This window comes from Carya illinoinensis, chromosome 6, assembly GCF_018687715.1.
Source record: "Carya illinoinensis cultivar Pawnee chromosome 6, C.illinoinensisPawnee_v1, whole genome shotgun sequence".
NCBI classification, from domain to species: domain Eukaryota; kingdom Viridiplantae; phylum Streptophyta; class Magnoliopsida; order Fagales; family Juglandaceae; genus Carya; species Carya illinoinensis.
Genome location: NC_056757.1, coordinates 25,818,928 through 25,963,106, shown reverse-complemented (window position 1 = coordinate 25,963,106; position 144,179 = coordinate 25,818,928). Strand labels below are relative to the sequence as shown.

Below are 144,179 nucleotides of genomic sequence, written 5' to 3'. Positions count from 1 at the left end.
TTATAAATATTATTAAAATTGTATGAATTAAGATGTTTTATAAAATTTTAAAAAATGATAGAGAAAATAAAAATATTATGAAGCTAAAATATTATTAAAATATAATTTTTTAATATAATTTTTATTTTAAAATTTTAAAAAGTTCTATTGCTTTTATATTTTATTTAGAAGTTTGAAAAAATTGTGATGATTAGGTAATGATTAGACGAAAATATTGAAAATTTAAAATTGAAAAGTATTTATGTTTGGACGATACTAGAGCCACCACTGGTGGCTCCCAATGGGGCCACCGCTAGGCTTAAAAAACATCCTTTTTTTTTTCTTTTTTTTTCAAATAATTTTTTAATACTTTTAAATATTTAAAAAATATAAAAAATTATAAAAATATTAAACATTTTTTTCTTAATAATTAAGAAAAAAAAAGGCCAGCGGTGGCCATAGCATTTTTCTTTATGTTTTAATAATATTTAGATGTTGAGATGAAATAGGTTGAGAACATCTATGAAACCAAATGGGGCCTTAAACTAATGGGAATAGATAAATTTAATTATTTGTATTATATTTTTAACATAAATACATAGTATCTTAATTTACTAACATTATTCTATATAAATTGGTTGATAAATTACATAAATCTTTCCCATTAGGGATTGACTAAACGGAATTCTTTACACTCCCGATTATTTCCAATAATATCAGATGAAAGTTATGATTTCAAAAAATTGGTAGTGAACATTTATAGCTTCTCAAAAAGAAACAAAAGCAACTAATGTTTCCTGAAAAAATCACTCAATAAAATTAAAATTTTCAGAAATTGAATATCTTTGTTTCAAGAAATTGATATGCTTTATGCCATGGAACAGATGCCTCACCACAGTATCATCTTTGTATTTCCTTGCTTTGTATATGTGTGCAGATGCAACTTGTATATATATACAAAGAGTTTTACTACATATAAATAAAGTTGTATACTAATCTGCGTATTAATACTGATTCTTTTATACTTAAATTTTAAATTAGTACTGTTTTCAATGAAATCTATTTTTGTCTAATCACAATAGATTGGTGTACATATTAGTACACAATTATGCTTGCAACTAGATTTTTTCATATACAAAAAATCTCACAAAAGTATAGCTTAGGAACTGATGTTGTTTGCTGTGAGACAAGATTGCAATTTTTTATTTTATTTTATAAAGTAGATCAAACATATTACATCTAACCACGTCCATAATAATCTTTACTTTTATCATATTCATAATTAAATCTAGGGTTTCTCTATAATCTTTGTTGAACTCAAGGTTTCAAGTTTCATGTGATTATAAATCTACACATAGATTTTGATGATAACAAATGAATTCAAAGAATAAATGAGTTTCAAGCTCAAGTTGTCCACACAATGGAGTCAAGCACATCAAAGAACCAAGCATGAGTAAGATGGAAACAAGTTCACATTAAAATCATAGAGTAATGTTGTAAATCTCTTAAAATTCGAAATTAGGATTAATGCTCAAAATTAATATTTTATCATAAAGCATTAAAATACATTTTCCACATGTGCATGAATATTTTTGAAAATTAAATTTGAAAATTTTGAAAGATGATTGATTGTCATCTTTTACATGTGCATGCCTTGATTAAAGGGTTGAACTTTGAAAATATTAAAGATGATTGATTGTCATATTTCACATGTGCATGTTTTATTTGAATATTTTCAAAAGTGGTTGATGATTTTTTAGACTTATACAAAAGGTAGATGATTTTGTTTGAAAAATTTGAAAAGTAAAGTGTGCTCCTTTTGTCATATACAAAAAGTAAAAGATTAGGTTTGAATTTTTTGAAAATGAAAATGTACTCTTTTTGTCATATGAAAAAAGTAAAAGATTAGGTTTGAATTTTTTTAAAAAGGAAAGTGTGCTCCTTTTGTCATATGCCAAAAGTAAAATATTAGGTTTGATTTTTTTTTTGAAAAAGTGAATGATGTTGTCTTTGACAATTGAAAAAGAAGAACCTTTTATTTGAATTGTTTGAAAAAGTGAATGATGTTGTTTTTGACATGTGAATCTTTTTTAATTTGAATATGAAGTCTCATATGCCTATAAATAGATCATTTGAGAGCTTCACATTTACAACACCAAGAGCATACAACATTCATTCAAAGCTTTCATTCTCTCTTCTCTAAGCATTGAGCCTTAATCCTTATTCATTTTGAGAGATATAGTTTACGATGTATTGTTCTTATTTCACTCATTGAGTAGTGTTTTCTGATAACCTACCCACTATCTGCTTTTGTATCAGAAAAATGATGCGTATAACCCTTGTGCGTGTAGAAAGTATTCTACAAGGGGAATAGTTGAATAACCACATGTAAGGTGATTGCAAGTGTAGATGGTGTTCTACACGGATCCTTTATAGCGGTGTTGTTCAAAGGTGTAATAGGTTTCTATCTCCACCTGAAGGAGGTTGAATAGTGAATTTGGGAATCCTCAAGGGGTAGCTTGAGGCGAGGACGTAGGCAGTGGGCCGAACCTCGTTAACATACTGAATTTGTTTCTCTCTTACCCTTACTCTTTAGATTTATTATTATTTCATATTTTGTTTACATTTTATATTATATATTTGATTTATAATTGTTATTTTTTTTAATACAATTCATTCACTCCCCCTCTTGTGTTAGTCATCTGGGCAACAATTGGTATCAGAACTAAAAGCTCCATTATAAGATTAACTATCTTTTGAATTAAGATCTTATGGCTAATATTGCAGCTTCATTTGGTGAAGGTCAATCTAGCAGTCGGCCTCCACTTTTTTGTGGAGATAATTTCTCATTCTGGAAAGTTAGAATGAGAATATTTCTTCAGGCTCAAGGTAGAGAAATCTGAAAATGTATTGTAAATGGACCTTATATTCCAACAAAAGTGGTTGATGGAGTAAATGTCAAAAAGGAAGAAGAAGAGTTTGATCGTGAAAACGATAGATTTTATACTTTAAATTTAACTGCTATGAATTTATTATATAATGCTCTTAATGGAAATGAGTTTAATGGAATAATGAATTGCGCTACAGCAAAAGAAATTTGGGATAACTTTGAAGTAACTTATGAAGGAACTTCGCAGGTCAAGGAATCAAAAATTTATATTCTTACTCATGAATATGAAATGTTTAAGATGAATGATGATGAATCTATTTCTAGTATGTACACTCGTTTTACTAACATCATAAACAGCTTGACAACTCTTGGCAAAGTTTATTCCAAGGTGGAGATAGTAAGAAAAATTCTCAACTCTTTACCAAAACGTTGGGAATCAAAAGTTACAGCGATTCTTGAAGCTAGAGACCTCAAGAAGCTCGAAATCAATGAACTCATCGGGTCACTTATTACCCATGAGTACACATTGAAAAGAGGAGAAGAAGAAGGAAAGCCAAAGAAGAGCTTAGCACTTAAAGCTGTTCCTCATGAAAGTGAAAGTGATGAAAATGAGGAAAATGACGATAAAGATGAAGAAGTTGCGATGATAATATTGCCCAGATGACTAACACAAGAGGGGGGATGAATTGAGTTGTATTAAAAAAATAACAATTATAAATCAAATATATAATATAAAATATAAACAAAATATGAAATAACAATAAATATAAAGAGTAAGGGTAAGAGAGAAGCAAACTCAGTATGTTAACGAGGTTCGGCCCCACTGCCTACGTCCTCGCCTCAAGCTACTCCTTGAGGATTCTCAAATTCACTATTCAACCTCCTTCAGGTGGAGATAGAAACCTATTACACCTTTGAACAACACCTCCACAAAGGATCCGTGTAGAACACCATCTACACTTGCAATCACCTTACACGTGGTGATTCAACTATTCCCCGTGTAGAATACTTTCTACACGCACAAGGGTTATACACACCTTTTTTCTGATACAAAAGCTGATAGTTGGTAGAATATTAGAAAACACTCCTCAATGAGTGAAATAAGAACAATACAGCGCACACTATATCTCTCAAAATGAACAAGGATTAAGGCTCAATGCTTAGAGAAGAGAGAATGAAAACTTTGAATGAATGTTGTATGCTCTTCGTGTTGTAAATGTGAAGCTCTCAAATGATCTATTTATAGGCATATGAGACTTCATATTCAAATTAAAAAAGATTCACATGTCAAAAACAACATTATTCACCTTTTTAAAAAATTCAAATAAAAGGTTCTTCTTTTTCAATTGTCAAAGACAACATTATTCATTTTTTCAAAAAAATCAAACCTAATATTTAACTTTTGACAAAAGGAGCACACTTTCCTTTTCAAAAAAATTCAAACCTAATCTTTTACTTTTTGCATATGACAAAAAGAGCACACTTTCCTTTTTCAAAAATTCAAACCTAATCTTTTACTTTTTCTATATGACAAAAGGAACACACTTTACTTTTCAAATTTTTCAAACAAAATCATCTACCTTTTGTATAAGTCTAAAAAAGCATCAATCACTTTTGAAAATATTCAAATAAAACATGCACATGTGCAATATGACAATCAATCATCTTTAATATTTTCAAAATTCAACCCTTTAATCAAGGCATGCACATGTAAAAGATGACAATCAATCATCTTTCAAAATTTTCAAATTTAATTTTCAAAAATATTCATGCACATGTGGAAAATGTATTTTAATACTTTATGATAAAATATTAATTTTGAGCATTAATCCTAATTTTGAATTTTAAGAGATTTACAACATTACTCTATGATTTTAATGTAAACTTGTTTCCTTCTTGCTCATGCTTGGTTCTTTGATGTGCTTGACTCCATTGTGTGGACAACTTGAGCATGAAACTCCTTTATTCTTTAAATTCATTTGTTATCATCAAAATCCATGTGTAGATTTATAATCACATGAAACTTGAAACCTTGAGTTCAACAATCTCTCCCTTTTTGATGATGACAAATACTTGATAGAACTTGAAACCTGTATTAATACTTAAGCTCCCCCTGAAAATATGCGTTAGTTTTTCAAGCAAAAGTATAAATATAATTCCAAGCATATATAACAAGTTTAGCAATTTAAACAATGTTAATGTTCTAGTCTAAAACTTCTCCCCCTTTTGGCATCATTAAAAAGGATTCGCAACAAGTAAATGGACCTGAAGAAAACGGTGCTTTAGTAGACACTGTAGATAGTTAAAAAAATAAATAAATTTCATCCGTCCGTGACCCGACAAGTGCGGCTGGAAATTTGAAAAACTCGCCTGATGTTGTTGACAAACGAGATTGAAGGCTCCGAATTTCTAAAAAATGTCATTTTCACCGATCGGGAAAAAATACATTGCTCTTTGACTTGGATGATAGCTTGTCCTGTTCTTTATGCTATCTCTATAAAATCAGTCCTGAAGTTCATCCAATCCGCATCAAGTTTTCTTCTCATCTCTATAACTCATCTGCATTCCTTCAACATTCTCGTTTTAAACCTTCTATTCTTTTCTCAATGGCTCATTCTTCTAACATTTCTCTAGATCCATCCATGAGGCATTCTGCATCTCAACCTCCTGTCCTTCCTGCAGTTGCCATTGGTACCATGTTGTAGCAAGAAAATAATAATCTGACTAATAAGTCAGATTCTGATGCTATTTATGACTTGGTGAGTCTTGGGACTCGTTACTCTTCCTCTATTGTTGCTTTTTCTCTGCGGCTAGAAGCCAAAAATCATGAAGTTGAAAAGCTCAAAGGACAAATTGTTGTACTTCAACAAATTGTTCAAGAGTCTCACACAAGGGAATGAATCATTCGGCAGAAGAATAAACAGTTGAAATCTTTATTAGATTCTTCATTCCGCTTGCCGGTTCCCATGGATAAGAATGACATGATATTGTATGAAGAGAATGAACGTCTCAAACATGAGGTTAAGAATCTCAAGTTTATGTAAAAATATTTAAAAAATCTATCTCTATTTTTATTGACTCTGGTCTATCTTTTAAGAGATATTCATAGCATGCATCATACCTATTTCTCTTCTGATCATACATAATCTATCTTCTGGTAAAAGTTTTGTGAAAATATCTGCTAACTGATCGTGTGTGTTTGTGAACTCTAATATTATATCGTCTTTCTGCACATGATCTCGAAGAAAATGATAGCTTATTTCAATATGCTTAGTTCTAGAATGTTGTATTGGGTTCTTTGAAAGATTTATAGCACTTGTATTATCATATTTGATTGGAATGTGATTATACATGAGTTTAAAATTTTCAAGTTGTTGCTTCATGTAGAGAACTTGAGCACAACAACTGCTCGCAGCAACATATTCTACCTCAGTAGTAGATAGTGCAACAGAATTTTATTTTTTACTAAATCAGGAAACTAGTGCATGACCTAAGAAATGACATACTCCACTAGTGCATTTTCGATCTATTTTACAGCCAGCATAATCTGCATCTGTGTAGCTGATTAGATCGAAAGATGTGTGCTTAGGGTACCATAACCCTAGGTTAATTGTACCACTAAGATATCTAAGAATGCGCTTAACTGCAATTAAATGTGATTCTTTTGGAGATGATTGAAAGCGTGCACATAAGCACACACTAAACATAATATCTGGTCTACTGGCTGTTAAATATAATAAGCTACCAATCATACCTCGATATATTTTCGAGTCAACTGACTTACCAGATTCATCTTTATCAAGTTTAGTTGATGGACTCATTGGTGTTCCAATTTCCTTAGCATTTTCCATCCCAAACTTCTTCAGTAATTCCTTAATATATTTTGATTTATTGATGAATGTCTCACTTTTTACTTGCTTAATTTGCAATCCGAGAAAGAATGTAAGTTCTCCCATCATGCTCATCTCAAATTCTGTCTGCATAGTCTTAGCAAAAACTTGACACATATTTTCATTAGTAGCATCGAATATTATATCATCAACATAAATCTGAATCAAAAGAATATCATCATTTTCATATTTAATGAAAAGAGTTGTGTCGATTTTTCCTCTTGAAAAATATTTTTCAATCAAGAAACCACTGAATCTCCCGTACCAAGCTCTAGGAGCTTGTTTAAGTCCATATAGTGCTTTTGTGAGTTTGAAAACATGATTTGGGGAAATATGATTTTCAAAACCTGGAGGTTGCTCAACATATACATCTTCATTTATAAAACCATTTAAGAAAGCACTTTTAACATCCATTTGAAAAAGTTTGAAATCTTTATAACAAGCATATGCAAGTAGCATTCGAATAGCTTCTAATCTTGCGACTGGTGCATATGTCTCATCATAATCGATTCCTTCTTCTTGATTAAAACCTTGGGCTACAAGTCGAGCCTTATTTCTAGTAATGACTCCGGACTCATCTTTCTTGTTTCTAAAAATCCATTTTGTTCCAATAATAGTATGATTTTTGGGTCTAGGAACAAGTGTCCAAGCATCATTTCTTTCAAATTGATTCAACTATTCTTGCATAGCTAAAATCCAAGATTCATCAAGAAGTGCGTCATCAATATTTTTGGGTTTAATTTAAGATAGAAAAGCAGTATGATTGTAAATATTTCTAAGAGATGATCGAGTACTTACACCTTGTGAAGGTTCTCCCAAAATTTGTTCCACTGGATGATCTTTCACAAATTTTCACTGTTTAGTTGCATCTTGTATTAAATTTTGATGATCTTTCCTGATGGCTCCATGTTGAACTTTCTCTATTGTTTTCTCTTTGTTGAGATTGAGACTTTCCGTGTTATTTATACCTCATGTTTCTTCATCAATAGATTTATTGGAGAGTGGAGAATTAGATTCATCAAATACTACATGCATAGATTCTTATACAGTCAAAGTCTTTTTATTGAATACTCTATAAGCTTTACTATTAGTAGAATACCCGAGGAAGATACCTTCATCAGATTTTGCATCAAACTTGCCTAAATTATCTCTGTCATTCAAAATAAAACATTTTCATCCAAATACATGAAAGTAACCAATGTTGGACCTTTTCTCATTCCAAATCTCATAGGGGGTTTTATCTAACTTAGACCTTAGCATAACTCTATTTATAACATAACATGCAGTACTTACCGCTTCGGCCCAAAAATAACTAGGCAAGTTGTTCTCATTGAGCATTGTTCTTGCCATCTCTTAAAGAGATATATTTTTCCTCTCTACTACCCCATTTTGTTGAGGAGTTCGAGGAGCAGAAAAATTATGCACAAAACCGTTTTCATCACAAAATGTTTCAATATTTTTATTAACAAACTCTTTTCCCCTATCACTTCGGATACTTGAAATAGTATAACCCTTTTCATTTTGAATTCTCTTGCATAACTTGGTAAAAGCATTATGTGCCTCATCTTTATGAGCAAGAATGATGACCCAAGTATATTATAATAATGATCATTCAAAATAATTCATTTATCCATTTTGAAAGTAACTGTAAATCCTTTATCACATAATTGACTTATGCTCAAAAGATTATGTTTTAAACCTTCAACAAGTAGAACATCTTCAATTATGAGAGTAGATTCATTACCAATTTTACATATTCCCACGATCTTCCCTTTCGAGTTGTCTCCAAATGTCACGTGTCCTTCTTCTTTAGATCTAAAATCAAAGAACTTAGTCTTGTCCCCCGTCATGTATTTTGAACATTCACTATCTAAAAACCATTTGTTTTTGCTTGTGGATGACTTCATGCATACCTATAAAAACAATTAAAATGATTTTTCTTGGTACCTAAGTTCTTTGGTTCCTTTATTTATTAGTATTAGAAGAAACAAGATTTTTAGGTACCCATATGGCCCTAACAGTCATTGTATGATTTCTTCTAATAGGACAAATATGATAATTATGACCATTTCTATTAAAGAAATTGCAAATAGCATGTGACATATATGAAGAACTTGAATGATTATAAGAATATCTTTTTTTGACAAAATTATTTTTATGAAAAGAATTTTGATTATTGGACTTTGATATAGAAGGATTATCAAAGAAATTTTTATAAGGTTTGTATTTTTGTTTTGGCATATATCTCAGGCCTACCTTGTCAAAAACACATCTTTGACTATCAAGAAGTTTTTCAAAATTTCTTTTTCCATTCGTAAAGTTTTCAACAATATTTTCTAAATCGGTTTTCTTCTTATTCAATTCAAGATTTTCATCTTTCAAAATGATATTTTCTTTTCTTAAAATATCAATTTCATTTGTTAAAGAAAAATTTTTCTTTTTCAAAGCAGTATATTTGATACCCAATTTTTCAAATTTCTCATAAACCTCTTCTAAAATATTTTGCATTAATTCTTCATATGAAGGATTTTCAATATTATCAAGATTTGTTACCTCAATGTCATCTTTAGCCATAAGACAAAGATTTGCTAATTCTTGATTGCTTGCTTCACTATTTGAGCTACTTGAATCATCATCCCATGTAGGTTTCATTGCTTTCTTGCCCTTGTTTCAATCTTTCTTTAGTAGAGGACAATCTAGTTTGATATGACCAGGTTTATTGCATTTATAACAAATTAAAGTGTCATTTTTACCTGAATCTTTCCCTGAAAACTTTTTGAAGGATTTCCTCGGAGGAGTTCTATTTTTCTTCAAGAACCTCTGAATTCTTCTTGTTATCATTGCAACTTCTTCATCTTTATCGTCATTTTCCTCATCTTCATCACTTTCTCTTTCATGAGGAACAACTTTAATTGCTAAGCTCTTCTTTGGCTTTCCTTCTTCTTCTCCTCTTTTCAATGTGTACTCATGGGTGATAAGTGACCCGATGAGTTCATTGACTTCAAACTTCTTGAGGTCTCTAGCTTCAAGAATCGCTGTAATTTTTGATTCCCAACGTTTTGGTAAAGAGTTGAGAATTTTTCTTACTATCTCCACCTTGGAATAAACTTTGCCAAGAGCTGTCAAGCTGTTTATGATGTTAGTAAAACGAGTGTGCATACTAGAAATAGATTCATCATTATTCATCTTAAACATTTCATATTCATGAGTAAGAATATAAATTTTTGATTCCTTGACTTGCGAAATTCCTTCATAAGTTACTTCCAAGTTATCCCAAATTTCCTTTGCCGTAGCGCAATTCATTATTCGATTAAACTCATTTCCATTAAGAGCATTATATAATAAATTCATAGCAGTTAAATTTAAAGTATAAAGTTTATCGTCTTCACGATCAAACTCTTCTTCTTCCTTTTTGACCTTTACTCCATCAACCACTTTTGTTGGAATATAAGGTCCATTTGCAATACATGTCCAGATTTCTTTACCTTGAGTCTGAAGAAATATTCTTATTCTAACTTTCCAGAATAAGTAATTATCTCCACAAAAGAGTGGAGGCCGACTGCTAGATTGACCTTCACCAAATGAAGCTGGAATGTTAGCCATAAGATCTTAACTCAAAAGATAGTTAATCTTATAATAGAGCTCTTAGTTCTGATACCAATTGTTGCCCAGATGACTAACACAAGAGGGGGGGTGAATTGAGTTGTATTAAAAAAATAACAATTATAAATCAAATATATAATATAAAATAAAAAAACATGAAATAACAATAAATATAAAGAGTAAGGGTAAAAGAGAAGCAAACTCAGTTTGTTAACGAGGTTCGGCCCCACTGCCTACGTCCTCGCCTCAAGCTACCCCTTGAGAATTCCCAAATTCACTATTCAACCTCCTTCAGGTGGAGATAGAAACCTATTACACCTTTGAACAATACCGCTACAAAGGATCCGTGTAGAACACCATCTACACTTGCAATCACCTTACACGTAGTGATTCAACTATTCCCCGTCTAAAATACTTTCTACATGCACAAGGGTTATACACACCCTTTTTCTGATACAAAAGCTGATAGTTGGTAGGTTATCAGAAAACACTCTTTAATGAGTGAAATAAGAATAATACAGCGCAAACTATATATTTCAAAATGAACAAGGATTAAGGCTCAATGCTTAGAGAAGAGAGAATGAAAGTTTTGAATGAATGTTGTATGCTCTTCGTGTTGTAAATGTGAAGCTCTCAAATGATCTATTTATAGGCATATGAGACTTCATATTCAAATTAAAAAAGATTCACATGTCAAAAACAACATCATTCACCTTTTTAAAAAATTCAAATAAAAGGTTCTTCTTTTTCAATTGTCAAAGACAACATCATTCACTTTTTCAAAAAAATCAAACCTAATATTTTACTTTTGAAATATGACAAAAGGAGCACACTTTCCTTTTCAAAAAAATTCAAACCTAATCTTTTACTTTTTGCATATGACAAAAAATGCACACTTTCATTTTCCAAAAATTCAAACCTAATCTTTTACTTTTTCTATATGACAAAAGGAACACACTTTACTTTTTAAAATTTTCAAACAAAATCATCTACCTTTTGTATAAGTCTAAAAAAGCATCAATCACTTTTGAAAATATTCAAATAAAACATGCACATGTGAAATATGACAATCAATCATCTTTAATATTTTCAAAATTCAACCCTTTAATCAATGCATGCACATGTAAAAGATGACAATCAATCATCTTTAATATTTTCAAAATTCAACCATTTAATCAAGGCATGCACATGTAAAAGATGACAATCAATTATCTTTCAAAATTTTCAAATTTAATTTTCAAAAATATTCATGCACATGTGGAAAATGTATTTTAATGCTTTATGATAAAATATTAATTTTGAGTATTAATCCTAATTTCGAATTTTAAGAGATTTACAACATTACTCTATGATTTTAATGTGAACTTGTTTCCTTCTTACTCATGCTTGGTTGTTTGATGTGCTTGACTCCATTGTGTGGACAACTTGAGCTTGAAACTCCTTTATTCTTTGAATTCATTTGTTATCATCAAAATCCATGTGTAGATTTATAATCACATGAAACTTGAAACCATGAGTTCAACAGATAACAAGAAGAATTTAGAGGTTCTTGAAAAAAAATAGAACTCCTTTGAGGAAATCTTTCAAAAAGTTTTCCAAGAAAGATTCAGGTAAAAATGACACTTTAATTTGTTATAAATGCAATAAATCTGGTCATATCAAGCTAGATTGTCCTCTGCTAAAGAAAGATCGAAACAAGGGCAAGAAAGCAATGAAACCTACATGGGATGATGATTCAAGTAGCTCAGATAGTGAAGCAAGCAATGAAGAATCAGCAAATCTTTATCTTATGGCTAAAGATGACATTAAGGTAACAAATCTTGATAATATTGAAAATCCTTCATATGAAGAATTGCAAAATGTTTTAGAAGAGATTTATGAGGAATTTGAAAAATTGGGTATCAAATATACTGCTTTGAAAAAGAAAAATGTTTCTTTAACAAATGAAATTGATATTTTAAGAAAAGAAAATATCATTTTGAAAGATGAAAATGTTGAATTGAATAAGAAGAAAACCGATTTATAAAATATTGTTGAAAACTTTACGAATGGAAAAAGAAATTTTGAAAAACTTCTTGGTAGTCAAAGATGTGTTTTTGACAAGGCAGGCCTGGGATATATGCCAAAACAAAAATACAAATCTTATAAAAATTTCTTTGATAATCCTTCTATATCAAAGTCCAATAATCAAAATTATTTTCATAAAAATAATTTTGTCAAAAAAAGATATTATTATAATCATTCAAGTTCTTCATATATGTCACATGCTATTTGCAATTTCTGTAATAGAAATGGTCATAATTATCATACTTGTCCTATTAGAAGAAATCATACAATGACTTTAGGGCCATATGGGTACCTAAAAACATTGTTTCTTCTAATACTAATAAATAAAGGACCCAAAGAACTTGGGTACCAAGAAAAATCATTTTAATTGTTTTTATAGGTATGCATGAAGTATTCCACAAGCAAAAACAAGTGGTTTTTAGATAGTGGATGATCAAGACATATGACGGGAAACAAGACTAAGTTCTTTGATCTTAGATCTAAAGAAAAAGGACACGTGACATTTGGAGACAACACGAAAGGGAAGATCGTGGGAATAGGTAAAAGTGGTAATGAATCTTCTCTCATAATTGAAGATGTTCTACTTGTTGAAAGTTTAAAACATAATCTATTGAGCATAAGTCAATTATGTGATAAAGGATTTACAGTTACTTTCAAAATGGATAAATGAATTATTTTGAATGATCATGATTGTAATATTTGTTTTATTGTTTTTAGAAACAATAATGTTTATACAATCGATTTTGAAGAAATTACCTCACAAGATGCTATTTGCTTTTCAGTTAAAAATGAAACTAGTTGGTTATGGCATAGAAGATTAGGTCATGCCAATATGGAACTTATTTCCAAACTTTCAAAAAATGATTTTGTGAGAGGTTTATCAAAAACAAATTTTCTTAAAGACAAAATTTGTAATGCATGTCAATTTGGTAAACAAACAAAAACTTCTTTTAAAACTAAGAAACATATTTCCACTACTAGACCATTGCAACTGATACACATGGATCTTTTTGGACCAAATAGAGTTGCAAGTTTAGGAGGAAAATATTATGCATTTGTTATTGTTGATGATTTCTCTAGATATATTTGGGTCATCTTTCTTACTCATAAAGATGAGGCACATAATACTTTTACCAAGTTATGCAAGAGAATTCAAAATGAAAAGGGTTATACTATTTCAAGTATCCGAAGTGATAGGGGAAAAGAGTTTGTTAATAAAAATATTGAAACATTTTGTGATGAAAACGGTTTTGTGCATAATTTCTCTGCTCCTCGAACTCCTCAACAAAATGAGGTAGTAGAGAGGAAAAATAGATCTCTTCAAGAGATGGCAAGAACAATGCTCAATGAGAACAACTTGCCTAGTTATTTTTGGGCCAAAGCGGTAAGTACTGCATGTTATGTTATAAATAGAGTTATGCTAAGGTCTAAATTAGATAAAACCCCCTATTAGCTTTGGAATGGGAAAAGGCCCAACATTGGTTACTTTCATGTATTTGAATGCAAATGTTTTATTTTGAATGACAGGGATAATTTAGGCAAGTTTGATGTAAAATCTGATGAAGGTATCTTTCTCGGGTATTCTACTAATAGTAAAGCTTATATAGTATTCAATAAAAAGACTTTGACTGTACAAGAATCTATGCATGTAGTATTTGATGAATCTAATTCTCCACTCTCCAAGAAATTTATTGATGAAGAAACAGGAGGTATAAATAATACGGAAAGTCTCAATCTCAACAAAGAGAAAACAATAGAGGAAATTCAACATGAAGCCATTAGGAAAGATCATCAAAATTTAATACAAGATGCAACTAAACAGTGAAAATTTGTGAAAGATCATCCAGTGGAACAAATTTTGGGAGAACCTTCACAAGGTGTAAGTACTCGATCATCTCTTAGAAATATTTGCAATCATATTGCTTTTCTATCTCAAATTGAACCCAAAAATATTGATGACGCACTTCTTGATGAATCTTGGATTCTAGCTATGCAAGAAGAGTTAAATCAATTTGAAAGAAATGATATTTGGACACTTGTTCCTAGACCTAAAAATCATACTATTATTGGAACAAAATGGGTTTTTAGAAACAAGAAAGATGAGTCCGGAGTCATTACTAGAAATAAGGCTCGACTTGTAATCCAAGGTTTTAATCAAGAAGAAGGAATCGATTATGATGAGACATATGCACCTGTCGCAAGATTAGAAGCTATTCGAATGCTACTTGCATATGCTTGTTATAAAGATTTCAAACTTTTTCAAATGGATGTTAAAAGTGCTTTCTTAAATGGTTTTATAAATGAAGAGGTATATGTTGAGCAACTTCTAGGTTTTGAAAATTATATTTCCCCAAATCATGTTTTTAAACTCACAAAAGCACTATATGGACTTAAACAAGCTCCTAGAACTTGGTACGAGAGACTCAATGGTTTCTTGATTGAAAAAGGTTTTTCAAGAGGAAAAATCGACACAACTCTTTTCATTAAATATGAAAATGATGATATTCTTTTGATTCAAATTTATGTTGATGATATAATATTCGGTGCTACTAATGAAAATATGTGTCAAGTTTTTGCTAAGACTATACAGAAAGAATTTGAGATGAGCATGATGGGAGAACTTACATTCTTTCTCGGATTGCAAATTAAGCAAGTAAAAAGTGGGACATTCATCAATCAATCAAAATATATTAAGGAATTACTGAAGAAGTTTGGGATGGAAAATGCTAAAGGAAATTGGAACACCAATGAGCCCATCAACTAAACTTGATAAAAATGAATCTGGTAAGTCAGTTGACTCGAAAATATATCTAGGTATGATTGGTAGCTTATTATATTTAACAGCCAGTAGACTAGATATTATGTTTAGTGTGTGCTTATGTAGAAGCTTTCAATCATCTCCAAAAGAATCACATTTAATTGCAGTTAAGCGCATTCTTAGATATCTTAGTGGTACAATTAACCTAGGGTTATGGTACCCTAAGCACATATCTTTCGATCTAATCAGCTACACAGATGCAGATTATGCTGGCTGTAAAATAGATCGAAAAAGCACTAGTGGAGCATGTCATTTCTTAGGTCATGCATTAGTTTCCTGATTTAGTAAAAAACAAAATTCTTTTGCACTATCTACTGCTGAGGCAGAATATGTTGCTGCGGGTAGTTGTTGTGCTCAAGTTCTCTACATGAAGCAGCAACTTGAAGATTTTAAACTCATGTATAATCACATTCCAATCAAATATGATAATACAAGTGCTATAAATCTTTCAAAGAACCCAATACAATATTCTAGAACTAAGCATATTGAAATAAAGTATCATTTTCTTTGAGATCATGTGCAGAAAGGTTATATAATATTAGAGTTCACAAACACACACGATCAGTTAGCAGATATTTTCACAAAACCTTTACCAGAAGATAGATTATGTATGATCAGAAGAGAAATAGGTATGATGCATGCTATGAATATCTCTTAAAAGATAGACTAGAGTCAATAAAAATAGAGATAGATTTTTTAAATACTTTTACATAAACTTGAGATTCTTAGCCTCATGTTTGAGACGCTCATTCTCTTCATACAATATCATGTCATTCTTATCCATGGGAACCGGCAAACGGAATGAAGAATCTAATAAAGATTTCAACTGTTTATTCTTCTGCCGAATAATTCCTTCCCTTGTGTGAGACTCTTGAACAATTCGTTGAAGTACAACAATTTGTTCTTTGAGCTTTTCAACTTCGTTATTTTTGGCTTCTAGCCGCTGAGAAAAAGCAACAATAGAGGAAGAGTAGCGAGTCCCAAGACTCACCAAGTCATAAATAGCATCAGAATCTGACTTATTAGTCAGATTATTATTTTCTTGCTGCAACATGGCACCAATGGCAGCTGCAGAAAGGACAGGAAGTTGAGATGCAGAATGCCTCATGAATGGATCTAGAAAAATGTTAGAAGAATGAGCTATTGAGAAAAGAATAGAAGGCTTAAAATGAGAATGTTGAAGGAATGCAGATGAGTTATAGAGATGAGAAGAAAACTTGATGCGGATTGAATGAATTTCAGGACTGATTTTATAGAGATAGCATAAAGAACAGGACAAGCTATCATCCAAGTCAAAGAGCAATGTATTTTATTCCGATCGGTGAAAATGACATTTTTTTAGAAACTCGGAGCCTTCAATCTCGTTTGTCAACAACATTAGGCGATTTTTTCAAATTTCCAGCCGCACTTGTCGAGTCACGGACGGATGAAATTTATTTATTTATTTTTAACTATTTACAGTGTCTACTAACGCACCGTTTTCTTCAGGTTCATTTACTTGTTGCGGATCCTTTTTAATGATGCCAAAAGGGGAAGAAGTTTTAGACTAGAACATTAACATTGTTTAAATTGCTAAACTTGTTATATATGCTTGGAATTATATTTATACTTTTCCTTGGAAAACTAACGCATATTTTCAGGGGGAGCTTAAGTATTGATACAGGTTTCAAGTTCTATCAAGTATTTGTCATCATAAAAAAGGGGGAGACTATTGAACTCAAGGTTTCAAGTTTCATGTGATTATAAATCTACACATGGATTTTGATGATAACAAATGAATTCAAAGAATAAAGGAGTTTCAAGCTCAAGTTGTCCACACAATGGAGTCAAGCACATCAAAGAACCAAGCATGAGTAAGAAGGAAACAAGTTCACATTAAAATCATAGAGTAATGTTGTAAATCTCTTAAAATTTGAAATTAGGATTAATGCTCAAAATTAATATTTTATCATAAAGCATTAAAATACATTTTCCACATGTGCATGAATATTTTTGAAAATTAAATTTGAAAATTTTGAAAGATAATTGATTGTCATCTTTTACATGTGCATGCCTTGATTAAAGGGTTGAATTTTGAAAATATTAAAGATGATTGATTGTCATCTTTTACATGTGCATGCCTTGATTAAAGGGTTGAACTTTGAAAATATTAAAGATGATTGATTGTCATATTTCACATGTGCATGTTTTATTTGAATATTTTCAAAAGTGATTGATGCTTTTTTAGACTTATACAAAAGGTAGATGATTTTGTTTGAAAATTTTGAAAAGTAAAGTGTGCTCCTTTTGTCATATACAAAAAGTAAAAGATTAGATTTGAATTTTTTGAAAAGGAAAGTGTGCTATTTTTGTAATATGCAAAAAGTAAAAGATTAGGTTTGAATTTTTTTGAAAAGGAAAGTGTGCTCCTTTTGTCATATGCCAAAAGTAAAATATTAGGTTTGATTTTTTTGAAAAAGTGAATGATGTTGTCTTTGACAATTGAAAAAGAAGAACCTTTTATTTGAAATTTTTGAAAAAGTGAATGATGTTGTTTTTGACATGTGAATCTTTTTTAATTTGAATATGAAGTCTCATATGCCTATAAATAGATCATTTGAGAGCTTCACATTTACAACACCAAGGGCATACAACATTCATTCAAAACTTTTATTCTCTCTTCTCTAGCATTGAGCCTTAATCCTTGTTCATTTTGAGAGATATAGTTTGCGCTGTATTGTTCTTATTTCACTCATTGAGGAATGTTTTCTGATAACCTACCCACTATCATCTTTTGTATCAGAAAAATGGTGTGTATAACCCTTGTGCGTGTAGAAAGTATTCTACACGGGGAATAGTTGAATTACCACGTGTAAGGTGATTGCAAGTGTAGAGGGTGTTCTACACGGATCCTTTGTAGCGGTGTTGTTCAAAGGTGTAATAGGTTTCTATCTCCACCTGAAGGAGGTTGAATAGTGAATTTAGGAATCCTCAAGGGGTAACTTGAGGCGAGGACGTAGGCAGTGGGGCCGAACCTCGTTGACATACTGAGTTTGCTTCTCTCTTACCCTTACTCTTTATATTTATTTTTATTTCATATTTTATTTACATTTTATATTATATATTTGATTTATAATTGTTATTTTTTTTTAATACAACTCAATTCACCCCCCTCTTGTATTAATTATCTCAGCAATAATCTTTTGGTGCAAATTACTAAAAGAACTTCTATTTTCTGAGTTGCTTGTCTGACAGTGAGGTAGGTATTATATATTTAAGAAATACTAAACCCACCGAATGTGGGTCCTGATTCTTTTCTTTTAGTGATTAAAAGAGTATTTTTTAGTAATATTGTGAATTTTTATTATTTTTAAAAAAATATTTAAAAATATAAAATAAATAAATAAAGCACTTCTGCATGGAGACCGAGCTCGTGCTATGTAGCACTGCTTTATATATTTTGAAGGCTAGCTAGCTACTGGGAACAAAGGTTTTTTTGCTTGGGCTTCTGTTGGGAATTTTATTTTTTTTATTTTTTAAATTTCATGATTAACAAAGTATTTTTTAATGATATTATATTTTCAAAAACAATATTTAAAAGTGGTAAAAGATACATGTAAAAAAAGTAAAAAAAAAAAAATACTTAAAATGCACTAGTAAGAGCTCTTAGGGGTAGTTGTAGAGCAACCCTATTAATAAACATGGCAATGATTGATATATATTAAACATGATTATATTAAACTAAACGTTTTGATTAAACAAAATCTTTTTCAAAGTGAAACAATTATTAACATTAAAAATATCGAAAGTTCCATGGCACCAACATGTGTGCCAACCACCTTGAGATTCCCTACTTTCCTTTATTTTTTATTTTTAAATTCTTTTTGTATTTTAATTATTGATTTATGGGTATTTTGTGACATGCACGTGTGAAAAGTTCTCTAGATGGTTGTTAAAGAAAGAGTCTCTTAGCGTCATAACTTAAGATGACATACTACATCCAAAAATATTTAAAAACATTTTTTACAAGCTAGAGGGGTTGAAGGAAAGGGAACTTGAGTTAATTTTTTGAAATGCACTTAATTTTTAAAGAAAATTTTATAAATTATACTATCATTTCGCTCTTATAACGAGGTGGTATTGTTCTTCAACTTTTAATTTTTTTTGTTTTTCTAAATAACAGATGATGTCGTTGTATGTAATCTTACTATTCTTAAATGGATAATATATAAATACTTGTAGAAGGAAATAGATTTGGATTATGGAAAAGAATTGTGCCTTGAGAGTTAAGAGGGGAAGCTAATATGTGTATATGTTTGATTTTAGTAAATAAAATAATAAACAAAATTCAGTGAACTTAATGAAAAAAGAAGAAGTGCAGCATAATTAAAAAACGATAGGATGTATTTAAATAAAAGAAGGGAATATAACGACTTAATTCCAATAGTATGTATTTAATTAAAAACAAAGAGCATTGTTCATGTCATGTTCGATCATTCCTTATAACATAAATTATAGGAGTGGACTGCGTTATTTTTACTCTCCAGAGATTTTAAAATAAAAATTCAAGAGGCCATGCAGCACCCACATTCAATGAATGAGAATGATTTATAACTGATACACGTAAGTCAGCTTAGTATTTTATTTGGGAGTTATCTTATTATCAAAGTGGTGTGTCACATAACTCTACTACCAGTTTGGTCCCTTGATGTTTATAGTGTATGATGATTAAATGTTAAGTAAATCCAATTGATTGTATAAGTTAATAAATAATACTTGGTTGTACGTAGACAGTTGTATATAACATTTGTTCCATTTATAAACTCATGATGTTAACCCCATCCTGGAAGCATTTGGCCATGACAGTTTTTATTGATCAATGTTAGATTCAAGTGTCAATCAATTGTAAGTAAGGCTTGCCATGAGAGGAACAAGAAGAGGAGTTGATGGACATGGCCGGATGACACAAACTCGCAATGTCCCAAGTCATGGTTGCACATGGAGTGGTCCAACTCCTCAAGAGCAGCCTAGTAGGTGGACACCAAGTGTTGAGCAAAGCGTTGGATCAGATAACTCAACTCAGCCCCATATATGGTTTTGGGTACTGATGTTAATGAAATTAACAGTGGTACTATAGATGATGTGCCTGAGTGTAATGGTAATACAAGAGAATTTATGGGAATGGTTAAAAAAATTGGTTCTTATTCATTGCTAGAACAAACAGTTTTTGCAATAATTATGTGTACACATTGATGGTGGTTGTAGAATGTGTAATGTGTTGGGTTGTGGCAATGGTTTTGACATGTGACTTCTATAAATGGCAGGAAAACAAACAGTGCGGAGGTATCGTGGACTAACTGGATGCACTGAGTTTATGAAGCTTCATAAGCACGGCCTATTTCCATTGCAGATTAATGATGGTGAGAGGGCACCATCATGTGAGAATGCGGTGTTCTTTACAACAAGAGTAACATGGATTATCAAACATCATGCAAGCATGATTCAAAATAGTTGGGATGTTGTAGATGCACAAGAGAAAGAGGAATTAATCAATCGTGTCAGGGTATTGAGCTGGTTTCATTAACTTGTCACATTCATTTATATTTCTGTACATGTTATAAGGAAAAAATATTGATGGAAATGTAATGTTGATCAATTGGTGTGATCTTACAGGCTGACTTCATTTTAGATTGGAGCAAAAGGAATCATCGTGAGATGGTGGAGAGGAATCTCGGGAAGAAGTTCAATGACTTCCATTACCAGCTTCATAAAATATACAGGGGTTGTGACACACACCAGGAGGCATTAATGAAGTCAACCTAATTGGTGGAACCAGATGTATGGAAAAAGTTATATGAAAGATGGGGAAGTGATGAATTCAAGGTAACAAGTGACATGTAATGCTGTAATTGTGCTAAATTATATAGAATTGGATTTTAAACAAGGTAAATAGAAAGTGATATGTGCTGAATATGGAAGTAACATAGAGTTTATGTGTTATTGCAGAAAAAATCAAAGCAAAATACAGCCAATAGGAAAAAGCAACGGGTGAACCACACTGTAGGCAGGAAATCTTTTGTGAGGTTAATACAAGAGATGGTAAGATTACAGCGACTTTAATCATTAAGTGGCTAAGTCAGTGGTAGTGTGTCCTACAAAGAATTTCTGACAGACAACTTGGTTAATTTCTATAAAGAAACTCATTGGTCAAAGAAAAAAGGGACATTTGTCACTCCCATGACAGAAACTTACTATGTACGTGCTCTCTAACTTAGTGCCCTGTAGTGAGTTTGTTCCATTCAAGGAACCCCATTTAACTTTGGTTATTTCCCCTAACATTAGCTCATACAATATGTATTGATTGCATCAGAATACAATGTGTGAGAAATTAGATGAGATTCAGCCTGAGGAGTGCACAGATGAGGCTGTAAATACAATATTCAGAGATGTGCTAGGCCACAGGTCTAGTTATACAAGAAGACTTGGTGGTTCAGTTATAACTGAGACTAGACCATCAGCTATGTTGGCACAACTTGAGCACCTAGGCCAAGAAAATGAGAAGCATAAAAATGAGGCATTGATGTACAAGATAGAATTGGATGAGATGAAAAGGGATGTCAAACAATTATTGGTTTGGCAAATGTCCTATGACAAGAGGATGGATGACTCAACATCTCAAAGAGTGTCTAATAGAGACACTCAAGGAGATGTTTAGCTGGATGGGATTCTAAACTAGGAGTGATTTTGATATTTTGTTAAGTATTACTAACTTTGGTGGTAGGAACATATTTTGTTACATAGTTGTCGTGGGGGAAATGGTGCAGATTTTCTGAAGTTGGTTTTAGTTGCTAGAATGGCATCCCAGCAGAGTGATGGGCATGTAAATCATGGAATTGGGGCTGTGAAACAGTTTGTTAAAGGTTTGTCTGGCCCTTTGTAAGTGTGCTTAATTCTACCCCTTCCTACTGCTGTGTCTTGTCTGACAATGGTTAAACTTGTGGTAATATTAAATGAAGTTAACTGGATATATGAACCTGCAACTTGAGAGAATCTAGCTCACTAGGTTTCATAATAGATTTCTTATGAGGTAATGCTATAATCGATTGAGTATAGGTGATGGTTAAAATTGACTTTAACATGTAATTGGGATTTTAATCATTAATTTCCAGAAATATTTGGTGTGATCAGAAATAGTAGATTTGAAGTGCTATTCTATAAATCATGCATTTCTTAGTGTATGAGAGGATACATAATGCTTAAACAAGTTGTATGATAATTTGAAAGAAAATTATTGGTATACCAAAGAATAATTATTTCCCTTTTCTCAATCAATTAGACTAGTTATATATATACAATCTTCTCTAGCAGGCACTTACAAACAATATTAATACTATATGCAAAATATACTTTGATATATAACATTCCTCCATATTCTTTTCTAATGCTTTCCAATATTATTCTTTGGTATCAAGATACTCATGGGGTACATAGTACAAGTAGTAGTTTAATAAGAGACTTGTGATGTTGACTGGATATTAGAACCTACAACTTGACAGAATCTAGCCTAGTGGCTGAAATAAAATATTATATTGAGGTAATGCTGAAATGGATTGAGCATAGGTGATGGTTAAAGTAGCTGAGTTTAGCATGTAACTGCTTTTAAATGGTTAATTTCTGGAAATATTTGTTATCTATTATTTTTGCATCAGATTTGTAGTTTTATTCTATAAATCATGCATTTCTAACAAAATAAGATTGGTGTGAATCAATCCATAAGTTGTATGGCGATCTTTTGATAGGATTTTATTAGTAGAGAAATAATTATTTCCCTTTTCTCAATCAGATTACTTGTTATATATACAATCTTCTCTAGACCAAGGCACTTACAAAAGAGGTTAATACTAGATGCAGTTATGTAATTTCAATAATGTTGGATTCCTCCATATTCTTTTCTAATGCTGTCCAATATTATTCTCCGTTTGAAGATACTCATGTGATACCAAGTACAAGTAGTAGTTTAATAAAACACAATGATGTTAACTGGTTTTAGCACCTGGAACTTAAGAGAATCTAGCTTACTAGGCAATACAAAATTTGCTAAAATGGTAAAGACTTGTTGACTGAACTATAGGTGATGGTTTATAGCTGGACTTTAGTATGTAATTGTTTTGACTATGGTTAATTTCCCTCCATATTTGGTGTGATGATTCTGCATCAGATTTGATGATCTATTACTCTAATCATGCATTTCTTAGCGTATGAGAGGAGTCTCATTCTAAAACAAGTTGTCTGGTTTCTTGAAGGATTTTATTGGTTTAGAAATAATTATTTCCCTTTTCTCAATCAATTTATTTGTTAAAATTATACAATCTTCTCTAGTAGCCACTTACAAAAGATGCATAAATACTAGATGCAGTTATATAATTTCATAAATAACATTCCTCCATATTCCTAAAAAACCTTTCAATATTATTCTCACATTCCAAAAAACAAATCAGATGCCAAGTACAAGTAGTAAGACAAGGTTTCATGATGTTTGTGATATTTAAACATATACTTGAGAGAATATAGCTTAATAGGTAAAAATAAAATTCTATCTAGGTTGGATTGTAATGGAGTTTTGGTGAATGATTTTTGTTCAACAGTTCAGGTTGAATGGTATGGAGTAGGTTGTAAAGTGTGTTTTGATTGTAATTGTTTTCATCTTTGTAATATGCAGGTACATATGATAGGTTGATATGAGGGAAGCTTGTAATTTTTTGATGCACTAATGAACCTGCCTACAGGATGCTATATATAGACTTCACTCACAAGTTTAAATGTATAACCATGTTGAGGACTGATCCCATGAGTGGCACATGATATAATTTCTAGCACACCAGTGGTAGATAGTATTTAAGAATATAAGCTTGATTTTGCATGACATTTCCTCTTTCTATCGTGTATAATGTATAATGTTGTGAACGTAAATGAGATGTTAATTCAAGCTTGTATGAAAACTCGATGGCAATATTCTACATGAAAACAGAGTAATATATATACTTTTTTAGTTTGTTGAACATGTGAAAAAAGCTACATTAAATCTAAAACAAAAAGTCCTAGAAACAAGGATTGGCAGAGTACTATGTATTACAAGAGATTAATAGGAGTTTGCAAGTTGTTCAAAAATGCAATTCAAAGAATATGTTGGAGATTTATTTACAAGGTTGTTAAATTGACACATATTGTAAAAATGGGTTCAGGGGAAAATTTCTCAATATTATACATATCTATAGAAGTAGACTATTGTACGTATGAAATGCAAATGGGTTTATGAGCAGTTGAGATTGAGGAACAATTACCTATGGGTTGGTTTCTGAGATTCAGTTCCAGCCATAATAATATACGTAGCTGATCATGAATTCGGAAAAAAGCATAAAAAAAAAATAGACTTCTGCCCAACAAATTCATCGTGAATTCGCAAGAAATGCCTCTGTTTATTCATCGCAATTACCCATAAGCAATTGGCATTTCCTATATTTTCACCACTTCTCCTGAAATATGCGAACTCGACAAATCGAGTGCCAGATCAAATTCACCGCAATCTCATCCCCATTGTTTTATATATTTTCCTGATTTTCCAGCAAAAAGCTGAAGTAGCTTTTGCGGTGACCCAAAGAATTCGTAGTAAGCATTAAACAGCAGCGTCCCAATATTTGGCAGTAATTGCCCTTTAATCCAAGATGGGATCGAATCATTGTTGTGGGAGCAGTCGGCGGCAACATACTCGAGGAATTTCTATGTGCCCAAATTCGCCAAATCGTAACAATTGTCGTGCCAGAGAATGGCCGTAACTATCACCGAAATTGCCTTCAAAGCTGACGAATTTCCACCAAAATTGGCCTTCAAAGTCGAAGAATTTCCACTGAAATTGTCCTTCAAACCCTCGGTGTCCATCGTCTTCTGCTGCAAGAACCATCGGTGGCTTTATCTATAGCAACTGCGGCCACCTTCAAGTATTCACCGAAATTAGTCTGACCAGACTTATTATTCTCGATGTATTAGCGGTGAAATGAGCTCGCAGTAGTTCATCTGACTCTGCGATAAAACAGGGTAATTGCGGTGAGATCGCACCCCACAAAACATGGTTTTTCTTGTAGTGAATCTAGGATAAAAGCATTGGAAAGCAGCTAAGAAAGTCATGAGATACTTGAAGAAGATTGAAGGTTATATGCTCACTTTCCAGCGTTCAAATCACCTTGAGGTGATAGGCTTCCCAGATTCTGATTTTGCTAGATATCAAGATGATTTGAAATCAACCTCAGGTTATGTTTTTATGCTGGCTGGGGGTGCTATTTCTTGGAAAAGTGTTAAGCAAACTCTGGTGGGATCTTCTACTATGCAAGCTGAATTTGTGGCGTGTTATGGAGCTACTATCCAAGTTGTTTGGTTGAGGAATTTTATTTCTGAACTGAAAGTTGTGGATTCCATCTCAAGGCCAATTACTATTTATTGTGATAATAACGCAACGGTTTTATTTCCAAAGAATAATAAGAGTTTTAGTGGGTCCAAGCACATTGACATCAAGTATTTGGTGGTTAGAGACAGAATAAAGGAAGGACAACTAAAGATAGAGCATATAAATACAGAGGCGATGATTGCAGATTTTTTGACTAAGGGACTTGCTCCTAAAGTTTTTAAAACACATGTTGCAAATATGAGTATTGTGGAAACTTTTGATGTTTTTTGTTAATGGGAGTTACTTATGTAAAAATAACTACGTTTTGGCTTGATCCCTTTACGAGGTACGTAGGCAACCCATATGTTATTTGGGTACAATTTCTTTTAATAATAATATATATCTCTCATATCCATAAACTATGTTTTGAGCATGCATCTGACTTATGTCTTTTATTATGACATTTTTTTTTTTTTTAAATCTCGAGATACTATAGATAAAGACATAAGATGAGTCTCTTCTAGAGACATGTGGCTTCTTTTGAAGCATATGAAGATTGATATGAATTAGCACATCTTTTTATCACAATGGTGCTAAGTTCATACTATATACTACCACTTTGGTTGGAGGATAGGGATCCATGTCGATGGGGATATTAGCATTTGTAGCTATGGAGTGGTCTTACATCGTTTAAGTGGTGTAACGACTTCCATGTTCGATGTTGATATCCTTTTTGGACCGGATCTTGTTTTCTAAGGTGCTATCATTTGAGCTATATATTTGTGTGGCCATCTATGTAATCTTACCCGAAAGTCATTTTCAAAACAAATTTTTTTGGCAATCAATGTTTGCCCAAGTAGGAGAATGGTAGAATAATTACAAATATGGACTACATTTGATTGCATGTTTTATAAAAACGGATTAGATATATATATATATATATATATATTGCTCACAATGGTACTTTGGTTAAACCCATTAAGTTAAGTGATCATTTGGGATTTATTGTACCTTAGTAATATGGGATTATATCCTATTTAAATATGGTAACTACGTATGTAAGCCTGGAAGCTTAAGGGTTTTAATTTTAAAAATTTCTTAAACCTTTTGAGATTTGATTCTTTAATGGGAGGACTCCAAAAGGTTTCCATATAAATGGCTAAGTCCCCTCTCCTCTCCGTATGTTCTTTAGTTTGCCCCATTGAAAGCTAATATTTTGGAGGAGCAAGGAGAGGAAGATTTAGTCTTCTATTATCTCTTCAACAATGACTTTCGCAAGTACTACGTTCACATCTCCTTAACAGTTTTCATCCATTCAGACTCTTACTTCTAGCATGCTTCTTGCTTTTACAAATATGAGCTGGGATGTACAGATTAGTCAAACTTCAAAAGTGACATTGCAGCTTCGAAGTGGTTTTTATCATGATCGATATGGAGATGCAGCAAAGGTCTCTTTTTGATCTCTCTATAGACAACGATGCTCGCGCACACACACAAACGGGTACTCCACACACAAACTCACATTAGAAATTATCTTTCGTACTAAAAATTGTATGTCTAAATCTCAACAAGGATTTTTTTCCCACATAATTTTCCTTTGAGTACTAATTCTTGGCTTCTACTGTGCAAACAAGGATTTCTCTCCTCATTTGGTGGTTGTTCCAAATGCTGGCATTGTTGCTTATTCAAGTTGGTTGCCTACAATTGTATGCCTTTGATTATCTAAACATCTTCATTTTTTGTAGATGTGCATCTCTGTTAACCAAACTACCTTTAAGCCATTATCATCATCAAGATGGTAAGAACTGAATGACCTTGCAAACCTTTCTTTTTTATTTATTTATTTATTTTATTCCCAGTTCTTTTGGTTGCTTGGTGAGCATTTCACGTGCTAATAAAGGAGACAAAGGTCCCAGCAGTTTTTACCGATTATTGTGAAGAAGCTTGTCATCGTTGAGCTTATTGCATAAGCATTGTAACTAGCCATCCTTCGACATTTCTTGTGTGTTTCACTTTCTTTCTGTCCCATTTTTCCCAAGTTACCGTTTCATTCTGTTCAAAAGCATGGATTTGTCACTGCATAATTTGATTAGATTCAAAATTATTCCTGTGCCTTGTATATACAAATTGCAATTAAATCCATTCAGACAGCCAACGGTGGTTGAAAACAGTGCTTTATTTCTCCCTTGATATAGTAATTGCTTCCTCTATGGGATGTGAAATGGGCTTCTTTTGGTGGATTCATGGAGCTCTGGAATCGAACCACCATTCCATTGTGTTATTTGCAAGTATAAGACATCTTACTGATGTAGCTCTCCTAAAGTTTTCTGGTGTTAATGGAAACATTTTGTGAGACGGGTTCCTTAGTGCATGTTTGAGATTGCGGTGGAAAATATAGCTATAAGCTATAGGACTTATAGCTTATAACTTAAATAATAAGCTCTATATTTCAAAAGCTGTTAGTGTTTGATAAATATGTATCTAAAGCATTTTTAAGGTTAGTTACTTTAATTTTTTTAAAATATACAGTTATCTGCATGAGCTTTTCGATAAAAGTTTCAATTTGGTGTTTTTAAAAAAGTAGATTTTCAACTTTTTTAAGTGATTAAAGTACTTTTTATAAATTTACCAAAAATATCATTTTTTTTTCTTTAAAAGTGCTTTTAATTAAAAGAGCTTTTAAATAATTAAAAACACTTTTTAAACTTTCAAAACTTAGTGCATGTTTGGAATTGCGATAGGAAATATAACTTATAACTGTAGAACTTATAGCTTATAACTTAAGTAATAAGTTCTACTATTAAAAATTTATTTACTATTTGCAACCATATGTTTAAAGTACTTTCAAACATATTACGTTTGTTTAGAAATAAATTAAAAAAGTGTTTTCTGAGGTAGAAATGACGATTATTTGAATTTTTAAAACTTATGATCATATTCATGAAAATTTGAAAGTTATAATTATCTTAAAGTTGTATGGGTATTTTCGTCCATTGACAGTTTTTCTAAAATTTGAATTAATTTCCGTATTATCCAGAAAAGCACGTTTGAGGAAAAACATTAAAATGATGCTTCTCTTCAAACATACTTTTTAGCTTATTTGAAATTAAAAGTGTTTTAATATGTAGCACCCAAACGATATAATTTTGTCATTAAAGAACTTTTAAAACTATTTAAATACTTTTTAAAACTCCTACCGCAATCCAAACAGACCCTTACTCTGGTGATCATGATCTAGAGGCTTTATGCAACCTTAAGTATATGTGCAATAAGGATTTACAGCAAGAAAGAAATAAAAAAAAGGGAAGATCTAGAAGTTAAATCCACACTCTGACATGATGCATGACTTTGCCAAATGGTTCTTTAGCTCCTCTCAAGGCATTCGTACAGAAACCATACAAGATTGGTGGTTCAACTCGGAGTTTTTGACGGTTCAAATCTGTTCAACTTTTTCTCTGTCTCTCATCTCCTTCTGTTTTTGTTAGAATTCTTTTCATTTTTGCTACATCCCTAATCCGCACGTGACTAAAATTCTCATGGCTGTTTCAAAACTTGAAGAAGATGTAGAGGAGCCTGAAACTGTGGAACTTCTGGCAGTTTTTAGAGGCATGCAGCTGTGTGTTTCAATGGGTATCTCGGCTCTTGAGGTGGAGAGTAATTGTTTGCTTCTAGTTCAATCTTTGCAACATGAAGATATGGCGAATTCCATGCTTGGTAATTTGTTTTCAGAAGTGAAAAGGCTATGTAATTGTTTTTCAAGTGTTTCTTTTGTTCATGTGTATAGAGAGGATAATAGAGCAGCTCATCTACTTGCTAGAAATGTTTGGAGACTTGAGAATATTATTGAAATGTGGTGGGATAGTATTCCAGAGTTTCTTTCTCAAGCCTTATGGTTTGATAAATGTCTGTAATTATTTTATCTCCAATGAATATGTTTGTTCCTAAAATAAAATAAAAAAAAAAAAAAAAAAAAACTGCTGCACTGTTAAATTTAGTTCAATATAATTTAGAATGGCGATTTATCGGTTGCTTTTGCTTTATTTTGTCGACCTCGTTCATCTTTTTCCCTCCTCACCCACGAAACAGGGGGAAAAGAAAACGATACAAATGCATATATAAAACATCTAAGGAGACAGTAATTAAGCAATCTGGCTCAAACTAAATCCATATGTAACAACATTGAATTTCCTTCAAGAAACATAGAAAAAAAAAAAAAAGAATTGAAAGAATAAGACTCAACATCGTACCTATGCAAAAAAAATGGGTGGAAAAACAGAAAATATTTCATACTTGCTGCATGACTAATTGAGACAAGAAGAGCATAACTTCAGCTAGCGCTTTTGGGTGGTCTTCTGGTACTTGTCTTTGATCCAATGGAAACCCAGGGAGGCTCCTTCCTTAACCTTCTTAACACCGGTGGATGCGGCGGCTTTAGTTTTCCCGAAGCCGTCTTCAACCTTTCTAGAATACTTACCCTTTGCACCACCGCCATGGCTGCTGTTCTTGGTGTCTGGAACAGGGTCTGGGTTGCTGTAGTCCCATTGATCAGCCCACGAGGTATAAGAATTGTTGGACTCCATTACTTACATAGATTATGATCTTTTCTTGAGAAAGATAAAAAGACCGATCACCAAATTCTCTTGATTGCAGGTTCTTTTGGGGTTAGAAGATGGTTTTGGAGACGGGGGTCTATGGATATATATAGATAGATGCAGATAAATGCTGTATTTTATCGTCTGGATGGGTGGTGTTGGAAACCCAAATCAGCGCGTTTAAATTGAAGAGAAGACCAACAGAAATGTAGCAAACAAGCAGACAGAACCATCGTCCGGAATACAAACAAAAAAAGAGATTGGAAACACGCAATCCTTTACGAGAAGTTATTCGAAAAGCAGTAGCCGCTCGAAGGAAAAGGATCAGCTGCCAGCATTCGTTGATGCTCCACGGCTCCGCGTGGCCCAGCATTAATTAATTAATTAGTTACATATCGTTCGCAATACATGATGTAAGCGGCATGAAAATTATTTTAATATATATTTATTTAAATGCTAATATTGGAATTTCGATCCACATTCTCCACGTGTTTGTAATGAGGTTAATTGTATTCTATTATTCATTTTGATTAAACAATAGAGGTAAGAAAGGATATGTGAAATTACTACTTATATTAAAAGTTTAGCTCTCGATTAGTTATACAGATAAAATGATATGAGAAATCTGTAAATAGTAATAAAATAATTTGTAAATATTATTGAAATTATATGAATTAAGATGTTTTATGGAGTTTTGAAAAATGATAAAGAAATAATTGAATAAAAATATTATAACGTTAAAAATATTGTTAAAATATAATTTTTTTAATATAATTTTTGTTTTGGAATTTAAAAAAGTTGAATTATTTTTATGTTTTACTTGAAAGTTTGAAAAAGTTGTGATAATTAGATAATGATTAGATAAAAACGTTAAAAATTTGAAATTGAAAATTATTTATATTTGAATAGTATTTGAATGTTGAGATCATATGTGAAACGAAATGGGATTTTATACTGATGGGAATAGACATATTTAATTATTTATATTATATTCTTTATAAAAACATATATATCGCTTCTTATTTTGAAGTGAACGGTACTAACATTATTCTATATAAATTGGTTGATATAAATTACATAAATCTTTCCCATTAGGGATTGACTAAACGGAATTCTTTACACTCCAGATTATTTCCAATAATATCACATGAAAGTTATGATTTCAAAATCTCTGTATTTCCTTGCTTTGTATATGTGTGTAGATGCAGCTTGCATATATATACAAAAAATCTCACAGAAGTAAAGTTTACCAACTTATATAAGTTGTTTGCTGTGAGACACAGATTGCAATTTTTTATTTTATTTTGCGAGACGTGTGACATTGCCAAATGGTTATTTACAGCAAGAAAGAAATAAAAATGGGAAGATCTAGAAGTTAAATTCACACTGACATGATATGTGACATTGCCAAATGGTTATTTAGCTCCTCTCAAGGCATTCGTACAGAAACCATACAAGATTGGTGGTTCAAACCTGTTCAACCTTTTTTCTGTCTCTCCTCTCCTTTATGCTTCACCAAGAGCTTCTCCTTCTGTTTTCGTTAGAATTCTCTTCATTTTTGCTACATCCCTAATCCACACGTGATTAAAATTCAATCAAGGCAAGGTTCATTTGCGATCATGATCGTTAATTTGGTCTTTTAACTGCTGCTTTGTTAAATTTAGTTCAATATAATTTAGAATGGTGATTTATCGGGTTGCTTTTGCTTGTATTTTGTCGACCTCGTTCATCTTTTTCCCTCCTCACCCACGAAACAGGAGGGAAAAAAAAACGATACAAATGCATATATAAAACATCTAAGGAGACAATAATTAAGCAATCTGGCTCAAACTAAATCCATATGTAACAACATTGAATTCCCTTCAAGAAACATATAAAAAAAAAAAGAAAAGAATTGAAAGAATAAGACTGAACATCGTACGTATGCAAAAAAATGGGGGGAAAAACAGAAAATATTTCATCCTTGCTGCATGACAAATTGAGACAAGGAGAGCATAACTTAAGCTAGCGTTTTTGGGTGGTCTTCTGGTACTTGTCTTTGATCCAATGGAAACCCAGGGAGGCTCCTTCCTTAACCTTCTTAACACCGGTGGATGCGGCTGCTTTAGTTTTCCCGAAGCCGTCTTCAACCTTTCTAGAATACTTACCCTTTGCACCACCGCCATGGCTGCTGTTCTTGGTGTCAGGAACAGGGTCTGGGTTGCTGTTGTCCCATTGATCAGCCCACGAGGTATAAGAATTGTTGGACTCCATTACTTACAAAGCTAAGATATACAGATTATGATATTTTCTTGAGAAAGAAAACAAGACCGATCACAAAATTCTCTTGATTGCAGGTTCTTTTGGGGTTAGAAGATGGTTTTGGAGACGGGGGTCTATGCATATATATATATATAGACAGATACAGATAAATGCTGTATTTTATCGTCTGGATGGGTGGTGTTGGAAACCAAAATCAGCGCGTTTGAATTGAAGAGAAGACCAACAGGGATGTAGCAAACAAGCAGACAGAACCTTCGTCTGGAATACAAACAAAAAAAGAGATTGGAAACACGCAATCCTTTCCGAGAAAGTTATTCGAAAAGCAGCAGCCACTCCGCTCGAAGGAAAGGATCAGTGGCCAGCATTCGTTGAATGTTCCACAGCTCCGCGGGGCCCAGCATTAATTAATTAATTAGTTACATATCGTTCGCAATACATGATGTAAGCGGGATAAAAATTATATATATATATATATATATATATTTAAATGCTAACATTGGAAGTTGGAACCTCATTCTCCACGTGTTTGTAATGAGGTTAATTGTATTCTATTATTCATTTTGATTAAACAATGGAGGTAAGAACAGTCTGTAAATAGTGACAAAATAATTTATAAATATTATTAAAATTGTATGAATTAAGATGTTTTATAAAATTTTAAGAAATGATAGAGAAAATAAAAATATTATGAAGTTAAAATATTATTAAAATATAATTTTTTAATATAATTTTTATTTTAAAATTTTAAAAAGTTTAATTATTTTTATATTTTATTTAGAAATTTGAAAAAATTATGATGATTAGGTAATGATTAGACGAAAATATTGAGAATTTAAAATTGAAAAGTATTTATATTTGGATGATATTAGAGCCACCACCGGTGGCCCCATTCACTGGTGGCTCCCAATGGGGCCACCGCTAGGCTTAAAAAACATCTTCTTCTTTTTTGTTTTTTTTTTCAAATAAATTTTTAATACTTTTAAATATTTAAAAAAATATAAAAAATTATAATAATATTAAACATTTTTTTCTTAATCATTAAGGAAAAACAAAAAAAGCCAGCGGTGGCCATAGCATTTTTCTTTATGTTTTAATAATATTTAGATGTTGAGATGAAATAGGTTGAGAACATTTATGAAACCAAATGGGGCCTTAAACTAATGAGAATAGATAAATTTAATTATTTGTATTATATTTTTAACATAAATACATAGTATCTTAATTTACTAACATTATTCTATATAAATTGGTTGATAAATTATATAAATCTTTCCCATTAGGGATTGACTAAACGGAATTCTTTACACTCCAGATTATTTCCAATAATATCACATGAAAGTTATGATTTCAATAAATTGGTAGTGAACACTTATAGCTTCTCAAAAAGAAACAAAAGCAACTAATGTTTCCTGAAAAAATCACTCAATAAAATTAAAATGTTCAGAAATTGAATATCTTTGTTTCAAGAAATTGATATGCTTTATGCCATGGAACAGATGCCTCACCACAGTATCATCTTTGTATTTCCTTGCTTTGTATATGTGTGCAGATGCAACTTGTATATATATACAAAGAGTTTTACTACATATAAGTAAAGTTGTATACTAATCTGAGTATTAATACTGATTCTTTTATACTTAAATTTTAAATTAGTACTGTTTTCAATGAAATTTATTTTTGTCCAATCACAATAGATTGGTATACATATTAGTACACAATTATGCTTGCAACTAGATTTTTTCATATACAAAAAATCTTACAAAAGTATAGCTTAGGAACTGATGTTGTTTGTTGTGAGACAAGATTGCAATTTTTTATTTTATTTTATAAAGTAGATCAAACATATTACATCTAACCACGTCCATAATAATCTTTACTTTTATCATATTCATAATTAAATCTAGGGTTTCTCTATAATCTTTTGGTGCAAAGTACTAAAAGAACTTCTATTTTCTGAGTTGCTTGTCTGACAGTGAGGTAGGTATTATATATTTAAGAAATACTAAACCCACCGAATGTGGGTCCTGATTCTTTTGAGTATTTTTTAGTAATATTGTGAATTTTTATTATTTTTAAAAAGCTATTTAAAAATATAAAATAAATAAATAAAGCACTTCTGCATGGAGACCGAGCTCGTGCTATGTAGCACTGCTTTATATATTTTGAAGGCTAGCTAGCTACTGGGAACAAAGGGTTTTTTGCTTGGGCTTCTGTTGGGAATTTTATTTTTTTTATTTTTTAAATTTCATGATTAACAAAGTATTTTTTAATGATATTATATTTTCAAAAACAATATTTAAAAGTGGTAAAAGATACATGTAAAAAAAGTAAAAAAAAAAAAATACTTAAAATGCACTAGTAAGAGCTCTTAGGGGTAGTTGTAGAGCAACCCTATTAATAAAAATGGCAATGATTGATATATATTAAACATGATTATATTAAACTAAACGTTTTGATTAAACAAAATCTTTTTCAAAGTGAAACAATTATTAACATTAAAAATATCGAAAGTTCCATGGCACCAACATGTGTGCCAACCACCTTGAGATTCCCTACTTTCCTTTATTTTTTTATTTTTAAATTCTTTTTGTATTTTAATTATTGATTTATGGGTATTTTGTGACATGCACGTGTGAAAAGTTCTCTAGATGGTTGTTAAAGAAAGAGTCTCTTAGCGTCATAACTTAAGATGACATACTACATCCAAAAATATTTAAAAACATTTTTTACAAGCTAGAGGGGTTGAAGGAAAGGGAACTTGAGTTAATTTTTTGAAACGCACTTAATTTTTAAAGAAAATTTTATAAATTATACTATCATTTCGCTCTTATAACGAGGTGGTATTGTTCTTCAACTTTTAATTTTTTTTGTTTTTCTAAATAACAGATGATGTTGTTGTATGTAATCTTACTATTCTTAAATGGATAATATATAAATACTTTTAGAAGGAAATAGATTTGGATTATGGAAAAGAATTGTGCCTTGAGAGTTAAGAGGGGAAGCTAATATGTGTATATGTTTGATTTTAGTAAATAAAATAATAAACAAAATTCAGTGAACTTAATGAAAAAAGAAGAAGTGCAGCATAATTAAAAAACGATAGGATGTATTTAAATAAAAGAAGGGAATATAACGACTTAATTCCAATAGTATGTATTTAATTAAAAACAAAGAGCATTGTTCATGTCATGTTCGATCATTCCTTATAACATAAATTATAGGAGTGGACTGCGTTATTTTTACTCTCCAGAGATTTTAAAATAAAAATTCAAGAGGCCATGCAGCACCCACATTCAATGAATGAGAATGATTTATAACTGATACACGTAAGTCAGCTTAGTATTTTATTTGGGAGTTATCTTATTATCAAAGTGGTGTGTCACATAATTCAAATCACATAAATAGTAAAATTCAGATCACATAAATAATAAAATTTAATTTGTAAGATTCAAATCTTAAAATTTATTTTTTAAATCAAATTATGTCATGTAAATACTTTACTACATAATAGGTGACGTGGATCATTAATGGCCTTTTTTTTTTTTTTCAAGATTTGTATCCCAATGTACAAGTTTGTGCATTCGTTTTGAAAAAGATGAATAAATATGAAATTTATATAAAAAATTATTTTTTTAATAATTGGACTTACTTTGTTTTAAAAAGAATGTGCAGAACTTGTACATTTTAAAATTGTATTTATTATTATTTTTTAAATGCTAGCTATTGTTTGACACCATTTGGTTTAATGAACTTTTATGCTACAATTTAATCAAGAAGTTTTATGTTAATATTTGATTTTTAACACGTTGAAATAAAAAACGGAAGATAAATTTCCAAGAAAATGTCTTAAATGGTTCAAACTATATACGGGTATTTTGGATAAAATAAAGGAAAATGCTACTTAGCATTCTCAATATTATTTATTGATTAAAACAGTGACTATTAATAAAATTATATATATATTTTTAATTTTTTCTTAATAATTAAGAATGTTTAAATAAAAAAATATTCACACTTTACCACTGGGCCCGCTATCAGATCATAGTTTTAGATATTTCCAAACATTAGTTGTATATCATATTTTCAGGAACTTCGATTCTCATGCATCCTTTTCCTGATATCGTAGATATAAACACTTATGGGAATGTTGAATTTTGGGAACCAAACGCAATATGAAAGTAATCCCTAACAAATATGATGCCTCCTAGCTACCTAATTTTCTTATGAATTTAGGGGAAATCAAAGTCAAATGTAAAATAATAATAATAATAATAATAATAATAATAATAATAATAATAATAATAATACGCTAAAATACAGTTTTAAAGTGTGAAAATCAATTCTATGCTAAAAAGCATAATGTATGATATTCAACGCAGGCTTCATTTGGCCACCCCCCTCAGATATCTTACTTGAGTCATTTACACGTTTTACAGTTTTATATTATAATCTCGCACAATGAGTGGTCTTCTAAGTTCAAATTGGAAACACTTCTATTCCATCCTTTTGTCTATACTCTCAAATGGTATTTGGAGCGCACGAAGACTACCTACAATTCTTATATTCAAATTTTTTTCTTTTTTCCATAATTCAAAGAGATAATAGAGGTAAAATGTAAATTCAATAATATTTAACTCCTAATATGCTCTCTTCAAGTCCAAGATTTAAATCTTATTGAAATTTTTTTTCCTCGAATTACCGTGTATTTACATAATTGAATACAATTCATTGACAACATTTGATGTGGCGGATTCTATATGTGACAACATTCTCTTTTTATGTAACGAGCAATGGTACATATATATAATTATATTTTAAATTAAAGATATTTTCATAAAATATGTTATTTTTATAAATTATTTAACAAAATGTTCCTTATTTAAACTAAGGTAAAAAAATTGTACATGATGATTTGACCTCTTGTGAGTCTTATATTTACTGTATATAACTGTGGAAATTAGAGATCTAGGCTCTCTGACAAATAAAGGCAGTTCACCAACTTCGACCTAACTTTCCCTATGCTTTAATTGAAGGGAAAATGCTAGATCCCTACTGGAGGATCTGTTTGGGAGTTACTGTTATCAGTATTTTATTTATTTTTTATTTTTTTTAATGATTAAAAAAATTTATTTAATATTATTCTATTTTTTTTATTTTTTTAAATATTTAAAAGTATTAAAAAATAATAAAAAATAAAATAAAATTTCTAAGTCTAACAGGAGCTCCTGCTGGGATCTGTAGAAGGATCCTTAATTGAAGACAAATGAATAGCTCAATATTGACTTATAATTAAATTTTGCTCTAATTTTCATGATCTCTAATATAAGTTTTATTTAATTGTCACATTAACTTCGTGAACAGTACCTACAATAACTGATGCAATAAAACAAACCAAACAAAAAAGATGAACTGTCCCACAACTTCATGTGAGTTAAATTTTCCCACCAACAAATAATTCACGACACACGTTGACGCGACAATAATACTTACTTAGGTGCTATTTGGATTTAGAAATTATTTTATTTTATTATTATTATTTTTTAAAATTTTTATACAAAAAATAATATATAATTCAATTTTTTTAAAAATTTAAAATAATAATAATATTAAAAAAATAATATTTAATAATATTTTATTAGACTTTTATTTAAAACTATTTTATATTATCTCACTATCTAAATAACTCTTTAATCTTTAGAGTGAGTATGTGGGATTCGTTTATTGTAGAATTATATTTAGTATGATTATATATATATATATATATATATGGACAATCAAATTTAATAACCGGTAAAAATTTTTGTACTAAAAGAAAAACAATTGAATATCCGCCTTGTTGTATTGAAAATCTAAAAACTGGCTTCTAAATTTTCCTATTCTTGAAATATGTCACTGGTTTTTCAGGTAAAAGAATTGATAAACCGGTAAACCGAATCGGTAGGTTTAGTCCGTTATTAAATTTAATTTGGTCCAATATCAATTTTATGTTTCTTAAAATTGATCAAAATCGGTCTGATTTCAAATTTTTTTTTTTCTAAAACAAGACCGGTTCATATATATTTTAATTTTGTATATTGTATATAATTTATATATATAATATATAATTATAGACAAAATAGTTTTGTATTATTTGATAAATTACTAATTAATATAATATTAAATTGTAAATCTTATATCACTATAATTTATTGTATTAATAATTATACTAATATTATATGGTAAATATTAATATTCATACTAATACATCTTCCTACCTTTAAAAAGCGTGACAAAAATTATTCCTTAAATTTTAAAATAACATTTTAATAGGAGTGACAATATGTGACACGACTTGTAAATCTAATACAAACACAACACGAAATTAATGAGTTTAGATTTGATGTTAACGGGTTTGGACTAAAACAGATTGACCCGTTAAGACGATTTATAAATGGGTTATTAACGAGTTAACCTACTTAACCCGAAACCAACCCGTTTTAACATGTTTAGATTTTATTCTAAAATCACAATTTTATTATTGTTGATTTGTAATATTGATATTTCTCATAATGATTATATTTTTATTATTGAGATTGTAATTCTGAAACTATACTCGTATTTATTATTATAGGGTTTGTAATATTGATTTTATTATATGTTTGAATTTAAAAAATATTGATATTTTTTATTTGTAGGTAATCTTAATTTTATTTTAAAATATTGTGGCTACTAACAAATACAAATTTTAATTATTATGTAAATTTATGTTAATTGGATCAAAAGAATTATTATGTTAGTTCAACCAATTTACATGAAATAGACTTAAACGAGTTGTGTTGTATTGACCTATTTTTAATTAATTATTAAACATATCATAACAATTGACACGACACAATTCATTATTTAAATAAATCAAGTTAATAAAAATTTGATGCGTTTAATTTAATAAATTGAGTTTGAGTTGACCTACATAAATAAAAATTTATGCCTTGGTACCTAAGAAAACCGAATTGTCACCCCTCCGGTGCACGTTTCAAAATTTAACAAAAATAAAAAAATGTCTGTCCCACATTATAAAGGAATTTTTGTAGTCAACAAAATATTAAAATAATCCCCTAATTCTACCAAATCAAAAATAAAAATATAGACCTACTATTTGTTAATAATTTATTTACAATTATGAATTAAAATAATATTATTTTTTAAAATTTAAGTTTAAATTTTATTTTGATTTGATGTTTTTAAATATTAAAAAAATACTATTTTATTAAAAACTATAAATTAATTGTGATTGGGTCCTAAGTCTATTAGGACTCAAAAAAAAAATACTGACACGGTAGCACCATTTTCTAAATATATATATATATATATTATAAAAAAATATAGATAAAGGTTTTTTAAATAAAATAATAAAACTAAAAAACTTAGCTTTAATCTTTAATCAAATAGAAATACTCTAACTGTAAAGTTTGGCTAGACAGTTTTAATAAAATCTAGATACTTTTAATTCAAAAGTTTGGACTAAAAGAATTTCTATAAATAAAAAATTCTCAACTTTTGATTTTTCGCTATTAGTTTTTATTCATTGAAACCTCTCTTGCTCTTTTCGACCATAATCTCAAACGAAAATATTTAGTTTTAGACTTAAGAGAGAAACATTGGAATTTATGACTTGATACAATCATAAAGTGGGTTTTTAGTAGATGGACATATGTAAACTAAAGAAATATATAATAATGTTAAATACAATATTAAGATATAAAATCATATATATATATATTAAATATAATTTTAAAATGAGTAAAACTACGTACAACCATTGGGGGCTCAAATTTGGATCCCGATAGATGTATGTTGTATTTTTTTATTTTTTTACATGCATTTTTTAATATCTTTAAATATATATATTTTTTAAAAAATTAAAGATATTAAAAAAATCACAACATCGTTAAAAAATATTTTTTTAATTATTAAATAAAAAAAAATACATCGAGACACGCTATAAAGACTCATCAAGTATTTCAGTGGATTGAGCATTTCTGATCCTAAGATATCAAGTCATATATATATTATTAAAATTCGAACATAAAATAAGATTTTTTTTTACAAGTATCGGCTCATATTAACATCAAAATTAAATGAATAAATAAGACTTGATTATCTACTGCTCACTTAAATTCAACCTATTTACACCTAAATAAGGTTAAAAAGGGACATTTCTTTTCAACACGTAACATATCACGTACGTAGTTTTCAGCTGAATTGATTTTCTTTGCCAATAATGATGGTTACGGAGTTGTTATATAAGGATTAATAAGCAAGTTTTGAAAATAAAGGTTCCATTTTTTTAAAGTCAAATCCATATATTAATATTAGTTTTAATTATATGGCTCTCATGGTTCCGTCGTAGCTGCATTTGATTTGAATGCTTCTCAAGACTTTCGTCACGTAGATATATATTCATCTTGAACCTGTAATTTAACTCCACGTGTATATGAATGGAAGCTACGGCGCCTTTCAAATTTTCAATACACCTGGAAAACCAAAAACCTGTTGGTTCAACCTCCAACTTTGACCGCCTTCTATTGTCTTCGTCCGTTCTTCCATTCAAGCGGCGTTTTCATATTTATAATATAAAATATAATAAATAATTTATTTTTTAAAATTTTAAAATAATAATAATAATTAATTTTTTTTAATAATATATCATTTAACTTTCAACTGTAATAAAAAAAAATCAACTCATTCCATCTTATTATCTAAACCACAATTAAAATAAACACTAACCGTGAATATTATTTAATTTTATACAATTTACACATCATAAGTATCCATAAATTTTCTCTATCTCAAATAATATCTATTAATATGAAATACCTTACATTTAAAAGAGGATTTTAGTCACTAAAATTATTTTAAAAATAAAAAAGAAATATGTTAATCATAAAATAATATTAAAAATAAATTTCATAAACATACGTGATTTGTTATAAGATAAACTCCTCCTAATCATTTTAAAAATAAAAAAATTTATTACTAAAAATAATTCTTCTATATAAATTCTAAATCAAACCGCTTATTTCAAAAGAATTACGCGACATCCTAATCATGCAAGTATCATTTCCCATTGAAAAATTATATACAATGCCGGCCGGCGGCCGTATCAGAAGGTTGACTTATTTGGGTACAAGTAAGTATTTCTCAAATGAAAATTACGATGTCGTCAGTGATTACAGTACGAACCAGAAAATTCCGTATACGGCGCCATTTACGACCTCACGTCCTCGTCATTAAGCTCGCGCGTAATTTTCATTGCAGATTTTGGGTTAAGAAAAAACAATTAATATTTAAGCCTTCAACCGTCCGTCAAATTGACACCAATAGTTGTATATTTTTGCGCGTTCAAACAATCACGAACGGAACCTTCCAAAGTCCGAAGCAGACATACTTTTCAACGCTCAAAATATATGCAAAACTATTGTATGCATTTTCTTGACGAATACGATCTCCTGAAACAACATATATATGTTGTTGATTCACTTGACAACGACGACGATCGAGGAACTCAAGAACATTTCAACCCCCATCCTCTGTCTCTGTCTCTCTTGATTATTAAGCCCTCCTTCCAGGGTTTCACAGTTTCGATTCATTATCCGCCAAAAAAAGATCAAAGCTTTTCTCTGAGTTCCTTTCCTCTAATTTAAGAATGAGATTTTTCTGCTTGTTCGCGTTTGCAGTTGCAGTGTCGTTCTTCCTCTCCTCCACTCCAGCCTCTGCTCATTTCTTCCCTAATATCACATCGATACCGCCGTGGTTGAACGCCACCCATGGCGCGTGGGACTCGTTCAGGAATCTCTCCGGCTGCCACCCAGGAGAAAAAGCCGACGGCTTGTCCAAGCTCAAGAACTACTTGAAACACTTTGGTTACATCAACTCCACGTCCAATTTCACCGACGACTTCGATAGCGACCTCAAAACCGCCATCGAAACCTACCAGAAGAACTTCAACCTCAACGTCACGGGTGACCTCGACCCAGAGACCGTTCAGCAGATAGTGCGGCCCAGATGCGGTGTCGCTGATATTGTGAACGGCTCCACGACCATGAACTCCGGGAAAACGACGCAGTCGTCCAACGCTACGCACATACACACCGTCTCTCACTACACCTTCTTCCCCGGTAAGCCGCGGTGGCCGCAATCTAACCGGGACCTTACCTACGCATTCCAGCCGGAAAACCAGCTGACTGACGTCGTCAAGAACGTGTTCACTGCCGCCTTCAGCCGGTGGTCAGCCGTGACAGCTTTGACATTCACACAGACGGACTCGTGGGCCGATGCCGACCTCAAGATCGGTTTCTTTGAGGGGGACCACGGAGATGGAGAGCCGTTCGACGGTCTACTCGGAACGCTGGCCCACGCGTTCTCGCCTACAAGCGGACGGCTCCACCTGGATGCAGACGAGAATTGGGTGGTATCGAGTGACATCACCGAAGCGACGGAGACGTCGGCAGTGGACCTGGAGTCGGTAGCGGTGCACGAGATCGGGCATCTTCTGGGGCTGGGCCACTCCTCAGTGGAAGGCTCGATCATGTACCCAACGATCCCGTCCCGATCGAGGAAGGTAGAGCTGGCCAGCGACGACATCTTGGGGATACAGGAGCTGTACGGAGCAAACCCGAGCTACAACGGTTCGACTTCTACTACACCGTCCAGCGAGAACGAGGGAGACACTGTTTATGGCAGTTCCGCCCAGATTTCTGGTTCTTTGTGGGGCTTCAAGGCTGCCATGGCCGCCGGTTTTGGCTTATTGTTGGTCTTGTAATTAATTTCTTTTATTTTATTATTTATTTTTGTTTTGGACTAGATTGATAGTTCTATTCACATACATATAATTTGATTTGATATGATTCGATTTGTGGTAGGTTTAGTGGTACAGATAATCATGGGGAGGCAATTATTTTAGTGACTCTCTTGTATATGCATATATTTTCCATACTCGATTTTGATTTTACGATTCTAATAATGTAGTCTTGTTTCTTTTTTTTTTTTTTGTTTTTTTGTTTTTTTTTTCACCTAATTCTTTGAATTTGTTGGTCTAAAGTTCACGGACGTCGAGGTCCTCTAATTTTGGTGGTCAGAATCGTCAGATGTCTCTGATATATCTTGAGGATTTGTGGGTATAGTCACGGCAAAGAAAGAGGACTTCTTGGTAGGGTATAGAATGGGACATACTTCATTAATGATGATCATCTCTAGATAGTGTCGGACCACCACTGACATATAGTGGATGCTTTTGAATTTCGATCCTTCCGGAAGCCATGCATGGAGATAAGAGGCACGAATATTATTTGACATGGTTAGCTAGCTACTGAGATATTTGAAAGTTTTTTTTTTTTTTTTTTTAAAAAATAAACCACAATTTCATTTCCAAAAGAAGTCGATCAATGTTTAACCTTCTAGTTCTGCTGCATACAGGCTAAGGCTATACAAGAAATCGTACAATCGATCGGATCAACTTAGACTGGCTACCGGAGCATGGAATCGGCCAAAACTGAAGTAGAACCGATCGGCCGGCGGTAGAATTAAATCAGAATCAATGTTGGCCAATTCGATCCCGTTTTGAGCCTGGACTAGACCGCTGAACCGACTGAATATATATCTTATATTTTTTTAAAATATATTTTATAAAAAACAACGTCATTTCATTTAATTGAAAAGACGTCGTTTTAAACATATTGAGAAGAAAAAAAAATTAAGACTGAAACGATTCTGTTTGGTTTAATTCAATTTAAGTTTAATCCCCCCTTTTTCTTTCTCCCAATTCTCTCTCTCTCTCTCTCTCTCTCTCTCTCTCTCTCTCTCTCTCTCTCTCACGCACGGTCGCAATTCGCACGAGGAGCCATCTCTGTCTCATCACGTCTCCGATTCTCCATTTCTCAGTTTCCAACCACTCATGACGTCGATGGAACATCGAAGACCAACTGCTATCATGCCGAAATAGACTTAGCCGGTTTCCTTCCCCTTTATCGGCCGGTTGTAGCCGGTTGTATCCTTGTTTCTTGAATGTCAGTTGAGTTTTAGTTTTTTCCAAAAACCGAACAGAATGAATTAGTTTTCACCACTAATACAGGCACAAGTGTAGAGGCAGTGTGCATGCTGCTGACGTGGTGTTTCACTTTAGCGCTTATATTATTAAAAAAGAAGGCAAATGGAGGAAGAACAAAAGAAAAGAAAAGAAAAAGAATCATACTTTTAGCTCTCTTCCTTTCTCTGATACTGACAAATCTCTTCTAAGCACTCTTCCTCTCTACAAATCTCTTCTCTTATTGTTTCTCTCTCTCTCCATCATGAAAAAAAAATCAAAATTACTATTTATTCTCTCCATTTCTAGGAAGGAGTAACCTGTAGACGTGTAAGCATCTTGATCCATTATGAAGTGTTCAAACTTGTTCCAGTACTCATGATGTATTCTTTTCATTGCAAATGCATTTGTTTCTTAATTTGGGATTACTTTTTGCAGTAATTTTATTGTAAGCTATCATGGGTAATGCTTACTCTATTCTTTTCTTCCACTCTCCCTCTTGCTTCCCTATTTGGATTGCTAGTTGTAGAGTTAGGGAGCAAAAAAAGTTAATTGTTGCAGATAAAATCTTTGTGGAGGGACCAAAAAAATCAATAGACTCTAGTTTCCACAGACATCAACTGCTAAATAAATATTTGAAATGTTGTGGACAATGTACCTTTAAGTCGCCCCATATGTATTATTGAACTACAATCCCACATGAATCCTCGACGAAGAAGGAGGGACTCATCGTCTACCAGTAGAAGCGAATGACAATGAATCCACAATGAAGAAGGAGGAGGGACTGTCGCATGGGGCTTAGGGTTAGGGTTAGGGTTTTGTAATGAACCAGGAAATGGAGAAGGGCTTCATTCATGCTTGTCAAATGGAGGCTTAGTGGCTTTTGAATTTTCTTATGAAACGAACCGTTTCATGAGATTAAAAGAAATGCCCACAGCGCTTTTGCATTTGCTCTTGTCCCCACATCAATGCTAAACGTTGTGTTTCATTAATCCAACTGGCTGTCGTGCACAGTGTCTACCCTACCCATGCTTGTGTTTAGAGTTTTTCTTATCCTTCATCTCATAGTTGGAAATAAAATTTGGAACTTCTTCAATCCAAACTTGTTCAGTGTCATGAGACAAAGATGTCTTGGCTAGTACATGTACCACAATATTGTTTCATTCTCCATGCATAAATTGAACCTTCCCGTCTACTCTACCAGATAGGAGACCTCTTATATTTTCTATAATGTGTCTATACCATGGCAGATCTTCATGAACACAGTTATTGGCATTGATAATAAATCGTACACGCATCTCATTCCAAAATCACAAAGCAAGTTCTGTACAGATATAGAGTCTTCTCTATTTGTTATTTTAATACTGGAACCAAAAGACGAATGTATGCAAATTCTTTTGAATAATAATACTCAAATTAAAGGGATGAATTCATGAGATTAAAAGAAATGCCCGTGGTGCTTTTGCATTTGCTCTTGTCCCCACATCAATGCTAAACGCTGTGTTTCATTAATCCAACTGGCTGTCGTGCGCAGTGTCTAGCCTACCCATGCTTGTGTTTAGAGTTTTTCTTATCCTTCATCTGACAGTTGGAAATAAAATCTGGACCTTCTTTAATCCAAACTTGTTCAGTGTCATGAGACAAAGATGTCTTGGCTAATACATGTACCACAATATTATTTCCTTCTCTATGCATAAATTGAACCTTCCAGTCTACTCTACCAAATAGAAGACCTCCTATATTTTCTATGATGTGTCTATACCATGGCAGATCTTCGTGAACACAGTTGTTGGCATTGATAATGAATTGTATACCCATCTCTTTCCAAAATCACAAAGCAAGTTCTGTACAGATATAGAGTCTTCTCTATGTGTTATTTTACTACTAGATGCGAAAGACGAATGTATGTGAATGCTTTTGAATAATAATACTCAAACTAAAGGGATGAATTCATGAGATTTGCACGGGATGTATGCAAATTTTCTTTATTGTGCATGGCATAGTGTATCAACAATCATATATTTTTAGTGAGGAGAGCACGATATTAAAAATATAATACAAATAATTAATGATATATTTAGGATTGTATTAGAGATCATAAAAAACGATTAAATAGCTTTAAAAACTCTTTAATGATAAAATTAGGTTGTTTGATTATTATATATTAAAGTATTTTTTAATCTCAACACAGCTAAAAATTGCGTTTAAGAAAAAATATTATTTTGATGTTTTTCTTCAAACGTGTTTTTCTTAATAATACAGAATGTAGTTTCAATTTTAAAGAAGACTATTAATGAGCGAAAACATTCTTACAACATTTAGATAATTAAAGCTTTGTCCTTTGAATATTGAGCTTGATTGTACTGCTATTTCATTTATGCATTGTTGAACGGATTTTTCTTCATTATATTTATTGAAAATCCTATTAAACTATATTAATTGTTATTTGATTATAAAATTTGATTTTTATCAAGAACATGGTCATAATCTTTAAAAAATCAAATAACTTTTTTTGTCATTTCTACCTCAAAAAATATTTTTTTTATACTATTTCTAAATAAATGTAACATGTTTGAAATTTTTTTAGACATATCGTTACTGAACAATAAATAACTTTTTAATAGTAAAACTTATAATTAATTAAGCTCTACAACTAAAATCTCTAAAACTAAAAGCTATATTATCCACTGCACTCTCAAACATGCATTATATCTACCTTTTTCAATCAGCTTAAACTTGCAGGACAAGTGATAATTTCACATAGTATCAGATAAGGGGTTCTAAGTTTAAACTTTGACTCTAGATTTTATCCTACTTGAGTAAATATTTCACGTATTAGTCCTACTCATCAAGAGTCATTGAGAGGGTGTTGTTTGATAGATTAGAAAATGGAGGTGCAACTACTAACTATGTGAATGATATTTTAAATTCGGTCCAAAATATCAAGAATTCAATGATTCACTTCACGTATTAAATAATTTTTAATGAGAAATGCTTTAGTTACATAAGGATTACGCAAAAATAATTTCACAAGCTAACATGGTTTGATGACTTGGTTCATCAGATTGTAAAGTTACTTTTATTATAAAGCAAATTTAACAGATCACATGTTAAGGAAACAATGTCTTAATTCAAGGCCTAATTTATTTTGCCTTAATTCTTAGCAATTCATTGTACAGATTGATTCTAATTTCCTTTTATTCTGTAATTAGCTTTTATGTCAATGATCTGTAAATATCCTCAAACAATTATCAATTAAAAATATATAGATGAATTCTCACCACGTTTGATTTTTGGTGGTTTTGCTCAAACCTTCTCATGGTATCAAAGCCTTCTCGGATTAGCATCCTCCGATCCCTTCTTCCCTCCATGGCTGCTAAACCCAACCCCACCCTTCTCCCCTTCAACACCATGATCCACATGGTCACCATTAAGCTTTCCTCCTCTAATTATCTTCTATGGAAGTGTCAATTACTTCCCTACTTGAGAGTCAACCGTTATTAGTTCATGTGGATGGCACCCTTGAACATCCATCGCATTTTCACCCTCCAAACTCTTAGACACCAAATGTCAAATATTTGTCGTGGAAGCAAACTGACCAATGCCATATAAGCCTTTTGCTATCCTCCCTTATTAAAGAAGCCATGGCTGAGGTTGTGGGTCTCTCCACCTCACGAGAGGTCTGGCTTGTCTTAGAAAATACCTTCAGTCATCACTCCAAAGCCAGAGAACTTTGTCTCAAGGACAATCTTTAGTTGATGAAACACGGCACACAAATGGTTTTTGAGTATTCCCAAACCTTCAAATCTCTCTGTGATTAGCTTCATGCCATCGGATGACCTGTCGACGACACTGACAAGTCCCACTGGTTTCTTCGCGGCCTTAGGTATGATTTCACTAGTTTCTCCACCGCACAAATGGCCCAAGCCCCTCTACCCTGTTTCACTGATCTGGTCTCCAAAGCTGAGAGTTTTGAGCTTTTTCAGCAATCTCTTGAATCATCGGCTCCTTCCACCGCAACTTTCATAGCCACCAACCATGGCAACTCCTGATTATATTAGAGGAATCACTTCTCTCGCACTTAGCAGGGCAATCAGAGTGGACATGGGAACTCCTCCTCCAACCAAGGCAATGGGCAATAGCAAAATTGCTCAAGCCAGGGACGTCGTCAGCCGCCTTGCCAAATTTGCTGACAGGAGGAACACTACGCAGACCAGTGCAACCAGAGGTATGCATGAGGTGATTCTACTGCTCACCTTGCCAAGGCCTTCAACACGTCTTGCACTCTAACTAGGCCCAAGCCTAGTGATTGGTATTTAGATACTGGGGCTTGGGCCCACATGACCACAGATCCTTCCACTTTGGATCACTCAAGTAACTACATGGGTAAGGAATGTGTAATTGTACGGAATGGTGCTTCCCTACCCATTACCCCCACTGGTATCATCTCTCTAACCCCCAATCTCCATTTATTGGATGTTTTAGTTGCTCCTTGTCTCACCAAAAATCTCCTGTCAATTATTAAATTAACATATGATTTTCCTCTATCTGTTACATTTATTAATAATTTTTTTACTGTCCAAAATCGTCAAACGGGAAGGGTGGTGACAACCAGTAAATGAGACAGTGGCTTATATGTGATGGAGCACTGCAACTCTGCCTTTATTTCTGTTTTTAAGAATAAAACTCTTCATGCTTCCTATGATTTATGGCATGCTCACCTTAGACATGTAAACTATTCCATTATCTCTTTTTAAAATAAAAAATGTCATCTTTATCTTACATCACTTTTGCCCTTTCTAGCATCGTGCAGTACATGTCAACTTGTGAAAAATCATCGCTAACTTATGCTCATAATGAAAATCGATCATTTCATGTGTTGGATCTTATTCATTGCGACATTTGGAGACCTTCACCTATCAAATCCAATTTGGGTTTTACTTAGTATATTATATTCATTGATGATCATTCTCGATTCACTTGGCTCTATCATTTGAAATTAAAATCTGACTTTTACGATATTTTCATTCTATTTCAAAAATTTGTTGAAAATCAACATTCCACCCGTATCAAAATTTTTGAAAGTGATGGTGGTGTAGAATTTACCAACAATCGCTTCAAAGTGCACCTTCGTACCTTGGGTATTCACCACCAACTCTCATGCCTATATACACTCACCCAAAATGGTCTAGCTGAAAGAAAACATCGCTAGGTAACAAAGACTGGTCTCGCCCTTCTTTCTCACTCCCATCTTTCCCCTTGCTTTTGGGTTGACTCATTCAGCACTACGGCTTACATTATCAACCGCTTGTTCATACCGCTTATTAGAGATAAGTCCCCTTTTGAGCTTCTCTATGGTTCCTCACCAAACTATGAAAATTTTCATCCTTTTGGTTGTTGTGTTTATCTTTCTCTGCTTGATTATATGCCTAACAAATTTTCTCCTTGCAGCATCCTTTGCATTTTTCTGGGTTACAGTCCTTCACATAAAGGGTTTTGCTGTCTTGACCCCACTACATCTAGGCTATACATCACCTGACATGCTCAGTTTGATGAAACCTATTTCCCTTCTCACACCAGTTCTCATGCTCAGCCCATATAATCTCTTCATTTTTTCAACTTTCTTGAACCCAGTCCTTTTCCTACCGATCCAACTCCCCCTTCCATTCTGCATCATTCTTCACATATTACTCCATCTGGATCTAACTCGTGTGTTATTTGTATTGACCCAGTGGATGAGTCTCTGTACGTTCCTCATTCTCTTGTAGGGGCCTTTTCATTAGTTCCAAATCCTAGATCGTCTCCTATTGAGACCGCCTCATTTGCAGGTTCTCACCTGATGCTCACATGAGCAAAGGTTGGTATTTTCAAGACTCGTCATTTGGTGAACCTCAGTGTTTTGGGATCCTCTAGACCTCTTTCTGCTCTTCTTGCATCTACTGAGCCCAAAGGATTCAAATCTGCTGCTAACAATCCTGTCTCGCTTGCTGCCATGGATGAAGAAGTTCATGCTTTGCAAAACAATCACACCTGGATCTTGGTCCCTTTGCTTGCCAACACCAATATTTTGGGTTCCAAATGGGTATTTTGGACCAAATATCTACCTGATGGATCCATTGAGCACCTTAAAGCTCGTCTTGTTGCCAAAGGGTTACTCAAGTACCTGGACTTGACTACATTGACACTTTTAGTCTTGTCATCAAGGCTACTACTGTTTGTGTTGTGCTTTCTCTTGCTGTTACTAGCAGATGGTCTCTTCGCCAACTGGACATCAAGACTGCATTTCTCAATGGTACCCTTATTGAAACTGTTTATATGGAGCAACCTCCTGGGTATGTTGATCCTTGCTACCCTAATCATGTCAGTCAATTGAAGAAAGCTATCTGTGGCCTCAAGCAAGCTCCTCGAGCCTGGTTTCAGCTCTTCAGTTCCTTTCTCATTACACTTTATTTTTCTTGCAGTCGTGCTGACACATTTCTCTTTGTGTTTCATCAACATTTTGACATTATCTATCTGCTCCTTTATGTTAATGACATTATCATTACTGGCAACAATTCTTCTCTTATTGATAGCTTCGCTCGCAAGCTCAATTCTTAGTTTGCCACCAAAGATTTGGGCTCTCTCAGTTATTTTCTTGTTCTGGAAGCGACCTCTACTCCTGATGGTCTTTTTATCAATTAGCTGAAATATGCACGGGATATCCTTACTCAGGCACATTTACTTGATAGCAACCCAGTTTACACTCCCATAGTTGTCTCGTACCACTTGACTAGCAATGGTCTCACTTTCTCGGACCCCACTCTCTGTAGATCTCTTGTTGGTGCCCTCCAATACTTGACCATCACACGACCAGACATTGCTCATGTTGTCAACTCTGTCAGTCAGTTTCTGCATGCTCCAACTATAGATTACTTTCTTGCTATCAAGTGCATTCTTCACTATGTCAAGGGCACCCTTCACTTTGGTCATACTTTTTGCCCTTCTGCTGTTTCTGGTGCTCTAGTTGCTTACTTTGATATTGACTGGGCCGAATGTCCCGACACCTGTCATTCTACCTTTGGCTACTCCATCTATATTGGTGATAATTTGGTCTCCTAGAGTGCCAATGAGCAATTTACTGTCTCTTGTTCTAGCTGTGAATCTGAATATCATGCTCTTGCGACTACTGTAGTTGAACTTCTCTGGCTTATACACCTCCTTCAGGACCTCAAGGTTCCCCTCTCACAGGCGCCACTTCTTTTATGTGACAACAAAAGTGTTATCTTTTTAAGTTCCAACCTCGTCTCTCACAAATGGTTCAAGCATGCTGAACTTGACTATCATCTCCTTAGGGAACTTGTTCTTGCTGGTAAACTTCAGACGTAGTGTGTGCCTTCTCACCTGCAGGATGCCGATCTCTTCACCAAGAGTGTTCCTCGCCCTCTCTTTGAATTCTTTCGAACCAAGCTTCATATCTGTTCCAACCCAATGCTCAGCTTCCCCCCATGGGGGGAGGGAGGGGTGTTAAGGAAACAATGCCTTAATTCAAGGCCTAACTTATTTTATCTTAATTCTAGGCAATTCATTGCACATATTGATTCTAGCTCCTTTTATTTTATAATTAGCTTTTATGTTAATGATTTGTAAATATCCTCAAACAATTATCAATTGAGAATATATAGACGAATACTCACCACGTTTGATTTGTTGTGGTTTTGCTCAAACTTTCTCATCACATGACACCACGTCAGTTTGTGAGTTTACTTGTGTAAAATCTTTTTATATTTGTAGCATTTCTCATTTTTAATTGGTATCATGTCCAACAATGCATTAAAAGTAAATTAAAGATACTAGAGCATATGGGTGTCCCATACATATTAAAGTCTTTGTTACAATAAAATTAGTGTACTTTGAAAAGGAGAAGGGAATACAATTAAAATTACAATTGATAATCAAAGACACTAAAATAGTTTGTTTTGGTGCACTTTGCATGTTAGATACCTAAACTTTTATTGCCTCCATATACACTACAACAAAATTTACCTTTTTCCACCAATTCTTTTCCCACGATATATGCTCATGAAAAATATATACTTGTTGTTACAAATTGCATTCATGGAAAAAAATATGTTCTTTTGCCACTAATTCATATCCCACGGTTTTAAAATCGTGGGTAAAATTACTTCTTTCGATGACTTCATGTGGTGGAAAAAAATTAACATTTTGTCACCAAATAGAGGAGATGGCAAAAAAAAAAATTCATCTTTTGCGGCGATTTCTTGTCACCGCAAATAAGCAATTCCATATTTCATCTTCATCTTAAAGATCGAACGGTTCACATTAAAAGTTGAAAACCTAATTCCCCCCCCCCCCTCAACCCAAAACCCGTGCAGCCTTCCTTTATTCTTTCTCTCTCTCCTCCCATCGGCTCCCCCACACAGCAGCTCCCCCTCCCCATTCGCTCTCTTTATCTCCCCGGCTCCATAGATGGCCACCGTCGCCGCCACTGAGCACAACCACCTCACCGGACCCAGCCACCCCACGCCTCCCTCTCCCTCTCTTCCTTTTCTCTCTCCCCGAGGCAAGCCCAAACCGAACCCCCTCTCCCTCACTCAGTTCCTTGCTGTCGTGAGCCAACTCTGCCGCCAGCGGTTGAGCCGCACCAGCAGCAGCAGCGGGAGGACAGTTTCTAGAGAACTTGTCCTCCCGGGGTTCTTCTCATCCATCGTCATCTCCTCAAATCTGGTGATTTCTCTTTCGTCTCCTCTCTCTGTTTAAACCTTTTAAACCATGCCATTGTCTCTATTTATCTGTTTGATTTCTGATACATTTTGAGGTAAAGTTGTTGAAATATTAATGTCTGTAGTTTGGCTGTCGATGTGTATTACTAGTATGTTTTGAAAAAAGAGGGAGGGGGAGAGGGGGTTTTCTTCTTCTTAAGTAGTTTGCTGTCGTGAATTTCATGTTTGTATGAGAAGTCTTAGAAAAGGAATTGAGCAAACTATTCATCCCTGCATGTCAGGTTATGTTTGGGTTATTTTTGGATAATTTTCTTTAAGTTTATTTTGTATAGAGTTTGAGTTGGTGTGATATGCATGTATGCAAGCATGAGCTAAGATAGGAAATAGTTGGATTAGTGTGACTTCATCTTTCTCAAGTATTGGGCGCCTTTGGTAAGGGACATTTTGTAACTGTCACGATAAGTAGAATATTGTTTATGCCCTGTTCATATTGTGAATGTATTGGCTGGGATGCACATGGACGTGATGCTCCTTTGCTTGTCCTTTTGTTCCTTCAGTTACCTTTTTTTAGTATCTAATATAGTTAGCGACTTTATAGTTACCCCATTTGGGTGTATGGTTTGAAACTTTAGTTTTGCCAATCTTAAATGCTTACTAAGTTTCAGGACTTTATAAAGTGACAACCACTAGAGCACTTGTTACCCACTAGAATTCGATTGGCTATTGAATAATGGAGGGTTATTTGAGTGGAGGAGAGAGGGAAGGATCTTTGTTTTCTAGAAATATGATGAGGTTGATAAATCTTAGATGGGTCATTCCTTCAAGCAGTGTGTCTTCTGTTATTTATCATCTTTGGCCACTCATATTTTCGCATCGGCTCATAAAATCCAAGTGCTTTTGATACGTTGGGAGTGTTGCTATATTGAACTTGGTTTTGACATGGCATTTTCCCTTCACAATATGGCACCAGTTACCGTCCTACACTAGCATTTGGTTCCCTACATGTAGATCCCCAATCCAAGTTTGGGGGGAAGCTGAAACTCCTTCTTTCTGCATATTTAATTTCTTAAATTAGTTACTTTTCTTCGTTTCTGGTAATGATACCCAACAATAAGCAATTTGAAGCTTATTCTACATATTGCTTATTGTGTGCTGAACTAAACTCATATATCGTGTGCTCACTAACATTTATACTTTTAGGTAGCTATAAATGGAAACAACTTGAAATTGTTAGTTTTAGTGAGGATAGTATATTTTCTTGCTTTTATTTAGTCGGCAGATGTATGGTCATGTGGAGTAACTCTCTATGTCATGTTAGTGGGAGCATACCCTTTTGAAGACCAAGATGACCCCAGGAATTTCAGGAAAAAAAAAAATCAAGTAATTATGCCTCCTCCATCTATATGCTTTTTGAAAAAAACATCGAGTTTTCATATTTTCTTCTTCCTATTTGTCATTCTTCTGCAGAAAATAATGGTTGTGGGCCCTGAGTTGCAGGTCGTCAATAGGAGTGGGAAATCTATTTCGCCTTAGAACTTTAGCTATCAGTTTGATTGTTAAGTACTTGTATAGGATCAATGATCACTTGGTTGAGATTTATGAGTGGTCTGGTAGAAGTAGGGAACCGTTTGTAGCTGATGATGTTCAGGTGTAGTTTTACATGATGAGTCCCTATGTTTTGAAGACTTTATCAACTCACAAGAAGGTACTTAAAGAATTAATCATGAGTTGCTTGTGATTTCGGTGGCCAAATTTGTTTTAAGTCTTTTTTTTTTGAACTAAATGAGCACCTCTATTTGTAACTTTGTACTCTTACAGGGTCATTATTTTAAGCATTCAAGAATGTTCTTGATGTTTTTGGAAATTTTCAGTTCAAGCTTGAGTACCAAAGGCCTGGATACACGAGCTTGTCCCTGTAAAAGCACGTATATAATGTACTTGAGTTATTTAGAGGTAATCATAAATTTGAGTTACTTGTCCCTGTATATAATGTAAAAGCTTGTCCCTATGCTTGAGTTACTTGAGTTATTTAGAGGTAAAAGCATTTCTATCATGATGTATTTCCTTGAATATGGTTGACTTGGAACATATTGGAATGAAGTTAAGAGTTGAAAAATTCATAATAATTAATGGTCCATTATCTTATTTGGATTTTGTTATATGTATGATTTGCATTATTTGAAGTTATTTATGAAATCACAATGGGATGTTCATTAGTGGATGGAGAAAAAATGAGATGTCTCAAATAGTGATGGTATTAATTCGTGGGGAAAGATGTATTGTTCAAAGCCTTTATCTGATGACAGCTTTTGTGAGAAAAATATTTTACCCACGAGATGGACTTATGGGAAATCTCATGGAGATGTACAATACTGACCATTTTTGGTCATGGCAAAAAGTACATTGAAATTGTAATTCCCACCAATGATCTTCATGGAAATTTCAGCACCCACAAATCGATTTCGTGGCAAATAGTACTAAATCCTACGAGCGTTCCTAAAAATGTAGGATTATTTGCCACGAGTATCAAATGTTTGCTTGTGAAAGTTCTCGTGAGAAAAGCTTACTTTTACCCACAAGTTTAAACTGTCGTGGGTAAAAAAACTTATCCCACCGATTTTATTCCATGAACGTCCCAAGACACGAGTTCGTGGAAAAAAAGTATTTTCCATGGATATCATACATTTAGCCACCATATTAATTCTTGGGTAAAACCCTCATTTCTCGTAGATATATATATTCTCGTGGAGAAGCGAGAGTTTAATATCATAACTAGACCAAAAGATCAATAGTTTATGGTGGCACTTGAAGAAACATATCATCATGTGACTATACCATGTCCAACTGTTGTTGGATTAGTTATAATTTTGCCACTATACTTGAATCTCATGCATTACTCAATTGCTTAAATCTAAGCCCATCAAGAAAGATCAATACACAATCTGATGAAACTATAAACATGGGAAGATGGGGGAGAGAGAGAAAAGCAATAGAAAGGGAGGGAAGAACCACTCCTCCCCCTCTTAGGGTGGTTCAAAGAAGAGTACTACTTGTGTTTATATTTTTAAATAGAGGAAGATGATGGAGTGAGGAGTACTTCATTGTGAAAATGAAATATATGGAAACCTATCAATCGACAGTAACAGTATCATTGTTGTTGGGCAGTTATATTAAAGAGAAATTATATTTGTTAAGATGTGTAAGTTTTGCTTATTCCAATTGAAAAAAGTTAGTAAATCGGAAGTATACATTAAAAAATTATTTTTTCAATAGTATATCTCACTTTCTTTCAAATGGTATGCACGAAACTTATACACGTTAAGATTGTATCTAATATTACTCTATATCAAAACATATCGAAAAGATTAGAATTATATGACTCATTCGTGTTATTGACATATTGTATCATGTATAACTTTTAACGCGTAGCATTGTACCTAATCCAACTATATATATATATATATTGCGAGATGCAAAATTAAACATACATTAATACATAACATGATGTAATGTACCCGTGTGGAAGAGGTTGTTGTACATGTTTATCAGCCCAAAAACCATTTTGTTGATTGTTGACTTTTACACACGACTTTGAATTATCAGCTCGACTTCTAGGCCTCTATCCATTGGGGAGTAGATTTTACTGATCTTTTCACAAACAAAGACGAATTTTTGGTATCATTCTCGTCTCTTCCTGTTACAAGTCAGAACTCATTACCAAACGGGCTGTGTTTTAGCTTTATGTTCTATGGGTATCACGATAATGAATTACATAACAAAATAAAAATTCAATACTTAATTTATATTTCCAATACTTAATTTATATTTCGAAGTACTACCTTACTGCTTAAGCTAACTTTAAGTACTCTTTAAGGGTTTACAAATTAATGATAACTATATAAATTATGAAACTCTTTATATGGTTGAGATTGATTTTAGTCACACAACCCTAATTTCTCTTAATTTATATATTCCATGGGAATATTCATACATCCACTAATATATATATATAATCATCTTTCTAAAAATTTTATGTCGTTGGAGCATCACATCGGACTCAGCATACATTGTTTTTGACTAAAATATTATAAAAGTTTGGCAAGTGGCGAATAGGCACATTTGACCCTTTCAAAGTTGGGACCAATTTCCTCTCCTGGTTTCAGGGTGAGGTTTTTTCTCTCATTGAAGAGTCTGGTCTCTTAAGCTATCTCTGATAGTTTGAAGAGGAAATGGAAGAGGATTTAGCTATGAAGTGGGAGGCTCTCAGCCTTACTGAAAAGGAGCAAGGAGTGGTTGTTATCTCACACAGCTTAAAGGAAAGGATGGTGAAACAAGGACAACACTGTCTACTGGCTATGGTCATCGCTGAGAGGGCTGTCAATAAGGAGGCTTTCAAAAACACTATGGCAAAAGCCTGGAAATGCACTAGCTGGATGCAGTTTTCTTAAGTAGGGAGCAACCAATATCTAGTAGAGTTTCACCTAGAACAGGACCTGGAACAGGTGCTACAAGGAAGGCCATGGTGCTTTGACACATGGTTGGTCTGTTTACACTCATTCGAAGGAAAGAAGTCAGTTAAAGAGATCCCTTTCTCCATGGAGATCTTCTGGGTGTAGGCACACAACACACCTTTTGCAAGCATGAATTCTGATGTTGGCCAACAGATTGGAAATAGCATTGGAAAATGTTTAGAAGTACAAGCAGATACCAGAGGGATATGCTGGGGAGAATTCATATGTATGAAGGTGGAACTTGACATTACAAAGCCAATACAAAGAGGTCTTTTCCTTACGATTGAAGGGAAGAAGTCATGGATTGTTTTGAAGTATGAAAGATTGCCCAACCTATGCTTTAGGTGTGGTTGCATAAAGCACAATGCCGAAGGCTGTTCTACTAACAACACAGGTAGTGAAATGAGGCAGTATGGACCATGGTTACTGTAACAGCCCGCTAGAAATTCAATTGTGAAATTTCTATTAACTTTAGGAACCTCGTGAAAACCCCATAAGTTTTCACGAATCCATTAATCGTATAGGTTTTTGTCTAACTACATAGTTAGTGTTATTATTTACTATGGTATCAGAAGTGTGTTTTTGATTATTGGAGATAGCTAGAAGTGTCAAAATGTATTATGGTTTGTGCCATTAGACTCGGAGGGTTATTTAAAGTCTTATGGCGCAATAACTTTTTTTCATATTTTCGGACAAAACGTCTGTTCAAAACTGTAGATATTATTGGATAAAAAGAAATATCTTGAGGTAATTTTCATGAATATTATTGGGTAAAAATATTTTGAGTTGATTTTTATAGATATTATTAGATAAAAATATCTTAAGTTGATTTTTTTGTAGATACTATTGGATAGAATATTATGAGATAATCTTTTATAGATATTTTGGGTAGGAGAAAACTACACTCAACTATCAACTCCAGCCTCATCTCTTCCATATCTCATCCATAAGTATCTCCAGCCACCTCTCCCCATGAAATTATCTTCATTTACACTTTCCATTGAAAGAATATCAAACACTCTCTCTCGGACAGCTTTTAGGAGGTCTTTTGCACACCCATTTTGAAGCTTTTGTAAGTATTTTATCATAAAGTCTCCTTCATATAAGTTGTTCCGTTTTTAGTCTAGTTTACATGGATATCTTATTTTCCCCATTTGAAGATCATTTGGTCAGTCAAATATTATGTAAACTATAGAAAGGTCATTCTGGGAGATAAACTAGAGAATATGTTATAGTTTGGAGTTTTTGACCAAGCTAATGGATAGATATTGGTCCGAAATTTTTATGGAGTATTGTTAACATGTATATGTGACTATTGGTTAAGGAGTTTTGCATGATTAAAGGTTTTGATGAAAGATTTTCTTAGATTTAGAAACTTAGAAACTGGAAGAAGAAAAACAGTTTCTGTTTTGAGAAAGTTTAACTCTTTGGTGGTCTAAACCTATTCTAATGACTTTAATAATTTTATTGGAGGATCCTAAGTATCTTATATACATGTTATATTATTATTTTGAAGATATTTGATGTTAGTTTCAAAGATATAAAATTTTATGCAAAGAGATATTCAAATAAGCCAAAGTGTGGATATTCTTGGTTAAATTTATGTTTTGGTTAATTTCTAACCATGTGATCTTGAATTAGAAGCTTATATATGTTTTAGGAAATCTTTTTAAACCATGTGATGGTTTGGTTTGAAGATCATATATTTATAAGTCATAGATCAAGAGATTTATCAAAACTAGTTGAGGAAAAAGTTTCTGTTTTTGGACTAAGTGTAAAACCAAAAACTCCAAATGTTATTTTGTGATTTTGGTGACTTTAGTTTGATGATTTAAAGCATGGTTGATGTTAGGATGATATTATGAATATGTTAGAAGTAAGATTTGATTTTTGAAATTCTTGGAGATGTTTTGATTTAAGGTCAAAACTTGTGATTCAAGTGCTTGGATTTTTTTACAAAAAAGTTTGGTGTTAATTATTAGCTTTTTCTAAATGGATGTTTTAAGTATGGTTTTAAACTTAGGATTGGAAGATGTTTGTTGCAAAATTTTGGTTTAAGCATGAGTTTTGAAGTTAGAAAGAATTGCAACAAAAATCAAGGGAAATGGCTTATGGATGTTTCGGCCATAATGTGTTCTTCATAGTTGTGTTTTGTTTTAAATTTTTCTGAGTTGATATTTAAGTTTATGACAAAATTTACATGAGGAATGTAAATTTTGGAAACTTTTGGAGTTAGTATGCAAAATCCTTAAGTTATGGGTAAAACGGTCATTTTCCCACATGTAGAGAGTAAAATGAAAATTTTACTCTTTAAGTTAGTATTTTCCATATTTCAAATTATTAGTGATTTAGTTCTAACTTTTAGAATCACTAATTACAGTTCCTCGTGGTCGCACTTGAAGTTTTATAAGAAATGCGGAGATCGAGGTAAGTTAGTTTTTAACTTACTAGCAGTCTACTGTGTATGTGTGCTAAGTAAAGGAACTACAGTGTATGTATGTGTGTTATCATATATGTCATGCTATGCCAAGTTATCACGTAATTGTCTATTATACAGAATTTATTCTGTCGTCAATTTTTATATGTTACATAATATATTCTGTCATGTATTACTGTACCTTACAAGTACGTCATGCTAAGTATGTCATCTATTACATGTATGTCAAGTCATGTAATATTCACTGTTGCAAGTATGTCATGTTAAATATGTTGTCTATTATATGTTATGTAATGTTACGAAATATTTCTATCTCAAGTTGGTCATGTATTTCAAGTTATATTCAAGTCACGTTATGTTATGTCAGGGTTTCAGTCATTTCGTATTCCAGTCACGTTTCATCTTGATTACTTATGTATGAGGTCATAACAATTGTGACGCATAAACTACGTGAGACACAGCAATTGTGACACGTAAAATACATAGGGCCACAACAACTGTGAAGTATGTATTTAAGCAGTTAAAGAATAAGTTTCCGTAGAATACATGGGGCCACAACAACTGTGCAGTATGTATTTACACGTAGAATACATGGGGCCACAACAACTGTGGAGTATGTATTTTTCATGTTAAGTCAAGTTTGTGTAGAATACATGGGGCCACAACAACCGTGGAGTATGTATTTACACGTAGAATACATGGGGCCACAACAACTATGGAGTATGTATTTTTCACGTTAAGTCAAGTTTCAGATCAAGTTCATGTCAAGTCAAGTTCTGTTCATGTTTCAATTTAAGTTATGTCAATTATGCTATATTGTACGCCAAGTTATGCTTTAATTACTTATGAATTTGATTATGCATTTATGCTTTTACTGTCATCCATGCATTATTAGCTTGTGTGGAAGTTTCTTATTAACTTACTGAGATTTGTAATCAAATCTCACTTTGGTAGTCCCAACTACTATTCCTCCCGAATGGTAGATCTTGTTACAAGACCTGAAGGAGAATCAGGAGCTGATCAACTAGACACAGTTGACTAAGCGACGGTGCGACATAAATGTTAATATAGTAATTAATGTAAATTACTACTTGTACGATTGAGTTGCATCTCTAGTACTTTTTGGATCATAACCATGTTGGACTAGTGTTGTGATCTTAGTTGTTCAATGGATTTTTATGTATGAAGTATGTTTTAAGCATTTGAGATATTTTGAATTTGGTGCATAGTATTGCTAAAGAAAAAAAAAATTATCCGCTGCGAATATTGCATATTGTTAGATGCATGTTAGGAATATTGCATCTTATATGTCATGAACGGGGGCAGGTAACCTTGTGTTGCATGTCTCGACGCTTCAAATGTCCGTCCGATCCCAAACGGAATTTGGGGGCGTCACAGTTACGAGCTCCAGCAACCAGAACTATGGATGGTGAGAAGAAAAAGTATGGAACAGACAGCAGCAAGCATGACCACGGTGAACAGAAATGGAAAACAGACAAGGAGGTCAGGGATGACCCTGCTACCAAGGAACCTGACATCTCACCAACCATGCAGACACCAGAGCACACTGATGCAGACAGTTCAGCAGCTCGAGGAGGAAACAAGAAGACCTCTGCCAACCCATCACTTGCAAAAGGTACCTTCCTTCCCGTAGAGGAAACAGTGAGGCTACCTATGTATAATGTCACTTCTGAGTATATAAACCAAACTGAACCGTGCTTAATGAGAAAAAGCAACAAACCAGATTTCCCAAAGAATGATATGCAAACATGTCAACAAATAAGGCCTCAGGTAGGCCCAGTGGGAAAAAGTCATACTGATGGGCTTAAGGACCAAGTGTCATCTTTAGCCCTTTTTGTCTCTGATCAGGTGCAAGTGCTGCAGGAAATTAAGAAAAAGGCCACATGGAAGAGAAAGGCTCGTGACAGAAATCTGGGCCACTTTACTACTGAGATAACTAGTAACAAAGAAAATACCATTCCAGTTTCAAGAAAAAGGCAGAACCATGAGGACTCTTCCTCTGTCAAGTCACAAAGGAAAAAAATAAAACAGGAGGGGGTGGAACCAGAACAACAAAATGGTGAGGAGATGGTGGTGGCTGGATCCCAGCCCCACCAGTGGTTATGAGTTGCTTGAGCTGGAACTACCGAGGGCTTGGGAACCCTCGGACAGTGAATAACTTGCATTTTTTAGTGCAATCCAAGTCTCCCACCTTGTTTTCTTAATGGAAACAAAGAGCAGAAGATCTAGAGTGGAAACTGTCAAGAGAGTGTTGCAGTATGAAAACAGTTTTATTGTTGATGCAGTAGGGGCTAGAGGTGGTGTTGCATTTCTATGGAAGCAAGACACGGAGGCAGAGGTGATCTCATACACCAATTCACACATATCCTTACAAGTCTCATCTGGGCATGTACCAAAGAAATGGATTCTAACTGGTTTTTATGGAAACCCTGTCACAGAAGCTAGAAGGGGTAGCTGGGAGCTTTTGGAGAGTTTGAATCCTAATGACAATTTGGGATGGCTATGTGTTGGAGATTTTAATGAAATGCTCCATTTTAATGAGAAGAAAGGGGGCCTTGCAAGACCACAAAAACAGATGGACAGGTTCCAGGAAGCAGTGACTAAGTGTGGCCTTTTTGATATGGGGTATGTTGGAAGTAAGTTCACGTGGAACAATGGGAGACAAGGACCAGCTTTCATTAAAGAAAGGTTGGACAGAGCCTTTTGTAATAGCCAATGGTCAGACCAAAACAATGATGCAAGAGTTCACATACTGCCAACTCTCAGTTCTGACCATAGTCCACTGTGGATCACCTATAACCAACTACCAAGACCAGGCCCCTCGGAAACAAAGACATTCAGGTTTGAAGCTAAGTGGCTCCTAGATGAGGAGTGCTACAAGCAAGTGGAAAACTCATGGAAAGCCCCAAAAACTGCTAGAGGAAAGACGGAGTGCATGTTAGCAGGTCTTCAGCACTGCAAGGAAAAATTTAACCAGTGGAGTGGAAAAAAGTTTGGCAACACAAGAAGAAGGGTAAGTGATAACATGGATGCACTAGCTCAGCTCCAAAATAGGAATTTAGGTCACCTAACTGAACAAGTAAGACACCTTCAGAGAGATATAGATATAGCACTAGAAATGGAAAACATCAAGTGGAAGCAAAGGGCAAAGAAGAAGTGGTTGAAGGAGGGAGACAGGAATACAAAATTTTTCCAGCAAGCTGCTACACAGAGAAGGAAAACAAATCTCATTAAAGGAATACTTGATAACCAAGACCAATTGGTAGATTCAAAAGAAGGAATCAGTGGCCTTTTTCAAGAGTATTACACTAACCTTTTCACTTCCTCGAGACCCAATTTAGAAACTGAATGTGTTCTTTCTTTGGAGGCCAAAGTAACCAGCTTACAAAATGGGCAGCTAACAAAAGCCTATTGTAGACAGGAAGTAGAAGATGCAGTTTTCCATATGGAAGGGATGAGCTCACCAGGCCCGGATGGTTTTCCTGCCCTTTTCTACCAAAAGCACTGGAGCATTGTAGGAGACCAAGTTACAGAAGCTGTGCTCAATGTTCTGAACTCAAAAGGCAGCTTGGAGAGCATCAACAACACACTCATCTCCCTCATACCAAAGAAGAAGGAGTCTCTAAGGGTAACAGATTTCAGACCTATCTCTTTGTGCAATGTAATTTATAAGATTATTTCTAAGATGATTGCAAATAGATTAAAGAGGATCCTGCCGTGTATTATTTCACCATCTCAATCTGCATTCATACCTTCTAGATTAATATCTGATAATATAGTAGTGGCATTTGAGGCACTACATACTATGAAGTGTAGAATGACAGGAAAAAAGGGCTATATGGCACTCAAACTCGATATGAGCAAGGCTTATGATCGAGTTGAGTGGGGTTTCCTAAGAGCAATCCTCTACAAGATGGGTTTCTGCAAAAAATGGGTGGAAATGGTGATGAGGTGTGTAGAGACAGTCAAGTATTCTCTTCTAGTGAATGGTACAGCTCAACCACAATTCTCTCCAACTCGAGGTATAAGGCAGGGTGACCCTCTGTCACCCTACCTTTTTATCATGTGTGCAGAGGCTTTAAGTAATTTAATTACCAGAGCTGAGGAGAACAGGCATATACATGGAATACCAGTAGCCAGAGGTCAACTGAAGGTGTCCCACCTCTTCTTTGCAGATGATAGCCTGGTTTTCTGCAAGGCAAAAGCTGAAGAATGGGCCAAATTGATAAATCTTTTGAAATGCTATGAAATGGCTTTGGGGAAAAGGTTGAACATTGAGAAAACATCCATAATCTTCAGCAAAAACACAGCAAGAGCTACTCAGGATTATATCACATCAATTGCAGGGGTCAGAACAACAATGGCTTATGAAAGGTGTTTGGGCCTTCCCTCAGTTGTTGGGAGACACAAGGTTAAGACCTTCAAGGCAATCCTAGACAACATAAAGCAGAAGCTGAACAACAAGTTTACTAGACCCCTCTCCTTGGCAGGGAAAGAAATATACCTGAAAGCTGTTGTGCAAGCACTGCCAACCTACACAATGAGTGTTTTCAAACTGCCATTAAGTCTCCTACAAGCTATCAACAGTGCAATGGCAAATTTTTGGTGGGGTCAACAAGAAAAAGGAAACAAAATACACTGGCTTTCATGGAAGAAGATGGGGCAGTCGAAGAGGGATGGAGGGTTGGGTTTTAGAGACTTGGAAATCTTCAACAAAGCCTTACTTTCAAAGCAATGTTGGAGAATTCTCCAGGACCCTATTTCTCTGGCAGCAAAGGTGATAAAAGCTAAATATTTCCCTAAATCCTCATTTCTACTAGCCAAGATTGGATCAAAACCATCCTATGTATGGAGAAGCTTAATTTCTGCAAGGCATGTTATTGAAAAAGAGGCCTATTGGAGAATTGGCAGAGGAGAAAAGACAAAAGTGTGGTCAAATAAGTGGATTCTTAGGAGCACACCCACCAAGGCCACGAGTAACCAGAAGATCCTTGAAGCAAATGCAAGTGTATCTGAACTCATTGACCCCCACAATAATTGTTGGAAATCTGAGCTAGTTAGGGAAGTTTTTGACCAGGAGGAAGCTGACTTGATCTTTAGGATACCTATAAGCTCCCTCAGAACAGAAGATAAGCTGGTATGGAATGGATCAAGAGGGGGTTCCTTCTCAGTTCGAAGTGCTTACCACCTGGAAAAGGCTAGGGAGGTGGCAGTCAAGGGTCAAGCATCAACAAGCACTAGTGCTGGTGAAATCTGGAGAGGAATATGGAAACTTAGAGTCACCCCTAATGAGAGAATGTTCCTCTGGCGGGCTTGTAAAGAAACCCTTCCAACTCAATCCAATCTTTACAAAAAGAAAATTGTCCCAAACCCTTTGTGCCTTATATGTCAAAGAGAGGAAGAGAACTCAACACATGCTTTGTGGTCGTGTGAAGCTGCCAGAGATGTGTGGGGCCAATGCTCAAAGAGATTACAAAAATGCACACTATCCCACACCCCTATGTTGCAACTCCTAGAAAGCCTTTTCCAGTTGCTCACTGAAGAGGAGCTAGAGGAGTTCACAGTAGTGACAAGGAAGTTATGGCTTAGAAGGAATGCATTCATCTTCAACCAAGAGTTCTGGCCGCCATACAAGATCATCAGGGAAGTGAAAGAGAGAATTCGATGGGACTAGGAAGAACGGGGAAGGGCAAGTCAGGTCCACATGCATGGAAGGACAACTTCTTCTAAAACTGAGTGGAGACTGGGATGGAGCTGTGAACAAAGTAAAGGGTTTTGTTTGGGTGGGGGTGGTAGTAAGGGACTGTCAAGGCATGGTTGTAGCAACACTGAGGAAAAGAAAATCCCTAATCACAGATTTTTTTCTGGCCGAATCATATGGGGCTCTAAAGGCTGTTCAGTTTGCAAGGGACCTGGGGCTGTCAAAGGTGGTGCTGGAAGGTGACTCACTCCAAGCCATACAAGCTTTGCAGGGGGACCAAGAGGTGTGGTGCAGTTCTAGCATGTTCCTTTTCGAAGCTAAGTTAGGACTTGTAAATTTTGCAAGGTGGGAAGTCTCTCATGTTAGGAGAGATGGTAATGTTGTAGCTCACATTCTTGCAAAGAATGCTCTTTCCATTTCAGATTGTATCATCACTATGGAGGAATACCCCATGTGTATTTCTAGTTCATTGAAATGAAAAGCTCTAAAGGCTTGTTTCTGCCTTTAAAAAAAAAAAAAAAGATTTGGCAAGTGGCTAGTTTAACCCCAACTACTTTTTGGGGGCAACAACAGCAGATTCCCATATGATCACTACAACATTTATGTATTTTTGCGGCGTTTTTCATCGCAGCTAATCATGGAAATTTCACCGTTAATAACAATTGGTGTCCGCTGTGTTTCGCTGCTAGATGGCCGGTAGTACTCCGTCTCAAAAGAGTTTAAACGGCGCACGCATTAAGCATCGCAAATGAGAAGTTATTCGTGTCAATTTTGTACTCCGTAAGAAATCATCGATCATAGACGCAAAAACTCATATCAACTGTCGTAAATCACACCAATGACGTCGTGCCCTCTACGTCGCCAATGAGAGGATAATCCTCGTGCTATTTGCATTCCATTCTATTAGACGCAATAGTAATTTACGGCGACGGTGCTTTTACCTATAATATTTTTTGCAACCCAATTTGTCCACTACTGTACTTTTTTGTCGCAAACAAATTTGCACTGAATCTAATCTTTGTCACAATAGTTCATAAATTCGCAGCCAAAGGGGATAGGGAGGTCGCAAATATCAATAAACTTGTTTACATCCATAATATTTTTAGTGCAACTGTGTTTTTCGCCATGAATGTTTTTGCACTGATTTAATACTGATCACAAATGCTTTCTGGGTTGCAAATATAAAATAAATTCGCAGCAAAAGAGGATAACAAGGTCGCAAATATCTATAAACCTTTTTACGTCCATAATACTTTTATTGCAACTATGTTTTTCCGCCGTGAATGATCTTGCACTGATCTCTCTTCATCCACTACTAGTGATTTACCAATCACTCTATTACATATGATAGAAGGAAGGAAACATCATCTATACCCAAATTAGCAACTTCTTACTATTCAGGCACATATGAGGCAATAGTTTTTGGACATTTAATACAAGGCAACTATAATATGTATAAATATGCAAACAGTGTACCCTAGCAGACAACATTTGAGTGCTTTCTGTCATGGAACCATCAGTATCCCTTTGCCCCAGAACCAGATGTTTGCCATCTATCATAGTTTCACCCATCAGCACTCATCTTGCCCTGTCCAATTTTTCCTGCATCCAAACAGGTATGTCAATAGAGTTAAATAATTCAAGTAATATCAATTTACAACAAACTACATCCATGGGTTAAATTCCTTTTTAACTAAACATGTACCTGAGATGAATAGATTTTATTTGGGGAACCTAAACCATCACAGGTGAGTTTACCCTGCTCATACCACTTAAGAAAGAATTGTAAAACCTGGTCGTTTTATGGTAACCCCCAAACTGCATCCTTAGTCCATATATCATTGAATTATTTAAAAATAATCCTATAACAACATATTTTTAATGTCGACCATCTAAATTGGTAATGTTTCCCAGGGGCACAAACAGAATGTATTGACAGGGAGTGTCCCTTTAAAACATGTAGGGGTAATGACAATACCAATGCACTGCTACTATGAATGATTTTCCTAACAGCTTACTTGGTGATCCAAGATTGAAAGAGATATTTAATTCCATGTAAGCATTGTGTGGCAGTGGGTGATTTTGTTGAGAGGGTAGCAGGTAAAGTTTCTTCAGGTCATTTTCTAACAATGCAGTTGTGAGTAATTTCACAAAATTACTCTCAAATCAACTAACTACACACATCAATCTGGTTCAGGTCGCAACCTTATATCATGCAAATGTATCTCTTATTGGGAGAATATTTAAGTTAAAATATTGAAGATGCTTTCTGGGTTGTAACATTCTGCATTACAGACAAATACTAGCATAATCAATAAGTAAGAAACTCGAGTACTGCAGCTCGGTGTTAATTGAACAGAGAATTGACATGCACGGTCGGACTCAATGTGCAACAAGCCACATGTGAATATAGAAATTGACCATGCAGTGTTTTCCAAAAGTTTGAAACGTTTGATGCCATTCATGGTGGATTGAGGGTGTTTTTTTTTTTAATATTACTATTATTAGAACCTGTAATGTCAAACATCATGTGTTAAAACAAAGCAACTACCAATACAAGAAATCTTAAGTTCAAATAATAATTAGAATCTATTTAAAAGCAAATAATTTTCAAATACACCTTGAATTTTGCACCAAATACATATATAGGACCATTTCAAACTCATTAATGTAGTACTGCACATATTTTACTATATTGATCTTAACTAATGATCACCTTGAGTACTACAAGCATCCAAAATGAATAAGTACCTCATGAACCATGGCGCTTGATGGTTTTAGCTCTGGAAAGATATGACTTTTAGTGTGAGTAGAAATTTATTTATAAATTATTATTATTGTTTTTATTTGTTAAAGTAGCCATATTAAAGAATCATGGCCACTAATTGGTATCTATGCAGTAGATTAATTGGCTGCAGCACAAGTATGACATCATCATTAGCACACATATGTGGTGCTGATGATTCCAGACATGAATAGTCATGTATGAAGACTGCTAAATTTGTCATTGCCTAAATCACTACAAATAAAAAACTTTGCATTACTATATATAATTCAGATAAAGTGAAATTCTAATTTTCTGACTTTCTAATTTGAATTGAATTAGCTTACATTGACCATTCCATGACTTATAACCCCCTTCCCCCAAGAAAAAAAAAAGAAGAAGAAAAAAAAAACAAACAAGAGATCTATCAGGATCGTTATCATGAGCATTATAGATGGAGATGTGCAGTAATGGAGGTAAAAAAACACTTTTTGAGATCGATGGACATGGTCACTTATTTTACAAGTGTTGTAGTTTAGTAAAATGCTCAATAATTTCAGCTAAAACAAAATTAAACAGAGCAAAATGAGGAAATAAATAAATCTGCTTCACCCATGGGAAGTGTACAAATAAATAGCACGGAATTTGAAAATATTCATCTAATTAATGGAAATAGCGAAACCAAACATACCACAATAAACTACAAGAAACACGTCAAATATTCGAACAAGGGCAAGAGGTACAGAGAGGGGTGAAAATCACCGACTTAATGCATCCCAGAAAACATCTCGAAGAGTATATAAAATGCATTTTCTATAGATGCGTGGCTGCAATTTATATATATACCTTATTGTTGCGGCAGCGGGATTATGGATCGTAGAAATTCTTAGCTAGAGTTAAAGGTGAATCTCCCAATTTCCCAATGTTGTTTGATCTGTGCTGCAAATAGAGAGATGGAGAGAGGCCGAGAGGGTCAAACCATTACGGAGAGAGAGAGAGAGAGAGAGAGAGAGAGAGAGAGAGAGAGAGAGAGAGAGAGAGAGAGAGAGAGAGCGACAAATACCTGCTGGGTGAGGCAGTGACGCAGTGGCTTAGGAAGAGGCGGCGTCGAGGGCTTTGTGTTTTTCAGCTGCAGATGTGTAGGGCATCGGGCTCGGAGAGAGGGAAAATAGGGGATTAAATAATTCCCATGTTTTTAAGGCGAGAACATCCGCTGCAACAGATAACGTTGAAGGAAATATTTGTTGCGTCGCATTAATGTCTCGGTAATAAGCTCAAGACCTGCCTTAAAAATTTAAAATGCATTTCGCGGTCAATTTTCCAGCGGTGAAATTATTGTCGCCGCAAAATATCACCTATAGCGTCATTATATTGGTCGCCGTAAGACACTAGACTGCACATGATTCTTGCGTCAAAGGCATAGAACGCTGGAAAAAAATCAGCCGCAAAAACCGTGATATGTTGTAGTGGATATACGTGGCTCTACTGTAGATTTCCCTTTCGAGTAAAAAATTATTTTCCTTCATTCCATTCACCCTCCCACGTTTCTCACCCTCTCTCGTGACAAACTCTGCTCCTGAGTCTCCCGTGCGCTTGCGTCTATTGACATCAGCCCCTCCGACCGTCTTCTTTGGTCAGCTTCTCCACCTTCGCTATGTTGTGTGCTCACACATGCACTCTCTCTCTCTCTCTCTCTCTCTCTCTCTCTCTCTCTCTCTCTCTCTCTCATCTCTCTCACACACAGATATTATTCTGGATCTCTCTTGCTCTCATGACTATCGCACAGAACAAATAATTTGTAGTCTTGACCGAATAAATTGAAGAGTTGTGTTCTTCGTTGACAAAATCAGTTCTCCTGATTTGGGTCTCTATTCGTGCTTGTTAGTAAATTGTCTAGGGTTTTATGGCCGGTAAGTGAGATTCTTCGAGTATGTTGGCTGATTTTTTATCGATTAAGTTTGGTTTTGCCATCCGTTGTCAATTATATTTGACCATAGATCTATGGTTTTTGTTCGACCACTGGGTTGAGGACTTGTTACCACTAGGCTTTGATTTTGTTCGAACACTGGGCTATGGTTTTTTATTGATTAACTTCGGTTTATGCAAATTATGGTCGGTTTATAAGGAGTTGTTGCATATCTTGAGTTTCATGTGATTGTTTTAGCAGCTCTTTATTAATCATTTGACCACTCTCTTTCGATAGGATAAAATACCTTAGGCTAGGACAATGTTTTAAAATATGACCATTGGAATAATTGAAAAATGTTACCGTTGAGATGATCCTAATTATTTTCAATGAAATCTTATCACTTTGGAAAAGGGGCAAATTTGGAAGAAAAAATCTTTTTGTTAAGAACGGATTACTTTTGAAAATATTATCTTCTTCAACAGAAAAATAATTTATTTATTTTTAAATAATCACTAGAGATCAATAGTTTAAAACACAAGGAAGAGGGCAAACAAACAAACAATTAAGTAGTTAAAAATTTAAAAATAAATGAGTTAAAAAATAATAAAGAAAAAATATAAAAAGATTGTTTTAATAGAATAGATAAAGAATTGGGAGTGAAATATAAGAGGTTTTGAGAAAATGAGTAGTTAAAATAGGAAAAGATGATTTTTGAGTAAAATTTGGCAAAATTTGTGTTCAACCCAATGTGATTGCTCTAATCCATTATTTTCATTTGATGAGTAATGCTAGATATCGTTTTAGAATGTGCAAATTCCGCATACTATTTGAAAAAAATAGGGTCCAACATTAAAATATATATATATATATATATATATATATATATGTGTGAACTCTATATTTGTTCACTTTTTCAAAGGGAGTACATTGTAGAACTGTAAATATCATTTTTCATTTTTTGTTATGAATTTTGTCATCTTTGGTTATATTAATTAATATGATAAATTTTAAGTGACTTTATAATTCGATCACTCAAATAAAAAATCACTTTTTTTTATTTAAAGGTAAAACATAGTAGACTTTTATACCTAAGCAAAGGACATTACAATGTGTTTGATACTATCTGGAACATAAACCAGATTTACAACATCATAATTCAGATGAATAGCCTCTTTTGGTAGAACATGAACCTCTTGATTAATACTCCTTGGTACATAATTGAAATCCAAAGCCCAAACAGAAGACTAGTATATCTTGAATCAGATGACCACATGAGGAGAGTAAACCTGAGCCTTCTTTGATGAAATTCACCACATTTTTAACATTACCCTCAAAATTTACCTTGTTCAATTCCAACTCCATACAAAACTCTACAATAGAATAGGTTCCAAAAGTTTTAGCAACTTGTGGTATTGGAGTTCCATACTTACTAATATGTTTAGAGGCAATAATAACCCTCTTGTCATCTCTCAAGATAATCGTCAAGATAATCCCTACTTCCATCCTCTTACTTTGAAAACTGATAGCAATGTCCCAATTTGCTTTTATAAATCCAACAGAGGAGTCTGCCAATGTTGAATAGGAACCTGCTCATGCATATTGAGGTTAAAAGCTGAAAGACAAATTGATTGGTAGTCTTCTACAGAATCAATAACAGTCTGAAATAGTTGATTGAGATGCTGAAATATCCAATTGAAAACTAGTTTGTGACGTCTTATCCATATCAGTCTAGCCATAATTAGTATAAATCAAATTCTTATGCATCTAATATCTCTTGACATTTTAAGAACCAAGGACTTGAACCTATTATGTATTTTACTACAATTTTAAATCTTTTTGTTGCATAGAGCTCAAACATCCTTAGTAGAAATACAATCCCAGACACTATGAATCACATACTCAACTTTAGTTTTACATATTGGACAGAGATCCTCCTGCAGAACATGCTTTTGTTTGAGATTACTATGGGGGGGCAGGATATCACAACATGCTCTCCATATGAAGTTTTTAACCATTGGCTGTGTTTTAGAATTCCAAATTTTCTGCCATAGTTTTTCCAAACCATTAGTTTAAGAAGAGGTGGAGCACACTGAACTTGAGTTTAAATCAAGTTGAAGATAATATGCACTTCGAACTGAATATCTTCCGTTAGTAGTATACCTCCAAATCAAGCTACCATCCCTTGACAGAGGACTAATACACACGTTTAGAATCTTATTTGCTTCCTCTTTAGTAAAAATAGCTTGTACTGAAGCTTTATTCCATTCATGAGTTCCAGGAATGATCAGTTTTGAAACCAGGTCATCTGCACTTAAGATAGAGATTGGAGATTGGACTTTATACGAAGAAGGTGTTGGCATCCATTTGTCTTTCCAAATTTGAATACTGTTTCCATTTCCAACACTCCAACACGAACCTGTACGTAATAGATCCTTAGCAGAAAATATACTTTTCCATACATATGAAGCATTTTTAGGCAACTTAGCATACATGATGGATGATGTGGGAAATAATTTAGATTTGAGAATCTCAGTAGCTAAAGTAGAAGGTTGTTGCAAAATCCTCCACAATTGCTTTGCAAACATAGCTGTATTAAAAGCCGTCAAATCCCTAAACCTCAAACCACTATATGTCTTTGAAATACACATATTCTTCCAGCTTAGCCAATGGATCTTCTAAGAACTATCTTGATGATCCCAAAAAAATTTCTACATCATATTAGTAATCTGATGGCACAAAGTCCTTGGTAGTCGAAATAATCCCATACTAAAATTTCTACATCTTGGATGACTGCCTCAAGCAATATTTCCTTTCCAGCCTGGGACAAAAATTTTGATTTCCAGCTATTAAGCTTACCCCAAACTCTATCAATAATCCCTTTGATGGCTCTATTCTTTGCCTGCCAACCAATGACGGTATCCCAGGATACTTGTCAAAACAGCTAGTAGATCTAAGCCCTAAGATTTCTTTGATAAATTGCCTCATTTCCATTGTTGTGTTTCTGCTAAGAAATAATGATGTCTTCTTTCTATTCAACTTTTGGCCAGAGATTCTTTCATAGTATCATAGAATGTCTTGCAATCAACTCCATTCAATTGAGGATGCTTTGATAAATAGTAAACAATCATTAACAAAGAAAAGATATGAGACACAAACCAAACCTCTTACAATGGGCACACTAGTAAGAGTACCATGCAAATGAGCATGAGAGACAAGCCCACTAAACACTTATGCATATAAAATAAACAAATATGGAAATAGAGGATCTTCTTGCCTAAGACCTCTTGAAGGTTGGAATTGCTGTTGTGAAACACCATTAACCAACACTAAGTAAGAGATTGATGGAACACATTCCATAATCAGACTTATCCATTGTTGCCTAAATCCCAATTTCTCCATAACTAGCTTTAAAAAGCTCCATTCAACCCTATCATGGGCCTTACTCATATTAAGTTTCACAGCCATAAACTCTTCACTACCTTTCAAAGCAGAATTCAAAGTATGGATTGTTTCATAGGCCGCCAATACATTATCAATAATCAAACTACTAGGTATGAAAGCACTTTGATGGGTAGAAATAATCTAAGGTAGTATAATTTTGAGTCTATTGGTCAAAAATTTTGATATTATCTTGTAGATTATATTACACAAACTAATAGGTCGAAAATCTGTTAACTTAGTTGGTCTTTTAATCTTTGAAATAAGTGTAATTAACGCCTGATTAATTGAAGAAAGTGCCACACCACAATTCAGAAAATCCAATACCATCTTACTAACCTTTTCTACAATAGTATCCCAATGAACTTAAAAAAAGGAAGCATAATATTCATCCGCGCCAGATGATTAGTATGGTGACATCTGAAAAAGTGCATGTTTAACTTCAATCTCTGTAAATGGCTTGATCAACATAGTATTCATATCCACTGTCACCCTCTTCTTTAGAGTTTATAAACATGTACATGGATCTTTAGGATTAGATGAAGAATAAATATTAGAAAAATGCTGAGTGAAGGCAGCTTTAATGTTTAGATCATTAATTAAAATCCTGCCATCTTCTGATTCGACTTCCATAATGAAATTAGTTCTTCTCTGGTTTACACATGAATGATCATACTTTGTATTTCTATCCCCAAATCTAAGCCAGTGAACCTTTGCCCTCCGCTTCTATCGAATATCATCTTTCTCCAATAATAAATTCCTCTCAAATTGAAGTACACTCAATTCTTCCCAAGCTTCCTTTGTCTCAATATTCTAAATGGACTCCATCCTTTCAAAGTTACACAACATTGGTTCAATGATTATTGTAAGTCTGTCACCTTATCAGAAGAAAAAGAGCTAGCATTCCAACTATGTCTTATAGCAATTGTACAATTAGAACCCAAATTCCAACTAGCTTCATATCTCCATACTTTTTTTTTGGAAACAATGAAACTTATCTTGATTTGGAATAGAACAAAAAATTGGAGAATGATTTGAACAAGAAGAGAGTAAAGTCTCTGCAGGAATACAACCAAAAAAATTAAACCATTCCATATTTGCCAAACTTCTATCCAACCTTTCCAAGATAAAATTTTCATCCATCATATTATTACACCAAGTAAACTTGGATCCTTGATAACCCATATCACACAAATCACTATCCACTATACACTGTTGGAAATCCGTCATCTGCTTGATTGGTCTTCTAGCTCCCTCTTTCTTCTCAGAAAAAGATACAATTTCATTAAGACCCCCAATCACAATCCAAGGGAAATTGATATCTTCACTTAAAAATATGATTAAATCCCATCCCTCCATGCTATTATGAACCACAGGGTGACCATAAATTCTAGTGAAGTACCACCATGGTCAGTTTCTACGTTGCATGACTTTCACATGGATGTGTCTATGAGAGTAATTAATCAAACTAACCTCCAATACTTCATCCCAGAACAAAGCTAAACCCCAAGAGTTACCAACACCATCAACAGTTACAACATTAGAATATCCCAACTTCAATTTCAAAGACTGTATACTACTACCCAATATTTTAGTTTTCATTAAAAAAATCTTATGTGGCTTATATACTTTTATCATATGATAAAGGCTACGAACTGTGTGAGGGTTGCCAAGCTTTCGACAGTTCCAACTTAAAAGATTCATTTCCCTTGGAAAGGCTGGGATTCAAATAAGGATAGACTTGGAAGACTCTTCACTGCAGCCTCACCAAGAATATGATTAACTCTACAAATGGAAAGGTGATAATATTCTAACTTCTTCCAAAAGGAATCCATTACCCCAGAATGACCCTATAGCATTCCATCATCCTACACTTAGGTTCACATCAATATCCTTTAAAGAATGACCCCCCTTATCATTCAATTATGTATTTTGGTTCATATCAACATCCTTTACATACTTCACCATATAAACATTCTAAATAGATGCTCTCAACCGTACTAGTTCTTTGAATTAACCCCATGTAGAGTAGTACCATTTGCATTACTACATCTTTCTCCTTCATGATAAATTACTGCACAACGAAAACAGATCTATGGTAACCTCTCATATTGAAAAGGAATCCATATTGATTTTCCTTGAATAAACAGTTCTACCCCTTGATAGTGGTTGTGTAACATTTATAAAAACTTTAATCCTTAGGAACTTTCCCCATCCAGTGCCACTCTCATCAACATCAACTTGTTTAACAATCCCAACCATTGAACCAATTTGTTTCCTAACTTTTTGATTCATACAACCCAATGGTAAATTATGAAGTTGGATCCAAAAGGGAACTAGATTAAAGTCAATTTCTTTTGGTAACACAAGACCTTCAAAAGCTTGAATACTAGATAAATATTTTTCACATAGCCATGGACATTCCGATACAACTTTATCACGATCAGTGGCATAAGAAAACTCCATCAGATACATATTGGGCCCAACAACTGTAAAGGAAACATCTCCTGAAAGATGCTAGACTTTCAACATTGTTGTCTGAACAACATTCTTAGTCATAATTTTGTTAGTAAAATGTTTACCCATGAGACAAAATTGACCTTTAAATAAAGTTTTTGCAATCGCCCAATTAGGAATAACCAAACCACTTTGTTCCTCCTCCATTAGAGATAAATTTCTACACAAATTCGATAAAGCCTCATCCATTTCAAAGTTAACCAAACACAATCTCCAACAAGAACCAGAAGCTCTACTGTCACATCAAGGAACAACGGTTATAAACAAACGGTTCCTCTCACCTTTCCCTAGAAGGCCTATTACAAGGTGTTAATAGGAAATCCTATTAATACCATTTCTATGAAATCATATTACAAGGTGTTAATTAGTCATGGTAATATAACATTTCCCTGAAAATGTATTTGGAAAGCTAGAGTGCCCAGTAAAGTGGCATATTTTGGCTAGTTGGTGTCATTTGAGAAAGTTTTAATTACCGATAATTTGAGGAAAATGGGATTTTATGTGATGGACCGTGCACCATGTGTAAAAATGATGGTGAATCTATTAACCATTTGTTTCTTCACTGCGAAATGGTAATGGCTTTGTGGAATGAGTTATTTGCAAAGGTAGGCATCGATTGGGTGATGCTTTTTCATGTGGTGGAATTTTTGGCTTCCTGGCAAGGTGCAGCAGGAAGTAGAGGAAGTTCAACTTAGTGGAGAATGATTCCCCTATGCATATTTAGGTGTTTATGGCTTGAGAGAAATGTGAGGTGTTTCAAAGATCGTGAATGCACAGTGAACGAATATAGGTTCTTTTTCTTTAACACTTTAAATTTTTGGGTGAACAATCTTGTGAGGGATATCAACATTTGTAATGCTTTTTCTTAGTACTGTTTTTGCTTTAGATTGTACTTAGGTGTATTCTCTTGTATACTTCCTATGTATTTGGGTTATGCCTATTTACTTTGAATAAAATCTCTTTCACCTATTAAAAAAATAAAAATAAAAAAGAAAAAAGAAAAAAAGAAACCCAAGAGAGAGACAGTTGACACAAGTAACTGCTTCCTTAATCATTGGAGCAAAACACACTTAACTCTAATACTTGGTTAAGGGGTCGAGACCGTAATAACAGTTAATCATGAATCATGGTCAATTGAGGCTTCCCCCCATTGCCTTCTTTTAGATGCTTCATTCTTTCTATCTAAACATTCACTTAAAATATGATACATTAATTAATGTGATTAGAGATAAGACTTAACAATAACAATTCTCTTAACTTTTTGAAGTCGAATCCAGCTTATGTAACACTATATCTATTCCCTCAATCCACAAAGTACTTGGGTTGTTGTATGCAATAATAAGTTGGGATTTACCAGAATGCATGCTAGTAAGAGTAACTAGAAGGGCTTGAGATTGAATAAATAAACAAAAAATTAAAAAAAAAAAAAAAACCTTTCGATTATAGCCATGCCATCTATCTAGATTCTAGACAAGATCATCCAACCCGCCCTCTAAAATCAGTCACAAAACACAATTTAAAGTATTAAACTAGTAAAAAAACTCATCCAGAAATCTCCATTACTCTCAAAACCATCCAAAAAGAAGATAACACATTCATACAAAGTGATGGCCAGCGCACCACAACCATGGCATAATCAAGACTTTCAAGAGTCCATAAATCTCACCTCGCATGTTTGGGCAAGCAAGAAAAAATGGAAAGCAATACTTTATCTCGTAATTCATGCAATAGACTAGGACAACACTTTATCAGTCCAAAAGGCAAACCAATTGATAGCAAACAACTAGGCCTGAAAACCGTCCAACATGTACTGGTTTTGGACCCAACCCAACCTGACCGCTTACCATTTGGGTTGGATAAAAAAAGAATACGCTCCAAGATTCACACAACATTACTACACTAATTAATTAGAGCTCAGACAAACAAAAAAGGACTAAAAAAGTATCTAAATCACTCTGTTGCTAGTCACTTTTTATTTTTTGGGGGAAGAGAGGGGATTTGGAACGTGGGAAATGGCAGAGGAGGGAGGTGGTGAAGAACCCTGTTGCTAAATGTCTTATTTTACAAGCAAAACTCCTTAATTTCTTCATTCACCCTATTGCTCTTCTTTGTAAGCTCCTAAAATCCCCTTTTCGCACTTATGGGTTGTCTTGCTTTCAAGCCATTGACTTTTGTGGTCCAGTGATTGTTGTCGTTTTTTCTTACCTGCTGAGTAATCTAAGGCCAATATTGCAAAAACATTTATTTATTAAGAAAAATACTACAAAACCATGGCCAGAAGGTGTGAGAGGATGAGAGAAATCAAGAAGGATATGCAAAACTAGAAAAGCTCAAACTCATTTATTTATTAAGAAAAGTATTAAGAAAAAGGAGAGGTTCAATGCAGAGAAAGCATTTGAGTCACTTAGCAGATTTGGGTTGGTTGGCTCAGTTACTTTAGTCACGTAAACTCCTTGCACGATTTTTCTGGATCTTCCATTTTGGCATTTATTTTTCACAATTTCTAACTTCCCATCATAAAAGCTTCTTTCATTTTTAGAACTGGATTTGTTTTCTCCCCAATCTTTTCACTTTTTTTTAGCCATCTATTTATAATAGCCAAAAAGAGTGCGATTAATGACTCACTAAAAAATGAGTAGTACAAAGGTTATCCCAAGTGCAAGAGGATGCAGTGTAATAATTAGGAATAAAATTCCTAAATCATCTCTTCAGAAAAAGTTGTTTAAATCTAAACTCCTATAAAATGGTGAAAAGTTTCAAAAATAAAAGTGCTGGTATGTACAATGAATGGAAGGGTATAATGGAAATAAAAAGGGCACTAGTCATATACTAGATTCATACTTTTAAATTTTTTTTGTATCGAAATAGAATGTAAAATACTAACAAATTGAAATTAACAATTAAATATTCAACTATGCTAAAAATTTTTAATTAATATAAAAATTAAATAATAGACTGAAATTAATCTAAAATGTAATTGTAATGCATATTTAATAGAAACTTAAAGAAACAAGAAAAATAACTGACATAAAATAAAATAAATAGCAAATAAAATGTTCAACTTTTAATCCAAAAATATCAAGAATACACCATAAATCTCAAATTGAAATTAAATAAAAAGTAAGGAATAAAAAGATCAAGCCAAATGAACGGAGATGGAAATTGAAAGCAGTAGAGAAGGTTGGACTGTAGCAGCAATTGGACCCCTCAGGGAACTCTTCAACGCATTGCAGTTCCTCTATAAAAGGAGAAGAATGAATAATCCGGTCTCGGCGCTGAAGTGAATTAATTCATAATAGAAAAAAAATCATGCAGTGCTCAAAATGCCCAGGAGAAATAAAAGTCTTCAACGTGAAAATGCCCAAGGGAAAATCAAATGTGCGGCTGAAATTATTGCCTCACGAGAATTCTTTTTTAGCCTAAGGTGCTGGGTGAATAAAATGATATATATGTTGCCCTCCCCCAAAATGTGTTGCGGCGTGAGTTGAATCAATTGGCTAAAAAAAGGCCTCCAGGTCAAGGTCAAATTCCCCAGGTCAAAGTCCCAATCCGAATAAAAATAAATCCATTCCATGCGGCATGTCTTCAATAAACGAAAAGCCTCCATTTTAAATTCATCCCGTGCCGTGCGTCACTTTTATTAATTTTGATCACTACATATAAAGACAAATAAAATAAAATAAAAAGAATAAAATATAAAAAAAAATATGTGTTGTGCATATAAAGAAAATTTGCTCAATTAAATCACAAGTTTTAAAATTAAGCATAAATCATGCTATTAACCAATTTAAATCACAACTTGAATTTATTCATCTTAATCATTTTTTTCATATAAAACTAATAATAATGTAATGAAATAATTAAAATGTATTGGTTCTAGATGTATAAAATATGCAATATTTCAGTTCAATCAATTAACAGGGAAAAGAAAGCCAAAAAAAAAAAAGTAGAAGGGGAAAGAGAAAGACAAAAGTACCATTTGGAGGAGTTGAAGTCACGCGGAAGAGAGAGACTGAGCTTCACGAGATTCCTCCATGGCTACACTTTTGTTTATGCACAATCATTTTTAGAGCAAAAGAGAAGTTGGCTACATAGGGTTTTCAATTTGAACACTTTAAGAATGTTAAGAGTCAGCTTGCCTGTCATTTATCAGGTTCTACCTGACATTGAAGCAAAACTGTCTTTTGTCAGACAGATTTGATCGAGTCAAACGGGTTGCTTGGTCCAATGGGCTTTTTGCACAGGGCTACCAACAACACGGATGTAATCAATCCATAGGTGGATTTTTGAATTGGATTGAAGATTTTGGTCCACCCTTTTCTAGATCGAACCATATGGATTACCTCTAGGGACAGATTGTAGTTTAAATCTTACCCCAATAAGAACTATCAAATTCCTCCCTCTCTTCCCAAGAAATATTCAATCCCTCCGTTCCTTTCCTTTTCCCACCATCAATAACATGAACAGTACCCCACTCCCATCGCCCACCTTCTCTACGTAGCTACCCTCGACGGCCATGCTTCTTACGTTTCGTCTCTATCGATCTTGTGGAAAACTTTTCTACAAGACTACAACGGCTCTTTCACTAGTGAGATATGCTTATCATGGAAGAGCCTTGAATCTAATTCAAAATTGTGGTAGCCATAAGCAACAACATGATTAATAAGGCTCTATTATTTTTAGATGTTAAACTATATTTCACTTCCCTTCAAGATCGCTAGAATCCTCACCACGTGTATGGAAGATCCAAGAACTATGACTACAAGAAATTGTTCCATTTCCGGCAGCAAAATTCACCGGAAATAATACCTAAGTTAGCCGCTATTAGTTATTAGCCGCTATTTCTAGTTGCCAACAGATAGCCTCTATTATAGAGCCAAGTAAAAGTTTTTCCGGCTACTTTGAGAATAGCCAGAAATACACATTATTTCCGACAATAATAATAGCCGCAAATGAATAAAATTTTGTCGTAATAATTTTTGCCAAGATCCATCATCTATGGCCAAAATTATTTCCGGCTATATTTTTCAACCGGAAATATATATTTGCGGCTACTTTTTTAAAGCCGCAAATAAATGCTGGCTTGGTTGACCTGGCCAATTTTTTTTCCAGCTATATTTTTTTTCTGGAAATAATTATTTGCAGCTACTTTTTATAGCCGAAAATATGTTTTTTTATTCATATGTTGTTTTTTCTCTAAAACGTAAAGGTACTTGTTCTTAATAAACAAAAAAATACTATATTTGAAAAAATTCAGTTTTTGCTTGAAACATCATTCATATAACCTCAAAGTACATATTTGAAATTCACCACTACACTGCCATTGTTTTAAGTTTTATATAAAACCATCAAACATATCACAATGGAATATAAATTTACAAGTGAAATTTTTTCTATATGGGTTTAACTTTGATTCCATCAATCTTTGACAACTTCTGAAATGTTTTTGCTCTATATTTCTTGATATCTTGGTTCAATCCTGTGAGAAATAAGAACAAAAAATAGATCATAAGATTTTAGAGATGTCATCAAACATAAGCTAGCTAGCATGCACAACCAACCAAATAGAATGCAAAATGCAATAAATCAAAGTATAAGTATTCAACAATGTTGTTCATTTTTCTCGTACATGTTTTCTATACCAACTATGCATGCAGATTTTCTAATCATATTTAAATCATAATTTGTAAAGGAAGCAGTTGGGAGTTTAACTGCTCCTTCCAAGTGTGCCAATTGCATGAATTTATATCTAAAACATTGTGCAGTCCGCTAGCTGTTTCTTAGAGAAAACTGACATGAAACAAGCTGCCAGCAACTCTCATCATCACTTCAATCTTCTGCACATTTTATTATTATATTATTATAGATATCTAGGTGCAATGCTACCAAATCCTCTAATATTCATGACGGTTTGCTTAAAAACAGATGAAAAAGACATCAATACTCTGTCGATCTCTGAAGTTTCAACGTCATTAAACCAGATATTGTAACTCTAATTATATAATGGGTTATTGTAACTCTAATTGGGCACATGTGCAGTGCACGTTGTGCCCTTCCTAGTGTACATCTCGGCTGAAAAGCATTGTCGGGTGTCCAAATGGATAGATAAACTTCCAAGCCTGGCATCCACAGTGGACCAAGCAGGAATGCTTACTTGAGGTGATGAAATTTACAGCTTAAACTATCATAATTGTCAAGGTAAAACTACAATGACTCTAATATTAGCTATATTAGAGAAATTATACCATCTTAAATAGCTCTTCCTTTTTCTCCTCAAATGACACCTAAAACATTAAGAATAAAAAGCATGAATGATTATAGTGTTCACCCAAAGCAAAATTTACTAATTAGTAATATATAAATAATTTTCAACAAGAAACTAGTACAATTACAAGCCCTTGTGCAAGCATTAGTGGCATGTCAACAGTAATATCTTTCTAATCATACACAAGTACATAGAAAAAGAACAAATGAAACCTTTCCATAATTCTCAATGACAATGCCCCTGCTGATCTCCCACAGCTTCACTGAACCAAAGGTATCCTGTTAATAAGAGATGTTAATTGTGCGAGGTCTCATTGCAAGAAGCAAACACAAATGACATCAAAACTAAAGATTAAGATAACAAAATGATTTTTATCATGGTAAAATATGAAAGAGTCATCTGATTACCTTAGTCAACACATTCCTCCTATTATTCAAAATTTCATGCTACACTATTCCAGGGGTTCCAGGAATGACAAGTGTTGGTTCTTTGTAAACAGGAACCTACAAAAAAAATGCCAAAACAACCAACATTTCACTTAGTTAGAGAACACAAGGATCTGTAATATATGCATTCACTTCAATGACAGAATCAACGGGAAGCTACATGGATTACTATCTATCTTGTCCACGTTATTATCTATGCCTAAGGGGAAATATCACATTTCAAAAAAAAAAAAAGCGAAAATATCAAAGACCATAGACAACACTGTTGAAATAGGTACTTCAAGCAACTCGACTTAGGAAACAAAAAGCTGCTTATATATAACAAGATTCCACATAAGATTTTGCTACTGTTAATGTGTCATTCCGTTTCAGGTTCCATATTTGCCTAGATTTGCACTAAGAAGAGTCACATTTTTGTAGGCATATTTGTGCAGCTTCTTTAAGGACCTTTCGAGACATTCAAGTGAAGTTTTCTCTTTTGCTTGGATAAATTTTAACAACCTTTTAGCTTTCCCAAGATTGAAAACAGCATCCAAGATTGATTTTTTTAAAACAAAAAATAATTCCACTTAAGATTATAATATATTTCCAATATTATAAAATGGTCCTTGTCACAAAATTATTGTTCTTTTCCAATGTTAGTGTGCAACTAGATTGCCCAATGAGGGGCACAACAGAATGACAACAACAAGACCTCCCTGTTATTATTACCAGTGAGGCTAAGTGGGAATTCCTGACCTTGGAAACAGAAGTCACATTGATAAACAAACTCTGATTCGGAGAGCAGGTGAGCTCACAGAACAGATTTAAAAAGTTTCTCAAGCATGCTGGGCAACCTACAAGGAAAGGAATTGCTTGCAAGAAAAATTAGTATTAAGGTTAGATAATGACTACTTTAAGGGAGCAAAAAAGCTTGAAAAGAAAGAGCAAGATGAATAAGTACATCTAAAAAGATCTGAAACTTAGCCCCAAAAAAATAACTGGAATCAGTAAATTATGGACCATTAATACCAAAAATCAAGGTTCACACGTCTCTTGGGGAAAAAAAACCTAGAGAAGTTAATATTTATAATTCAAAATATAACAAACATAAAGCAAAGCACAGTAGTGGACCACAGATAGTAAACCAACACTACCCTTAATGCAGACATTGCCATGAAGATGAGTTAATATTAGCATTTACACAAAATGCTTCTCCAGTAAGTAAGAAATACAAATTAATGCAATACCATATAATGCCTGGACTACACAGCAGGAGTGGCCAATCTTAGGGAAAGTAACAAAAATAGATATCAAACAACGAGACTGGATACAAAGAACAGATTTCAATAAAAATCTTACTTGTTGGACTTGGGTCAGTAATGTGTCAAATTGAGCTTCTGTACAACAAACATTGCCCGTAATCATTGGACATAAACTCTGAATCTTTGAAGAAAGCAACTCTTCTGGCTGGTAATCATGACAATATGTAATCAGTGCTGGCAGTGACATCTGATTTGTTGTAGAAGCAGAGTTTCTATTCTTAACAGAAATTTCCTCAATTTCAGCAATAGGTAAAGGTTGGCCACCTGCTTTCAAATATTTTGTTGTGAAATTGTGAACATGATGACCATCTTCTTTTAGAAATTACAGGGGAACTTTTCTTTCATAATAAAAAATCACACAGGAATTCTCTAACGAGTAAACATAAGCAAATAGAGTTGCATATATATGCTATGGCCAGTATTTAAAATAGTGTACTTAAAATAGAGGAGCAACACTATATACAAGTCTCAAAGGTTTATGAACAATAAAAAAAAAAAAAAAAATCCGACTAACGTCTACAAGCACTCCATACTATAATTAAATTAAGTACAATCTTAACGTGAATACCTTTTCAAAAATCAATACTCTATTTTAATTAACGAGTTTTCTTTAAAAAAAAAAAAAGCAGAGAAGAACTGCTAAAAGAAGAGAGCGTTTAGAAAGAAACTATTTATGACACTTTGCCATATAAGTATAGCTGCTTAATTTGGAAGAATAGTCATGATATTGTTTTAATTCTAATTTCTGATGCTTAGCTAAGTTCTTTGTACTGTAAGTAAAAAGACTTGTAACTATAAGTACACTTTGCCAACTGCAACACCCACCTTTTTGACATTGATTTTCAATATATCTCTTTGCGTTTGAGATGTAATCATGTTCATCTAAAAAATAAGACTACTGTAAGATTTTCTTTATATTTTTTAATGGAAATATAATCTCTTCAACTGAAATCTGACAATAAAAATAAAAATAATTTTTAAATATAACAATAAATGAAAAACCAGAAAAATGACCTGAGAAAGAGATTTTCCCAAAATTTCAGGGGGAGGCAACTTAGAGAAAAATCCTAAACAACAATAACGAGGGTTTGGGTTAGAAACTAGCGAGGGTTAGAAACTAATTTGTTTAAAAAACAGAGAACTATGGTTTGGGTTAGAAACTAGCGAGGGTTACGAAGAGTGAGAAAGAGATTAATAGAGCCTAGAAGTTGTAAAGACAAACTCACCGGGGAGAAGACGGCGGCGCTGGCTTCCGAATGGAAACCCTCCTGTAGAACCCGAGTGCGAGAGCGAGAGAGAGACAGAGACAGAGACAAAGAGTGAGAAAGAGAGGAAAAATTTCGTGCGTGGGAAAATAATAAGAGGAGGGAGGGAATTAATTTTGCAGAAGTTATTAAGGTGACTTAAAAAGTCACCGTAACAAGTAAAAAATGTCGCTGTAACAAATACATATAATGGCTAAAATGTTATTAAGTCGACCTTGGAATGGCTGACAGGCTTATTTGTAGCCAAAGTATTTCCGGCGCACTGAACTCGCCGCAAATAATGATTTTTAGCGGCTATTTTTTTAAGTTGACACAAATATTTTCCTGAAATTGAAAAAATGGCTATTTGCGACCAAAATTGTACCGCAGGAAATAAATTTAGCCGCAAATACTAATTTTTCTTGTAGTATATGATCGCTTCTTAAGGCTCTCAACTCCCATTTGCACTTTGTTACGTACGTACCATAAGAAAATGAAGAAAATGAAGTTGGGGAACAAGAATAAGAAGTTATCCCTCTTGTGCCAGGAGTCATGCCAAATCTCTCTCTCTCTCTCTCTCTCTCTCTCTCTCTCTCTCTCCCTCCCTTTGATTTTGGCTTTTATTTGCCTTTTTTTTCTTTGATCTCTTGGTGTTTGTATGTCCCAACACACCAATTCCCTATTTGATCATTATCAAGAGGAAGAATTTATAGTCCAGTTCCTCGATCTCTGTCTTTGCATCTTCTAATTAATTTATTGAAGTTTCTAGTTAACTTTTATTATCCCCAAACAGAACTTCAGATATCCAAAGTTTAGAATTAATAATATTAATGAGAATTCTCGATCCGATCGATCGATAAAAACAACTACAAAGATTTTTCCTTAGGCCAATGAAAAATAAAAGAAAGTAATTACGATATATAATTTGTAAATATTGTAAGTCAAGCTTAGTACTTTTACATCCCAAGCCACCTTTTCATGTCTATTACTTTTGTTTTCCACTATAAAACATTGCACCAAAGGGACCTATATATGGCCAATGCCTCGATATCCACTCAGCTAAAACGTCTTAAAGTAGCTGAATGCTGATCTCTTAATTAGTACTGGAATTATGTACTGCCTTCTAATTACTTGACAAAGCCCCTGCATGTTCGGCTTTTAAATATACACAAGATCATTAGGTAATGTAACCTTAAATAGAGAGAGAGAGAGAGAGAGAGAGAGAGAGAGAGAGAGAGAGAGAATGGAAAAGATGAAGTCTGATGAAGGTTTAATTTTTTATTTAGGGTCAAACATGAAGTAAGTGATCACTATAATCAAACTGCGTGGCAACTATACATATACCATGTATATATATAGTGTTTTTAGGAGCAATATCAATACAGTGGTTAACTTGCTTCAGTACAGCAATAATTACCTTGCAAAAATCTATACTACTATATATACATGTATATATATACCTTGAATATTCATGCATGATTTCGAACATGCATGGTACTCGAATCCAATGCCAACATCACGACGAAAACTCATTATGAATCTTTGAATAAGAGGTAACGCAAAACCTTGTCATCAGTCGTTGTCGACACTGGCTAGATAGGGTGAAAATGTACAATAAATGAACAAGGCATGCATGCTAGTTTCAGGCGAATATACTTGTGATATTTATTTACCTGCTAACATCATGCTCGATCTTTTCTTATTTATTTATTTCTTATGATCCCTAATTCACACCATGCACTCTCAAACATTATTGCTTATATGCTGGCGAAAAGGCTGGATTAATATAGATCTACGTACATCTCTGATGTCTCTCTCTCTCTCTCTCTCTCTCTCTCTCTCTCTCTCTCTCTCAATCATGCTGGCTTCATGATGACGATTATCTCTTGGGAAAGATTGTAATGGTCATCAAACTGTCTCTGATCAGAATTATATTTAACACCACAACGCTTTTGGAATTCCATTTCTTCCTTGAAAGGGAAATACAACAACCTGAAGCTAGTAATCATGATCATGATGTCCTCACGCCGCTTCGGCTTACAGTCATCATTTGTCCCTCAGTTTCATCAATATCACCACTCCTCCATCTCTTACGACCCACCGGCACCAACCGCACCAAAGCTACCACCCTTCTCAAAGATTGAAACAAGAAGAAAGAGAAAGAAGAAAAGACAAGGTTAGAAGAGCAAGAAGAGGAAACCCTACCTCGATTTGATCTCTCTATTCTAGTGATCTGTTTTGAGTGAAGGGTCTTCAGCTTCTTAAGTAACCTTTGAGCGATGTTAGTTTCTTCTCTTCGATCTCTTCTCTCCAGGAATTGAAGCCTAATGGTCCGATTGTTTTCTAGATCAATTGCAAATCCAGACAAGTTAAAGAGCCAGCTAGCTATCTAGCTATTATCCATATATGGTGTTTCTTTTGCTTTTCCATCATGAATATATATATATATGCATGCATGAGAGTTTCAGGTAGATCATGTTAATGTTGGGGCTGTGCTAAATTAAGCTGATTGAAGGAGTACTACTCGAGCATCAATGGATATACCCCCCGGTCCGTGGGTATGTGCAATTGCAGTAAAATAATAATGATGATCTCTCTGATCTCTCTCGTGCTGAATATTATTGTACATTTACACTTGTTTAATTTTCTTGCATGTATAAGCTAGATTGATGCAAGTTTCATAAACCAGTTATAAGGCAGATCTGCATAATTGCTATATCTATGCATAGTAATAAATGTCGTTTCCTAATGATCATCAAGATGGGCAGTTAAATGGTCATGAATATCTATTAATTTTGATCATGACTTAGTTCTCTAGCTGCCACCAGATGGCTATCCAGATCAATCAATTACTCTGCTCCTTATCTTGAGTCTAGATCCACCAGATCATAATATATATTATTTTTGTGAGTTCTCGAAATAAACATGTTTCAAGGCTTAATTGTATTAATTTCATCTCTATATGTATAAGATGGCCGTTGGAAAACAATATTGTTTAAGATGATCTCGAGACCGATGATACTTAATTTGAATTGTGATACAACTGATAATATTATAATACGTACGTATGCAATTAATTCCTAAATTAATTTAGATACATGGATGCATGCACATACATATTCCATATATACAATGCAGACTTACTGCATATATATATACACTACAAGGATTTAGGCTTTTTGCAGCGCCAAAAATCCTTGCAAAAACCTCCTAAAAATGCTGCAATACATCAGTTGCAGCATTCTAACCTTCCTTGCATGATCGCCGCTATTAACTTTTCATTTTTGACCAATTACAGCGCAACATGAAAAAAGCTGCTGTGAATTTCTTTTTCAGCATTTGCTCATAAACGCTGCAAAAAATTAATTGCAGCGATATTTTTCCTTACTTTTATATAAATTTTCGCTGCAATAATATTAGAAAACAACAGCGTTATTTTGTTGTCGTTGCTTTTGTTATTTTTTACAACGCTTCTAAATCGCTGCAATAGCTCCTTCAGCGCTGCAATTATTAATTACAATTGCAACATTTACGTATGTGCGCTGCTTTTGATATTAGTAGCAACGTCAAAATATCACTGCAAAAAATTATAAAGCGCTGCAAAAACCTGTAGTCTACAAAAAAATGTTTCTTTTATCATTCCGTTTTAGATATCGCAACGTAACAAAAAACGCCACAATTGGATTATCTCAGCGTTTTATATATCTTTTGCAGCGTTTTGCAAACTTTGATGTGTGATTTTGCAGCAATGAATAAAACGTTACAATTATCATAGAGTCATTTTTTTTTTCCTCTTTTTCGCTTCTGCTAACGGTGTGGGGGTATATATATATATAGAAGTCACTAGATTATTTAAAAGTCCAAATTAGTGACTAATTAATTTCTAAACACCTAATTATTTATATGCCCAAACAACCTGATGAAATAATTTATTAATTTTGTTTCAATACCTTAAAGTATTGCACTTAATTAAAAGTCCAATTTGGAACAAATCTTTTTCACCTACATGCCAAAGACCACAACGTTCCAAAACCCAATAGCAACTGCTTAGCCGTTAGTCTAAAGATTAGAAAATCCTGAAACATGATCCATCCAAATGCACTCATTATTATAACCTATTAATAAGAAAAAGCTAAATAATGTAAACACATTCATTCCTTGCAACATTTTTTAAGCAAACACACTCATTCATTCATCACAATCCAAAAGAGTAATTCACATTAATGTAGTTCATGGGCTATCATGGGGTGGTATATTGGAACCAAGAAGTTACAACTTACAAACTAGTAATTTTATTGAACACATTTTAGCTTCTAAACATTAGATCAAACTGCACTACATTCTCTTAGATATTTCCCAAAATTTCCTGCTCTTCATATTGAATATATGATAATCATACCATGTGCACTTGCGCATTGTAGATCAGGCCAGAACAACTCAAAGACAACTGCAACAATGTGTGGGGAATTCATTATTGCACTCTCTTCCAAGACGCTGAAAGGAGCCAACTCCAACTTGCCCATGATTAATAAATTTCTAGTCATGAAGATTGCAAATACTTATTTATAGCGATTTGTCCTATGACGTAATTTATTTTTTGTGAAGTTCACGCCACAGTAGTATTTGGAGTTGCTAAAAAATATATATTGGGTGTTGATCAAAGATATTTACCCAAGAAACAAAAAACTGATCAAATCTCACATTATACTTAGAATAATGTGAGATTGTATTTTAAACATAATGTCTAACTACTTTAGATATGATTTAAAACCAAGCATATGATAGAAGAAAAAAGTTTAGCTTATCTTTTTCATAATCCATTGCAGCATTGAGTCATGAGTTGATGGGGATAATGTTTTTATCCCCCAGGTTGGTCACTTAGATCAAACTGAGCTGTACAACCATTAAAACTATAAAATTTCAGTTTGTTGAGTGGATATTCTTAATTATATTTAGGTTGGTTCTGCTCTTAAGATGTGAAAGATTCCTAATTTTCTTTTTGAAGGAAAAACAAAACCCTGGAGATAATTAAGAAATGTGGTATATAATCCAAAGCTACTTTTAAATGGAGTATCTAACCCATACCTCCAATAAATACAAACGCATAACTCCTGATATTCTTATCGAAAGCCACCTATTTGAATCAGTCATGGTATGCAACAGAGACACTTAATGGAATTCTAGTGTTTTCAAGTGTAAAAGCTAGTATGGCAAGTAACAGCATGCAAATCAAAATGTATGTAAGGTCCCTCAAATAGAATTATTTGTGTCCTCTCATCTCACTAAATAAACAGGTTCACTCATTCAACAAGATTGGGTATTTGTGTACCTGTTGAAGTCTCTTCACAATTCCCTCCATGGAATCAACAAGTTTATGCTACCATCAACTAGAGTTTTGGTCTTCTTGGAACTTCACATGTTGGAATGTACAATCTAAAGGGAGTAGCTTATAGCAGTGACTTTGAGGATAACAAACTTGGGGCACATAATTAAAGAACAATTATGTGAGCAGCAGTAGTACATCTTTTTACCATTGTTTTGGTTCTATAGTCATGCATTCTCTCATTGGTGGCCATTGCATAATGCATTAAAATATTATATAAATGCTCATGTCATTGAAGAAAAAGTCTGATATGCAGCAGGATCAGAATTATTGTACTTTAGCACATAATTAGAACTTCATTTAAAGATGCAGTCATTAAACATCTTTGCACACATGCTTTGAGTTCTCAAGTCATGCAATCTCTCATGCCATTAGTAATGAGAGATTGCATTAAAATGGTGCAACAGTTTTCTAACCCCATCTAACATGATTGCTATCTGCAGCAATCAGTGAGTAAGCCTTTATGATTTTTGTTCTCTACATTAGCTATCCCAGACCACCTTGAATTTAGCTCTTTCTATATAAGTTAAGTTTTGTAGTTATGTAATTTAGTATTAAGAAATCATCCATAAGTCCCAAAAAATCTGACATGCATAATTCTTGATATGTTTATTAGAGTAGATGGTATTTTTATCATGGAGAACTCAAATCTATACTAATATAACCCAGCTGCTATGTAAAACCATACTGCCACGTTCTATCAGGTCATGACAAATACTACTTTGCCATCCTCTCTCTGCTTGATAAGATTAGTTATTGTCCAAATAACTAGACAATGTTTTCGAATTTACCAAGTTATTGTTCCAGTTAGCATGGATATCCAGACAAAAGTAATATTCCTTAGACTTTGAGCTCTTATTCAAGACCTCCAGTTGAGAAACATTTAATGGATACCTTCACCATCTCCAATCAGAACCATTTAATTAGAATGGAACCATATCAACCATAGGACTGCACCATGCAAGACCCAGTAGTCTGGATTTTGTATATATGAGATTAAGATACTGCAAAGTCTGGGTAAGAGAGGGAGAGAGAGAGAGAGAGCAAGAAGAGCATTCTTTAAAAATCTCTTAGAATTATCAGCATACAACATTTCAGCCCACTTTTAGCATCTACATGGGAACTTATTCACCATCTGTTGTAGTAAATATCATCCTTGTATTCTAATTTTCCAGAACTTAATCAAAAAAATTAGATATCCGCTTTTTGCAACTAAACCCACAGTTTGCTCAAACTCCACTATTTAGATGAAACATGCATTAAACTAAATAGACTCCATAAAACCGAATTGTAATCTACTCAAAATTTACTTTACCAACCTCAACTCAGACTACACACATGCTTCATTAATTTAGCATAGCCAACCTACTTATCCAACGAAAAAAATATATATCATAGCCAACCCACGAAGACAATTAACCAACCAAACCATTCTTCACTATCAGTTTAGAATATTGACAAAATCTTCCATACTTTTCCGACCAAACCATACTTGCCAACTATCCAATCAAATAAGCCTAGCAACTAGAAATAACCCATTCAAAGTCAATTAGGAAGCAACCTTCAAATTTACAAACGAATATTTCCAAAGAAAGCACATATCAAACCACAAAGCAAGCACCAATTTAAACATTATGCATTGAAAGCACCATAGATCAAATGCGTTTAAAAAATCATTCATGTGTTTAGGTACAGCTACATGTCTTATTTGTCTTATCTAAAGTAAGAGAGTAAGCATGCCAGGGAGTCCCCATGTCAAAACAAGTTTGCCAAACATGTTGAACATCTCTAAGCAGGTTGAATGTTTATTAAATTATGACCCTATATGAGTTTGGACTTAATATATGGTTTTCAAAAAAATATATCTATGAGGACATGCAGCCAGAAGTTTTGAATAGGTAGCCTACAAATCACTTATAATAATACATACGTTTCAGAATGTAGTGTCATGAACAGATTGCATTAAAATTAAAATGAATGAGCTTTAGATTCACATATGCATAATGAATCTAAAGCTCATCACGTCAGTTAGCATAACAAGATATTTAAGTAAATGAGTACAACTTCTACTTTTGTAATGAACAAACATATAATAAGTGGTGTGCCTCAACCTCTCAACATGTACAAGAGCACAACTCATTCCACGCATAGAGATGCAGTATAAGTATTTCACAACACATACAATAACAACAAAACAGAGAACAAATAAAATGATAGCCTCTGTTTTATTTTTGTCTTACTAATAGTAGTACAAGTTCCCAATGTTGTGAATGTACAGTAAAGCAGAGCATCACGCCCAGTTAAAACAAAGAAAGTGGAAAAAGCTATCCACTTCCTTTGTAAGAAGATCTAGTCCTTGTGAAAGTTTCTCAGCTCTCCTTCTAGAATCTGAAACAGAAAAATGAATGCTTACACTTCAACAGGGTCGACACCATTAATCAACAAAATGTGTACTAATATTTGACACTTGTATCAACTGCTTCAAGTTCAATATCAATGGAAATCGTCCACGGAACAATATATTTTATATTTCCCAGAAAATACTAGTCTGCAGGGCAGTAAAAGCTTGTGCCCATCATAATTTGGTATCCAAATCAGAATGTAGCAACTTTTTACCATAACCAGAGAAACGCTGCAGCCAAGACGCTACAGACAAATATTGTCTCCACCTAACTTCAAACAGATCTAGAGCACTCATTAATATTATCTTTGGGGATTAGCTATTAAACTTGGGAATATCCAATAGTGACTGCACAAGCTTGTCCAAAATGGTGCAACAGTTTTCAACTCTAGGGTTCTTTGAACTGACATGCTATCTCCACGTTCTAGTAAATCAATTTTATAGATTGATCTAGTAAAACGGTGCAAGCAAGAAAACAATCAGTGCTAGAACTGCAAATCTAAAGGGATGCAAGTAATTTTTCAATGCAGAGTGCAGATCAATACATTGTTTATTAATTTTATATTTTTTATAATGTGTGTGTATTAATTTATATAAACTGATATAAATGTAAGCTGTTTTTACATGTAAGCCATTACTCAATAATAGTTGTGGTAAAGTAGGACTATATGTAGCATTACTCTAATTTATAATGTTATGACTCCGTTATGAAGGGCCCTAGCTATATAGCCTTGGATAGATTGCGATTTTGAACCAAATTACGAGGTATGAAAACTATTATATATATATATATGATATGGCAACTACCCATGATATCAAATTGGAGAAGATTGCCATTATACAAGTATATATTTATAATTAACCACATCATTATAATTAAATATTATTCTTTTAGTCCAACGCATTTTGTTTAATTTATGGCAGCTTCGTGGTCTGTTCTGATCATAGGTTGAATGAAATGTTGGGGGCGATGCTGCCTATTGACCTGGAATTCCACTCTATACAAGTCATCGATGGAGATGTGAGTAGAAGGAGACAATTTTAAACGAAGAATAAGCTATTAAAAGAACACGATCAAGTCATAAAAAGAAAGATACATTTTCGAATGTCTTTTTGAAATTACAATTAGGCATCTCGGAGGAGTCAATTTTGTAAGCCATAGATGACGTACATAACATTAAAAATAAAAACTAAAAAATAAAAAGTGAAAAAGGGGCCGGGGAGAAGTAGAAAAAGGTAGTATCATTGCACACCATACTTTAGAGTTGTACTGCATCTTTGCATTCACGTTGGAATCAGCAAACTTTTGATTTCATTTTAGTTGAAACTGATATACACTAACTGTCCAATTTTTCTAGGCTATTGAAAACCTAACTTAGTATGGGAACATTAGTCATAGAATTAGGGATTTGAAGAAAAAAAATCTACAATCAGAGGCCACCAAGCAAATTTAAACTACCACTGCCAAATTACGAACATCAAATACCCAAAATCACACGGAGCCAAAATGCAGGTAAATACAAAATTAAATTTTAGTAAAAATGGTGCAAGAAAGGAGATGCTGAAAGATTCAAACATCTAACATAACGTCTACAAACAAAAAGCCCCCATTTTTGTAAAGCATCGAGCGCGGATGAAGGGGGAGAGAGAGAGAGAAATGAGTTGCAAAGATACCTGACCTGACAGAAGGTCACACAATGCTGAGTTAGGTTCCACAATGTCAACGTCCGCTACAAAGAGAAAATTGATGTCGAAAAATTAGGTTAGACAGTAGATGGAGGAACAGCGCGGGATGGGGAGGAAGTGATGACCGGAGCTTCCGCGGAAGGGAAATGAAGTGGAGGAGAACCTAGGCTTCTAGTGTAGTCGACAATGGAGGTAGATTTCCGACCGTGTGTATCAATTTGGTGTGGAACAATTACCGATAGGAGAAATGGGGATGAACGTCGAAGTGGCGAAGGGCTACGGGGTAACGTACACACGGTCGAAGTGGAGAAGTACTATGGTTTCAGGGGGAAAAATAAAAGTTATGTGAGATTTGGCACCCACAACACAATTGCAACGACATTACCCCGCTGCAACAACTTAATTATTATGGCAAGGGGCATTTTCGCCGCAACTGATGAAGAATTCGCTGCAACAATTAAAGCCAAGCGCTCGCCTTCACGAAATAGTATATCGTTGTCAAAATATTGCAACAATACTAATATTCGCTGCAACAGATTACTTATTGCAGCGTTTTCAATTGCAACAAAATAAAATCGCTGCAATAGGCCGATTTTCTTGTAGTGATATATATATACAACTCATGTATGTATTCTCCTCCTACTATTTTAGATATGTTATATGATATATATGTGCTTCTAACATTATAGCAGAATTTGGTTTTTGCAACATCTATTTGCAACAAACACTATTTTCCTTGCTAATAATACATTTTTCTTTCTCAACGACCAAATTTATTTCTTTGCAAAAATTTTACAATTGTAGCGAAATTTTCTCCTTGCAAAAGTAACGTTATAGTTAGTATGTGAACTTACTTTCATTATAGTTAGTATGTGAACTTACTTTCCAATGATCGTAATTACATTACGAGTGAGGACTGAGCAAGATTAGCAAGAATTTATGTTATAACATCATGTATATGATTAGTATGCAACTGCTCTTCAAACTTTATAGGCCAGTTGCATATTAATGTTTTGTATACTTTTCGAAATGATGATTTGATATTGTAATGATGTCATTTTAATCAAGTGCTAATGGAAAAGTGGTTTAGCAATGTATTGTGCAAGAGCATGAGTACTGAAATTGATGTCATTATAGATTGTGCTTGTGCAATAGACTACACTTGATAATTATTGCCTTACATGGAACCATGTGCCATACATGTATTTAAGTTTATATATTTGGAGCGATTGATGGTGCTTTAGCATTACAACATATGTACTTGATCGATGAAGGTTGCAAATTAATAAATTGATGTCCTTGTGCAGTGGATGTACTGTTTAAGTGATCTATAAGCTTTGGAGTAATATTGTAAGATTGTTTTCTTGCAATGGTCTTTCTGCAATACATGTAAGAATAATATGTACTATAGTGTTAAATGTATATACAAAATATACTGCAGTACTACATGTACATCTCGTGCCTATTGGAAATCTTTTAAATTGACATATAGTTTTAATAATATTTTCAACAAAATTATTATCATTGAAGAAATATATTTACAACGATTTTTCAATTTCTTGTAGAAATATTTTTGCAATGATTTCGTAGCACAAAGAATTTTAACGATTTATCAATTCGTTGGTAAAAAATATTTGTAATGATTTTTCAGTTCATTGCTAAAAGGTATTTACAACGATTTTTACATTGCAAGTATCTATTTATAACAGTAGAAAAATATATATATTTGCAACAACATATTCGTTGGAAAAAGAAATAATAATTGCAAGGAGAATAGGTTTTATTAGTATAGGTCAAGTTCATTTTCATTGTAAATACTTAGCTTTTACCAGTGAGATTAGTTATTGCTGCAATACCTTTTATTTATAACTAGTTTTTTTGTAAATGGTTGGCCGTCTTTTCGTTATAATAAATTAGTTATAAAAATTCATTTTTCTTATAGTGAGGTTAGGCCAAACCCTAAATTGGACAATCTTATGAGATATATATTTGCTCATCAGCATTTTATGTTCCTTTGCTCCCTATATCGATCTCATGTGTTACTCATCAATATTTTTTTAGTATCTCTTAAATTTAACATCAAATGGTTGGTAAATAAATAGATAATAAAAAATAATCTTCCATTAATATTTAATATAACGTTGAGATATGTATAATAAAAAGTGATAGTTCAAAATGATGATGAATAATACTTTTCGTATGCATAATTCCATCCACCGACAAAGGGACCAATAAGGTTATAGTACCACTATTGCTCATCCCTTGTCCACAAATAGCAACATTGCTGAGGAAAAAAACATAAAAACACAAGTAGCAAGGTTGGGACTGGGGAGACCAACTCAAATGGCCTCATGTTTTATAACCATTTTCTATCTAATATGTACGCGCGCAAACAATAGAAAATTTCTATACATATGAAATTATTAATTTCTCTTAAAAGTTTAAGCTAATAAAAAGAAATAAATTTTATTATTTATTTTATATTTTAATATTCTCCTTTATATGTGGGGTAGACTCTCCCTTAATGTGTAGCCTAATATATGTGATATTTAATTAAATGTGGTAAAGTGTAGAGTCAGAGTTTAAACTCAAGATCTCTGTTTTGATATTATGTGAAATCACTACTTGTACCAAAAACTTAACTGATATAAATAGATATATTTTATTATTTATTTTATATCTTAATAATTTATTATCTAATAAATATTGACATCTTCACACTTATGACTGTTGGGGGGTATTTTCGTTGAGGGCCTTAGGCTCACGGGGGCCAGCCCAAGCCCAACATGATCAGACAAGTTCCCCTTATTCCAGATAGACCGAAAGGGTCCGACCCAAACCTGTAGGAGTCTCCCAACGGCTTAGGAAAAACCCGTAACTCATGTAAATTAGGTATAAATATCCAAGCCAATATAGGATATTATAGGGGAAGTATAGGAAGCCAAGTCAGAGGAAGGAGAATGAAGAGACTGGACTCAAAGGAGCAATAGGAGATCACGTCGTATTAAATGAGCTTACCAGACAATCACGTTGCATTAATGACTGATCCAAGAGGACCACGCTGCATTAAAGACAATATGGCAGAGGGAGCTCCAAGAGGACTTCCCTTCCCCATTGGCCATAAGGTATGGCCATCTAACCCTCTGGGCTGGGTATATAAGGTCCCTCAACATTTAGGTAAAATGATCGGCTTTCTCTCTAATCAAATCTCTAAGCTAAAATCTTGCATTTACTCTTAGTCCTTACTAAGTCATTACTGACTTGAGCATCGGAAGTTACCCGGACCACCCGAGAGCTACTCTCCCCGATCCTTTATTTGTTACTGCAGGCCCCGTAAGCAGAAGACCTAGATCGCCGAGAGCTTGGCCCAAAGGTATATGAAACACATCGTTAACAATGACTATTGATCAAATTAAATCAGCTCATTCCTCTTTTACAAGAACAAGAATTACATGCACATTTAATGAGATTGAATTAGGTTATGATTCAAGTCCATTTTGCATGCAAATATAGTACCATTGGTAGTTCCTTGTCATCAAAACTCCCAGCTTGGATAAACTCCCCACAATTAAGAATGTCAATATAATCATATTCAGATAAAAGTAACTTACCAACCTCAAGCAACTTCCTTCTTGACCTTTAATAATTATAACTTAAAAATAAGAAAATTGTTTTCTACCACACGTACATGTAACATTTAAGTCAAGTTCAAAGCTGTCTCGAGAATCTCGAAACTTTTTATGTGAATTATTAAAGTGGGATATAGATATATAAAATAGAATTTATGATATATATATATATATATATCAATTGTTTAATAAAAATTTAAAATAATATTCAATATTCAATAAATATTTACAATATACTTTATATATTTATTATTAGAGCATTAGTAGTGAATGGCATAGTCAAGATTTAGCTAATTTGCTTAAAAAACATTTAATTTACATCAAACTAGCCAAATGTACAGTAATTTTGTCCATCTTGAAATAATAAAATGAGATGAGATGAAACATTTATTTGTTTTAAGATATAATTTTAAGATGTTCAAATCTCACGTATTTGTTTTTAAAAAATAGAATCTATTATTAAAAAAAATAAGATTTTTATGTAATTTTTAAATTTGTTGGTTGTTTTTTTAAAGGATTACATGAGGCTTTTAAAGGAATTCGCATTTATTTTAGGAATAGTTACAGACTTTTTCTCTCCATACACAAACCATTCGTACGTTTTTTCGCATGTGATGGTGGCTGTGGGTGTTTGACGGTGGGATTTTGGCACATTGGAAGGCAAATATCAACTACGAGAAGTGTTGTAATCGAGTCCAAGTTGTTTGAGGTGGTTAGAGATGGGAGGTTTGTGTTGTTCATTGAGAAGGGTTGAAAAGTTGTTAAAGATATGAGAGTGGGGTTGGGTACAGTCAAATGGTTTGCTCAAGCCTTGGAGGTGTGTGTGAAGGCGGGGGGGCAAAGCATTTTACACTGCCTATTGAGATGTAGAAAGGGGTTTCATTGCACAACGTTGTGTGAAGCGGTTCTTACATGGCTTTGGTAGAGTATGGTGGGGGAGGCTGTAGAAAATTCATTTTCATACCAGAGGATAGGGGCGGTTTGGGTTGAAAGAGATTGGCAGAGGCATTGAAGGAAGCTGGGAAGGAGGAGGTTTTACCCGTAAGCCTCCACCAGCGACGATGGTGGCCTTTGCAGGAGCTCAAACGTACAGGGAGGCATTGGAGAAACCAAGATCCTTGGAGTTGTCCCATGAACCTGTCAGCCTAGGAGTGGCAAGTCTACTTGGGTAAAGAGAAGCTCCCATTTTGGCATGTCCTCAGAGTAGCAAGAGGCGTGGCAGGGATGTGGTCGACCCAAAAATGGAATTGCAGCTGCAGGTTCTTGCTAGTCTAAAGGAGTAGCTGGAGGAAATGACTTTTAAAGTCAATTGGTTGATACGGTGCATTGAAGACAAAGAAGAGCTAGGCTTGGTTATGAGCTTGGGCCAAGACATAAGAAAGGAAGCCTCAAGAGCTAACATGTGGTCTAGTGTGCAACAGGCCAGAGGCTAACTCAGAAGCCTGGGTCAAAGGGGATGGAAGCAATGGGCCCCAGAGTTGGGCCTCATCTCACGGGGACACCTAGGCTACTGAAGCTTGGCCCCATCTGGAGGAAAACCAAGGCTACTGAGGTTGGCCCATCGGGTTGTGGGCAGACCTCGACGAAGACCAACTATGGCGAAGTCCCCGGTAGCCTAGCAGATGGGGGTTGACCTATTGGCGATAGAGTTGCTGATGGAGATAGTCATATCAGTGCAGGGGAGAAGTGCATGCAATCAGACATCAATGAGGGGTTAGTAACGTTGCAACCTGCACAGACTGACTGATGGAGGCTGTCGATGCTTCTACAACGACAGCGATGGTAGAACATGCTTCAGAGGAGGCTAGTTTGTCTCAAAGTGACGCAAGGGAGACTGCATTGGAAGAATATGCTTATAGGAGGTTTGTTTGCCTCGAGATGGTGCGGGGGAGGCCTCAATGATGGCAGAGATAGCTGTAGAGGTGGGTGTTTTGCCTTTGAGTGTTGCAGGGGAAGTCTTGACCATGTTGGCTATGTTGATACCAAGTGAGCAGGCTCCGTCTTTGCAGTTGACTATGATGGAGGAGGAGGGGAGGGTGGTGTCTCTAGGGCAATCATCAGAGGGTGATTGTGAGTGTGAGGTAGTAGGGGCAGGCTCTATGATCATTTTTTAGCTTCTTAGTAAAACAACAGAAGGAGAGGGGATATTAGGAGATGATCCTATTCCAATAAGGACTATCCCTCATAATTTATCTTCTAATTGGGTTTTGAAAAAAGTGGAGGAGTTTCAAAGTTGAGGGATATCTTGTGTAGGATATGAAGAATAGTACAAGGCACTCTTAATAGCCATAGAGGCAGGACATCAACAAGAATGATGAGGGGCTAAGAGAAAGAGGGAGTTAAAAAGGCTAAATTGGTCGCTTAACTATGATACTAAGGAAGGGAGTGCGAGTCGTGGACGTAACAAAGGGAGGGCTGGAATAGTTGATAAATGAAGCCTAAAATTCTAACTTAGAATGTTAGGGGTCTGAATGAGATCAACAAAAGTTTACATATAAGATCGTTGCTAAGACAATGGAAGGTGAACATCATTTGTTTGTAGGAAACTAAATTGAAACTTATCACAAGAAGAACTATTCGGAGCTTATGGGGTTGCCAATATGTAGGCTAGGCGTACTTACCATTGAAAGGGGCATCAGGTGGTATATTGGTTGTGTGGAGGTGGTGGGGAGCCTTGATGTGTTTGTGGGAGAATATTCAATGGGTTGCTCATTTAAAAATTGTGAAGATAAGTTTGAATGGGCCTTTGTTGGGATGTATGGTCCTAACTTGGAATGTGAGCGATGGTTACTTTAGGATGAGCTAGCATGTTTGTATTCATGGTGGGAGGTTCTTTGGTGTATTGGTGGAGACTTTAATATGAATAGATTTTCAAGTGAAAGATCGGGGGAGGGACCGCAAAATCATGCTACGGGGGAAGTCTCGGATCTAATTTTCGAATTGGAACTCATGAACATACCTCTTATGGGAGGTGGATATAATTGGTCCAGCAACCAAACCTAGTCTAGACTGGATAGATTTCTCATATCTTCTTCATGGGAGATGCATTTTCCAGATCTATGTCAGAATAGACTTCCTCGATTAAGTTCCGACCATTTTCCTATTTTGTTAGATTGTGGTGGAATTTTCAGGGGGAGGGGGGTCTAAGGCCTTTCAAATTTGAGAACATGTGGTTAAAATCTAGGGGGTTTGTGGATTTGGTAAGGTAACGGTGGAGCTCTTATCAATTACAGGGCAATCCGAGCAATAATTAACTGGTAAATTGAAAGCCTTGAAGGTTGACTTGAAGACATGGAATGAAAATGTATTTGGTAATGTAGCACTATAGAAGAAGCATCTTCTCCAAGAATTACAAAGTTTGGAGGGTGTAGAACATGAGACTAATCGCAAAGGGCAAGTAGCTGCAAAGTTAGAAAGGTTGATCCTAATGGAGGAGATTTCAAGGCGGCAAAAGTCAAGGCCTTTGTGGCTTCGAGAGGGGGATAGATGTACAAAGTTGTTTCATCGTGTTGCAAACTCCCACAGGAGGTTCAATGCCATCGAGTCCATGAACATAGATGGTGGTTCAATTTCAAGTCAAGCAGTAATTAAAGATCACGTTGCTGGTCATTTTGAATGATTGTTGGAGAAACTGTATACATGGAGGCCTATAGTAGATGGGTTAGCTTTTGAGGTTATTGACCAAAACAGTATGACTTAGTTGGAAAGACCATTTGAAGAAGTAAAGATCTGCCAAGTCATCAGAAAAATGAACAAAGATAAAACTCCGAGGCCGGAAGGTTTTGCCATGGCATTTTTTCAAACTTGTTATGAGGTGGTGAGGGAGGATTTAATACAGTTTTTCTAGGAATTCTCCACTTTTGATAAATTTGAGAAAAGTTTATATGCTACCTTTATTGCACTTGTCCCTAAAAAGGTAGGTACAAGTGATGTGTGAAATCTGGGGCCTATTAGTCTTGTGGGTAGCATGTATAAGATAATATCAACAGTTTTGGCCAACAGGATGAGCACAGTCATGGACAAGATTATTTCGAATTTCAAAATGCCTTTGTACGAGGTAGGCAAATATTGGATTCAGTCTTTGTAGCTAATAAATGCTTGGACAACCGGCTTAAGTCGAGAGATCTGGCATTTTATGCAAAATGGACATGGAGAAGGTCTATGATCATGTTAATTGAGAGTTCTTATTCTATTTGCTGGATCAATGTGGTTTTGGGGAGAGATGGAGGGGATGGATTAGGCATTGTGTGGCAACGACTCACTTCTCGATTTTGCTAAATGGTGATCCAATGGGTTTTTTTAATAGTTAACGTGAGTTAAGACAAGGAGATCCATTATCCCACATTCTATTTGTTATGTGATGGAGGCTCTAAATAGAATTTTGTCGGCTGCGGTGGAGGGTGGTTTTTTTTGCAAGATTTTAAGTGGGGGATTCTCATATAGTCTCTCACATTTTGTTTGCAGATGATACGCTGCTGTTTTGTGAAGATAATGCAGGACATATTCAATCTTTGAAGGTCATTCTGCTATGATTTGAAGTAGCTTTTGGGCTAAAGATAAATATTGCTAAGACGAAGATGGTGGCTGTGGGTGATGTAAGAAATATTAGTGGACTGGCCAACATATTAAGGTGTGTGTTCTCTTCGTTGCTAATGAAGTACCTTGGTCTCCCATTAGGCGCTTATTTTAAAGCTAAGACTATATTGGGTGGAAGTGTTAGAAAAATTAGAACGTAGGTTGGTCGAGTGGAAAATGTTGTATTTATCTAAGGGGATAGATCACACTCATTAAGAGTAATTTATCTAACCTTCCCACCTCTTTCTTGTCTCTTTTTCCCCTTCTAGCTAACATTGCTTCTAAGATTGAGAAACTCCAGCATGACTTTTTATGGAATGGTCTAGGTGACGAGTTCAAATTTCACCTAGTAGGGTGGGATAAGGTGTATACCTCATTGAGAGAGGGTGGTTTGAGGGTTCACAACATGAGGGCCTTTGATAAGACCCTACTAAGGAAATGGTTGTGGTGTTATAATTATAAGATAGAAGTTTTGTGGGAATGGATCATTGACGCGAAGTGTGGGAGTGCAAGGAGGGATAGTGCTCTAATGAGGGAATGGAGGCTTATGGTGTGGGACTGTGGAAGCATATAAGGAAAAGAGGGGGGACTTCTCCAGCAATATCGAGTTGTGTATGGGGAATAGTTGAAAATTTAGTTTTTGGCATGATGTGTGGGTGGGGGATCAGCTCTTAAGGTTACGTTCCCCACTATTTTCAGTATTGCACAGGAGAAAGAAGCGATGGTGGTTGACTTGCGGATTTTTACAAATGATTCTCAAGAGTGGAATATCAATCTCACTAGGGAGGCACATTATTGGGAAGCAAGTGTGTTGGTGAAATTTTTTAACTTACTTTATAATTCTACTACTGTTGTTACAGTTGAAGACAAGATGGAATGGAGACCTTCTACGAAAGAAAAATTCTTAGTAGGCTCTTTTTATGATACACTTACAGCTAAGGATCCTCTTAATTTTTCGTGGAAGAGTATATGGAGGAGTAAAGCATGCTCCGTTTTTGTTTGAACAGTAGTTCTTGGGAAGATCTTAAACATTGATAATTTAAGAAGGCGTGGTCTAATAATTATGGATTAGTGCTGCATGTGCAAAAACAACGAGGAAACAGTGGATCACTTACTCTTACATTGTGATTTTGCTCAGTGTACATTGAATTATTTTTTTAGCAAGATGGGGTTAACATGGGTAATGTCGGGAAGGTGTAAAACTACTAACAAGCTTGAGAGGGACTCCACAAATTACAGCTATTTGAAAGATGACACTCATTTGCATATTTTGGTGTACGAGAAAAATTATATATATTTTGAGGATCAGGAACATTATTTGAAAGAGTTTAGGAGTTTTTTCTAGAAAATTTTATTTATATGAGCCAATGTTTTAGATTTTAATAGTCTGAGTCTCCACGATTTCTTTAAAACAGTTTCTAGTTATTAAATGAGTATATTCACATGTATATTTTTATCAAAAAAGTTCTTAAAGTAGTATATGTTATAAACTATCTTGAATTGTATGACCACATTTATCTAGTCGTCAAATGCATAGTGCTAGCATAGTGCCAGGATAGTACTGGCATAGTGAATGGCCGACATAGCACAGTGCATAGTGCCAGCATAGTACTGCATAGTAACTGGCATAGTGAATGGTTGACATAGCACAGTGCATAGTGCTAGCATAGTACTACATAGTAACTGGCATAGTGAATGGCCGACATATGCATAGTGCCAGCATAGTACTGCATAGTAAGCTAGCATAGTTCCCTTTGTACGCCTATATAAATCGTTGAATTCTTTAAGAAATTCACAAGTTTCATAACTTCTCTGAGCTCTATCTCTCTATCTCTCTCTTCTTTCGATAGTTTTATAACACGTTATCAGCACGAAAGTTCTGACGATTTTGAAGCTAGTAGTCCTCTACTTCAAGTAAGTTTTTCAATATATTTTTATATTCCTGATTTATATATGTAAAAAATGTCAAATCTTACAAAATTGGAATTCGTTGCTCTTGACATTTCTGGAAAAAATTATTTATCTTGGATCCTTGATGCTGAGATCCATCTGGATGCGATGAACCTGGGAGATACAATTAAAGAAGGAAATCAAGGGTCCCTGCAGGACCGTGCTAAGGCAATGATTTTCCTTCGGCATCATCTTCATGAAGAATTAAAAACTGAGTATCTAACGGTGAAAGATCCACTTATTTTGTGGAATGATTTAAGGGAGAGATACGAACACCAGAAAACTGTAATCCTCCCAAAAGCTCGTCATGATTGGATGCACCTGATGTTGCAAGATTTCAAGAGTGTTAGTGAGTATAACTCTGCACTCTTTAAAATTAGTTCGCTATTGAAATTATGTGGTGAAAAAGTCACTAATGATGACTTGTTAGAGAAGACATATACTACTTTTCATGCCTCGAATGTGCTCCTGCAGCAGCAGTATCGAGAGCGAAAGTTCAAGAAATATTCTGAACTTATATCTTGTCTTCTATTAGCTGAGCAAAATAATGAGCTTTTATTAAGAAATCACTAGTCACGTCCTACTGGTTCTATATCATTCCCTGAAGTGAATGGTACTAGATTTACATCATTCCCAGAAGCGAATGGTGCATCTTTTCAAAGAAAACGAGGGCGTGGGCGTGGTAGAAAAAACTATGGAAGTGGAGGTCCTAGAAGTGACCACACTAAAAGGGACAATAATAGATATACACCGTACCACCAGAAGTGGTTCAACTCAGAAAAGGGCAAAGGTCCCCAAAACAAATTTTTAAAGAAAGATGAAGATGGATGCCATAGATGTGGTGTGACTGAACATTGGGCTCGTATCTGTCATACAGATAAACACTTGGTTGACTTATACCAATCTTCTATAAAAGAAAAAACAAAGAAATTTGAAACAAATTTTACTGAACTATCATATGCTTTAGATTCTATAGATGGAGAAGATATTACAAGTCTTGATGTTTTTGATTTCTTTGAGGATTCTAGTGGTAGAGTTGATCATGAAAGTGTTCCTTTTTAATTAATGCATTTCCTTTATCTTATTATAAAATATTTTTATATTCTGCAATATTTTGTAGTAATGAAAGTTTTATTTATTCTTTTATACTTGTTATAAATTATTGATGATATGATTTATCTGAGAATGGAAATGGAGCATCCCTGAAGGATCGCCCTAAATCAATAATTTTATTAAGTATCTCATATGAGTGATACTTGTACCAAAAACTCATTATGATTTATGTACCTGAAGTTGCATAATTGAAATTGTGGAAAGAATATATATTTGAATGAACGTCTCGAATGTGCTCCTGAAGTAGCAATATTGAGTATGCTCCTGAAGTAGCAATATGAAATGCAAATGTTCACAATATATTCTAAATTTATATCTGGTCTTTCAGTGACTGAGCAAAATAATGAGTTTTTGATAAGAATCATTAGTCACGTCTTACTAGATCTACATCATTCCCTGAAGTGAATGATAATAAATTTATATCATTCTATTCCCTGAAGTGAAAAGAATGATGTGTTTCATTCAAAGAAACTAAGAGATTGGACGTGATAATGAATATCTTTTCGGGCCAGAAGCTCGTATTGGAAAAGCTGTAAGCTTTCTCTTTGAGATGATATTATACAAATTATTGAATCAAATATTATGATGCATCAAAAGGTGATATGATTCAAAATATTTATATCTTTTCATGGTTATCTTGATCATCCAAAATCAATTACGATAAGTCGAATGATTTTCATATGGATGTCCATAAAAAAACAGAAGATTCTTTTACTATAAAGTCTTACCACCAGAAGTGGAAAGAAAAATTTGCCAGAAGCAAATAAGATAAAATAATTCGACGTTATTTTAATTATCATATGTGAACCAGAAGTTCAGATGATAATTAAATTTTAGATGCAATAAAATAAAAATGTCTCATATTCTAGCTGCTAAAATCTCAGCGAGGATTGAAGTCCCTGTAGGACAATTAAGAAATTCAGCAGTCTAAAAACATGTTTAAAGGCATGTGAGACGTATTGATACAAAAGATAGAGCATCTCAAAAGAGAAAAACATAAATAATTTGGTGCTCCTGAAGAGGCCATACCCATAAGACAAGCAATAAAATCCATCCAAATTTTCTGTATAAAATTCTCCTATATAAACTCTTGAAGAGTATAAATCTCCTGAAGAGTGCCTCCTGAAGAGGTTGTTCATGAAAATGTCTTCCCTTGAAGAGGGACAGGTACCTGAAAATAACGAGATCTCGTTACATTTCATGAATAATGGAGAAATTATGGATAGAAATAAAATCGTTGTCGACAACGTATTTCCATATGAGATGGCAATTGACATTACCAGAAGTAATGGAGAAAGTGAATCAAGAACCGTCGAAGAATACCGACGTAAAATATTGGCCAATATTTGAAAGAAACAATTCCTGCAGAATTGATTTACTAGTAAAATATGATGCATCAGGACTTATAGTCCAAACACCTAAAGAGGTGATGCTTGTTGAATGTCAGTGGGTATTTATGGAAATGAAAATGTGATATATAAATCACGAGTCAGTTTCTCAATTCCTGCAGAATTGATATCACTAAGTAAAATGTGATAAATATGGACTTGAAGTCCAAATACCTAAAGAGGTGATTTTTGTTAAATATCAGTGGATATTTATATACATGATATAAAAAGCCTGAAGCTTTTAATATGAAAATGTGATATAGAAATCACAAGTTAGTTTCTCGAAGAAACAATATTGATATGATTTTAAAGTGGTTGAAATCATATTGAGATTTTTATTAGCTTGAAAGTTACCGAAAGTTTGGATATGCATAATTAACTGCATATTTATATGGATCATTGGATCATGATATATATATATATGAAAATCCCTGAATGATAGAAAATGTCTGAACCTTTTAATATGAATACATCTGGAAATATGTATTCTATCAAGTTTCAGATATCCTTATATGATCTAAAGCAATCCAAACACAAATGGAAACAAGCTATTATTGCAGTTTATATATATATATATGATTTAAATGTCATTGAGGCTCCAGAAGAGCTCATGAAAACTGCACATATTTGAAATATAAATCTGAAACCCTTGCGTCTTCAAGGGGAAGATGGATGATGTTATTAGTCATGAAATACCATCTTTTAATACAATTAGTATTTCAGATTCATATTATGGGTTTAATATGAAGTGTGCATTATTAAAGAAGAAATAAAAAATGAGCACACAGAAATCTACCAGAAGATAGAAACAAAAATATGAATATTTGTGAAATATTATTTTATTATCTTGAAGTAAGAATTACAGAAATTTGAGGCACTTTGCCTCATTCTTCAAACGCTCTTGTTCTTCAAGAATCTGCATGGCATCCCTATCTAAAGGGGTGGGCAATCGAAAAGAAGATTTAAGTAAGGATTTTAAATTCCTATTCTCTTACTTTATTGATTCTATCTTCATGTTTGACTCCAGAAGAAGTCGCTGAAGTATAGCAATATTCTCGTGGAGATTGTCAACTCCACAAGTTCTGGATTGCAGTCGCTGAAAAAATGCGACAATGGATAATGAGTATCGAGTACCGAGACTCACAAGCTCATAGATAGCTTCATTATCTGACCTATGAGTCAGATCATTATATTGCATGATAGCACCTGTGGTAGTAGCAGGTACAGCTGATGAACTAGGTGCAGAGTACCTCATATATTGGCCACGAGAAGATCGTTGAGCCATTGCAGGATAAGAATGCAGAAAGAGATTGCAGAGTAAAAATGCAGTATGATTACAGAAAATTGAAGAAGATGAGATGCGAATGAAGATGAGCTGAATATCTCTTTTATAGAGAAAATTATACAACATCTCTCGTGAAGCAAGAGAAAAGAGACGAAATATAGCTTCATAGTTCTGCGGCGCCTGACAGCACGCCTGATAGCTGCGGTGCCTGACAGCACGCCTGACACCTACAGAGGAGTTGAAAATCCGCGGTATTTGTCTGATCTTAAAAGGCTGGCCACCATTTCTATTAAAAAATAAGGTTAGCGGTTTAATGTTGATGAATTCTCCACTAACTGTGTTATTTACAAGAACTCCAGAAGAGTACAACTCCAGAAGAGTAGTGATGTACAGAAAGATCCAGTTGTGATTATTTTATCAACATGGATCAAGTCCACAGTTAGTTGGATGTACAGATGCGAGTTATGTTTCAGATACACACAAGAAAATCATTGCAATTCATGAGAAGAAAGTTGAAATTGATATTAAGAAGGTACGGTCAAGTAAAAATCTGGTAGATTTATTCACTAAAGCATTACCAGCTGCAACATTTAAGAAGATTATGCAGAACAGTGGAATGCGAAGGTTTGAAGACCTGTTATCATGCACTACCAACTGCAACATTTAAGAAGATTATGCAGAACATTGGAATGTGGAGATTTGAAGACCTGTTATCATGCACTTTTCAGGGGAAGTAATGTCTTGAAGACTTGTGCTGATTGTACTCTTTTTCCTTCGCTAAGGTTTTATCCCACTGGATTTTCCTTTGCAAGGTTTTAATGAGGCAATTCTAAAGCACTCGGCGATACACATGAATACTGTACTATTTTTCCTTCGCCATTGGTTTTTTCTCACAGGGTTTTTCCTTGGCAAGGTTTTAACGAGACATATTCTTTAAATATGGTCATCCAAAGGGGAAGTGTTATAAACTATCTTGAATTGTATGACCACATTTATCTAGTCGTCAAATGCATAGTGTTAGCATAGTGCCAGCATAGTACTGGCATAGTGAATGGCCGACATAGCACAGTGCATAGTACCAGCATAGTACTGCATAGTAACTAGCATAGTGAATGGTTGACATAGCACAGTGCATAGTGCTAGCATAGTACTGCATAGTAATTGGCACAGTGAATGGCCGACATATGCATAGTACCAGCATAGTACTGCATAGTAAGCTAGCATAGTTCCCTTTGTACGCCTATATATATCGTTAAATTCTTTAAGAAATTCATAAGTTTCATAACTTCTCTGAGCTCTATCTCTCTATCTCTCTCTTCTTTCGATAGTTTTATAACAATATATTCTTTATAACATTTTCGGAGTACTTAGCTTACCGCTTATCTTTTTATCAATAAAATTTGTTATTACTTTTAAAATTTAAGAAAAGAAAAAAAAAGGGTAGTCTTTTAACTCTTATTGCTGTACAGTTGTATTTTTCCGGGCGCCGAACGTGCAATACGTATTCTCATCAGGCTTCAAAGTAATGATCGAACGCATCAAATCCGATAAAAATCATAACACAAATATCTGACCATGTCCGCCTTCTGATGTCCCCACCCAACATCGACGGTACGTACTGCGTGCGTCCTTCGAGCCCCACCTCCTCATTTCCACCCATAACCATATCAATCCATCATTATCACGCGCATTCTCGTTTGCCAGCCGATACGCTTACTTTTGTTTCAAAATCAATTCGACTTTCTCTAGAGTTTTTTCTTCTTCTTCTGAACAAAGGGTCGTTACTTCCTTAGAAGCAAATCTTTCCTTCCGGCGAGCGAGCCTTCGGAATGGGATTAGGGTTTTTGTCGTTCGGTCAATGGTGGTGATGCTTTGTATACTATACGCAGTTGAAGCGAGGTTACCTAATTGGTTAGCTAATTGATTATCTAGGGTTTGGGTTTTGAGATAATGGCCGAAACTTCCAGGGACAGAGTCACCATTACTCTGGGGCGTAGTGGCCAGGTTACCTTCTTATCTTTTTACAGTTCTTCTGTTGCTTTTTTGATAGTTACAGTTCTTCTGTAGCTTAGTTAGCTTATTGTTCCTTTTTCTGTTCTTTGTTTGATTCAATTAACTGCGGCAGATGTTTTATTCTCTGGCTGGTTTGAAGCTTTACGTTTATTGTTTTTGTTTTACTATCTGTTTGGTTTTCAAGAAAATGAAAGAAATATATATATTTTTAAATAATCTGATTCTCTTTCCATAAATGTATTCAACCGGGCTTTTGGTGTAACTGATGAGCTTAGCTTAACTAGTTTTCTGGTTCTTTTTATATTGGGGAACAAAAACAACAGAGGTTTTTTTTATTTTTTATTTTTATACTTTTAACTTATATTACTGCACCGGCAATGAATTGGAAGGGTTTAATTTTTTGAATATTGAGTTGAGTTGAGATGTGAATAGTAATATTTTGTGGGTTTCATTGAGATGGGTTTAACTTTTTTTAGGTTGAGATGAGTTTAACATTTTAGGTAAAATGTATGAGATATGTTGACATGAGTTAACTTTTTTATGGGAAGTTGAAAAAGTAGTAGATTCCATCAATGATTGGTTTGAGATGAGTTGAGATTGGTTCAACAACCAAACACAGCCATGTTTTCACGGGTTCAGGATGTTATAACTACACTTGTAGTGCTGTTCTGTCAGTGGATTGACTTCTATCCATCTTATACAGGTAATAAAGAGGGCTGGTCAAGTATCAAATTCCTATGCTGATTCTCTGCCTGCGGCTGGTGCTAAGCGGTCTGTAAGAGATAGATTAGGAAGTAATGTAGATGGTTCCTTTTTGAATGGAAGCGTGCTTAGCAACAAACGGTGCGTCTTTCTTTCGTTTTTATCTGGGCCATTGTGTTGGCCTTATTATATGGCTTCTCTTTTCTGCTTAACTCTTTTCTTGGGGATGAATACACGGTTTGGAACTTTCAATATGTACACAATTTGTTTGGGCACATATCTGTTGTATGGATAAGTGCAAGTTCTCAACACTTGGATAAGTGGAGTGATTGACTGATTTTCAATGTCTTATATAGGCTTTGCCTGCATGATCTTTTTTGCCATCTTATCTAAGTTAAATTTCTCAAATTAGAGCTGATGGTAATAATTTCCATTTGCAGACGACGGGGAGATATTAGCATGCCGAGTTTGAGTGCTAATGGTTTAAATGGTAGTAAGTTCAAGTTCCATATATATGCCTTTGTTCTGTATTTATATTCCAATTGCTAATGTCAGTTCCATCCAAATATAAGATGTACGCATTGGTAGAGATGACCTCCGATTTAAACTCATGCAAAAAAATGCATCTAGAAGAGCTCAGGGTGACAATGATCAGAAGGGCGCTGACCTACGCGAGAAGTTGTCTAGGACCAGTCGGCGCTCGGTAACTACTCTTGATTCAAGGCAGTGCCTTGCAGAACCAAAAGACACAGGTTTCTTGGGGCGAATTCCTTCTACAAGAAGATCAGGTTTGCCTCGGATGGACTCAGCGAGAACTTCTTACTCGACATGGACTTTGGATCATTTGAGAAAAAGATCACCTGATAGAGCTCTAGGTATAGGCAGTTCTAGGGGTCTCTCCCCACCTAGGAACATGGAAGAACAGCATAGAAGGCCATTGAACAGGACAGCTGATGATGTAAGATCGGTTCCGTTTGTGAGGAAAGATGTTTTTGATACTTCACGACCTATTGGTACTGCAAATTTAATGGCAAAACCTGCAATACCTCCAGTACTTTCCAAGCCTGTGCTGCCGCCTCTTGGACAGCTTCCTCCACCGACTGGCATTGGACAAAAGGTTTCATATATGGTACCGCTACTCATCTTATATACTTCTGGATCATGGGGATGTTTACATCTCAAGTTTATCAACTTCCCTATTCTTTGATGAATTGTCACTAGTACCATCTGGATATTTTTTCGGAATATTTATTTTTTTGTTCAATTTCAAACGCTATCTTTCTTTTGTGCATGTTCTGAACTTTGTTGTTGGTGGTTTTTTATGCAGGGTGATGAACAGAAAACTGTTGATGGCTTGTTACACTCACTGGGATTGGGAAAATATGTGATTATTTTCAAGGCTGAGGAAGTATGCTATGTTTTCTTTTTGCTTGATTTGACAAATATCTAAATTTTTCTAATGTCCTGAATCATGCATGTTTTCATGTAAAAATCAAAAGTCATGTATTGTTGCGCCATAATATATAGAGCTTCATACCATGCAATGAGAACCAACAAAAAAGCATCATGTTAGGAATTAATCATGTCTTGATTTATTTTATATTTGTTCACTATTTTCTTCCTCTTTTTTTTCTTTAATGAATCGCATTCCCATGCACTCCACTGCAGTCAATATGAAATCAAAGAGAGGTTACTTTTGCTAGTCACATAGAATTGAATCCTTAATACTAAATACTATAATAAAAACTTCAGATATTGATTATTTGGGCATTTCATCTGCTAAAACAGTAAAATGCTATTACATGAGAAAACAAAAACCTTGCCGTATTTTTTTAGTAACTGAAGTTTTAATAACCCACCTTATATATGATGTGTTGGGATAATTCTTCCCAACCCCATAGCTCCCATTGAGCTCATTTGAACTCCTGCCGCCCCACTCATTGGCAAACATCAAGTCTACCACAGTACCGCCACTCTCCAAACGTTACTCTTTTAGTGGCATGACACCAAAGCCACTTTTCCAATATAGCTTAATTGAATGAAATTTAGCCTTTTGATACGGTATCAAGACTGCCTTTAGAAATTGGGGAACACACCCTGAGCCAGCTCACTAAATGGAATATCACTTCACCCCCCCTGGCAGCGCCCCTACCCCGAAGATCCTTTTGTAGCTTCTTGGAAGGGGAGATAAAGACAAAGTAGGTGGGTAGGTTTGAAAGGTTTGCAGATTTTTTCAGAAACTTGTAGTCCATGAGATTGAGCACTCAAGGAATTGACACTTGGTGGTGGGTACCAACTAGAGAAGGTATATTTTCAGTTCGTTCTTTATATAAGTCCCTTACACAACCATAAAACAATCACTGTCCATGGAGAAGAATTTGGAGAAATAAGGCTCCTAGGGTGACATGTTTTGCTTGGACAACTTCTCTGGGAAAGATTTTGATGGTGGATAATTTACGGAAACATAGGGTGATTATTGTGGATTGGTGCTACATGTGCAAAACAAGCGGTGGGACTTTGGATCATCTTCTGCTGCATTACAAGGTTGCTAGAACATTATGGGAAGATGTTCCCAGACGAGTAGAGCTAGCTTAGGTTATGCCTACCACAGTGGTTGAGCTTTTGGCCTATTGGACAAACCTAGGCGGTATTCCATAGATCACAACTATGGAAGATGGTTCTTATCTATATTTTGTGGTGCTTATGGTAGGAGCTTAATGACTAGACGTTTGAAGACAAGGAGCGCTCTCTAGAGGAGATTAGATTACTTTTTGTTAGAACTTTATTTTTATGGGCCAAAAAAACTGTTGACTTCAACGGCCTTGATTTTCATGAATTTCTTGTTTCCATTTCTTCATCCTAGATGGGTGTTACCTCTTGTATACCTTCTTGTGTATTTGGGCTATGCCAATTCTCATTAATATAATTGTTTACATATCAAAAAGAAGGAAGTGCCTAATTAAAGATTCTCATATTACGAATTCCCAACCCTCCACTAGAGATTGGTGTACATACCTTATTCCACTTAGTCTCCTCACCAATTCCACCCCACAAGAAGGCCCCGAAAAATCTGCTCAATTTGATTAGCCACACTTGTCGGCCAAGGAAAAAGAGAGGGAGAAAAAATATGAGGGAAGGTTAGAAAGTGTACTCAATAAGAGTGGTTCTTTCCCTCTAGATAGGTACAACCTTTTCCACCCAGCCAATCTCCTTTCAATTTTCTCCACAACCCCATCCCATATAGCCTTAGCCTTGAAAGAGGCCCCAAGTGGAAGGCGCAAGTATTCAATTGGCAATGAAGCAACCTTAAAACCTAGAATGCATGCCAACTTGCTAATATTCCTAACATCGCCCACTGCACCATCTCGGACTTCCCAAGGTTCACCTTAACACCGGAAACAACTTCAAAGCATATCAATAGAGCCTTCATTGTCTGAATGTGACCTGGGTCCATATCACAAAATAATAAAGTGTTATCTGCAAAAAGAAGATGGTACACATTAATGAAACCATTGTTAATGCTTCCCACCAAGAAGCCCGATAGAAAACCAGCGCCAACTGTAGCTTCCAACATACGACTAAGTGCATCCATAACAAATCTAGGCACTTCTATAACAACTTATGGAAAGACTTAACCTCATACACTCCTTTCTTGGATAAATTCTGGCACATCTTGTCATCCTTGTGCCATTTAAATCTAAAAGCATATATCCGTTCATAAAAAGAGGCAAAGAGGTAGGCTTTTCAATATTGTGTTGCATGGATAAATTCCACTTCCCATTAAGGGGAATCATTTGAAAACTTTATGTTGTCTACCACTAGTTTATATAGAAGGGAATGAGTGAAGCTTCATAGAAAACACATGGACCATTGAGGGACTCAATATTTTCTTTCTTAATTCTCTATTAAATGTCAGCCACTGATCTGTCTTTCTGGTCTAAGTTTCCAGGATTATCTGGCTCCTTCTTTCTCAAACTGCGAACTTTTGGTGTATATGAGTGTACCATCTTTTTATGGTTTTGAATAATACTTATCTTGTTTATAAATAGAAATGATCACTTGTGGTCATTAGCCTAGATTTGTTTAGTCTTTTGCTCTTTGTTAGTTATAGAAAAAATATTCACTTGTAGTTTGCTGTAATGAGGAACTTAGACATGATCTCTACTTTAACCATTGATAATTGATTCCAATATATTGAGCCTGCCTCTACAGATCTGTGTTATTCTACAATCTTATTTGATTTCTTTATAAATAAACTGTAAATAAGTTAATCTCAGAGATTTCAAAATGCCTTGACACTTATTTAATACGCATCATTCAATTGGAAATGATAATGAGTGGGATAGCTTTCAACTCATTGATAATGATGTGGATGGATGTAATGGTTAATCAAGCTTTGTTTAGTGGACCACAGTGACCTCTAAAATGTATATCTGGATCCTTTTTATAGGCTTTTTATTAAGCTATGATCGATGAGAGCAATATTTCGATTTATCAGTGCTGCAGTATGAAGCCACAGTATGATATGAAATGGTTAATTATCTTTGATTCATGATTGAATAGTAGAAGTTTTAAATGTTTGTTGGGTTGTAAGGTAATCTGCACTGAACTATAGATGGGTTTAATAGCTTTTCTTTTCATGTAGCTGATACTGATAATATTTCATTCTGTATAGGTGGATATGGCTGCATTGAAGCAGATGAGAGAAAATGACCTCAAAGAACTGGGGATTCCTATGGTAAATTTTCTTTCTATACCTTTGTTTCTCTGTTTTTTATCATTATTTTTATGTGTATGTGGCAAAAAATCAACATATAATACTTTACTATTCTCTTTTGATAAGTTGGAAAAATAAAAAATAAAAAGTAAAATATTCTAGATTGATTTTAACCATACTCAGAAGTTCTATAATAGATACTTCGCTTTTTTTTCTTTCCTGATATTGAACTTTTAGCAAATCTTAAATTCTGCAGTACTAAGAGCACTAGCATTGTACTCATCAAATTCATCTTTAAAATTTGATGAAAAGTACACATTTTTCATAAATCCAAAACCTTCATATCTATAATTCCACATTGGATTAGCCATTAGATTCATCAAAATAATAATATAATATTATTTTTTTAATAATAATATTTTTAATTTTTTTTCTTCTTATTTTGTAATTATACTAACCATATGGACATTAATAGTTTAATTTAGTACTTAAATAATTGATTCCCAACTAATTTAGAATAAAATAAAATAAAACCATTGCCTATTAAAATTAGAATAAAATATTAGTTTGAATGTGGAATAGTAGACCTTCAAATTTGAAGGAAGAACAACAATTACTATAACTCAAAGCTTCCCAAATACCTCTTTGATGAATCCAATGTAGGTTCATTTTAAGTAAATTCATCAAAATTTGAAGATGCATTGACTTTTGATGAAGCCAATGCTAGTGCTCTAAGCATGTATAAGATATGCAGTTATCTGCCTTGATAGACATTGTTCTGGAACTCACCTGGATTATATGTAGATGACACCTTATTTCCTTGGGCTGCAGTTCATTCGTGGACAGTTTTAGTTGGAATCTGTAAACTGACTTAATTTTTTTAATTTTCCTCTCAAAGTTCACATTAAATGTGGTATCGTGTTTCTCTTTCAGCTGCATCTTTAGTAATAAGTGCTTTAAGAAAATTAAGTCATTTCTTGGTGATTCTTGTTGTGCCATCATTTCTTTCACCTAAAGTTCAACTTGGTGATTTCTGTTGTGCCGTCAAACCCCTTTTGTGGCTTTGCTGTCGTCGTTGGACCATTGGAAGTCTGAATGTGCAGCCCTTGTACACTGTAGAGACAAAATAAGAGAGAGAGAAAAATGAGATTTGCCAGGTGCCATCGAACCTATGGCCACCATAGACAAAACCGAGGGGCTCCGGCGACCCCTCGAAGGACACCTTGACGACGGCCCTCCCTCTGGTGAGCGGGATCCTCACAGAAAGGCTTTCTTTAGGCTTTGTTGATACAGATCCGGTCCATCATAGACAAGGCCGAGCTTTGGCTACACACTCTGGCATCAAATCTGAAAATTTGCTGCGAAGGGGATTTTATTTTCGCAGATCCTTCTTCAGCTGTATTCCTTTTGGTTTCCTTAGAGATGCACAGAAGGCTTGTGCATGTAAGGCTACGTTTGGTTACTCAACTTCTCTCAACTCATCCCATTTAAGCATTACAACTTTTAACACAAAATATAATAAACAATTCAACTTTTTCAAATCCTAAAACAATAATAATATTAAAAAATAATATTCTAATAATATTTTATTCAATTTTTATCTTAATTCAACTCATCTCAACATTTAAACCAGCCCTAAATGTTGCATGCTGTTCTGGTATTTTCTAGAGCTGTTCTAATGGAGGATGATCTACTTTCTATTCTTGTATAGAAAGCAGATGGATGATCCTGTGATTTGGGATCAAAGGATGACAATGTACGACGCGGATTTGTCTCAGATGGATGGTGAGAGGTGGTTGAAGGTGGAATAAAAAACTTTCGTATTTACGAAAGAGCGAGGAAATAGTTTTGGCATCTCTAAACGTAGTAAAAGGATGGCTAAGGTCTATGTGGGATGACAACTTTATGGGTGGCTAAAGGGATAGAGGTTTGCTTAGAACTCATCTCTTATGAGGGATTCTTCAGGGAGCTTAGGATAGGTAATGAAGTTATCATCAGACAACATCATATTAATGCAAGGGGCAATTTTTTGCAACTCTTAGATTTTTGGAATGGAAGGAGGAAAGGTTTGTTGGTGATCCCGGAAGGCGCAAATGGCATCAGATGGAAAGGTTTTCTGCATTCCATGCAAAGCATCATTGGGTCCAAAGCTGCTGTTCTGAAGCATGCAAACAAAGGGGGAGTTTGTTGATGGAAAGATAGTGGGAAGGCCTTTCTGTCAAAGGTGCCTCTTATGCCTCAGTGTTGAGGTCACCAACGAGTAGTCTGACAAAGAATAGCTCTATGGTGGAAGGAAAGGTAAGGCACTTGGAGGAGACAAAGGCTATCAGGTGACATTGGGAGAAGAGGAAGGTAAGCACCATGTATTGCAGGGTGGAATGGTTGCCTCTGTCGAGTGTTTGGGGATGGGAGAAGTGGAGGGGGTCTTGTGGGCTGTGTAAGAGCTAAATTGACAGGAGTTATGGAGTATGTGAGAGATCTTATGATTAAAGTGGTTAAGGGGCATCACGGGTTTGGGTGGTGAGTTGAAAATGGACAAGGGAGGTGGGGGGTAGATCCTATGGGTTTGAAGGCCTCAAGTGTGCTGGCACAAGGAATTTCGACGCTGTCACAAATAGGGTTGTTGGACACTGACATCACAGTTCACACCTGTATCATTGAGGACATCAGTTGCTTGCCGTCTGACTGCCCTTAGTCACCAATTGCAAAAGGGGTTGGTACCTTTTACCAGGGTTCACTTTCAGGGCTGTTTGGATGGTGGGATGAGATGAGATAAGTTGAGATAGTTTGTGAATAATAGTGGGATTGTTGAAGTGGGATGGGATGAGATGAGATGAGGTGTTTTTTGAAAATTTTGTGTTTGGATTAGGAAGTGAGATGAGATTAGATAAATTGAGATGGTTTGTGAATAGTAGTGAGATTGTTGAGTTGAGATGAGATAAGATTTTTTAAAATTGTGTTTGGATTAAAAAGTGAGATGAGATGTAATGGTTTTGGGTTACGAAGTGGTTTTAAAATAGGTGTTTGCATAAAAGAGTGTCCCTCCTACAAGTTGAGATGAATGGTTTCATCTCATCTTTGAAACCAAACGGCTCCTAAGTTGAAGATAGGGGTCCTTCTAGGGTTTTGAGTACTTTGGAAGAAGCAAACAACCCTTTTTCAGAAGATGAAAATGGGATAACAGAAGGTAGTGCTATCCCTACCTGCTTTATACCTCCTGATGGAGCAATAGGGTTTGGCAAAGTGGCAAAGAAAGGATCGTCAGGGGGTGGGGCACCTACAAGCTATGTCATCGTTGATGGAGTACCTATTCTGGAGGTGAAGGAACCTTTAGTGGTGACAGCAACATTGGACAGCAACAATATAAGTATTGAGGAAGTTCGGGATATGTATGGGAGGAAATTATGGGTTTTTCGTTCGTGCTTTGTGAGGAGGAATGTCTATGGTTGGGAGTGCAGTAGGGAACTGTGTCTAGGGATAATGTTGATCTCCTAGTTTCACTCCCTCCAATAAACAATATAGTGGCTTCACCATCAGATTGGATTCTGCGTAAGGTTAACGAGATTTAGCATATAGTGGGGCTTTCATATGTAGGATTTGAATATCAATTTAAAGCACTACTTATTATGGCTGAGGCCAGCCGCTCGCTTGAAACCAAATCAAGTTTTAAGAAAAATAGGAAGTTAAAGCGCCTTTCTTGGGCAATCAACTACGACACTAGGGGAGGTAGCTCAAGTCTAGAGAAGACTAAAGGGAGGGCTTTATGAAGACGGCCTCGTAGAGGGAGTTTCGGGAGGAGTATTAGTCTTAAAGGAAACAAGGGGTTGAGGATGGGGAGGTGTGTTCTTTTCCAATTTGGGCTTGGTGTATTTCAGATAGATTTCCAATTTTCACAAGCTTTTTGGATCATTGGGAGCTCTCTAGTATGGGCTAGGTGTTTTCTTGTATACGTCCAGTGTACTTGGTTACTTCTATTGATATATATATATATATATATAATATTTTTATTTATAAAAAAAAGAACATTAAGTTTGGGATATATGTTTGACACTATATGGGTGCACATATCAATCCACATTGCTTGTGATTTAAGTGACATTTTTTATATCAGTAACTAGCTTTTGATTCAATTGAGATTACAAAAAAATCTAGAAAAAAAGCTGGTTGTATTGTTTTTTCCTTTTTAAATTTCTATTTGAAACAAAGTTTATAATGTCTCCTCGTTGTGGGTTGCCCAAAGAATTCCTTAGGAAATATTTTTTGAGTTATTTGTTTACATCTTTGTGTATGGACCAACTTGAAACAGTTTTGGGAATATGAAAAAAGATTCTGGAATGTACAAGATATATTGATCCCAAGTCCTCTTTTTTATTGGCACCGAGTGTTCAGGAATAGTGTCCCGATAAGGTTGCATAGGCCCTGGCAAGGAATTTCCCACAAGTGCACTTCGGGTAATTCAAGGGAAGAATCTCCCAATCTGATGGCCCATAGAGATTGTTTGCCACCTAAGGAGATTTGAACCTTAGACCTTGGGAGAGCATATCCTCAAACCCAAGGCCTTTACCAATTGAGCCAACCACCTTCAACTGCCTCCCCCAACACCCCCCCAACCACAACCACCCAACCTTAGGGGAAAGAGATGGACAGGGAGGAGATTCAGCAGAAAAATGGAATGGAATACTCTAAAATGCATAATTGCTTTTATTGTTAGAGAAAGGAACAATATATGCAGTATTTACAGACAAAAGTATTCAGTTATTGGGTAAAAATCAATATACTTCAAATGTCGAATTGGGATCAACTAGGATAGAAATAAAACATTTTGGGTCGAACTCTTCTTTGGTGTCAAGGTAATAGCTATGAATAGCCATCAACTCCCGGGAAAGGGTAGAAGAATGAGACCTATTATGGGACTTACAATGCATTACCATAGTCGCGGAAATTTATTATATAAATGTCATTGCTATTGAATTTTGAGTTGCTTTTTTGTGTGCTCTTCATTTATTTATTTATTTTGTCTTTCCATTCTTTCCTTTTCATCTGGTGCAAACAAGTAGCTGGCCCCCTCTGAATATATTTAATCTCATCATGTGTGTGTGTCTGAATCATGATATTTTTGCCTTATTCATAGTAATCATTACATTCTGTCTGTTTTTTCTTATAAAGGTTGTTTGAATTGCAGGGCCCAAGAAAAAAAATTCTTCTTGCTCTTTTGCCTCCATCCAAACGGCAACCTTGACAGTTACAGTTTCAAAGCTAAATTAATTGGAATTCTCTGTTCATTTATGTGCTGGGGAGAAACTATCGAGAACATCTCGCATGAAATCAATACTCTGCGGAGCTCAGATTGGGTTTTGTACGTGGTCCATGAATCAGTTCTCAGAGTTTTTTCTTTTCATCTGGAGAATGACATGATTATGGAACATTAAATAGGTCTGGGGAAATTTGAGATGTAGATTTGTTTTTTTTTTTCCTTGATTATGGTTCAATGGCTCTCACATGGAATTTGAAATCAGTATTTTTTTGTTTCCTTATAATGATATGGAAATGATTGAATTAAAATGATAAAAAAAAAATGATTGAATTAAAGACCGGTAAGGGGTAGGAGCGTGTTTGCCACTCCACTGTTACGGGATTTTTGATTGATTAACACATTATTATGGTTGGATCGTGATCGTTACAAATTCGCATGCGAGTGTTAAGAGAGGCTGTTCAGGAAGTACGTGATTTGGATTAATGTGCTTGTGCTATATTTATGAACATATGTGCTTGCTTCCTGGCCGTCCAACACCTGCCAAAATAAAAAGGGTAAAATCTCTTTTCGGCGACCTCTAGCTAATGCCTTCTGCGAGCGAGCTGATTGTCAAGGCATATTACTCCAATCGCCAAATGTTTTAGAGAGTAGACTGTATATTATATAGCAACTAGCAAGCACATGTATTAGTGAAACTGCCAGACTATAGATAATTGGAGGTCCACCAACGATCGACAATTAAGGATGACGCCTATAAGGACTAATTGGGAGAATAACTTCTTTCTTGGAAGAACATTCGGAGGAGCATTATTGCCCTTTAAGGTGTTTTTATTTCTTTGTATGGACAACCTCATAGGGGAAAATCTTGAATCTTGATCATGGACAACTTACGAAAACAATGAGATATTGTAATTGGTATATGCAAAAAAAGGGCAAACCGGTGTATCCAATAAGAGAAGCATTGATGGCATCCTTTGGGAGGCCATAAATTTGAATCCGAATGGGGAGGTTGAGATTTATTCTTCCTCCTCGATGCTCTTTCCAAACGTCCTTTAGCGGCTTTGTTCGACTTACTTAAATAGATAAATAGGCAAATCTTGACTTGTTAAATAAAAAGTTTATTTGACTTCAAAGTTGGATCGACTTCTTGATAGTGTTTTGCAACCCGAGCAACTCCATAGAAGTCCAACTTGGTGACTTGCAACAAAGAAGTAATGGGAGCTTTGGGGTGGTGAGGGATACATTCAATACTAAAGTCAGCATATAGTTCTCTGTGCTGGTTATGAAGAATATCAGTGTAAAAGTGTGTAGAAGAAAAAGAAGAAGACCCTCTCCTTAGTGAGGAAGGCGTATTTATACCTGGCCCGGGCTCTCTCTAAGAGGGAGATTGTGGGGTGTTAGTCTGCACTGGGGTAAGGTCCTGCTGTCAACCCCTCTGCCAAGTAACAGTGTGGTAGGGCATAGTTGTGGCGACAACTGGCAACCCAAGGAGCACGTCGTGGCATGGCTGCCCCTGGAAAGCATTAAATGTGACATGGATCCCTGGTTGTGGTGTGCCTGTCTCCGTGTCCCATCTAATGCGAAGCATTATTGGTCTGGCGCACCAACTCCTAGACATGCCTAGCCTTCGGGGCTTTGGGACACGGGCTATTCTTATCCTAGCTTGCAGAGACCTATCTGCTAGTAGAGGTGTCAGGCGATGCACGATTGACACGTGTGGCCCGGCTATCTCTATTGCCGGGCCTCTTCGGCCAACCTAGTTTGGCCCATCCTTCGCCCTCAGGCTAAGCTCCATGGACTAAGTCCGTTTGGCCCAGCTCGGCCTCAGGGATAACCTCTCTCATACAACTAGTTCATTAGGCTTGGCTAGTGGACTAGATAATGACAAGAAAGTAACATGAGAGATCAATATCACTTATGGATAGATGAGATTACCATTTTTGTAAGATGAGCAAGAATCCTTTGATGTTCTAGAGGTTTTGGTTGAGGATTCTTTTAAAATCTTGTTTCGGGTTAGGGAAATCATGCATATGTTTTGTCTAGAATGTACATGTATATGTTAACTACAAAAGACCATATGAACTTGATGCTTTATGTAAAAATGGAGAGATTCAAGGATTTGGGAGAGAGTAGTTTGCCCAGTAAAAATTTTTTTGAAGATGACTGTTGAATTCGAGTTTGGTGGAGATGCCATTCCATGTGAGAATTTTCATTTGATCAATTATTTGGTTGCTTGTTATGACATCAATGTCGGAGTGTTATTATTCATGAGTAGGAGATTCTACTTTCGTTGGATTGGATGTTCATTGTAGTGAGTGATAATCGTGGAAGTTGATATTTGAAGGAACAAATTTTCTCAAAGAAGTAAGGAGCTCAGGGCACTTAATTGAAAAGACATATAGATGGAATTTCCTAAATCCGACTTCGACTCATGATGGAGATTGAATTTGAATTTCGACTTTGACTCTGACTTCGACTTATGTAGGCTTCAATCCGGTTCCGACTTGTAGGAACGAAGTTGGATTTGGGCTTTTTGTTTTTTAGTTTCATATTTAGCTCATTTTTAGACAAGATTTTTTTTATGAGCTTTTAAATTTCAAGTTTACTAAATGCTTAACCAAAACTCTTTGAACAAGATCAATAAGATGCCCCAGTTAATAGTCATTCCACATCAGTGTTTACAGTAAATATGTAATGATAAAAAACATTAACAATAAATATAATAGAAGCTGAGAAACAAAGTAAAAAACCATAGGTTTAAAATTTAGCTACTGCCTTTTAATATATAATACTATCGTATTACATATTATTTGTAGTGTCTAATTACATGTTATTATATTATAATATTATGTATTATTAACTTATTATATTAGACTTATTTCTATATTAGTGTCTAACTTATTTATATACTAGAGTATCTAATTACATGTTATTATACTTTAGTAAATTAGTATTCTATGTTATTAACTTATTATACAAGACCTATTTTAATACTAGTATATAACTTATTTTGATACTTGATTATGTATGGTAGTAATACTATGATTTTATATATCCTAAACTACTATTAGTCTACTATATTATAGTGTAAATATATTATTTTATAATAATTAGCTCATACTAGTATATTATTGAATTTAACTATATAACTATACTAGTATATATGATCAATATATAGATAAATAAATATTTTTATAACATATGTACAATATTGAAGTCGGGTTTAGAATCAAAGTCAGAATTTGTCTGATGACACCTCTGACTCTATTTTTTCAGAGTTGGAGCGGAGTCAGAGTTACGGATTCTTTTCCAGCGTTAGTATTTCATATACACACATATATGTATATGTATATATATGTATACGTATGTGTATGTGTGTGTGTGTATATGTATATGTATATGTATATGAGCTATTGGTTTGATTTGTAGTTTTCCCATATGTTGTCATTGTATTGTTATTGGCGTGATTTTCCATTCGGGTTATCAATGATAGATAGATCATGTTATGATCATTTAATATTTCAAAGTTAAAAATCTAATAATTTAGTTTTTGTAGTCTTCAAAGGATTGACATCTTTTATACAAAAAGTATAAAAACTAATATTAGATAGACACAAGTGAGGCCGAAATAGATTTCATGTTGTAGCTGGAAGAAATGGTGAGTGTCTTGGACAAGGTAGAGGTTAAAATAGTGGTGAGTACTATAAGAAGGACATTGTTCCTTAGAAATGATTTGATATTAAAGGATAAGTTCATACCTCCAAGTGCAATTGTTAATGGTGCAAGCTAGATACCTGTACCCACCGGGCATGGGGTGGGTGGGCAAACTGCCCTCATCAGGAGGGCGGGCAGGTGAGTGCCAGCCCAAACTAAAAATGAGGGGGCAGGTGCCGGGTGTGGCGCTACCCCTGATCAAATATCACCCACTAGCCTAGAACGCCCCCTTCCCTCTTATATTCTTCTAAAACCCTCACGGTTCTTTGTCTCTCTTGACTCTCGGTCATAGTCTCTCTCCTCTCTAACTCTTTATCTCACTCTCTATTCTCTATCTCTCATACTCTCTTCTCTCTCTCCTCAGATCTCTTTTTGACTCTCAATGGCAGTCTCTTATCTCTGAATCTCTATCTCAGCCTCTATCCTTCGCCTCTTATCTCGCTATCTTTGTTGTCACTCTCTCCTTTTTGAATCTTTGTCTCACTCTCTCCTCTATCTCTCGTCTTGCCATCGTTTTCATCACTTTCTCCTTGTTATCTCACTCTCTCACTCTCTCTTCCCCGTCTCTCATCTCATCTTCTCTATCCCTGTCTCACTCTCTTCTCTATCTCACCATCGTTGTTGTGAATGGCCCATTGAGATCCATTGGTGGCCAGACAACCATGGGGGAATCTGCCCGCCCATTCGACTAGGTCGTAGGGACAAAAATACGACTCCCACCTAGTGGGTACTAGGGGTGTACACGGAACCGGCGAACCAACCTCCAACGACGACAACAGACAGCCGGACGCCGAAACCGGTGAGCTGGCGGTAGAAATTAATGGAAATCAAATTCGGTCGGCTCGGTCCCGGTTCGACTGCACAGAAAACCGGTAAACCGAACGACCTTATATATATATATATTATATACCTTATACAAAACGATGTCGTTTTGTTTAAATGTGTAAGAAAAAAAATAAAAGCGAACGACGCCGTTTGGTTGGGAACAGGTTAGGGTTATTACCCTTCCCGTTCCCAGTCCCCCCTCATATCAAACGGCGTCGTTTTGTTTAAATGTGTAAGAAAAAAAATAAAAGCCAACGATGCCTTTGGTTGGGAACAGGTTAGGGTTATTACCCTTCACATTCCCAGTTCCCCCCTCCCCTTTTCCCTTTTCTCTTCTGCCCCTCCCCCCCCCCCCCCATTCTCTCTCTCTCTCTCTCTCTCTCTCTCTCTCTCTCTCTCTCTCTCTCTCTCTCCGAGTCTCTCACTCTGTGACTCTCTCCGTTCACTGGCGCCGCAGAGCTGAACCAGTGACCCCCATTTTCCTCCAGCCTCCATAACTCCCTCTGCCTCCAGTCTTTGTGAGTATTCTGACTCCTATATAAAAAAAAAATTATATATATAATCTGTATATATATAATCTGTTATATATTAACTTATATAATCTGTTGTAATTAGATTCTTACTTTAGCATAAATCGTATATATATAATCTGTTATATATAGCACTGTTCACCGACCCAACCCGATAACCAAATATTCCGACCCGACTCGATATGGATGTCTTCCGTTTACCCGATAACTGATACCAACCCGATAGGAATTTCAGAATAGTTTTCCTATCCATTTTTGTTGTTGTTGGGCACGTGTTTAAATATATATATATATATATATTATATTTGTGATGTGTTAGGAAGAAAACCAAATATGTCATATGTCTATTTGTTTTAAAGGCAGATTATTTTCATATTAGTATAATTCATCTTTTCATGAGAATAAGATGACAAATACAAATTATAAAGCATTCCCACCAAGCAAAACTCATTCAAGAAATTTCTCATATGTTAATACTAATGAACGGATACGAAAGTGTTGCGCAACTTCTCGTCTTGTACTTAATAGGATGATGCCAAAAATGTAAATTAATTTGGTAAAACTATTGATTAACTTCAATGACTTTGGCTACATTTTCTAGAAGAAAAAAAAAAAATCCATTGGATATAATGATTGCAAATTAGTATCAACTTGATTTTTTCTAATCATTCATACAACCAACTTCCCTGCCAATGCTTTCTAAACCAACATTTTAAAAAACAAATACAAAAAATAAACCAATAATGTTCATGTGTTCATTTAATAAACCAATAATGTGGTATAAATGTACTTTTAGTAATCACACTAAACCAAAAATCTGTAGGTCCTATTTAATTTTAAAAATACACAAGCGGCTTCTGTATCCATTGGTCCTACTCCAAAAGAATTGTGTATGCTTCAAAAAATCTTCAATCAGCCTCATTCAAAATATTCTTCAAAGTTATCTCTATAAGAAATAAAAAATAATGTTAAATATATATTTAATTAAAAGGACTATAAGAAAATATTATTCAAATATGAATCTTACCGGTTTCTAACTTGTAGCTTTCATCATCTTCCAAAGAATTGTGTATTCTTCAAAGAATCTTCAATTAGCCTCATTCAAAATACTCTTCAAAGTTATCTCTACAAGAAATAAAAAATAATGTTAAACATATAATTAATTGAAAGGACTATAAGAAAATATTCTTCAAATATGAATCTTACCGGTTTCTAACTTGTAGCTTTCATCATCTTCCATTACATCTTGGGAGTCATAATTAATGGAGGGAGCCATCAACCAGTTTTGTGTGCAATAAGAGCTTCAATTGTTGTTGGGGCCAATGAGCTATAAAATGAATCTAAGACCTGACCTCCAACGCTAAATGCCGACTCAGAAGCAACAGTAGATATCAGAATAGCTAACACCTCTCGAGCTATATTGGCAAGAATCAGATATCTGATTGAGTTCACCTTCCACCATATTAGAATATCAAAGTCGGGTGTCGATCCTTCAACACTTTCCATGAAATACTTATCCAATTCTAATTTAGACTCTACCACACCTTTTGATGCTTGATATTGCTGAAACATATTGAATATATCATCCTCATCATTATAAGAAGTGTTGCTTATATATTGGATTTTGAATATTGCTTATACATCCGCTAAATCATCCTCCTTAACTAATCAACAAGTTCAGATGCTCGCTCATGGCCAAGAATATTTGTAAAACAAAAGTCTAAAACTTCCAACTTGAAGCGCGGATCAAGCATAGACACAATAAACAACATTTTGTTCAATTTCCCACAATCCCCCCAATACTTGTCATATTTCAACAACATCCTCTCCGACATGGTTTTCAGCATATTACTCTCACTCATGGAAAATATGTTCAAATGTTTATAGATTGTAAATATTTCTTTAATGAACAAATTCAAAGTTGCATAAACTGAGCTTGAAACCTGCAAAGTCATATTATAAAAAAGCCTAAAAAATTGTACAAAAACCTTGTCCAACCTCACGTAAATATGGGCCAAACTCATTGTCTCCATCTTGCAGCACCTCAAATGCCACATAATATTTGAGAACCGCACTCAACATTAGATATGTTGAGTTCCACCTAGTTGGAACATCAAGACAAAGAAGCCCACCACCCAAAATATTTTGTTTCTCTGCACATGACTTGAACTTATTAAGTTTTGAAGGGGAAGACTTCACACATTTAACTACATTTCGAATCTTCATAACTGATCTATTAATTTCTTTTAATCCATCCTGGGCAATAAGATTCAAAATATGTGCACAACATCTTATATGCATAAGGTCATTGTCTAATACTATACAGTCCCTAAGTTTAGCAATTTTTCTCAAATAATCAATAGCCATGGTATTAGAAGATGCATTATCGACTGTGATTGTAAATATCTTCTTTATGTCCCATCCAAGTATAGATGACTCAATCTCTTTTCCTATTGTTATCCCTTTGTGATCAGGAGCTTTGTTAAAATCTATAATTATCTTATGCAAGATCTAATCATCATTAATAAAATGGGTTGTTATGCACATATAATTTAGATTTTGAATTGATGTCCACATGTCAGTAGTAATGCAAATCTTATAATCAGATACCATGAACATGTTCTTCAACTTTTCTTTTTTCTAACATGTACATCTTCATACAATCTCGCATAACAGTAATGCGAGAGGGAATTAGAAATCTAGGCTCAACTACGGCCATAGAGTCTTTAAAACCTTGTTTTTCTACAAATCTAAACGGCAGCTCATCCACAATTATCATTTTAGCTACAGCTGACCGTATTTTCTGTTTGTTGTACTTGGCAAGTCCAACACTAGGACTGCTAGTTGTACCATCCACCCCCATCTTCCTAGTCCCGGTTATTTTTGACTGAGGGTTATCCCTTCCAACCCCACTAGCATCAAAGACTTTATATCTCTCATTATGATACTTCAAGGATGAAGTACCTTGTCTTTTAGGATGGCATAACAAAACCTTACCACAATAATCGCATCTAACCTTGGGCTCATTGAGATCCTCGACATCCTCAACCCTCATAAAGTGTTGCCATACTTCAGATCCACTCCGTCTTCTTGAGATAGGAGGGCGAACTTGAGGACTAGTTGTAGGGAGAGAGTTATCTAAAGTTGGAGGTAGAGTGCAATCCAAATGAATCACATTGGGCATTGATTCAGACTCAGATGAAGGCATAGCAGCACTAAGTTCCATAGGGTTCAACTACAATTTGAGACCACAAATTTGTTAATAAAAATCCCAATACATATGATAGAAATATTGATAAAAATAAGAACTGCACACATATAAAAAGAAATTAGTCAAAGACTCAAATGGGCCAACTTAAATTATCATCTCAAATATTTGGAGTCTAATATAATTATCATCTCAAATGTTCTAATTCAATTGTTTATAGTAATATAGCGCTCTTAAATATTTGGAGTCTAAAATAATTATATCCTTTAAGTCAATCATATGCAAAAAATAATATTATTTTGACTTTATCTATATAGTTTAATTGGATCACCTGCATCCCCTTTCTCTACTTTCGTGTTCAAGAAGTACTAAAGGCACAAGGCTTTTCCATGAATTTTAAATTAAAGATATTTTTATAAAATAATTTATAAATGTATTATCATTATAATAAAAAAATATTATTTATATAAAAGATTGCACGCCTATAATTATTCTATGGAAGCATCAAACACGTGATGGAATTATGAATTTGAAAAGGAAGATGACGGAAAAAAAAAAAAAAAACAAAGAAAAAAAAAACAAAGGGAATTATTTGGATATATATAGGGAGGCTTTTGGTCCTATTGAAGCATCAAACATTTTAGAACTAATTTCATCTTTCTAGGCCGATAAAGTAGAAAAACAATGACTCCCAAGATTGTTCAAATTTAAGATAGGTAGGTGATGATGGAGAAAGGCACGTGCTTAGTTTGAAGTTTAGCTAAGCTAGCTTGGCGTTCAACCACGCCAAGGACAAATGACTAGTGAGAGAGAGAGCACAATGTGACTATATTTCTCTCTATATATAGAGATCAAAGAGAGAGGCCACTGCATATCAGCATTTCATTGCCAAGTTTATACACTCCTCTGCAAACCATTGCTGCTAAGTTTTCGAAATTAAGGGTGATCAACAGCCACCCGATCTTGCTCATCAGTTGCACAGAAAGCTCAGATTACATTGTTATTAACTAAGATTTGGGGTTGTAACCAAGATTATCGTAAATAATCTTAACTTATGCCTTCATGTTGTTGTGTATTTTACTCACAGGCAAGAGTTCTGGTGCTGAAGGTGAACGTCTCAAGGAAGCTACTAATATTAATAGATCTCTTTCGACATTCGGGTGTGTTGTTGCCAGTTTCATCTATAGTTTAGATTTTTTTTTTTTCATCAATGGTTATTTAGAAGCAGGTTATTACAATTTGTTCATACAGTTGGTATTATTATCTACAGGCTTGTGATAATGAACCTAGTGAATTTATCCAATGGAAAGTCTCTCCATGTTCCTTACCGGGATTCTAAGCTAACTTTTTTGCTTCAGATAGGTGGTGAAACCTTTGAGATGATAATTTAAGATGTTATGCTACTGTTTTTGATAATTACCAAGAGTCATGCCTCTAACTTCTGTTTGGATTCTCTTTTACACTCATTAATGAAAAGCTAAAGTATTTTTCAAACTACATTATAAAAACTTGCCCCGAGGTTGAAAAACCTTGCCTATATAATTCAAGTGAGCAAAACACCAATATGAGGCACACCCAGGACTTTAAATTTGCCATATATTGTCTCAAAGGTCATGGCAGGCTGGTATTTATAGGACTTTCTAGTGTTTTTGTCTTCATATTCTACTTCTGGCTGTCTGGTTTGGGCTTGATTTTCATTTGAAGGACAAGAAACTAAAGTTGCAATTTACCCAACAATCAAATCAACCCAGCAACTCATAATTAGTCAAAGCAACCAAGCAACATAGAAATCACCCAAGCATTCATGAACCAAACTAAACAATTAAAACCAATCCCAAATCGGAAAAAGTATAGTGACAACTACAGAGTAGCTCATTGGTAATCTAATGTATGTAATCTAATTATATGCTACTGAATAATTAAGAACAGTACCACTAGTACCGGTTTTAAAATTCAAACTTCAATTTAAAAGCAAAACCAATATGCAGGAGATCAAAAGGATGGAAATAACGCATGAAACCCAGATAAAAGTCATAATGTAGGACTTTCCCATGAAACCCATAATGCAGGAAATTCTAGTGTTTCCTAATGCAGGACTTTCCAGATAGAAGTCAGTCAGTAACGCATGAAACCCAGATCCCATGAAACCCAATGAGTTAGCTAGAACACTTCACTAGTGATTACCTTCTCATGAAACCCAGATCACATCTTGACACAAGAGAGCCTAGTGCAGTAAATATAACCCAAAGAAAAGCATCCTAACAAAGTGAAAATACACATACGAAAATCACAATAACAAAGCGAGAGAGAGAGAGAGAGAGAGAGAGAGAGAGAGAGAGAGAGAGAGAGAGAGAGAGTAATACCTATAGGTTATTCCAAAAATCAGGTCGAGACTTGAGGGAGACCTTTTGACTCAGAGATTCACAGATTCACAACTGTGGAAATGTTGAACAGAGCAACGCGAGCTGCACTACACATTTTGGGTGGAAAACGGGTTACGGGTATTACTCAATAAAAATAGAAATGGTTACGGTATAACCCGTTTCCAATTCTGCTTGTAAACGGGTTAAGATTTCGGGTTGAGTCAAGTCGAAAAAACGGACAGGTCAGACAGCCGGTTTATTTGTACAGCCCTAGTTATATATATATAAATTATAATCTATTATATATATATATATATATATAATCTTGTACTCAGATTCTTAATTTAGCATAAATCGTATATATATATATACTCTGTTATATATATATAAATTATAATCTGTTATATATGTATAATTTGTTATATATTAACTTATATAATCTGGTGTACTCAGATTCTTACTTTAGCATAAAATTAAATCGATTGTATATATAATCTGTTATATATATATATATAAAATTTTTTAATATATAATCTGTTAGTTATTGTTAATTATTTATATAAATTGAGAGAAGATGAGTGAACAACTTAGATTAGTTTCTTAGACTTGTGATGTTTGTCATGTTGCAAACTAGCTGTTGGGATATTTTGTGTTATGTTTTGTTTCAAACTTGTGATGTTGTATAACATTTATATTTTGTTTTATAATTTAGATGGACTCTTCTTCATCTCCGATTGATGTTGATACAAATGAACCTCAACCAACAATTAATTTGGAAGAAGATGTGAGAGAGACCCATGTTTCAAAACCCCCTAGTGTCCCTACTAGTAGTATTTGTCCATTACCTAATAAATAGAAAGAGACGGACAAGTCAATTATATGGGATCATTTTATGAAAGTGGATGGTTGTCCTGTAGATGATCCAAAGGCTAAATGTAATTATTGTGGCAAGATGTACACTTGCCACTCAAAGAAGAACGGAACTTCAATGATGCAAAATTATTTGCCTTCATGTCTTAAAAATCCTCATAAACGTGGACCTTTGGATAGGTATCAAAAAATATTGACAGGTGAGGCATCACTTGAGGAGGGGGTTGGAGAGAGTGATGGTGGTACATTAAAGACTCTTGTAACCCGCAAATTTAGTGAAAAGATTGCGAGGTTGACTATTGCAGAAATGGTAATTATTGATGAGATTCCATTTAAGGTTGTTGAAGGATAGGGATTTAGAAAATTTGCTTGGTCTCTTGAACCCCAATTTAAAGTTCCATGTCGTGTCACAGTTGCAAGAGATTGTATGAAGTTGTATGAAGTAGAAAATGGGAAACTTAAAAATTGCTTAAAGATGGTGGCATGAGGATTTCCTTAATGACAGATACATGGACATCAATACAGAATTTGAATTATATGTGTCTAACTGCACATTTCATTGATAAGAATTGGAAATTGCAGAAAAAAATAATTAATTTTTGTTTAATCCCTAATCATCGAGGGGATACCATTGGAAGATATGTTGAGTCGTGCTTGCTTGATTGGGGTATTGATAGAATATTTACTGTAATTGTTGATAATGCAAGTTCGAATGATACTACAATTTCCTATTTGAAATAGTTTTTGACAATGAATGTCTTAGGGGGTAAGTATATGCACATGAGATGTTGTACTCATATATTGAATCTTATTGTGAGTGAGGGTTTGAAAGAGTGCAATGATGTCATTACAATGGTTAGAAATACAGTTAGATATGTGCGTTCATCCCTCGCAAGATTAGACAAGTTTAAGAGATGTACAGAAAAAGAAAAAATTGATTGTAAGAAAATGTTGTGTCTTGATGTACATACACGATGGAACTCAACCTATTTGATGTTGGAGACGGCTAAAAAGTTTGAGAAGGCTTTCAGGCAAATGGAGAGTGAGGATTATAATTTCCTCTCTTACTTTGATGAGGGGCACATGAGACCTCCTAAAGCTACAGAATGGGAGACAGTGCCGGTGTTTGTCAAGTTTTTAGAGATGTTTCATGAAGCCACTACTAGATTTTCTGGATTTTTATATGTGACAGCCAATACCAGTCTTTTAGAGATTTGTAATCTCCAAACTGAATTGATTATACTGAGCGAGAGTACTAATACTTGTTTGAGGAGTATGGCCATAAACATGAGAACCAAATATGATCAGTATTGGGGGTCATTAGATAGGATGAACTTGTTCATGTTAATTGCTGTTGTGCTTGATCCACGAAGCAAGTTAAGGCTTCTTACTTTCCATTTGAAGAAAACTCATGATGGGTTTCGTGCTGAGGAGTTGGTTTCGAATGTGAGACAGGTATTAGCAGATTTTATGCAAAGTATAATGCTACATTTGGTTCCACCACGAGTACACCAGTTTCTCAACCCCCTCCAACATTCAGATCCATGAATGAAGGTGATGGCAAACGTGAGATCAAATGGTTCCAAGAGTGGTATAGGGCATCTTCCGCCAAGGGATCTAGTATTACCAAAACTGATGTGGATCGATATTTATCAGATGGTTGTGAGGCACTCAACGCATTGTTTGATTTGTTGACTTGGTGGAAAATAAATGAGGCTAACTGTCCTATACTTGCGAGGATTGCACGAGACTTGTTGGCCATGCATATTTCCACGGTTGCGTCCGAGTCAGCATTTAGTACGAGAAGTTGTGTGCTTGATCCTTTTCGGAGTTCATTGGCTCCGAGAACTGTTGAGGCACTTATTTGTACTCAAAATTGGTTAAGGCATCCGTCAACACCCATTGATATCCAAGAGGCTATGGATAATGTGGAGAGCTTTGTAGTATAATTGGGTAATGTTTTTTTTTATTTTCATTGTAATTTAATTTTGCATATTTTTTATAATATGAATTCACTAACATTTGATATTTTATTCTTATAGAGTTGATCGCACAATCAAACGTGACAAGTATTGATGATTGAAGATTGAAGGTTTGAAGCAATAATGAGCGAACATGAAGATCGATATTTTTACTTTTTTGCATTGTAGCTATGTTTAAGTCTTTAAGAAAATTTGTTTTATTTATTTCTGTTATTTTTTTACTTGCATTTTTGCTATGCTTAAGACAATTTGGCTTGTTTTCCAAATTTGTAATATGTAATACTAAATATCTAGTGAAGTTAGTTTTATTTATTTTTAATTATGTAGTAAGTAATATAGTAATTAGTTAGTTAATATGATGAATGCTTTAGTTATTTATTATTTTTATTTATTCTAAATATGATGAATGATGAATTTACAAGATCTTGGATGATGAATTGAATTATTAGTTAAGAACAAAAACTTAAAAGATATTGGATGATGAATTTAGGAATATATATATATATATATCTATATAAAAGAAGCCCAAACATGTATTGGATAAAAGGCCAAAATAGGGCTCAAAAGCCACGGGCCAAACCGACTTATCAAACCAAAACCAACCGGAACCGACTGGTTTTCTCCCCCATGCACGGTTGGTTTCGGCCAGTTTAACCCAATATTTTTGAAGTGCCGGTCGGTTTTAGTTTAGGCAGAAAACCGAAACCGGCCGGCCGGTTTTCGGCCCTAGTAGGTACGGGGGCTGGCTACTTGCCCTCATGGGGCGGGTAGCAGCCCTAGTTGTTAGAGAGACTAAGACATATTTAGAGTATCAACTAGATAGGCAATCTCTAACAAATTCTATGGGCAGGAAGAGCAAATGGAGACTAAGAAATGGACAAAACCTAGGCCTAATCTTTGTAAGGTGAATTGGAAGAATAAAGTGATGAATAAAATAGAAGTGGGGGTGGTGATTAGGGGTAGTGCAAGAGATCAGGCGTTAGCGGTAATGTGTAGTTCTATATAGGTTAATATATAATAGCATGGTCCCAGTAAAAATGGACAGCTATGATATTCTATACAAGCTTGGGAATGCATCTATTAGAATTTGAAAGAGATTCTTTGCTGAAATGTAAGTCACAAAGAGAAATACAATGAGGCCCATGCCACACGCAACTAGGCCCATAAAAGAAGAACCCAACTCTGCTGCTCTTATAGCAGCTCAAGATGCAACCACTACATATAAAGTTGGGAGACCAGACAAGAGCACACTGAAACAATGAGTGGTCTGCAACCTGCTTTTAGTACCATGCTGGATGTGTTAGTGTATTGCCTCTTTGTGTAAATGTGTATGCATATTTGTGTGTATGTATTAGATGTTGTTTTGTTTCCATTTTTAGTCCTTTTTGTATTCTTTCTAGTCGTGTAGAGCATATAAACAATGGATTCTTTTTGTAGTAAAGGTTTATAAATAACAGATAGCACTTTTCACTCCACAAGTTGTCTCTCAAATTCTTCACATTCTGTTCATCATCTCCCACATATTCATTTCATATTTCTTCTTCAACTTCAAATCTTATTTCTAACATCTTCAACTTACTAATCCTCATCGGGTTGGACACTTTTGCCCTTGTTCTAAAAAGTTGCTCTGCTAGGGTTCTGGTTCCTCTTGTGCGATATGCTTGCTGCTGGGCCCCACAGGCTCTTTAGTGTCATCCTTCCGTCAAACATTTGCCGACATGGTGGCCCAAACTCCACAACCTCTTTTGAGGTTGTGATTCCTATGCGGCCACCCCAAATTCTGGATGGTGAAGTTTTTATTAGTTTCACAAAGGAAGAGCTTCTGAGATCGGCTTCTCCATTTGCTTTTTCCTTAGTTCTTAAGTTCCTTCACCAACACCCTTCTTTGGACATCATTTGATCAATGATATGCAAAAGATGGGGTTTAGAATCCCAACCAGTGTTTTCGGCTATGGCCAAGCCCAGATCGGTTTTCCTACGATTTTCAAACAAGTTGGATTTTAAGAAAGCTTTCTCTAGGGAATCATTTGATGTTAATGGAATTTCATTCTGTATGTTCCACTGGACCTTGGATACAATGATGGCAAAGAATCTTTAGTGGTACCAATGTGGATTTTGCTACCAGACCTTCCCCCTAATTTCTACCATGAATCTTTTCTTCAGAATATAACCATGCCATTGGAAAATTTATTCAGTGTGATAACTGCACTCGATGTGTAACTCGCACTGATGGAGCGTGAGTCTGTATTGAAATGGATGTTACAAAAAAACCAATTGAGTCCTTCTAGATTGGAGTCCCTCATCAACCTGGTAGTAGGCTTCAATGAGTGATCTATTAAAATCTTCCGGCTTATTGCTATCACTGTTAGGTGCAAGGCCATAACATTCATAAATGTAAATGGGTGAACCAAAAGGGTGCAAAACCTGTGCAGGACACCACCAAGGATGGTAAACGATGGAGATGAAGAGCGACAGAGAAAAAGCCTGATGAGTCTTCCCTTACTTGTATTGAACCAGATTCCCCTCTGATGTTTCAAGACGTTGTTGTTAGTGAGAATCAACAAGACCAGAACATTATTATAGAGGAGGTGGAGGAAGGCCCTGAATTGACTGCTACTGATATGATCCTTCAAAATGATGATCCGAGTACAAATGGCCGAATAACTGTGATCCCAAATATTAATTCTAATGAAGCTCTGCTTTAGGCTAATATTACACTTGAATGAAGTTTTCTAAAGATGCTTTTGTGGGTAGTGATGAATTGCATCCATCAACTCATAATAATCGCATCCATGACGTGGGGACTTTATTAACAATATGGAAGTAATTGAGATGATGATCGAGAAACCAAAGATGATGTTGCTATCCTTGTTGATCATGTTTTGATGTTGGTCCTTCTTTTTTTTTTTTGTTATGAAACCCTTCCCGAGGTTAAAGGTGACTCTATGTAACTAGTTGAAGACATCATTGTAGAGGGGTCTTATTCTGGCGATGGGCTAGAGAATGATTTACATATATGTGCTGGCTTTGAAATTGGTCTAGATGATAAAATAGAACACATAGCAAAAGGAAAAAATTATTCCTTTGATACTGAGACGAAAATCAAGGATGGGAAAGTTACACAATTGAGGAGTTCTACCAGGTCCCCAAGCAAGCCTCCCAAATTTAATCAATGTTAAGCTCAATTTTGTATTGGAATTTAAGAGATCTTGGCACCTCTAAGATTAGGCTTCGTAAGTTGGTCTGTAAATTTAAACCTGGTATTATTGCTACTGCTGAGCTTTTCTTGTTTGATAGCATAATGTGGAGTCTTTAGCGGTCTCTTCGATTGTTTAATGGTATTTCTAATGAAACTACAAATGGAAAATTATGGGTTCTATGGAAGGAGGCCTTAAATGTCATAGTTCTTCATCAAGGCTCTCAACACATTTTAGTGGAGTATTCGGAAGCTGGGAAATTGATTTGCATTTCCTTTGTCTATGCTCGCTGTACATATATAGATCATAGAGAACTTTGGGCTACTTTAGCTACTAATATTCTGAGCGGGTCCTCTTGGCTCATTTTTTGGGATTTCAACATTATTCGGGTGGATTCTAAACGTTGAGGAGATCAATAAAGATCGCCTCTAGCTATGGAAGAGTTCAATTCTTTCATTGATTCAATGGGATTATCATAAATGTCCATTACACCATGAAAGAGAGTTGCCTTAAATGTCACAGTTCTTCATAAGGTTTGTTCCAAAATTCTAGTTAGATGCCTCTCGCCTTTTCTCTCCAAGTTTATCTCTCCAGAACAAGGTGCATTTATTCCTAGAATACGTATTTTTGATAACATAAGCTTGGAAATGATTCACAGTATTAATAAGCCTCATCAGAGGGGCAATGTGGTCTTGAAAATTGATATTGCCAAGCCTTATGATAGTATCAACTGGGATTTTCTCTTGCATCTGCTTAAACATTCGGGCTTTTCAGAAATGGCTTGTGGTCTTATAAATCAATGTATTCATTCTCTGTGGTTTTCTATAGTGATGAATGGACTTCCAAAAGTTTTTTTCCCAATTGGGCGAGGTTTATGCCAAGGCGATCCAATCTCGCCATATCTCTTTATTATGGTGGAGGAGATTCTTTCCTGATTAAGAAAGCCTTTCTGGATGGCAAGATATTGCCTTTCTATCACCCTCGAGGCACGCCTATTATCACTCACTTCCTTTATGCCGATGACATTTTAATTTTTGCAAATGGGAATAAAGCTTCTATGAAGTCGATCTCTGAGATTTTAGAGCTCTATGGAGATTGGTCAGGCCAAATAGTGAGTAAAACTAAATCTTCTATTTTTTTTTCCAAGATGATATCTTTGCATAGGAGAAGATCTATTCTTAGTATTACTGGTTTACCGTTCAAGTATTTGGGCATTCCTATTATATCTGGAAGACTTAAGGCCATTCATCTTGATGATCTAGTGAGTAGGATTCGACGCCAAGTAGGGGGATGGCAAAATAAGTTTTTGTCTAATAGGGATCGCCTTTTACTTATTAAGAATATTCTTGCAAGTATTCCCATTCACACTCTTTCTATTATTCATGCCCCTTCGTCAGTCTTAACCATGATTCAAAAATGTATGTCAAATTTCTTCTAGGGTTATAGGGAAGGCAAACTAAAGAAACATTGGTGTTCTTGGCAGAATATTAGCAAGCCTTGTCAATAGGGTGGGTAAGGTATAAAGGATCTCAAAGAGGTCCAAAAATCTCTCCATATGAAGTTTGCTTGGAAAGTCATTAAGGAGAACTCCTTGTGGTCAAATTTCTTTCGGGGCAAATACATAAAAGATGATCATATTTATCTTGTCAACCAGGCAAAAGGAAGTAGATTTTAGAAAAGTATTATGTCTTGCATGCTGGAGTTCTAAAAAACTCTAAATAGAAACTAAAGGATAGCAATATTTCCTTTTGGAGGGACAATTGGCTTGAGGAGGGCCTACTTTGTGAAATAGTTTGCATTTCTAACTGTCCAAAGCTTAGAGAGAAGGACTGTAAATTAGAGTCTGGGTGGGATGTCTCTTTGATTCAAAGATTAATTGGGGAGAGTAATTTGACTGCTATTCTCCATATGCTTTGTAATGCTAAAGCAAGGAAATACATCTTAGTGTGGACAAGTAATTCTGAAAGTAAATTTTCTACTCATAATGCTTGGGACATTTTGAGAGTTCAATCTCCCAAGGTACAGTGGTCGCGTTGGGTTTGGAATTCTATTTTGCCTCATAATAGTTTTGTTATTGTTTGGAAGGCTTTCACTTCTTCGTTAAGTGTTGATGATCGATTGAGAAAGGTGGGCATTTCGACTGCCTCCAAGTGTGATTGTTGTGTTAATGGCTACTATGAAGATCAAAACCTTGTTCTGGCGGGTGGAAATTTGCTCGAGAGATATGGAAGAAAGTTGTTGTGCTTGTTGGTTTGAATTATGCTCCTAGGCAAGATTGGCATCACATTATTTCCATGTGGTTCGGTAAGGCTTCTAAGCGTTCTCAATTTGGCCAACTTTTAGGTCTTACTCCTATGATTATCACTTGGCAACTCTGGCTTATAAGATGTAAACGCCGTATGGAAGGTCTCTACAACTTAATTTGTGTTGTTTGGCAGGCGATTTTGTATTGGATCGGACGAGTGGGTGAAAAATTGAAAGCAGGTACGTCCTCAATATCTCATGATGATGAGACTATTTTACAAAGCCTCAATATTCCTATTAAACCTCTTAAATCAAAACCTATGTGCATTGTCAAGTGGCTTAAACCTACTTAATCTTGTGTGAAGCTAAATGTGGATGGTAGTTCGTTAGATAACTTGGGCCATTCAAGTGTTGAAGGGGCCATCAGAGATCATAGTGGAAAGTTGATTAGATGTTTTGTTGATCATGTTGGCTTCAGATCAAGTAACTATATTGAAGGGATGGGGCTCCTTCTTGGATTATGGATTGTGAAAAGCCTAAATCTAGTTAATGTTGATATTGAGCTTGATTCTATGATTGTTTTCTAGTGGGTGATGAAATCTCATTGTGGTCTTTGGTATTTTGAAGATTTTTGGGAAGGAATTCTTGAGATTTTTGGTACATTGAACAATTCTATTTCTCATGTATATAGACAAAACAATGCTCCTGCCGATTTTTTGGCCCGGATGAGTTCTGATGATAATAGTATGATATGGGAGGATTTCTCTTTACTTCCTCATCTACGAAAAGGAATGTTGAAGACGGACAAAATGGGTCTTCCTCATGTTAGATTTGCTTAATTTTGTTCATTGTTGTTTTTCTTTTAATAATTTTTGTTGTTCTTGTTGGATTTTGATTATAGAGTATAAGGTGTTTTTGATACTTGGGTTTTGGGCGTTCTTTCTTGTAACCCCCCAAGTGTGATGTTATTATCAAGGTATTCTTCCACCATAAGTAAAGGTTTATGAATAAAATTAGGAATGGGTCACTCTTGGACATGTGGTTCCAACTCTTCTTAAAAAATAAAAATAAAAATCTTATTTCTAACATGGTATCAGAGCCAGGTTTGATGAACCTTGCTCCCTTCCCTTCTGTCATCAATCAATTCTCTAATCATTCTCTCATTCATGTAACTCTTTGCTTCTATGGCTGAGCAAAACCCATAGCATCACCTTCATCCAAATCTATCTCCATCTGAAAACTCTAATAGTGTCTTTTATTTACACCATAGTGACAATGCTAAAATTGTGGTGGTCACACCTCACCTCACGGGCCCTAACTATTTTTCTTGGCACCGTTCATTCACCTTGGCCATCTCAATAAAAAAAATAAGCTTGGATTCCAAGATGGCACCATTAAAACACCTCAACCTTCCAATACCCTTTGTGTCCCCTGGCTCCACTACAATAACTTGATCCTCTCATGGATCCTCAATTCAATCTCAAAGGAAATAGTTTCCAATGTTCTGTATGTCAACTCAGCTAAAAAAGTTTGGGAAAAACTTAAGGCAAGGTTTTTACAACCTGACAATGTTTGCATTTATCAACTACAATAGCAGCTTGGATCCATCACTAAAGGGACACAATCTGTGAGTGACTATTTCACTCAGCTCAATGTAGTGTGGGAAGAACTACACAACTACAGACCTTTGCCTCACTGTTCTTGTGGCTTGTGCACTTGCAAAGCCTTACAGACTATAGGAGAAGCTCAACAAACTGATTCAGTTTTCAAGTTCTTAATGGGACTCAATGACACATACGACAACATAAGAGAACAAATCATCCTCACGAACCTTATGCTTTCACTAGATAGAATATTCTCCCTTGTTTTATAAGAGGAAAGGCAGAGGTAGGCTAGGACCCTCATGTTACTTGCCAATGAGTCATCAGTCTTGGTTGCTTACCACAACCAACCAAAAGAAGAGAGAAAACAGATGTCACCTGTTATCATTGTGGAAAAGTGGGACACACAACAAAAAGATGCTATCATTTGATTGGATTCCCACCAAACTTCAAGTTCACCAAGTCTAAACCTAGATACTCAACTGGTGCAACAAACCCCCACGTAGTCAACCAGGTCACTGCTCATAACCAAGAGAAGAGCCCCTCGAGTCCTTCATTGTCCTTGACTGAAGCTCAAGTTTAGCAAATTTCAAGCCTTACCAATGTTCAATCCTCACAACTTAACCCAAAGGATGGAAGTTTGCCAACTAACCAGCCTAACATTCAGCCTCTAGTAGCCACAAATGACAAATTTTTCAATCACTACTCATCCAACATGGCAGGTATCTCCATCCAATTCCCACTGAGTCTAGCTTTCAAGCACTTTCTAAATTTTTTGCAAGCAATAGTCAAAATGCATATTTCCTCACCAAACACAAAATTGTTGCATCACATACTCCTACATGGATCCTTGACACTAGAGCCACAGATCACATGGTCTGCTCCACCTCATTGGTAACCACCATAACTTGTGAAAAACAGACCCAAGTACATCTCCCAAACGGAACATATGCTCAGGTAACACATATAGGTACTGTTCAAATTTTAGATAAACTTACCCTCACAAATGTCCTATGTGTACTTACCTTCACATTTAATCTCATATTTGCCACCAAGCTCACCCAGAACTCTTTTCTTTGCCTTATATTTCTTGAAAAAATTTGCTTCATACAGGACCTATCTTCATGGATGACGATTGGTCTTGCTAGTCTCCAACGACCTCAACTTCCTTAACGCTCATCTCTCATCCTACCATGTTGTTAAAGGTCCTTCATTAGTCAAATACAGTCCCATTCAACCAGCCTACAATCAAGACTCAAGCTCAAGCCAATCACAAAATTCTAATTTATGGCATTTTAGACTAGATCATGTACCTCATCAGAGGATGAACATCATTAGATCCCATGTTCCTGATGTAAAATGTCACACTTAAATACAATGCATAACATATGGCTAAGCAAAAAAGGAGGCCATTTCATTTAAGCTTTATTTCCACTTTGCATCCTTTTGAATTGATTCATTGTGACATATGGGGACCATACTCCCGCCCTTCCATCCAAGGACATCAATATTTCCTAATTATTGTAGATGACAAAAGTCGAGTCACATGGGTTTACTTGATAAAATTCAAATATGAGACGAGGACCATTTTGCAAAATTTCATTAACATGGTCAAGAACCAATTTGATGCTAAAATCAAGCAAATAAGGTTTGACAATGGCCTTGAGTTTCAAATGACAAATTTTTACAACTC

At 34.7% G+C, this 144,179-nt stretch overlaps 4 protein-coding genes, 3 long non-coding RNA genes and 1 pseudogene across 9 annotated transcripts; 3 read left to right on the top strand and 5 right to left on the bottom strand.

The window, feature by feature from the left end:
* Positions 1-32,067: 32,067 nt before the first annotated feature.
* Positions 32,068-32,694, bottom strand: LOC122313867. The gene has a single exon (XM_043129149.1). The coding sequence runs from the start codon at positions 32,507-32,509 to the stop codon at positions 32,261-32,263; it is 249 nt and encodes an 82-aa protein (XP_042985083.1). The 5' UTR covers positions 32,510-32,694; the 3' UTR covers positions 32,068-32,260.
* Positions 32,695-41,863: 9,169 nt separating this feature from the next.
* Positions 41,864-43,517, top strand: LOC122312331 (metalloendoproteinase 2-MMP-like). The gene has a single exon (XM_043126888.1). It carries the CDS (start codon positions 42,204-42,206, stop codon positions 43,317-43,319), a length of 1,116 nt encoding a protein of 371 aa, XP_042982822.1. The 5' UTR covers positions 41,864-42,203; the 3' UTR covers positions 43,320-43,517.
* Positions 43,518-67,317: 23,800 nt separating this feature from the next.
* LOC122313124 lies at positions 67,318-69,672 on the bottom strand. Its single transcript, XR_006243293.1, has 2 exons — positions 69,580-69,672; positions 67,318-67,571 (listed from the first exon to the last, which is right to left on the bottom strand). It is a non-coding gene; the product is annotated as an uncharacterized LOC122313124 (long non-coding RNA).
* Positions 69,673-81,878: 12,206 nt separating this feature from the next.
* On the bottom strand, positions 81,879-85,967 carry LOC122312838. 2 transcript variants are annotated; one of them, XR_006243215.1, is made up of 7 exons: positions 85,839-85,967; positions 84,650-84,876; positions 84,047-84,144; positions 83,270-83,365; positions 83,075-83,140; positions 82,843-82,881; positions 81,879-82,076 (listed from the first exon to the last, which is right to left on the bottom strand). It is a non-coding gene; the product is annotated as an uncharacterized LOC122312838 (long non-coding RNA). The 2 variants fall into 2 exon arrangements; XR_006243216.1 differs by having other exon boundaries at positions 84,650-85,679; positions 85,839-85,943.
* On the top strand, positions 82,422-85,267 carry LOC122312839. Its single transcript, XR_006243217.1, has 2 exons — positions 82,422-82,795; positions 84,794-85,267. It is a non-coding gene; the product is annotated as an uncharacterized LOC122312839 (long non-coding RNA).
* Positions 85,968-92,746: 6,779 nt separating the features above from the next.
* Positions 92,747-100,141, bottom strand: LOC122312706 (annotated as a pseudogene).
* A 10,663-nt stretch (positions 100,142-110,804) lies between these two features.
* Positions 110,805-122,232, top strand: LOC122313847. Of its 2 annotated transcripts, none has more exons than XM_043129120.1 (7): positions 110,805-111,270; positions 111,983-112,122; positions 112,422-112,474; positions 112,554-113,110; positions 113,309-113,389; positions 116,657-116,719; positions 121,881-122,232. In XM_043129120.1, exons 1-7 carry the CDS (start codon positions 111,217-111,219, stop codon positions 121,935-121,937), a joined length of 1,005 nt encoding a protein of 334 aa, XP_042985054.1. In that variant the 5' UTR covers positions 110,805-111,216; the 3' UTR covers positions 121,938-122,232. The 2 variants fall into 2 exon arrangements, with proteins under 2 accessions (XP_042985054.1, XP_042985055.1); XM_043129121.1 differs by having other exon boundaries at positions 110,807-111,270; positions 112,422-112,471.
* A 6,064-nt stretch (positions 122,233-128,296) lies between these two features.
* LOC122312705 (zinc finger BED domain-containing protein RICESLEEPER 1-like) lies at positions 128,297-130,247 on the bottom strand. The gene is made up of 4 exons (XM_043127369.1): positions 129,632-130,247; positions 129,020-129,510; positions 128,695-128,964; positions 128,297-128,584 (listed from the first exon to the last, which is right to left on the bottom strand). The coding sequence occupies exons 1-4, from the start codon at positions 130,245-130,247 to the stop codon at positions 128,297-128,299; spliced, it is 1,665 nt and encodes a 554-aa protein (XP_042983303.1).
* Positions 130,248-144,179: the final 13,932 nt, after the last annotated feature.

Bases quoted from the DNA above. Each gene is read 5' to 3' on its own strand.
- LOC122313867 (XM_043129149.1), bottom strand. From the start codon at position 32,509: ATGGAGTCCAACAATTCTTATACCTCGTGGGCTGATCAATGGGACAAC.
- LOC122312331 (XM_043126888.1), top strand. From the start codon at position 42,204: ATGAGATTTTTCTGCTTGTTCGCGTTTGCAGTTGCAGTGTCGTTCTTC.
- LOC122313847 (XM_043129120.1), top strand. From the start codon at position 111,217: ATGGCCGAAACTTCCAGGGACAGAGTCACCATTACTCTGGGGCGTAGT. The intron at 111,271-111,982 runs GTTACCTTCTTA...CATCTTATACAG, and splicing joins CTCTGGGGCGTAGTGGCCAG to GTAATAAAGAGGGCTGGTCA. The intron at 112,123-112,421 runs GTGCGTCTTTCT...TTCCATTTGCAG, and splicing joins AGCGTGCTTAGCAACAAACG to ACGACGGGGAGATATTAGCA.
- LOC122312705 (XM_043127369.1), bottom strand. From the start codon at position 130,247: ATGGAACTTAGTGCTGCTATGCCTTCATCTGAGTCTGAATCAATGCCC. The intron at 129,511-129,631 runs GTATCTGATTAT...AGATAATTATAG, and splicing joins AGTTGAAGAACATGTTCATG to ATTTTAACAAAGCTCCTGAT. The intron at 128,965-129,019 runs GTTGGACAAGGT...ATGACTTTGCAG, and splicing joins TTGGCCCATATTTACGTGAG to GTTTCAAGCTCAGTTTATGC.